At 38.9% G+C, this 144,179-nt stretch overlaps 2 protein-coding genes across 4 annotated transcripts; one reads left to right on the forward strand and one right to left on the reverse strand.

Annotated features, from left to right (window-relative positions):
* Window positions 1–16,302: 16,302 nt before the first annotated feature.
* Window positions 16,303–99,261, forward strand: Ca13 (carbonic anhydrase 13). 3 transcript variants are annotated; one of them, XM_075971558.1, is made up of 9 exons: window positions 16,303–16,407; window positions 19,496–19,693; window positions 26,672–26,790; window positions 32,652–32,747; window positions 34,038–34,100; window positions 34,706–34,861; window positions 89,872–89,925; window positions 94,744–94,788; window positions 96,554–99,261. In XM_075971558.1, exons 1-7 carry the CDS (start codon window positions 16,371–16,373, stop codon window positions 89,923–89,925), a joined length of 723 nt encoding a protein of 240 aa, XP_075827673.1. In that variant the 5' UTR covers window positions 16,303–16,370; the 3' UTR covers window positions 94,744–94,788; window positions 96,554–99,261. The 3 variants fall into 3 exon arrangements, with proteins under 3 accessions (XP_075827673.1, XP_075827672.1, XP_075827671.1); XM_075971557.1 differs by lacking the exons at window positions 89,872–89,925; window positions 94,744–94,788; window positions 96,554–99,261 and adding an exon at window positions 45,972–46,378; XM_075971556.1 differs by lacking the exons at window positions 89,872–89,925; window positions 94,744–94,788; window positions 96,554–99,261 and adding an exon at window positions 40,992–43,024.
* On the reverse strand, window positions 80,634–88,761 carry LOC142849435 (carbonic anhydrase 1). Its single transcript, XM_075971555.1, has 7 exons — window positions 88,613–88,761; window positions 88,014–88,211; window positions 86,519–86,637; window positions 84,060–84,155; window positions 83,867–83,929; window positions 81,829–81,984; window positions 80,634–81,071 (listed from the first exon to the last, which is right to left on the reverse strand). The coding sequence occupies exons 1-7, from the start codon at window positions 88,647–88,649 to the stop codon at window positions 80,955–80,957; spliced, it is 786 nt and encodes a 261-aa protein (XP_075827670.1). The 5' UTR covers window positions 88,650–88,761; the 3' UTR covers window positions 80,634–80,954.
* Window positions 99,262–144,179: the final 44,918 nt, after the last annotated feature.

Genomic DNA, 144,179 nt, shown 5'->3' on the forward strand with positions numbered 1-144,179 from the left:
GTTGGGACTTATTGGCCGCTGTCATAAGGTGAACTGATACCTTAGGTACACACACCCCTCTTTCTCTTCTTCACACTCCCACTCTTCCTCTTTATCTCTCCCTCCTCTCTCTTTCCTTTATTTCCCTTCTTTCCTCCTTCCCTTTTCTCCTACTCACACACAGGTTACATTTAGTTTTTGCTGTTGCTATTGAGGCAGGACTTTTCTGTGTAACAGTCCTAGCTGCCTTGTAACTAGCTCTGTAGATCAGGCTGAACTTGAACTCACGAAGATCCGCCTACTTCTGCCTTCCATGTTCTGAGATTAAAGGCAAGAGTCACCACTGTCTGGGTGCTACATTTCTTTAGGGAACTTCAGCAAATATAATTGAATATAAAAAAATTAACCCCAGAAAAGTCATGGAAAATAGGTAGTTAGCAAACGGGAGATGTATATGTATTTAGGAAGAGATTTCTCCCCTAATGAGAAGAACTTGAAATTTGCTGGTGGGAATGGTAGTGCATAGGGTGATGCAGGCTATCCCAGATAAATAGATGTCTTGATGAGAACTGGGGTCATTGGTAGGTGTTTAGGGTTTGTGCAGTATGTCTTCAGTGCTAGGAAGGACATATCCAACACCAAGCTTTTTGGAATAAAGACAATATCTCTTTCCTCTAGAAAACAGTCTGCCCTGTCCAAGGGTGTTGACAGAGATTTCTGTCCCACCAGGTCCTGTAGTCATTCAGTCCCAAAGAAACACACAGAGGTCTACAATAATCATAAACTGGTTGGCCTATTAGCTCAGGCTTCTTATTAACCCTTATTATTATATTAGCCCATAATTCTTGTCTGTGTTAGCCACATGACTTGGTATCTTTTTTAGTGAGGCAGTCGCATCTTGCTTGCTCTGTGTCTGGCTTCCTCTGTGTCTGGGTGATGACTGCAGATGAGCTTTCCTCTTCCCAAAATTCTCCTGTTCCCATTGCCCCATGTCTATTTTCTGCCTGGTCACCCTACCTATACTTCCTGCCTGTCTACTGGCCAATCAACATTTTATTAAACAAGTACCAGAAACAAAACTTTACAGGGTAAAACCATTGTCCCATAGCACAAGGGGACAGAAACAAATAGATAATATCATATGACTTGATGAGAGAATGCCCAATGTTGCGGGAGGTCCTCCTACTCCTCCAGCCTATAACCGCTGAGATACCAGCCCATTGGGGTGTGATCTCTCTCCCATTAAAAAAGCAGCCACTTCCCTCTCCTCTCTCTCTTCACTTCCTGCTCCGCTGGCGACTAGACTCCCTTCCTGGTTGCGTAGAGGGCTGTTGTCTTGGACGGTGATCTGTAAATTTTTTCCCCTTTAAATAAATACCACCCTATTAATCATAATTCCAAACTGGTGTGGCATTGTTTGTGACTTACGCCTTCAGTTGGCACCCAACATTTGGTGTTAGGACCTCTCCTTTTCCCGCTCGGCTGCCGGCCGTGAGTTCGGCTTGGTGTGAGCCTCCCTTCCTCAGCCACAGCCTGTGCCTTAAGGTGGCGGCCTTGTTGGCGGCAGCCCTGTGGCCTGTGTCTTGTGTGTGGAACCAGCAGTTTAATACAAATTATCACGCACTGGCTTTTCTTGCTGCAGTTCTTTATATTTTCTCTTTAGACACCTCAGATTGACTTCCAGTCCCCACACACCCTATCGTCTGCCTCCCCACGTGGATTTAAACTCCACAGGCCTGTGTAGTCTCTGCCCACGTGGTTTGCTCTTTTCTGAGTCGTTTTTAAATCTCCCTTGCAAGCACAGCTCTTAAGTGGAGCGAACCAGAGCACGCGGTTGCTGAAAGCTGCAACCCCTCAGAGTGACTCTCACACGTGGAGGCATAAGCGGCTTCCAGGTTGCTCTTCTCTGCCCCTGGATTCTGGATTTCTGGTTCCATCTCTGAAATTGATTTAATTACATTTACTTTGTTGAGAAACTTGTATTTTCCAGTTTTTAACATCTACTAAGGCACTGAAACAAGACCCGGGTTTCATGGCGACTCGGCAATAGCGCCACCTGCTGGATAATAGGTAATAAGGCAGTTTTCGTTTCTAATGCAAATTTTACTGCTTTGTTTTCACTAATACAATGGATTAGTAAATTTATATTTACTAATACAATGGATTACATCATACAAGGTTTATATGATTATGGGGATACCTTAATTTGCTTGTTACTAGGTTTCAGTTTTCTTTTCCATATTCTATCATTAAGGAAGAATATGGCACTCCTAAGAACGATAGAATCTTTACGTACTAATAATGAACAGAAGAATATGGCACTCCTAAAAACGATAGAATCTTTACAAACTAATAATGAACAGAAGAATATGGCACTCCTAAGAACGATAGAATCTTTACGAACTAATAATGAACAACTAATTGACAGGATTAAAATTATTGAAAATCAGAGGTTATCTGAACAAGTGGATACTATGACAGACAAAATTGATTCCATATCCAAGGGTATTAGAAAGTTACCTGAAAGGGTTCGGGTTTAAATTTGTCCTTCAGAATTTATCACAAAGTTTTGATAAGGTAACAGACAGAATGTACCTCCAAGATGGGAATCTACATGATATACAAGAAAAGTTTAAGGAGGACATGTTATCTTTGAAGGAAAAAACTAAAGCTTTGGAATCACAGGTGCAGAATGGAGACCAAAAATTTGATACCTCAGTGAAATCACTGGAAATACATACAGGTCAGGAGATTCAGGATTTAAGAGAGACAATGATAAAAAGATTTGAAAAGATTGGAGAAATTATTGCAGCTGGTGAACAGAGTAAGGAGACACAAGGACAGGATACAATGCCTCCACCAGCTATTAAACTGGCTTACCCAGGGTTCTAGCAACATACCCTATACTTAATTCTGACAAAGCGTCAACTTCTAAAGGCTAAAAGGGAGTCAGAGAAGCTAGATGGATGCCAATAGCAATGAATGATCTGAAAGAAATTAAGCAAGCTGTTGTTAATTTTGGCTTGCACAATGCATATGTAAAGGAAATGATAAGGAATTGGGCTTCTAATGCTAGAGCTACCCCCCATGATTTCCATCAGTTAGTGTATGCAGTTTTAAATAATGGACCTTCCTTGATGTTTGGAATTTATTTCAGAGAAGAATCCAAATATATAGAACAGCAAGGAAGAGCAAAAGGTGTTGAGGTTTCCCAAGATCAAATTCTTGGTGCAGGAGAATATGCTGATCCATAGGTCCAAGCTCTTTATGACGATGAAGTACTGTGTCTATGTCACCAAGCAGTTTTAAATGCTTGGAATAGGATATAAGATCCAGCAAAAAGGGTTCAATCATATACCAGAAATAGGCAGGGACAGAGAGAACCCTTTATTGACTTTTTGCAAAGATTAATTAAGGCTCTGGACATAGGGGTAACAGACCCAGAAGCTAAATGAATACTTCTTGAATCTCTAGCTTTTGAGAATGCAAAAAGATAATTGGGCCTTTAAAGTCTAGATCAGCACCTATGGGTGAATGGATTCAGCATACGATGAATGTTGAGACATTTAGCTATAATGATGAATCTTGGGTAGGAGAAGCGATTTCCAAAGCAATGAGGAGACATCAAAATGCCAGGTATTTTAATTGTGGTAAATTAGGACATTTGCAAAGGGATTGCAGGCAAAGAATTCCTAGGAATAATATCTCTTCTGGGAATGACAAAAATAGGAGACCTCAGCCTTCAGGTATATGTAGGAGATGCAGTATAGGCCGGCATTGGTCCAATGAATGTAGGTCAACAACAGATAGACGGGGCAATACGATATCATCAGGAAACTCCTTGAGGGGCCTCTCGCAGGCTCCCAAGCCAACAGTGGCCCAGTCATTCCCAGTCACAGTGAAGAACGTGCCTCACCAAGAAAATTAAAAGCTCCAATTTCTGCTGTAAAAAGTAATACTGGTCTAAATGATGAATTACACATGGAGGATGAGTCAAAAAACCCAGTAGGACAGAGTAAACGTATATTTTGGCAGACTTCTATTAATGATAAAAGACCAAAGCTAAGAGTCTGTATAAATGGCACCTTTATTGAAGGCTTATTAGACACAGGTGCTGATGTAAATATCATTACCCCAGAATCTTTGCATCCAAATTGGCCTCTTCAAGAGGTAGATGTTCAGTTCCTGGGAATTGGAACCCTATCTCATGTAAAACAAAGCACAAGATGGGTTGAATGCATAGGGCTCGAAGGGCAAATAGAAAGACTAAGGCCATATATAGCCAATATTGCCATAAATTTATGGGGCCATGACCTGCCAGAGCAATGGAATACCCAGATTAACATTCCTGTAGTTCCAGGAACTCATAATTCTGGGAAGGATATGATGAGGTATTATGGAAAAAGGTCACCAGCCATTCAGGCTGTACAAGAACATACAGCAAATACCAAACCTTTAGAGGTACCAACAGCCCTACCTTTAAAATGGCTAACTGAGAAGCCAATATGGATCAAACAGTGGCCTCTAGCTGAAGATAAACTACAGGCATTGGAACAGCTGGTGCAAGAGCAACTAGATGCTCACCATATTGAAGAATCAACCAGCCCTTGGAATTCTCCTGTGTTTGTTGTAAAAAAGAAATCTGGTAAAAGGAGAATGGTGACAGATCTGAGAGCTGTCAACAAGGTAATTCAACCTATGGGCCAACTACAATCTGGAATTCCTTTGCCTTCTCTGTTACCAAAAGGATGGCCTCTTATAGTTATTGATTTGAAAGATTGTTTTTTCACTATACCGTTACAAGAAAAGGATAGAGAAAAATTTGCCTTCACAGTGCCTACTTATAATAATTCTCAGCCTAATAGGAGATATCAACGGACTGTCCTCCCACAGGGTATGCTCAATAGTCCTACATTGTGCCAATATTTTGTAAGTAAGTCATTGGAAATAATTCGTAAACAATTCCCCAAGTCCATAATTTATCATTACATGGATGACATCTTGTTATCTGATTCAAATAAAGATACTTTAGAAAGGATGTTTGAAGAAGTAAAGAAAGTCTTGCCTAGGTGGGGATTACAAATTGCCCCTGAAAAGATTCAAAGAGGAAATTCTATTAATTACCTAGGTTACAGAATAGGGTTAGAGAAAATTAAAACGCAAAAGGCACAAATTAGGAGATACCAGTTAAAGACTCTTAATGACTTCCAAAGATTGTTAGGAGACATTTCCAGTCTACGACCAGCTGTTGGGATAACACCTGATCTAATATTTCATTTAAACAAAACCTTAGATGGTGATAAAGATTTGAATAGTCCAAGAAAACTGACAGCTGAAGCAGAAAAGGAACTGACAATGATTGAGGAAAAATTACAGGAGGCACATGTGGATAGGGTGAACCCAAATCTTAGCTGCATCCTAGTCATATTGCCTTCCAGAATTTCTCCTACAGGAATTCTAACGCAGAGGGAAGATATTATTTTAGAGTGGATATTTATACCTAATAAACCAAGTAAAAAATTAAAAACTTATGTGGAAAAAGTCTCTGAATTAATTATAAAAGGTAAGCTGAGACTTCGTCAACTAGCAGGTATAGACCCAGCAGAAATTATAGTGCCTTTTACTACTGAAGAAATAAAAAAGTTATGGGAAGACAATGAACCATGGCAAAGAGCTTGTGCTAATTTTTTTGGGAGAAATTAATAGCAACTATCCCAAAAGTGGTAGACTTAATCTCATAAAAAGAACTTCTTGGATTCTTCCTAGAATTGTACGTGATGCTCCAATAACTGGAGCCCGTACGTTTTATACTGATGCAAATAAATCAGGGAAAGCAGGTTACAAGTCAGATGAATTTAGTAAGGTGGAACAAAGCCCTTATAATTCTGTCCAGAAGGCAGAATTATATGCCATTCTTATGGTGCTAAGGGATTTTAAAGAACCTCTTAACATAGGTACAGATTCACAATATGCAGAAAGAGTTATCTTGCCTATTGAAACCGCTGAATTTATATCAGATGACACAGAGTTGACTTCATTGTTTATCCAGGTACAAGACATAATCAGGAACAGGCTTTGTCTGATGTACATAACACACATCTGGTCCCATACAGGTCTGCCTGGTCCTCTAGCCCAAGGCAACGCTGAGATTGATCAATTATTGATTGGAAGTGTGTTGCAGGCCAAAGAATTTCATAAGAAGCATCATGTCAATAGTAAAGGCCTAAAGAAAGAATTTTCCATTACTTGGCAACAAGCTAAGGATATTATAAAGAGATGTCCTACTTGTTCTTTCTATAACCAAACACGTTGCCTGCAGGGAGTAACCCAAAGGGTACTAAGAGAAATGAAATCTGGCAGATGGATGTGTTCCACTTTATGGAATTTGGTAAATTAAAATATGTACACCATACGATAGACATGTATTCGGGTTTTCAATGGGCTACCGCCCTGAGCTCAGAAAAGGCTGATTCAGTAATCACACATTTATTGGAAGTTATGGCCATCATGGGTATACCTGCACCAATAAAGACAGATAATGGTCCAGGATATGCATCTAAGAAAATGAAACTCTTTTTTGATTATTATAATATAAAACACATTACAGGTATACCAAATAATCCTACAGGTCAGGCAGTTATAGAAAGATCAAATTGTACTGTAAAGGATATGCTGAACAAACAGAAAGGGACCGAAAATACCCCCAGAAATAGATTACATAATGCTTTATTAACCCTGAATTTTCATAATGCTAATGAGAAAGGAACGACAGCAACAGAAAGACATTGGATAATGGAAAAGTCTGCTGAACTAAATCAACCGATTTATTTCAAAGATGTGCTGACCTCTCAATGGAAGCCAGGAGATGTGCTACGTTGGGGAAAGGGTTTTGCTCTTGTTTCCACAGGAGAAGAAAAATTGTGGATACCATCAAAATTAATAAAGTTTCGATTTGAAGAGGAGAAACCTCTTGGAAAGGAGAAATGAGAATTCATCCACAATGATGATATTCATACAGGTGGTAAGAAAAACATATAAAAAGGGGGCAGGGTTCTGTTCTTATCTCCACAGGAAAACACTCATCTTTGAAAAATTCAAGGGACCCTGGATGTTTGGATACTGACAGATGGAAAAATACCTGCCCAATAGGAAATATTAAGAAAACTGAATGAGTTGTGTAAGTAAAATATATTAAATCATATTTATAAATTTATAAACTGGTTTTGAAATTGGACTCTGGCTCAGTCCCTCTCCAATTCCAAGCCTGTTAGTAAGAGTTTCTGTCTCATGTCATTAGCCATGGTATGGGACAGAAAGAAATATGAGTTTAGAAAACATCTTTGCTTTTCTTCATATCTATCATACTTTTCATTGAATATATCTATCATGCCTTTCATTGAATATATATATATGTATGTATGTGTATATATATATATATATATATATATGTCTATATGATTAATGTTTAAGTTTTTCACAATGAACAATGAGTTTTTCCTGAAGTGACATTTGAAGTTTCCAGGAAGAAGATGGGGCCCCATAACAACAACTCCACCTGGTTGATATGATGTCATGATACTGATATCGCTACTACAAGACCTGCTTTGGGTACCATCTGCACAAGACAGTTCCAACTTGGTTAGCTGAAATGGTGCACATCTTATACAACATTTTGGCCAGACCTGCACAAAATACTCAGAGGCTATTGGCAATTTTAAAAGACACTGATCTTGAAATTTAACCATCATTTTACTTTCACAGGATCCCCCAGAAAGAATGTCGCCCCTATGACAGCTGAAAGTAATTCTAGAGGACGACGTCCCCTCTCCCAATAAAGTTTGCCCTTGGGTTTAGGGACATCATTTAGGGGTTGATTATAATTAGTATACGATTGAGGGTTGGGGTAGGAATTTTATAAGCTCAGGGATCATTTTGAAAAAAGAAGAGGGATGATGGGATAATAGATTTGTAATTGTGAGTTACTGTTTTTAGACAAATATATTGGTATAGATTCTTGTATATTGATACAAAGTTAAATTATATTGACTATTGTATGCATGCATGTTTCTACCTCTGTTTAAAACATTTTTTATGTATTGACATATATTGTATTGATATATATTGTATATATTTACCATATTTCAGTGTACATTTCTACCTCTGATTAAGATACTTATATAATGTTTGTGTATTGATATATATTTACCTACTACAATGTATATTTGTACATTGTTTATATTTGGAGGTCATTGTCCTCATTTGTTTCACAGTCGTTTATTGTCTTAGTCTTTAAGTTAGATAGATATTGAGAATTATATAGATTAATAGTCATCTAAGTTTGTCATTTATAATTAGACTAATCAGGTTCTTTAGATATATAGAGATTATACTCAGTATAGATAGATAATCTTCAACTTCTTCAAAGAGCTGTAAAAAATGGCCTTTAATCTAACTCAGAGTTTTGTGGTAGTGAGACACAATTGCTCCTGGCAACACCACTCTATTCCCGAGAGAATGTTGAGCACCAAAGACACTGCACATGGAGCCTTTCTTTTTGGCAGAACTGGCCTTTGGGCAAAGAAATGCCCATACCTCAACCACTGACAGAGATACAGAGCATGCATCAATGGATAAAACAGGACTGTCATATCCTGCCAAGACAGGGTAAGATAGTTTTGAAAAAGTTGCTTGCCTTTGAAAATGATATGTCAGTTATGTTAGGCCTTAGCCAAAGTTGGTTGCTTCAACGCTGCTAACTTGACTTTGGGTGATTGCCCAGGTAGCTAGTTGTCTCTGTGATTTGTTGCATGTTTTAGAAGTTGTTTTACTGAACTTCCTAATTACCCAGGTAACATTATTTCCCTGCTCAGATCTTCGATGGGGTTGAAGACTATATAAATGTAGTTACTTTCTCTCATGACTTGGGCAAGTTATTTATTATACAAGACCTAAGCTAGTTAGAATAGGATATTTGTACTTATTCTATATAATTTCATAGTAGGTTTAGAACTCTCTTATTTAAACAAAAGGGGGAGGTGTTGCGGGAGGTCCTCCCACTCCTCCAGCATATAGCCGCTGAGATACCAGCCCACTGGGGCGTGGTCTCTCTCCCTTTAAAAATGCGGCCACTTCCCTCTCCTCTCTCTCTCTTCACTTCCTGCTCCGCTGGCGACTAGACTCCCTTCCTGGTTGCGTAGAGGGCTGTTGTCTTGGACGGTGATCTGTAAGTTTTTTCCCCTTTAAATAAATACCAGCCTATTAATCATAATTCCAAACTGGTATGGCATTGTTTGTGACTTACGCCTTCAGCCCAAAGCCACTTTTTTGTGTGTGTTATAGTTAAAAGAAGATAATAATAAACAATACTGATTTACCTGAACTGATTCAAGGGACTTTTATTTATTTTGGTAGCTTATTATTTTGTCCTGAATTACCTGCGCCTCTCAACATTGATTCAACACTTACATGATTTCATTTCAGTTTTTGATTCTCTTAGCTCCCTCTTTTCTCACTTATATTTTACTTACTTTTATAATATATGGTATGAAATATTATAAAACAGAATATGGGTATGTTTCTATTAGAAAGTTTTGTCATTTGATAAATGTCTTAAATTGTTGAATGTAGGGTATAAACATAAACCTTTGACTCCAACTCGTGGAAGCTATAATACTAAATTTGACAACTCGTTGAAGTTACCCTTTCAATTCTGGCTTGAGTATCCTCATATTGGCATAGCATCTAGGTCACTTGAGCAAGCCTTTACACTTTGGGAGACTTATACTTAAATCCATAATAAATTCTGCCTATATTCTACAGTATATATTTGTATGTCTCATCTGAATGAACTTGAAGTGGATTATATGAAATAAGGAGAGGAGCATATTTCTACAAATTACATAAAAATGGAAGCTACATGATCATACCATGAAGAGATTCCATAACAGCTAGACTAGTATTCAAAGTCCTTTACAAATTCTAGTTCATTTTGCTTTGTATCACTTTTAATTACTCCAGCTTTTGAATTTTGCTCCAGTTGTGCATTTTGACCAAGTATATAGTCAAAAAAGTACCTTTCTCTTTTTACAGTTCAGCTCAGCTGCACCTCCTTGGGGCTCATTTTAGAGACTTATGAGGAGCTTCCGGGGCCCTTTTTCTGGACCAGTTGTGTCATCTACTGGGAGAGGCCAGGGTCTTGCTGTGTGACTCCCATGTAAGCACTGAGGACATTTTTCTCTGCAGTGACCTTTTCTTTGCAGAGTGACTAGAGTCCAATTTAGTCTCCATGACCTCTCTCAGGGGTCAATAGCCTTAGTTGTAAGACCTTCTATGGGTGTCCCATCATTTTCTGGGACCTGAATGACTTGAGTAAAAAGCCACAATATTGACTATCCTCTTAGTCTCTTTTTCCGCATTGACTTTAACCTCCAAGAATGACTGTTAAATGAATGCACATAAGGTCAGTTATATCAGACTTGAAGAAGAAACAGTAATTTTAATTTCTATTGTTGATAGTATACACATAAAACTTAGAAAAAAACTAAAGACTTTAAAAAAAAAACATCTTGACTTTGTTAAGAATCTGTTTCCTAATTAGTTAGCAGTATGACAAACTAGTAGAAAATCTATTTGTCTTGAGAAAGCAAAAAATCTGTTTTCCAAGCAAGTGTTTTTATTTGTTTTTTTTTGTTTGTTTGTTTGTTTTTGGCAAATGTCATTAGAGACAGATCAGAATTTTAAGAAAATCCTTAGGTAGAAAAATTAGGCTTTAATTTTATATTGTTTTACTTAATTTTGACCTTTGTAATTTTTAGTAGTTAATATGCAATTTTTAGGTTTTATTTTTCACAAACATTTATTTCTTTTTACAAACTAACAAATTTTAAGCATATGGCTTTGTTCTTGTCTCTATTTCTAATGTGAGATAATACTTGTACAACACAACTCTATTTTGTCATATAAAATACTTTCTAGTCCAAAAGCCTTCTCTTTTTATCATATATATATATATATATATATATATATATATATATATATATATGCTACATTTGTTGGCTTTCTGTCTTATTTTCTTTTACAAAATTCTTGATGTAAATTGAGCTTTGTTTTTTTCAGCTATACAAGCCTGTACACAGAACACATCTAATCATTTCTAGTTTTACAAAATTATTACAACTGGAGAGTTGGTATAAAATTTTAAATTTCTGCAAATCAGGACCATTTACTGTTTATGACTTGCTAGATGCTTACAAAAAGTTCCAGGGAGTTAGTTCATAGCTTTTATGTTAATGGAGCTCCTTGTTTTGGTTGTGAGAGTCCTAGAAAATTGTAGGCTTACAGTTGGGAAACAAAAAAGGCAGTGTGTGGCCATGCACACATAGGCCTTGAGTATGGTTCACTGTTATTAAGTGCACTTCTTTGTAATTTCTACAGAAAAGAGATGTCTTTATGTCTTCATGGCAAAGGTTGTTAGCTGTGATAGGCCAGCTTCTTCCCTACCAGTCAGAGTACAATCAGACTTCAGAGAGAGAGCCTCCTGTTTTTTACTATGTCCCTTTAATTTTCTGCATGTCTCTGTCTTTCTTTATTTTTAATATCTTCCAGTGAACAGAATTTTCCACATGGATGATCCTTTCTTGGCTTCTACAACTTCACATTTTTAGGAGCCACCATGACCATCACACTTCTGCATCAATATTCTTGCTTATTCTTGTCTTATAAAAAAAATTCTTTTTGGAACACACAACCTATATTTCTACCAAATAGCTGTTCTTGTAGGTGTTCTTAGTGTATTTTATATGGATGATTTATATTCTCAGAGCTATACATTGAAACATTTTTTTCTATATAGTTGTGATCATTTTATCTGTTTCTCTTTTAATCCAATTTTAGAGTTTTAAAATCTCTTTCATTTTATTCATTTAATTTTTACACTTACATATTTGTGTGTGTGCATGCTCAGGCACACGCCGTGGCATACTTGTGAAGTCAACTTGAGGAAGTCAATTATTTTCTTTATCCAACTGAATTCTGGATCAAACTCTCCAGAGCTGTTGTAATTTTTTTTTTCTTTTTTAGGAGCCTACCACCCAGCTCCTAAATAAATTACTCAGAGGCTTATTTTTAATTATGAATGCCAGGCCTTAGCTTGACTTGTTTCTTGAGAGCTTTTCTTAAATTATCCAAGCTACCTTTTTGCCTCTAGGCTTTTATCTGTCTCTATTTCTGCATACCTTTCTTTTTCTTTCTCTGTGACTTGCTGTGTAGTCAGGTGGCTGGCCCCTAATGTCCTCTTCTCCTTGCTTTCCTGTTACTGTTCCTCATTCTCCTTCTCCTCCTCATTTTTCCATTTATTCTCTCTGCCTACCAGCCCCACCTATCTGTGATCCTGCCTTTCTATTGGCTGTTCATCTCTTTATTAGGACCATCAGGAGTTTTAGACAGACAGTCATGGCTTTACAGTTAATCAAATGTAGCATAAACAAAAGCAATACTTCTGAAAATAATATTCCCCAAAACAACTCAGATCATCAGTCTTGACAGCAAGTTCCTTTAGCCACTGAAACACCTTATCTGCCTTCATTTTACTTTATATTTTTTATTTTATTGAAGCAAAATGTTGTGATATCTCCAGTGGCCTCAAACTCACTGACTTACAGAGATGTCTTTAAATTTAGAACCCTGCTGCCCAGCCTTCCATAGGCTGAGATTATAGGCTTGTGCTACAATTCCTCACTGATTTCACTTTTTTTGTTGAGAAATGCAAAACTTAATAAAAATAGAAAGAAGATATATTGGACAGTTTCACTCTTTCTTAAACCATTATCTATTCCACTTATACCTGCCTCATATGAGAAACCAATTTTGCTAATTTGTGTCTTCATCTTTCCAAAAGTTTTTGGTTGGGTCTGCCAAGATGGCTCAGAGTTTATGAGCACTTACTGCTTTTGCAGAAGACCTGAATTCAGTTTTCAGCACCCACATTGCAGCTCAAAACCACCTGTAATTAACATTCCAGGGGATTCAGTATCCTCTTCCAGCTTTCTCAGGCACCATGCATGCGTGTGGTGCACATACGTACATGCACGCAGGCAGGCATACACTAGGAAACACATAAAATAAAACTATATAAATCCTCTTACAGAGGTTTTTGTCAAAACGCTGCTAATGTATGAACCTTCCTATTTATCTTTTTCCATTAAACAAAGGATGTTTACGTTCTTTTGCCTTTTCTTTTCTTTCTCCAAACTAGTTTGTGCCAGGACTTACTCCATATTGCTCAAGGAGCTGTTCGTTCCTTTACTAGTTGAATGGCTGATGATGATGCAGACACTCTTTGGGATATCTAACCACTCTGCTGTGATTGGTACTTTGAGCTTTTTCCCATTATACATACTTCAGTTTTGGAAAAGTGAACAGACTTCCAGAAGAACCACAAAAGTTCAAATTTAGATTTTTTCTTGTTTATTCATTGATCCATTCAATAGATAAGAATTATCGGGTATTGGAAACTAATATAAGAACACTAGCCATTGTGATGTGATAATGAACATTGTGATGTGATAATGAACATAGGGACATTGTCTGCATTAGGCACGAGGCATGGGCAGTTGATGTGAAGTGAAGACACCAGGGTCAGCGTTTCAGTAAACTGAGGTTTTAATCACCTCATTCACTGCACAGACACTGTGCTCATTAATTTTTGACAACTTGATTCAAGCTTAAGTTATTTGGGAAGAAAGAATCTCAACTGAGAAAATGCCTCCCCAAGACTGTTATGTTTTCATGATTAGTGATTGATGTGGGAGGGCCTAGCCTATTGTGGACACAGTGCTACTTTTGGGTAGGGGTTGTTGGGCTGCATAAGAAAACAGGCTGAACAAGCCATGCCCAACAAACCAGTAAGCAGCATACTTCTGTGGTCTTTGCTTCAGTTCATGACTCTGTACTCTTGCCTTGAGATCCTTGGTTTCCCTCAATGGTAGGCTGTGTCTGGATGTGTACGTTATTTGTAAATAAATCTTTTCCTCTCCAAGTTGTTTTTAGTTGTGTTTATTATAGCAATAGAAAACAAACTAGGACAGACATGATGAATAATTATGCCACCAGTGATTAAAATCTGTGCCCACAGGACTGAGGCAGAGCTGGAGGGTTTATTTAGCTGAGTAACCTAGTGCCCTACTTCTTTTTTGGTGTTGTGTAAACACCATGAGCAAATCCACTCAAGGAGGAAACTTCAGCACATCATTGAGCAAATAGAAAGCAGGAACTTAAAGCTGAAGCTTGAAGCAGACATCAGAGAGAAATATCATTCATGGTTTGCCCCCAGGTTATGTTTCTTATATAGCCCAATGCTCCTTGCCTTGCGTTGGTACTGCCCACAGTGCCTGGACTTACCTACATCAGTTAGCAATCAAGAAAATGTCCCCACAGACATGGTCAGATCAACAATCTGATGGGAACAATTCTTCACTGAGGTTCCTTCCATCTTCCCAGATATGTCAAGTTAGCAAGCAAGGTCACACCTAGTTTTACTTTTCCATGTTGATAATCTTAAATACATACGGGACAATAATGTATTCACATTCATAATGTATATGTGTGCACATTTAACACACAATCTCTTCTCTTTATCTGTGAGATGTGTGAATTTAAACTTCATATAAAAATATATAAAAATTAATTGTATCTGGACAGAACATGTAAAGATTTTTTTCTTTGTCATTAATCCCTTAAAAATTACCTGAGAGATGTGAAAAAAAAAATTACCTGAGAACCACTTACAAAATGTATGAGACATTAAAGGGATCTAGAAATGGTAATAAAGTATATAGGAGATTGTGTGTACTTTAAATGAAAATATGAAAATGTGTCTGCTTTAGGTCCTGTACATACTGATGGAAAATGAATGTATGTTCTTTTAACCGTTTTTAAGATTTTTTATTTTATGTGCGTGAATGTTTTTCCTATGTCTATGTATATGCATTATGTGCATGCCTAGTTCTCATAGAAGTCAGGAGGGGTATCAGCTCCCCTGGAACTAGAGTTGTGGATGGTTGTGACCCACCATGTGGATGCTGACAAATGAGCCCAAGTCCTTAACTACTGAGCCATCTCTGGAGCCCTACTGTATTTTTTATGTGTTTATTATTATTTGAGTGTATGTGTATGTGTGTGTTGGTACTTGCATGTCAGGGAACAACTTGTGGAACCGATTCTCTACTTCCACATTTGAGTAGATTCAGGAACTGAACTCTAGTGAGCAGGTATGACGGGCAAGTGCTTTTCTTGCTGATCCATTTCACAGGCCCGCACAAACTGTACGCATTTTTCTCTGATGAAAAGGGAGTGTTTTTATATCTTAAACATACATTAATTCCTATAAGAATTAACTTTTATTCTTAAAAATTACACACTGAGTTATTACCATAACTGAACTCAATTCTTCCAGAAAAAGGAGAAAAAAATGAATTCTGCTGACACAGAGCGGGCATCTTAAGCTTAACTAAACTTAAGTCTATATTGAAAAGTTGTTCTGCTGCTTTTTATGCTGAGGGACAGGCTGCGGTGTGTGGTATTTAACTGGGGGTAACAATACGCAATAGCTAAATGAATTATTATTTAGTGGTGTGTATTTTGCAGTGGTTACCACACAGCTCTCCAGTGACTTGGATTCATGCAGCAGTTTTGTGGCTAGCAGGGAAAGAAAGAGATGATATTTAACGTCAGGCTCCTGTTCATCAAGAAAGTGTTCTTGCGAGTTGGTGCATAAGCAGCGTTGGAAACTGACCACAACTCAAAGCCTCGGACAGCTAGAACACTAATAATTTCGAAGGTCACACAGTTTTTACTCTTCAGCAACAGTTGGAAGGGTAGTAGGATTTGGGAATCAAGAATCCAGTAGGTTTGGTTTCTTCTATGCAGGGCTAAGCCTGCAAGATGCTGAAGTAAGCCAAAAGGAACCAGAGAAATGAGTAATGCAGACTGCAAAGGATGGGGCTGTGGGGGCAGGGAGGGCTGGCCCAGGAGGTTAGCACTTCATAACTAGTAGTTGTTATTTTAAATGGTAGTTATTACTGCTATCAGCATTGATGTCTGTGCCTGTGTAATCACCACTGCGTTTCCCAGTCAAGATCTTCACCTCCAGCAAGCAGCTCCTGCTTGGGTGAGTCATTTCCAGAAGAGTCTCTTCGGGGGTGTCGACTTCCCAGAAAGCAGGAAGTCCCCTTGGGGAACCCTTCTGGCTGCTGGGCGCCCCCTGCGGCTGACTATGGTGCCCTCCGGTTTCGGGTTCCCGGGCACGGGTCGGCCCCGCCCTCCACCCGCTTGGACCGCCCAGCTCCCTGGCTCGGGCGCCCAGCCACAGGGTTCGCCGCTCTCCATCGAGGACCATGGCGAGACTGAGCTGGGGATATGGCGAGCACAACGGTGAGCGGGACTTGAGCAGGGGCAGGTGCCGCCTGGTGGGCCATCTGAACCCGGTGGGTGGGTGGGTGGGGGCCAGGGGCCTGGTTCCTTGTGTGCTCTTTCAGCGGCTCTCTCGAAAAGCCCACCACTGTCCGGGGAAAGCCTGAGAGATCAGAACTCAGATGACACACTTGTGAGGAAAGGACAACTTCAGGGCGGCGTGGGCACTGATCACTAAGTCACGGGACGCCTTCCAGAGACTGTTGAAGAAATCTTAGTAACTTGTAATTTGCATACTGACATGAAGCTTGCTTAGGGCTTGTTCTTCACTCTTCCTTTCCTACCAAAACGATCCTTTCAGAGACCAAAGCTTAGCAAATGATTACAGAAATCGTAACGTGTTGCTAAGTGTACTTATTGATAAGCGTGGCAATGAGATATGTACTTTTCTTCATATTATAAGACATAAAACATTTTTTCTGCTTAGTCTATTGAATTGAACTGATTGTTTAAAATTAAAATTGTTAAAAGAATTGCAGAGATCCAAATTATGAATTGCAGAAGTCTATCAAAATGGAGTTAGCGAATACTATTAAAAACTTCAGTTTCATTTACATTATTGGACAGTATTCTACAGTACATTTCATGCAAATTTTAATGAAATTTTTCCTTTCTTTTACTTTATTTTTCTGACTTTATGGTTTGAGATGGTGTCTCACTCTGTAACTTAGACTGGGCAGAACCCGTGGTCATCCTCTTGCCTTAATGGAAAAATTTCATTTTTAATTGCAGCTTGCTTGAGGTTGTCATGACTTTTAAAATGGCACCAGATGAACTTGAGAATTTTAAGAATGAAATTTATGTCACAATGACGATCTTATATATTTCACTATCCTCTAATTTGTGTTTTGGAAAGACAATTTCACACTTTTCATTTTTGTCTTTGATGGAATAATTTTTATTGTTATTTGGCAGGTATAAGGTTGTGCTAGTCAATAAGTACTGATTGTTCCCTAATAGGTAGAAAGTGTTGTTTTCAATAAAATTCTTCTCCAGAAAACTTAAAAATTCCTCATAGAAAGGCATTAACCAGGAGTCATTTTATGACTCTTATTTATTTATGAATCTTATTCACTTTTTAACTTTAAAAAATGTTATTAATTTTTCTCTTTAAAGAATGTTTGTGAGTATTTGCCTTTCAAGCATGTTTGTGCACCACATGCTTGCCTGGTACCTGAGGAAGTTAGTGGATTGCCGGGCACTGGAATTACAGAGATTGTGAGCCACCATGTGGGTCTGGAAATTGAAGCCAGGTGCTTGGTAAGAGGAAGGTGCTAGCCTTCTCTCCACTCCCCATTTTACATTCTAGCTGTAGAATGATTTTTCTGTTGTAGATACAATGGTTTTAAGAGGCCCACACCTTAAAGGGAGATTTTGTTAAAATTCTCTTGGGATGTGCCACATCCTAACTAAGCAAGCCTTGTTATTTCTTCTTGTTTGACAAAATTAGTGCCTGGTCAGATTAAGGGGTTCTTGAGCTGAGAGCAGCAGGGATGAAATGGGATGGACGGGGAACTCTAGACAGCCTGCTCTGTTCCCAAGCAGCTTGTCACTTCTTCCACTAACCTTTGATCATTTTTAATGGTTTAGGCCATGTGACATCACCAAATATTATATATCAGTACGGATGTTCAAAAATTTGCCAAACTTGAGGAACAGTGTCTTTCCCTTAAGAACCAACCATGTTGACATGGGTTTAAGTTTGAATATGCTAGAAATAGGCCTCTTCTAAAGGTGCAATAATGCAAGTGACTACATAAATTGGCTATTTGATTCATGTGGCTTTTTTTTTTTTGTCTTTCATAGATTTGACTTCTCTATAAACAGCTCTGGTTATGAATGGCCAGGAATTGATGAAGAAAGGGATTCAAAAGCGAAAGCAGCCCCTTGACTGTTATAAAAATGTTTGCACATTGTGACAGATGCATTGTATATTCGAAATCTTGTACTCCTTAGCTATCTTATATGTGGTGGCCACGAAAAGGAAAGACTGTGAACAGAAAGAGCACACACATAGAAAGACAAGTGAAATGATCTAATGAGAAAATGTAATGCCTTGTGTACAGTGTCTTCTGGGAATTTTTATTGTGAAATTGCTATGACCCAAAGTATCTGATTCACAGACTCCTTTTGAGCAGAGTGTGTTGTCATGTATTCATGTTGCAGCTTTTTCCCCTCCCCAGGAACCCATGTGAGCAGTAATGTTATGTTTATTGGCCATTTTGTTTGGATTATTCTGTGTGAAAGATTTGTGTGTATGTTGGGTATCCTGAGTATCACAGGTAGCTGAGCTGAGTGACATTCAAGACATCTGTGAGTGGTGGAACACACAAAAGCTAACAGGAAGTATGATCTTTTCATCTCTCTACTTTATAGACTTCCTGGCCTCTGGAGCAGCCAGGGCACATTCTTGATTTTGAGATGGAATTTCTTTGTTTGCAACAATGAATTGTACTTTTGTTTTAGCTTGGTAGATGGGTATCTTTGGGGAATTCTTTATAAAATGTAAATATTCCTTTACCTTTAAGCACATTTTAATTATGTAAACAACTTAAAACAAAATAAATGCTTTCCATTCCCACAAAGTACTAGTCCTGCTTAAAATATAGGTACTGGAGCCTTGAGGATGAGAATATTACTTTTACTAATCTTTTTTAGGGGGTTGTGGGAGACATGCTTGTGTATGCGAGTGTTTTCTTCTGTGTGGGTATACACACATGTGCGTGTGTGTGGAGATCAGAGACTGACCTTGGTTGTCATTCTCATTTGCTCTCCATCACCTTCTGCATCATTGAGTCAGGGTCTCTCCCCGCCTCACTAGCTAGTTTGCCCAAGACACCCTCTGTCTCTGCCTCCTAGGTGTTGCATTCCAAATGAGCTTCCACACCCACCTGCCTTCTGTGGATCATGAGGACCCGAACTATCATCGTCATGTTTGTGCTGCAAGCACTTTATTCATGGAGTCATCATCCTTGTCGCCTGTTATCAACTTTAATTTGTTGAGTGAAGAACTTACTTAGTCCTTTTCTTTTGGTCCTATGCATATCAGGCCCTATTCACTGGAATCAATTTTTCCCCATTGCTGATGGTGATCAGCAGTCTCCGATTGAGATTAAAACCAAAGAAGTGAAATATGACTCCTCCCTCCGACCTCTCAGTATCAAGTATGATCCCGCCTCAGCTAAAATCATCAGCAATAGTGGCCATTCCTTCAACGTTGACTTCGACGACACAGAGGACAAATCAGGTTAGCTCTGTTGGTTTATTTGTTTTTTTAAGACTTTGGGTAGTTAGACTTATTCTCCTATCTTTCATTCTGGAATTTTCAAAATTGAAGCATATTTTTTCATGTGAATTTAAATTCTATCTATTTGGATCTTAAGATAATGTTACCATAAAATAGAGAAAATTTGTAGGAAAAAGTGTGCTGGATGATATTTAAAAATTGGTTTTAGCTTATTATTACTTAACAGTTAAAATATTGAAGTTTAATAGTATTTCATAAAAGATTTTAATCTTTTTTTCCTGGAAACTTTAATTATCTTTTTGGATTTATTTATTTTACATGTATGAATGTGTGGATGTCTAGAAGTTATGATGGTCGTGAGCTCCCATGTGGGTGTGCGGAATTGAACCCAGGTCCTCTGTACAACAGCAAAAAATACTCTTCAACTGTTGAGCCATTTCTCTAGTCCCATGTTTTTGGAAAGTGTTTAGTCATAATTATTTTACTACTTATGGTAAGCATACAGTACTAAGAGATTTGCTTTTTAAATCAATTTTTTTGCTTACAATCACAATACGTATGTGTAGTAAAAAAATAGAGAAATGTAGGACAAAAATTACCTATATCCTTACAGTTTATTATTATGTAATCAGTGTGGTGCTTTTTCCTTAATATTTAAATTGATATATATATTTAGATATATATGTATATATATTTAAAGTCACACACACGCACATATATATATATATACATGCCATGTTAGTATCTTGCATATACTTTTTAAGTTATGTTTAGGGTGATGTTATATTACTCTAAAATTTTTTTCTATTCAAAATATTTAATGGATTTTTTCATTAAAATGTATAGCTCTAACACCCTTATAATAGATAAGATATATCAATTACTCGTTTATCATAATTTATTATTATGTCCTAATACTGGACATTTAAGGAAGAAGGAAAGTAGGTATTTAATTTAAAAATAGAAATATTTAAGACATCTATCCTTATATTCTTCATTACTTGTATTAAAAATTATATTTAATTTGTTCATCGTTCATATCTTTCACAATGTGAATTGTGGACTCACTAAGTAAAAATTTAATTCACATGTCAGTTTATTACTAAAAGGGAGAATAAAGTAATATTTACTTAAAATGAATATTTAATACTGTTTGAGTCTACCTGCTGCCAAGCATGAATGATACTGTGTTAAAAATGTATATCCAAATGGAAATGTGTGAAAACTTGCTTGTCAATTGTGTTTCTGTGTCATTGTTTGATGCACTTATGGAGGTTAGTGTAGGTTCCCAGGACTGAACTCAAGTATTAGGCTTGCTGGGCAAGCATGTGTATCCCCTGAGCCATGTCATTATCTTCCTATTTAAGGATTTAACAAATTTCATCATTTGACTCATCAGCTTATAATTGAAATCATAATATTCTACTTTTGTTAAAAAGCATTGTTGTTAGCTTATATCAGTGTCTTCTTTACATTTGTCAGATCATACAGGGCGCCTGTCTATGGACCTGTACAAAGTACATAAAGAAAATGAACGTGATGTTTCTTTTTATGAAAAGCAGAAAGGGAAAACCAGCCTTATTATATGTACCCAACTGCATTTTCTCCGGGCTTAGAGTTTTGTAAATCTGTTGTTAGGTGGGCTTAGTGTACTTAGAAGTTTGGAAAAACAGTCCGAAGTTTCTAAATATCAAGTTGCTACCATCCACATTTGTAACAGGATATGTTTATAATATTTCAAGAATAAAATATCTAACGTTCTCAAATAAGAAAAAGTCTGCTCACATCTAATATTAGAATAAAAAGTGTTGAGTTAGTACTTCAAAAAGGATGAATATTAGTATTTTATTTGAAAAAAATTCTCAATTCAATTTGATCTGCAGCAGTCGAGGTCTCTCTCTCTCTTTCTCTCTCTCTTCCTGCCTCCCCTCATCTCCTTATATCTCCTCTTCCTTCCTCTCCTCTCCACTCTTTCACTCCTTTGAGACAGGGTCTCTCAATGAACCGGGAACAAGCCTGCAGCCTGCAAGCCCAACAATCCTCCTTGCCTTACCCCACAGGGCTTGCAGTTGCCTCATGGCCACATCTAGATTTTTCTCTTTTGTTTGTGGTTTGTTTGTTTGTTTGTTCTTCTGAGTCAGAGTCACTCTCTGAAGTCCTGCTGACTTAGAACTTTCTATACATACCAGGCTGTCCTTGAACTCAAATAGATCTGCCTAATTCTGCCTCTAGAGTTCTGGGATTAAAGGTAGGAGCCACCATTCCCAGCCCTGGCTTTCAAATACTGGCCCACATGTTTGTATAACAAGTGCTCTTACCCATTGAGCCTCCTCTCCAGCTCCAAGAAGCCATTCTTGACTAGAAGTTAACTCTGAATGTTATCAGTGAACATAGAAGAGGCATAGAATTGTCCTCAGGATCCTTGAGGGTTTCGCTTGGTTGAAAGATGCTCATGTGCACACTGCCTAACCTACAGGCACTCACTCTTCAGAATGTTAACAGGGGACTAATGGGCATGGGATTCTTTAGGAAGAGTATCTACTGCATATAGAGGACGGTGGCAGGGAAAGAGAAACCTGATAGTAGAAATGGGCTGCTCTTGCCTGTGATACTTGTCTTTCTAGACTCAGAACTCCCTTTTCTCAGCATCTCATCTGGCTCTGGCTCCCATAGTGTCCTGGAATGACTCCACCGAGAACTTCCTACAGTGTTATAACTGGCAGATTGGATTCTCTTGACCTCTTACATTAGTGTTTTGTTTGGAAGAGATTTCTTTTTGGAAATTCTAAATGAAGGTAAACAATAGCACATGTGACTTTGGAGAAATTATTACTTTTTAAAAAGAATAAAGTGGAGAAAATAGTTTATTATTTACTCAACAGGGATGGCGACCCACCATTTGCAGCACACCTGCAATTCCTTCCCTTGTCAGGTATTTACCAGTCTAGTTGTAACACCCGATTTTGTGTTACATCCTCGGTACAGTTCACGCGCCCCTGTACCTTACCCCAGTCGGGCAAGGGCCTGGAGATTGAAAAGAACACACAGAGAGACCAGGGTCATTCGAAAGGAGATCAGCCGAAAGCCAGTTTATTCAGAGTTGGGGAAATCCTTCTGTATCTAACTGCTGCACAAGGATCTCCGCCCAGGCAGGTGGGAAATTACCATATTAACAATGGAGTAAATGCCCTGCAGCTAACCACCAGGCAGGGCAGGGAGAGCTTGGAAACACACAGGAAGCTTAGTTAGCTGATCATAAACTGTCCCTGTGAAAGCACCCCAGGAATAAGGGAGACCAGGGCCCTACAGGCGTGGGACCTGGGAGAGTGGAACCTATAAATGAGGTAGACTAAAATCTCATGCAATAGCCAACTTTATTCAAAACTACAGACAGTTTATTCTCTAGAGGTTAAGTGAACCACATGAGTAAAATGTCCAATCACAAGGGCAAACAGGCAAGCCTCACTTAGCAAAAATGTCTTTCCATAGAGGCATATCGACGTTGTAATGGTATGCTCTGTCCCATTAAGAGACAAGCCACACCTACTTGTGTGTGGGATCCCTGTCTGCCAAGGCAAACTGATCTTTAGCTTCCAGCCTTTATCCAGCTCCCTCATGAAGAGGCAGCTCCCGTCTCTCTCTCTCTCTCTCTCTCTCTCTCTCTCTCTCTCTCTCTCTCTCTCTCTCTCTCTCTCTCTTTCTCTTTCTCTCTCTCTCTGCTCTTCTCCCTTTCTCCCCTTCCCTTTCATAACCCACTAAATAAATATCCAGCCTCACACTGCATGGCACATCTCTCTGTCTGTCTCTTGCCCACTGAATTGCTCCCTGCCTGGGACCAGCCACCTTCAGAGACCTGCACTATGGTCTTGTGGTGTGCCCATCTGTCTGTCTTTCCTCGTGAGACTCTTACCCACCACATGGCTCCTGCTTGGGACTCATGGCCTGCTGCAGCCACTTGGGGAACTGTGCTGTCCCTACCTGGGACTGACTGCTCTCAGGACCCACTGTCCACTGCTGCTGCTTGGGGACCTGCAGCATTTCTGCCACTGTAGCCACTTGGGGATCCACAGCATTTTATTTTTACCATTACAACGGTAACAAGCAATAATGAGTAATCTGAGGTAAACTCACTTCTACATGCTACACAACTGAGAGGAACACAAATGTACATTCCAATACAAATTTCATGTTTTTGAAAAAACTGAGATCACAAGACTCATCTTGTGTTCTTAGAGTTTTCTCACAAGAACTTAGACTTGTACCACATATTAGCTGTTTTGTTAAGATGCCAATAACCTAAATTTTTTTATGACAGGGGTTTTTTTGTGTAGCCGTGGCTGTCCTGGAACTCCCTCTGTAGACCAGGCTGGCCTTGAACTCAGAGATCCATCTGCCTCTGTCTCCCAAGTGCTAGGATTAAAGACATGCTTGCACTACCATCACCTGGCTAAACAGATATTTTAAACTCACTTTTCTTGACCTGACCCCATTCAAAAGAATAGTCTTCTCCACAATTAGGCATTCGCTTATCATAAACTCACTTGGCTATTTTACTGAAATACTGACCTGTACAGTCTGAATGTGTAACCTGTAAAACAATCCACATAGTTTAGCCAGGCTAAACTGGCTAACCTGACTTTAACTGTAGGACGTCTCTCTAACAATGTGTGTTTTTTGTATCACTTTCTTTCTCCAGACCCAGCTTGCCTGAGTCTTCTCCCAAAGTCAATTCCACATTGGTTACCTAAGCTCTGGCCAGCTCAGATTTTGTTATGCAACAGCAAGAGAGAAAGGCACAATGGAGCACTTGGCTACTTTCCTTCAGGCGCCATTCCACCTGAAGTCAGTGTAGGCCTCAGTAATGAATATATGACTGGCGTCACTCAGGGGACTCGTGGTGAATCGATTTAAAGGCAAATCAAATATCTTATCCATTTATTCATCAGACATTTGTGCATCTCCTCTGACAGGTTCCAAGGTAGGCAGTGGGATTAGCAGGATCGCAGTCTCTGCTTTCATGTGTGCAGCTCAGTACAAGGAGAAGCAATAAAAGTACTGTGTTTCTCAGGGGAAAGCAAGAGCAAACTCACACTCTGGCCTCAATGGTGATGGTGATCTCTTCTTTTTTATTGTTCAGAGTGCTTTGAAATAGCCTTCTTTGGGTACTATCATTTTTAATGTGTGTGTGTGTGTGTGTGTGTGTGTGTGTGCCATATACATGTGGCTGCTAGGGAGGCCAGAAAAGGACATTGGATCCTCTGGAAATGTCTGCCCACCACCTGACATTGGTCCTCTGGAAGAGCAGCAAGCAGTCTTAACTGCTGAGTCTTCCTTCCCACCCTCACCCTTACAGATGACAAAAAATATTTATACCGAAATGCTTTTTTATATGAGGTATATAGGTTTTGAAACTTAAGCCTGTGTTTTTGTTTGTGTGTGTGCATGCATATGTGTGTTTAGTGTGTGAACACACAGCACTGGTACACTTTCTGAAGAGTAATTTAAATATATGTTGTTATTATCTAAGTTTCTCCTGTCTAACAGTTCTGTTGTATTCTGGTTGTTAGGAGAAAGTCCTAAGACAAGCTGCTTAAGAAATCCAATCAGGCCAAATTAAACCAAATTAACATACCCATGTTTTATTAAATGCAACACTCTGAGGTTGTCGAGAGCGTGGCAGGAGAGACAGAAAACTGGGGAGCACATGCAAAATCCAGGACCATGTGTTCTTCCTCTGGGCACTCACTTAAATACCCTGTGAGAATGGTCCTGACTCTCCCCCACGGAGGGCTCAGGGCCTGGCATGTTGGGATTTGGAGTCCAGTCAAACGCAACTCCCGGGACAGGGGGCTAGGATGGATGCCAGGAGCTGGGGTGTCACTCACAACTTGACATTACATTGGTGGAGTTTCGTGTATTCAGCATACAAAGTTCCCTTTCTGTCTCTATGTCTGCAGCATACAACATAATTAGGCAGAAGTGGTTTAGGACTCTTTTCTGTTTCCCTTCCTTCCCCTCCCTTTCACTCCTCTCTCCTTTCCTTCCTCCTTTTTCTTTGTCTTCAATTTGTTATACATGCTTGCTTCAAACTCACTGGATAACTCAGAGTGCCAAGATTACATGTGTGTGCTCCTTCACCTAGTTTAGGACTGCTTTGTGTTAAAGTGGGTTTCTATATATTTATGATATACTTTTATTATCATAATCTTAGAGATAATATTTACTGGAGGAAAACAATGAAATATACTTCATCAATGTGACAAAGACATCTTGAGTTTTAAAAATATTTTAAATTCTTTTTGTATTTTATGTTTATTTATTTGTAAATACTCTAAGCACTGAAGGTGCACCAGTCTTTATGGTCATAGCAAAAGCCATACCATGGTAGCAGTGGGTAGCACGTTTACAGTGCTGTTGTGTACTGTGCATTGGAAAGTCTCTCGCTTACCATGTTTCTTCTATTTGCACAATAGTCTTAGGGAGACTGTGTCTCTCTCCAGTGATTAGATGTGTAAATGGCAGCTTAGAAGGTAGGTTTTATCCAAGACCATGCAGATAGAGAAAGTCCAGACCCTTGTCATCCAGACATCCTGCACAGCCTGCTCTAATCATACAAGCTATTTGGCTCTCTCAAGCTCACAATGAACCCTTTTTGCCCTTCATATTCTTACTCAGGGAATCTGGTTTGCTCTCAGTTAAATAGAGTGGATTTTCACTTTTGAGAATTCCATTCCTTTTCCTTTGCTCTCTGTGGGTGTATTGTGACTCGCCAAGTATTCTGTAAAGATCTACTTGACGGACTCTGTTTCCAGTGGTGTTTTTTTTTCTCACTCTTCATATATGTAAAGTTGTACCTATGCCCACAAACAGAACTTATTTGTAAGGACAAGAACGTATTTAGTGGTTCAGGGAGAAGTTTTGATGAGATGGATAAATGTGATTTTTCTTGCTAACCATTTAAAATGTGTTTGTGTTTAGTCCTGCGTGGAGGTCCTCTCACTGGAAGCTATAGGTTGCGGCAGTTCCACCTACACTGGGGCTCAGCAGATGACCATGGCTCTGAACATATGGTAGATGGAGTGAGATATGCTGCAGAGGTAAGCTGCACACACAGCCTACTCCATAGCAGAAGCCTTCCACAGTCCCAATAGATCCTCAGCTACTTAGACACCTCAGTGTCTGAGACAACATCATTCATCTAACAGGAAAGCTCCACATGTGGCCGTTCATACCCTTAAACCAACTCTGAGAGCGCAGTGTTGCTTATATGTTTGGAAATGGGTGAAGCTTAACATGGTGTCACATGCCTGTAATCCTCGCACTGGAGAGGTCTAGGCAGGAGGATCAGGACTTCCAGACCAGCAGCCTAGGATATATGACAAGATTCTATGTGATAAAACGAGACCAAACAGGAATAACAATAAAATAAAATAATAAGTATATTTGTTGGTGAGAGAAGGTGTAAATCAGAGAGTAACTGGAAAAGAACAAGTTGTTTATCCAGTGAGGCATTATGATTCATTTATTTAAAACCCAAGGCATGTGGCATTATACTTCCTCTGTTGGATTTCAAAGGCCAGAGAGAAGAGAAACATTTGTATTATGTTCAACTCTGTGCATGTTTGATCCAAACACAAATAATCAGACATAAGCGAAGCTCACATTCCATACATGACAACATTTGGTGCTTTAAACATGAAATTCAGACTGCATTTGCAAGAATCCAATGTACTCTGCTACTATTCAGAGCATAGATAAATAGCACTGAAGGGACTCTGGGAGCGTGGGCAAACTTGGCTTTGGCAGGCCTTGCCCTTCTCCCTGGTTCCTTTGCCTTGCTAAAACCATTAGATTACATTCCTAATGCTAGCCACTTTCTCCTCCTGAGGCTGACTACCAAAATTCAGCTATCAAAGTATTAAAGTCTAGCAATCAAAGGCTCCCTTCAACTCACCTAATTAGCATGACCAATTGAAATGGAATGCTTCATCCTAACACAGGGTTTCCCCTTTTACCCTTATAAACTCATTATCTTATGGGCCGCATCTGTCTCCTCTCTATCCAGAGAGTCCTTTGTCCCTCCAGGATAGGTATCCTTTCTCCTTCTCTCTTGTTCCCACCCCCTCCACTTTCATCCTCTATCTCCTGTCTTTGTCTCCTAGTCTCTTCCCTTTGCCCCTCTGGGGAAAATAAATCTCCATTGTGCTGATCACTTGGTCTGGGTGTCCTGAGATGATGCCATTTCTGTCAAGTCCAAAATTAATGCTCCATTGTCTTGTTCCCTTTTCTTTGGTAAGGTAGTCCTTTTTGTTATAACTACATTTACTAGGAATACTCTGGATCTTCTAATCCTCTACTTAAAATATAGAGTGCCATATACCTCATTTTAATACCATTAAATAGCACTGAACTTTACCAAGAGATGAAAGCCAAGTCTGTCCTGACTCAACAAAGATATCTGAGTGGAGCACGTTTGGCCTATGATTTATCTAGGCAAGACTGAGCAGTTAGTTATCAGATGCTACAGATTCTCTTCAGCTTTTCATTTTTGGAGATGTAGTTAGACCCCCATGATAATGATGTTCAGAAAATGGAACTTTTTTTCCCAGTTTCCTTGTTTCCTATGTACCTGGCCTTTTAGGCTGCCATCTAACACGCCCATTTTGCCAGAGTTTTATGTTGCAATACTTATTCTGTCCTCAGGGGAGAGGAGTGAAGTGATAGGTGTTTGGTTCTCTGGCAACACTGATAGCATGTGATCTGAAGAGTGACTGTGGGTTTGGAAAGGCCTTTTTGAGATAGCATGTAAGGTGAGACAAAAGGACAAGGAGAAAGCACTGTGAGCAAAACCTTGACTCAGTGTTTCCCAGGTAAAGTCAATAACAAAGAGAAGTGCTGTGTAGTAGGAATGCAGTAGGTTCAACATGCTGAGGAAGAGAAAAATTTCACGTTATAGGACTGAAACTGGTGAGAGGAAAAGGGGAGGCCGCTGTCCTGCAGAGCACTGAGCTGCTCTGCTTTCTATTTCCTAAAATGCATCTGACTGCCAAGTGGAGAACAAGCTGTTGTGGGGCGAATGTTGGAGGAGGGAGACAAAGCAGAAGACTGCGAAAGAGTTGAGGCAAACAGCGGTAATTTGAGTAAGAGTGTAAAGACACTGTAGAAGTTCTTGATATACTTGGAAGGCAATGCCAGTGGGGCTTGCCTATAACAGGGACACTAGCTTCAGCAGGCTGTAGATACAAACCTGGATTCTTAAAGAGGATGTCAGCGCTGGAAATTCTAATGTCACATTTGGCCCAAAGTTCAGAAAAATCAGAGCTTTGTGCTCAGTTCTAGAGATGGTTCCAGTATGTGAATTAGCTTTTCTGGGTACCTTTGCTTAAGAACATAGCTGTAATCATGTTGTTTCCCATTATGAAATTGAAACAAAAAAGAAAACAAGACATTTTAAGTTGCAGCACATGAAAATGTAATGTTTCAACTATGATTTGTGGTATTATAGAGAGGTTAGAGAAATCTCATCATGAAAAAGTGCAATAGTTGTTGAAATGGGAATGCCCCATAGGCTCGTGTGTGTGTGTGTGTGTGTGTGTGTGTGTGTGTGTGTGTGTGTGAGCATGTGGTCCCCTATGGGTGATGCTGTCTGGGGAGGTTTAGGAGGTGTGGTCTTCACTGAGGGCAGGCTCTGAGGTTTCAAGGCTTCTTGCTATATTTAGCATTTACTCTCTCTGTTTTGTGCCTGTGGTTCGAGATACAAGCTCTCAGCTTACTGCTCCAGCCACCATGCCTGATGCCTGCTTGCCTGTTTCCCTACCATCATGGATTCTAACCCTTTGGATCCCTTGGTCCAAATAAACTTTTTTTTTTCTGTAAGGAGCTTTTGTCATAGATCACAGCAACAGAAAAGTAACTGATTCATATGGATATGTAAAGAATAGTGTAATGAAAAGGTTAATAGTCTATATTGGAAACTGTATTTGTTTATGGTTTATCCATCATTGTTTAATCATATGTTTAATCTGAACTATCTCCCACAAGACCCCTTACTGAAAGGTTTCCTCCCAAGGTTATTGTTATTGGGAAGTTGATGAACCTTTGAGAGGAGTGGCCTCAGAGGAAGTCCTTGGGTCATTTCCAGTGTGCCCTTGAGGGTTATAGTGGGACCTTGCCCCTTCACTTGTCATTTTTTGCTACCTGGTGATGAGGTGACCAGTTTGCTCTGTCAGGTACTCCAACTGAGACATGCTACGTTGTCACCTACCAAAAAGGTTGGGGCTAGCTGATCATGTACTGAGACCACTGAAACTGTGAGCCTGAATAAAACTTTTCTCTTTATAAATTGATGATCTCAGGACAGATGAAAAACTAACACATTAATGTAAGAAAAGCATAAATCAGATTTCCACATTCATGGTAGATTTTTGCTATAGTACTTGGCAGCATATTTTGCATATCACAATCATTTATCTTAAAAGCACTAAAGTTAAATAAATACTATATTTAGAAATGATTTTTACTAACAAGTAAGAATCTTTTTTTGTTTTGTTCTTAAACAGTCTTACAAAGTAACTCTGGTTGGCCTGGGACTCACTGTATAGACTAGGGTGATCTCAAACTCAGAGAAACCTACCTACCTCTGCTGGTGCTCAAAATCTGGTGTGTTAAAGGTGTTTGCTACTCTGCCCTGTAGGAACAATCTTAATCTGATTATTGTGTGGGCTAATTACCTGTCATTCATCTCTAATTGATGACCCTGTTAGTCAGGAAATAGGAAGTTGCTAATTTGTTTATTTTTAATACAAAAAGAGACTATAATATATGTTCCTCTGTGAAGGTGTTATATGAGGGAGAAGAAGACTTTTTAATAAACAGATTTTTTTGATCTGGTTTCTCATCATATTTCAAACAATTGTTGCTTAGCTAACAGGAAGATGTCTACACAGGAGATTTCTTTCTCTGTACTTACACACCCATTTTCTAACCAGTTGTGTTCCTGACCCTTTGATGCCATTTCTCCATAAGCAAGCTATTTAAGGAGTTGTTGTAATTGGCACAGAGCCATTTGAAACTTTACCACCCTCATCGGCCCATCCCCACAGTGGAACGTTTTGTATCTCTCCTGAGCCCCGTGAGCCTTCTTTCATCATGCAGTGTTTGGAGGATTCTTTCCTCCCCGTACTATCTCACATGAAGTAGGAATGTGGCGCAGAATCCACCTTTGTATGCTTCTGTCAGGATATCCCTTTGTTTCCTTTGATTACATGTGGTTGTTGCACTGTTACAGTTCTCTTCATACTAGTTGCCTCTAAGTTGTGCAGTTTGATCTGAAGCATGGCGATGAAAGTGTGTATTTGGATATGTCAAATTTTCTCTGTGACAGTTGGCTATGAGGGTGATTTGGCCATGAAGACTGAATGAGTGCTCTCTTACTGAATTGCCAAGAAGATCCCTAAGGATCTTATCTGAGGTGATCCTTGGTATCATCAGGTCATTGCTTATAACAACATGGCATGGCCTTCAGCATTTATGATAGGAACTAAAACTTCTGGGCATGGCATGTTGCCCTTTGGCTCCTCTCTGTCCTTCTTTCAAGCAGAACTGAAGGGGTAGTCAGCTTGGTGTTTGTGAAATTTTTCATATTCCTCTGTATGAAGGGTACTCTGTGGCTCTCATGTACTCTCATGTTCTCACATGTACTCACATGGAGGTTTCTGCTGGGTTTTACAAATGTCTGCTTGCCTGAGAACTAAGTTGCAAAATAAGCAGAGACTTTTCACGAGTCTCAAGTTCTCAAATTCCTCTCTCCCTTTCTCCTGGCACTAGCTGCCTCTTTCTTCATGTTCAGGCACCTCCAATTCTTTGACCCAAAGCTTCTTTTTCCCCATCAAAACTTGCTCTTGGAAAAGGATCTGAATGTATTTATATAAGGTAGTAAATGTAAACTGCCTCTGTCTGTCAACTCAGTATGGTTATGGGAATATTGTACCCTTACATCAGAACATGGTATTCCACAAATGGATGTAACTACCATGTAACAGTACAAATAATCTAATAATGAAAATATGACTAGTTCTAAAACAGTTTATCATAGGGAGAATTTGCATTTCCGAGCTACAGAAACGTGAGACTGCAATGATAAATATGACAGGCCAGTTTCAGAAGCAACCTTATTACCATCAGCAACCACTTTATAGGGGTTGACTTCTTGGACCTTTAGAGCCCAGGCACCTCAGTGAACCCCACGGACAGCTCATATCTGACCCATACCCGCTCATTCGCAGTAACTTCAGTGAGGGGCAGAGGCCCCAGGTCACATGAAAAGAATATTGGAGTGTGGTAGGACTGAAGAAAGTGGGCAAAATGTTCAGGACCTAGGAAATGAGCTTTCAAATAGTTGATCAGAGATAGCTTGGAGCCTGCAATCGTTCTGATCTCATTTTATATGAATAGATTAGAAGGATAAAGTCAAGGTCTACTGAAGGATTCTGTTTTAGGGTTTTATTGCTTTGAAGAAATACCATTACTATGGTACCATTTAATTGAGTTATCTTACAGTTGCAGAGGTTTAGTCCATTATCATCATGGTAGGACATGGTGGTGTACAGGCAGACATGGTGCTGGAGGCGAAGCTGAGAGTTCATATCTTGATCCCCAAGCAACAGGAAGTGAACTGTTTCAGTGGGTGAAATTTGAGCTAAGGCAACCTGAAAGCACAACCCCACAGTGACACACTTCTTCCAACAAGGCCACACCTAACTCCACCAAAGCCACATCTCTTAACAGTGCAACTTTCTATGTGCTTATGGGGGGTGGGTCAATTCCAGTCAAACTACTACAGATTCCCTATACACTGGAGGCCCCAGCACCAGGCAGTTATATCAATGTTTCATTTGCATTTCTACTTTTCACCATGCTTATGTAAATGTTTGAATTATGTTGTGTACTTTCTTTTCAGCTCCATGTTGTCCACTGGAATTCAGACAAATACCCCAGCTTTGTTGAGGCAGCTCATGAGTCGGACGGGCTAGCTGTCCTGGGAATATTTCTCCAGGTGAGAGTCCACTGCTGCATTTTAAATAGTCAGACATTCAACTAAACAGGAAACTAGTCTGAAATTTAGTATTTCCCCTTTGAAGTGTGGAAACTATCTAATTAGTTTTCGCATTGCTACTTGGGCATTTGATGTGAGTAGCAACTGATGCATCAGCAGAAATAGCAGCAGAAGTAACAGCTGAAATCCCAAGATGAAATCTAGGCTTTTCTGGTTCCTGATTTCAACATTTGGAGACTGGAAGAGTGGAAAATTAAAGCTCATGATTCTTGAGGCCCTTGCTTGACATATTGGCAAATCATCTCAAACATACTGATCAATTGTTTAAACAAAAGCCATAAACTTCTCCTTTTCTGATATTTGCATGTGAACAGACAAGTCCTGTCATCACACCTGGGGACAGTTTCTTTAGGGTGTGCTCTTTTTCCATGCCTCATTATCTGTGTGATGTTGTAATTTGTGGAGCTAGGGCGGGGTTGAGAGATTGGGAGTGATGTGGAAAGCAGCCAGGACTTTATCTGAGAACCCTAGGTGGTGGCAACAGGATCCAGGTATGGCAAGAGAAGGCACTCTCAGGGTTTTAAACCTTTAGGTAGATTGAAAACACTCCTATTAATGAAATGCATATATTTTATACATTTGTATTTAAAATGCATATGCTCTTCAGGGTAGCCTCTTGATCTGGGACTTGCAGTAACTTTAGCTCGCAAGTAGGAGATCTAAGATTTTATGTAAGCAGCCCAGTCAGTCTGGACCGAATGTCACAGGTGGCTTACTAGTCAGTCACTTGTCTAAGCAGCGCTTCTCTCAAGTTAACCTGTATTTGAAATGTGGCTCATCAGTTACGAGTGATTGCTGCTCTTCCAGGGAACCAGGGTTCAGACCATAGTCAGATTGCTCACCAGGGCCTATACTCCAGCTCCAGAGAATCTGACACCGTCTTCTAGACTCCATGGGCATCCACATATACATGATCAATACACATACACAACAATAAATATATAAAATAAAAACAACTCATTGGTACACCATCTGATACATGTGAAGCTATTACTCCAAACTTTGGAACCAGACTGTAGGTGCAGTCTAGGATCTCCATAATATCTTGTTCAGATTTTTCTGGTATAATCAGCTTGTCCAGTAGAAGAGAAAGTTGATTCTAGAACAGTGGCTGTAGGCTTGAGCTGATTCTGGCTTTTAGAACATAATTAAAATTTAAGGACAGAAATGGAGTACTTGCACTAATTTTCTATTATAACTATTTCTGTTTTGAAATTTTACATCTTTTAGATTGGGGAACACAATCCCCAGCTGCAAAAGATCACTGACATTTTGGATTCCATTAAGGAAAAGGTAAAATTAATTACTATTACTATTTGTTAGTGACTAATAGCTTCCTTCTCTCCTGAATTCTTTTACCTTCTTTTGAAATCTTACATATTAGACATGTGTATCCTGCTTTCTTAAAGCAAGATCAACTCACCAGACCAAAACTGCAGAACAAATTTCCTGTCACTTTTCTTTCTAAAGGGGCAAAGAACCTAATATTATCTAAAAGAATCACCAATAAATATATGTAGATTTATGTTCTTAATACTATAATTTTAGAAATAAGACTTAAATTGTAACTTATTTAAAAGACTACTTATGTAAAATAAAATTATTTTTTTTCTTGACCTGGGACCTCGCTACATAGATCATTTAGAGCCCAGGCTGACCTTGAACTCATGATCCCACTGCCTCTATCTCTTGACTGCTAGGATATAGGTATATGCCTGACTCTCTTATTCTTCTTAAATAAATCTGTAGAATTTGCTACTTTATCTGGTCTTTTCTTGGAGTAAGACAGAGATTTGTTTTACCAAAATATTAATGAATGATAGTAAGTAATCACACAGAATTTGAATGTGTGTGTGTGTGTGTAATTTTTAATCTGTAATGTTCTTTTTCTTTCCCAGGGCAAACAAACCCGATTCACAAATTTTGACCCCCTGTCTCTGCTTCCACCATCCTGGGACTACTGGACATACCCTGGTTCCCTGACAGTTCCACCTCTTCTTGAGAGCGTCACGTGGATTGTTTTAAAACAACCTATAAACATCAGCTCTCAACAGGTGGGATAATTCTTCCAAGTTGATTGTGATGTTATCAAAGCAAACTGCTAAATCATTTTTTAATGCTATTTTTATTTCTGCCACATTTTGGAGCTTGACATTTTCTTGCATTAATTAGGTGAATGGTTGGACTAGGATTCCTGTCTCCTTTACCCTCTTCCTCTCTCCTTCATTCTTTCTTCCCACCAGGTCTTTCTAAGTAGCCTATCTTAGCCTTGAAATCAGGATCTTTCTGATTCAGCCTCCCATGTTCTGGGATTATAGGCATGTGTCACAATTCGAGGCTAAGGGTTTCGAAACTCTATTAATTGACCTTTTGTGTAAGTCTTTAGTCACTGCTCAGAAATATTATGTTCTTAAACTTTAAGCACTTCTTAACCTGTGGGTTGTGATGTTCACAGAGGTCATATATCCGATATTTACATTACTAGTCATAACAGGAACAAAAGTATAGTTTTAAAGTAGCAACAAAAATAATTTTAAGGTTGGGGGTCAACTCAACAAAAGGAACTGTATTAAAGGTTCGAAGATTGAGAGCCACTGTCTTTAAGCTGGTTGAGTGTGAAACATAATTTTGAAGGCTTGTTTATTTGCTTTAGTTAGTTTTGTTTGTTTGTTCTCTCTTTGTTTCAGTTGACATAGAAACAGTCTCAGACAGAAAGGACAGTTAGTACAGAGACACCTCAAGAAAGGCTACCCTCTCCTCTCTCCTCAGTTCCTAGACTACTGCTCCCACATTTTTAGAAGTGAACACTGAGATCAGTATCAGCCCGGCCCCCTGAGACACATGTATGCCCGATATCAACCTTCAGGAGGCAGCTCTCCTGTCACATGTTTCCACTGTGGTAATGGCAGCTGAATTTTGGCTTTTGTTGACAGAACTTTTGTGGGGCTGCCTGAGGGAACATTACTAAGAGGTAGCTCTTATCTGTACCCTCCTTGGTAAAGCATTTATTCAGACATTTCTTTGTATTGTTCTATTTATCTTTCAAAGGGATAGGGGATCAAATTAAGGGCCTTGCTCATGCTTCAGTCCCTCCTTTCCGTCAGAGTAGGTCACAGGGTTGGGAGTCTCAGGATGTCCTAAGTCCTCCGAAATATGTTCCTCAACATTATGTTTCTCAGACAAAATCTTTCGTCGGATGTCTGTTTAGCTCTTTTAAGTTAGGCATTGCAGCAGTAGGTACAGTTATTTTTGCAGTGAGTTAGTATGCCTTTCTGCACTAGGCCTGTGTGTTTGCCTGGCTATGTGTTCTCCAGCTTGACTCCATCAGGTTAAGTCTGGTTTAGCTTTGCAAGGTCATCTCAGGCCAAGTTCTCTCTTGGGGGTGAGCACTGAAATTGTATTGAGTGTTTCCCCTTATTGCTTTGTACTTAGGGTTACAGACAAGAAACGACTTAGTGTATAGTTATTAAAATACTTCATGAAAGTTTGGATAAAATCCAGGCATGAAAGTGATGGATAAACTTTTGTTTGTTTTGGGGTTTTTTGTCCCACACATGGGGGAAACAGCAATTCAGTAGACTGAATTGAGAATGCATTAGAGCCCTACACTTGAAAGAAATATCAGAGAAGATGCTTCTTGGGTGAATTGTGTCTTCAGAGAAAATGCAGAGAAACTTTAGGCTCTTTTGTCTGCCAGCATGACACTCCAGGAGACCAGAGAGAGAGCGAACCCAGCAGACTCTGAGGGGACCCTGGAAGCTGCTCCTCCAAGCTTAAATGCTGAGAGCATGTTTGAGAGACCCAAACAGACTAACACCATCACCATGATCACTGCTCTGGAAGCAGGGGACTCACATCTGTAATTGTGGTTCTCAGGAGGCAGAGGCTGGAGATCGCCTCTGGTTTGTGACTTCCAGGTCAGCCTGGGCTACAGGGTGGAACCCTCTCTCAAATGAAACAAACAAAAAAAAAAAAGCATGTAAAAGAAAAGAGGAAGGCGAATTCTCATGGATGCTATGACTATAGACTAACTCAAGCTGAGAAGCGATGGGTAAAATAATTCACTATCAATTATCAATATACTAAGATGGCATAGAAAAAAAAAAGAAAAGAAAGTGATGCATAGATACACATGCACACAAAGCACTCCTATACATTAAACTAACAAGTAAATAAACATTAACAATCCAGGAGTCCTATGAATTTTGTTCATCATCTAATGAAAAAAAAAAGACCTGCTTCTGAGTCAGTGGCCTTATAAATGGGGTTACTTCTTCCTTTCACTTGCTAAGTTGCTTTTAGTCATTTACTATACTTGAAAAACTTAGTTAAGTATTATAACTTCAAAATGGCTAATGGCAGGTGGATAATGTTTCCCTTCATAGTTCAAGAACATCTATATTCTTTAAAGACACTTGAAATTAACTTTCTGTTATTGTTGTTTTCTTCAAACCATAAGTGATTTAGACAGGAACATTATAAAAATATTTAATGTAATTATTTAGTCAGAATAAAATGAACCTTATTAACCTTGTAACTCCCAACAAAGTTGCATATTATAACTGCCTCAACTGTGGATTCACTGCAGTGTTATGTTTGAGGTTCATTGAGCTAAAATTGCTAATGTGACTTTTCACAGATGACAGCATGTGAAAGAATAGCTTCATTTTAGAGCTCCCATGATTTGGCAGTTTCCTTCGAAACATTAACTTAAAATAACTACAGCTAGAACACTATTAGATATTTTAATCTTTACCAGCTGGAAGGAGACATTTAATGACCATTCGAATTACTATTAAGATTTAAGGAATGAAGGAAAAGATATTTTTAAAATCCAGTTTCAACTTATTCATAAGGAAAGCAAATTCTAAGACAGCCCTATTAGGGGCCATTACACAAGCTACTTAATTAGGACTCCTTCCAAAATGCCAAGGTTGTTAAAAGCAAAAGGAGACTGAGAAACTAACAAGAAATTTTGAAACAGTGCCTGTGGATTTGGCTTTGTGACAGAGTTCTTGTCTAGTGTCCTGCAAGACCTTATATTCAATACCCAGTGCTGAAAAAATAGAAGAAAGTAAATAAAAGTCATTATTCGACAAAACCAAAGGCTGTCTGAGTACAGAAGTTTCTCATCAATGATGCCAAGCTGTTGTCAGAACAATAGATATGAAAAGTGAACCATAGAATGTAATACATAATTAATAGCAAAGTTGAGTCAGAGATATGTGGGAAATATTTATAGTCTCTTTGTAGTAGTTACGTAAATCTAAATTTTTCCTAAAATATAAAGCTTATAAAAATGCAAAAGAGTTCAGTTGCTCAGTGTTTTATATAGACAAATATATTATTGATTTAAAGAATTACTCAGTAAAAATAATTTTTTAAAACATTTACTTTTTAAAAAGTTTTAAAATTTTATTTTTGGTTTACTGTATGTATGTGTTCTAGTCAAGTCTGAATTTTTTGGAATCACCCTAGTCTTGTTATTTAGGTGTTCTGAGATTACCGTCAGCATGGTACCTGCAGATGTAGATCTGTAAAGATCTAGAAAGGTTAGTGGGGTGGCTGTGGTCTAAGACTCAGAAATGATGCTGAAAAGTGTACACTGTATGCCTATTTAAGAGAGGCACATTCTGAAATGTTTAGACTGAAATGAATCAATGTTCAGAATTTGCCTCAAAGTCATCTGGATTGAATTTATCCATATTGGGTTTCATGTTCTAAGTTGATGAGGATGACTGATCAACAGAATCGCCATATATGGACTGCCCATGCATGCTTCAGCATTTGCCAGGGCATAAATTTCAAACTTCATTCAATTCATCTGGATTAAGCAAAGAGAGACCAGGTAGGAGTGTGGATTGTGAACCGAGCATATGTTGGTGGGTGAAACATTCCTGCTACTTTATTAATGTTTACATGATAAAAACTAAGTGAAAGAAGATTAAATTAATTTTTTTTAAAAATTGATGCAATTTACTTTTGTGATAGTTCATGATTTAGTTGATAAATTTAGTTGATATTTGTTAGAACATGCTGGTTCCTCTTGAGATTGTCATTACTGAGATGGGGTAACAGGAGATTGTTGATAAGTTTTTGGGGAGATTCAATGAAACAATGTAATATAAAGCACTTAGCATGGTGTCTGAATCTCCATGTTCCAGAAAGGAGGTTATTTTCATTATTACTCACCTTTGGTAGGCAGCAGAGAGTTCTTAAAGATGGCTGAGCACATCTATGGCATAAATGTAGAGGACTTTGCGAAAAAGGATTTCATCTTGCTGAGGTTGCTACTCATGGAAACGAAGACCTTAGTAGTGAAGCCCAGGAAACCAGCAAAGCAGGTCATACCTACCTCAGCCTCCAGGCTGTATGGAGATGTATCTGCCAAGAATGGGTGGGTGCTGAGTCAGTATAGTGAAAGAGGAGCAAGTTTCCTGCCAGAATGGGCCTGTGCCTACATGAGGGGATAAGATATCTGAGCTAGCCAGCTAGTTCATGAAACCAAAAGAAACTAACCTCAGCAGGGCTTGCCAGGTCTACAAGGCTAAAAGCTAAAAGCCTAAAAAGATTTGTTCAAATACTGTGGGTACTTTTTTTTGGGGGGAGGGAGGTGTCAAAAGTCAATGGTTTAACATACTTCAGAGTGAGTTTTAAAAGGGTGTAAGCATATGAAATAGCACACACACGAATTCTCAACACGGACCATAATGTGACTTGCAGAAATCATCCTAAGCCTAGGCCAGGCCAGGCAAGCATGTTCTCAGAAACATGATGATGGTGACGAAGAGAGTACTGAGACAGGCGTAGGACTCATGGCAAATGAGCAAGCTGGCAGAAGAAAGTTCTATTATAACATGCAATTCTATACTGATGAGGTTAAAAGGATGCAGAGGTAGGGATTCATTAACAAGCTTTTAGATGAATTGGTGTGTGTGTGTGTGTGTGTGTGTGTGTGTGTGTGTGTGTGTGTGTGTAAAGCAAAGACAAAGACAGGTCTTCTAAGCAATCAGTGATGTCACTAGGGAGGTGCATTGTCTTAGAAGGCTCATTCATTACTATTTTGAGGTTGAACTGCATTCCCAACACCATCACCTTGACTGGAGTTATGACTAGGATTACATTAGCCTCTGTTACTGAATTTCATCACCGATTCTTTCTCATAAGTCTTATCTGTTTTCAACTAGAATGACCCACTCTAACATAAATGACTATTCATAAGTTGTAATAATTTATCTCTTTATTCCCATGTCTGGACTCCTTAAAAAGACATGCTGGAATATCATTTGTAAAGAAAAGATCTGCTTCTAAATGGGTGATCCTGTATCTACAGGCCATACTTATAAGCTACTGTGTTAATGGTGAGAGTTTCTTTCTGCTCTTCTTTCCTCCTGGTAGATACTATACAGGAAATGAGGGGATGGAAGCCTAACTGATGTGGCTCTGAGATCAAGGGACTAAAACTGTATAGAGAATAAAGGCTCTCAGTCTTAAAGTTTACCAAATTGTCTTCATCAAAATACAGCAAAAATCAAAACAAACGGCAAACCTTATTCTAATAAGCAGTTCTTTTTGTAGAGCATGAGGTTAGGATTACTCAGGTAATTTATCCAGTCTTTATTTGATCACTGTAGACTTTTGCAAAATCGTAGTAAACAATATTAAACTTCCCCAGATTATTGGAATTTCATATCACATTTATAACAGGCAATGTATATAGAACTCTGAAACAATTGCAAGTACTATGTAAAATTATGTTTATTGATATACAAAAATGCTTATAGCATGTATTATATGGAAAAACAGATTTTAAACATTAGGTACGTTTGAGCATATTTTTGTAATAAAATATGCCAGGTGTGTATTAGAGAGTAGAAAGGGGTCATATGGAAAATGGCTCTGTGAATATCAGTCTGTACTATTTAGAGCACTTCCTACTTTTACAACTTTTATCCTCAAGTAAAGAATGTTTATATTCTTAATTTCAGATCTATCATTTTTTTGTATAGTGAAGTGAACCTAGCAGAACTTATGATCTGTAACATGCAACTTAGAAATTTAGCTTTGCAATATTTTTAGATGCTGGTAGAGGACAGATTATAACTCTTTTATCTTTTCCACACAGCTCATTAAGTTCAGTCTGACTTTCTATGGTGAAATTAATTCTGCTCTAATTTTCAACAGCTGGCCAGATTCCGTAGCCTCTTGTGTTCAGCCGAGGGCGAGACGGCAGCTTTTCTGTTGAGCAATCATCGTCCACCACAGCCCTTGAAGGGCCGCAGAGTGAGAGCATCCTTTTACTAACAGACAGAGCATGGGTGCAGCAAACAGAACAGAACAGACTTTCCTACTAACAACTTTTCTAGACTTTTAAGTTTAGGGGTTCCACTTTCCCAGTGGCTTTGGCACCACTGAGAAAACTGGAGCTGAACTAACTTAGCTCATTACTCCTAGATTTACACTAACACATATCCAATTGGTAAATATTGTTTGGTGTATATTGATATCACACAGTTCACCTGCTTCAGCCTTCATGTCCATATGGTCAGCCTTACAAATTTCAGACTGTACTAAAAGTTTGTTGTGGCCTTTAGCTGATTCTACCACATTTTAAAAGTGTTTGCTAAAAACTTTAAATTCACTTTGAAAATGGTATAATTCCCAAGCAATCAGTTCTTATGGTTTTTATATTTTTCTTATTAATCAAGACTATATATGTTCTTTAATGCATTTTTCTCAAGCTCTCATTGTATGTACTATGATAAAGTATACTACATGAGACACACAGGAATTAAGATAAAATAATGTACTTACTTTTTTGATCAAAGAAAATCCTACAGTTTTAGTGAGGAATTCTTCAGGATATAAACAACTATTTAAAACATTATTTCATATAATTCATCCACCTAAGAATGTTAATGACCATCAGGGTGATGACTGAAATATTGTGTGGTAGTGTTGGCTGCCTCATGGCAGTAACCAGTTCAGACTGTCAGGTTACACAATACCGCTGCAGCAGAACTGCCCTGAGCTGGTGAACAGGTTCCATATATTTGCCTTGTGTTGTAACAGAGCAGGGAGATATCTTATATCCATTGTTTTTTCTGTCAGTGGTGAAAAAACAAACCGAGTTTCACATAGATGCCAAAGCCATCCAATGCATTTTTCTAGCAAAGCTCATTTCTCATTTGTTACTAAGTCTCTTAATGATTGAATAAGATGCCATTTGGTAATAATTTTAACCTGTTCTATCTGGAGAGGTTTCTGTTTGTATTTGGTGAAGAGGATGGGTGCCATGTTTCTTTTTCTTTTTCATTATGAAGTGACCCTATCATTAATTCAATACTCATAGTTAAGACTTGAATATTTGTTACACTTTTGCTATTTTCTGAGAAAATGTTGCTGGGTTTCTTAATTTCAATGATTTTTTTTCAGATCTCTCTCATCTTCTAAATATAAAGCTAATTTTTGAAAATGTTCTTTGTATTCTTCTTGGTAGAATAACTTCATTTTGAGAAAATTGTATGAGTCTACTGTCATATAAGACAAGAGTCTGAAGATTAGACTGGACACCTCAGCCATTGTTTTTTTCCTTTCAGGGTCTAACTTAAGACTTTAAGGAAGACCCTTCTGCCATACATATTTAATGAGTTTCATAGTTATAGGATTTTTGATAATTTGGTAGCTGTCAATCTACCTGAGATAAATACAGCCAAATAAATTAACAATTAAAATAGGATACCTCTTGAAAGTTTTTTAAAGGTAATATTTATTACTCTACTTTTTATAGTCCTATGCCCTAATAGTACCAGGGTTGGGTGGGAAGATGTTTCTTTAGTTGAGAAACACGTGCTGGGGAGAGTTCTGTCAGAGAAAGAGTCTGTTTTATCATGTTTTGGACTGTGAAGGTGGGAGCTCCAATGGCATCCAAGAGTCATATTTACACTGCAGCATGGTGTCTGCTCTGTGATGTACATTTCACCACAGTGGGCTAAAACTAACCACATAGCACTGGTTTCCTTGGAGATCATCTGCTTCTGTATATCTCTTGGAGGTATATGGTTGGTGCTCTCAAACTGTCATAGTAGGTTCTTTCAATAGAATTGCAAGTTACTTATGTGGATCCCTTGTTTCCCACATCAACTATTTTTGCTTGTTAAGAATTTTGTTTTATAATTTAATTTGAATCAACTTTAATAAAGAAAACAAGAAAAACACTTGTCAGTAGCAAGGCTTTGTATATGCAACAGATGGAACTGGATTGTATATTTTAAACTACTTATAAAAAGAAATAATCTCAAATTACAAAAACATTTCAAACACAATGCAAAGCAAAACAAAACCATGTCCCCTGAAATGTTTTAAAAGTAAAATGTTATCCCAAGTCCTTACAGTTTCAGTGTATGCACAATGATAACTTCATGCTTTGCAATGGGAGGGAAGAACACAAAATCCTCAATGTTGATCAACATAAAATATTCTTCATTGTATTGAATTAAATGGATATTTCTCTGGAGTGGCTGGAAACTCACCTTTGACTCCCTGAAAAGGAATTATACTAACAAGGAATCCTCCACTCCTGTCGTGGGTTGAGAGAACTCTTCCTGACAGAGCCTCATATTTCCTTGCTGTGCTCCCATTAGAGCAAATCACCCAGTAGGAATGTGTGGGTTTATTAAACATTCTTTTTCAGGAGTTTGTTTTTAGTACAAGTTATTCTGAGTAGAGACTGTGCTCACAGCAGGGGAATCAAAGAAAGTCTTGGGGAGTATATGTCTTCCCAAATTCAGAAGGACTCAGCCCTAAGGTTCTGATGGAAGACGTGACTTATTAGAAAAAGTCAATGAAGGTTTGTCTTTTGATGAGGGCCTCTGTAAATAACTACCTTTATGCTCTCAATTCTAATCATCTGTGGTTGACTGGTGATGGAAGTAGTTGGAGGCATAGGGAGCCGCTGCGGGCCTCAGCTACACATACATAATAACTTAGAATTGAAACAATATGACATGATGACCGTTTCCCTACAGAAACATACACATTACTCAGTATTTCAAATATAACATGATAATGATTGGAATTAATGCCAAAATTGATGGAAAGTGCAAAACCAAATCCAAACAAACAAAACCACAGCATAGGAGAAAAACGAGATTACTAAGATCAGTAAACCTCCACATTTCCTACTGGATGTCAGTATTCTCTGTGGTAGTCTAGGAGCAACGGCCACACATGAAGTTAGGTAGGCTTGAAGACCATCATCATCGTTACTATCTTCCTCCTAACCACAACCTTCTGTTGACAGAGGTTTCATTCCCTCCTGGTCCTGCAGCTGCTCAGTCCCAAAGAAATACACAGACACCTACATTAATAATAAACTGGTTGGCCTATTAGCTCAGGCTTCTTATTAATTAACTCTTCTTTCATTAACCCATAATTCTTGTCTATGATAGCCACATGGATTGGTACCTTTATCAGCGAGACATTCTCATCTGGTGTTCTCTGCATCTGAGTGATGGCTGTAGATTGAGCCTTTCCTCTTCCCAGAATCTCCTGCTCTGGTGACCTTGCCTATACTTCCTGCCTATATACTGGCCAATCAGCATTTTATTAAACCAATATAAGTGACAGATCTTTACAGGGTACAAGACCTTTGTCCCACATCAACCTCTATTTTTATTCATTGAGAGGTCCAGCTCCTCTCTGGAATCCTGTTTGAGGCACAGAAATATGGAAAGCACTTTAGATTTCCCCAGTGGTGGCACCTGTTGGAGTGGTCCTTTTTTATGTCGGATTGGAAATCTGAAGAGGTCTTCAGACTTTGTCACATACCTAACACCCATTGGAAATTCAACAACGACTTTACTGGATGTCTTATGTACTAATTACTGTGCTAGATATAAAGATGACTGAGAGGTGATTGCTGCTCTTAGACAGTCCAGATCTTCCAAGCTCTAAGGACAGATATAATCAATATAAGATACTAAGTTTCTTAATTTGGTGTACTTATGTGGAGAAGATGGATCTAAGACTGGAAAAGTCAGGAAAGTTTTCAGGTAGAATGAGTTTTGAATCATTCATTTTCTTCTCTTGAGACTTTAAAAACTGGTACATAGTATGGACACATCAAGATTATTTTGAGATTGATGGAAATTTCAAAGTAACTAGACTAATGGTGGTGTTTACTGACTCACACAATAAGAAAGAAAAAATCCAGAGGTTGGGCCTAGAGAGGATGCTCAGTGTATAAGAACACTTGTAGCTCTTGCAGAGGACCTGGGTTCACTTCCCTGCAACTTTATGGTTGTTCACAACCACCTGTAATTCCAGTTCCAGGAGAGCTGATGCCTTATTCTGAATTCTGGGTCGCAAGGCACACACGCAGTTCACAGATACATGTAAGCAAAATATTCATACACATAAAATAAAAATAAATATATTAATTTTTTAAAAAATTTAAACATTAATCTGGCTTATGTAATGGCCAAGTCCAAGTTAGCCATCATTGTACAATCATTCCCCACTCTGTGAACCAAACTAGTGCCAAAGGACAGGTTCTATGTCCACAAATATTAAAACGTGTCTGGCCTAAATTTTCCTTCTCAATATGAACCAAATCACCAAAACCAAGGGAAGACACAGCTCAGGAGAAGAGATGTCTGTCTAATCTTATCCCATTCTTTCTTAGCTGCCTTTGAACTTATTCAGTAAACAGCACAGATTGCTAACCACCGTAGTCTATGGATATATCACTCAAAAAATCACCAATGTAATTCCAACAGGCAAGAAGCTGAGGCAGAGAACCATTACATGTTTGAAGACAGCCTGGCCCTACATGAGGAGTTTTCAGGGAGAATTGGCAGGGAAGGAAGAAGGGTAAGAGAAAGGAGGAGCAGAAAGTGATAGGATGAGAAGGAGAGGAAGATGGAAGGAAGAGAAGCAGGGAGGGATGTAAGGAAGGAAACAAATATTTGTTGACTACCAGTAAATGAACACATGGATGAAAATAAATGCTTGGATTAGGTGAAAGCCTAGCATAGTTTGCAGTGTATCCACCCCTCACCCATGAAATACCAGGTGCTCCAGATTATTCCACTGAGAACAGAAGCTATTTGCTGTCTTGGTGATTATGAAATCATTCCAAAAGAAAGCTTTGCTCCCGCCTAGGCCACCGATCTTGAAATCAAGCCTACTACTACCCTCTGGACAATGAGGAAAGTGCCACAGACCAGCAGTTTGAGTTGTTTGCTGACCTCTGGGAGCATCCTCTGAAAGCAGGCTCTCAAGTCAAAATTACAATAATGACAAAATATTGTTTTGTGTTTAATTGTTTGATATGTGTGCTTCTAGTTAAAGAAATGTTGGCAAAGAATGCTGATTTCTCAGTACAAATCAGAACTGCAGAAACAAACACTTTTGTATATTATTATTCACCAGTATAAAGTCAGTCTCAAAACACCAGGTGCTCCTTTTTATGTTATGTTTATTATCTTTATGACCAAAGTGAAATAATATTTACCTTACTCTAAATGGATAACTATGAAGATTTTCAGAAAATAAAATACAAATGATAAATGTAAACATTTGATTGCCTTTTTTAATTTATTCTATCTCTGTATTTAACTAAGAATACGAAGCCCTGAATGATGAAATACTATTAAGATGAGAACATTATATTATGAGAAATAATATTAAGATGTTATTAAAATGTACATGCATTCCAAGGTTCCACAGGTAGGTGTTAAGACTAGTTTAACAGGAGTTGGGTATGTGGTTCAGAGATTGTTAAGAGCACTGGTTGTTCTTCAAAAGGACCTGGGTTCAACCTCAACACCCACAGGGTGGCTTATATTGATTATATTATCCAGTACCAGGGATTAGACATTCTGGCCCCTGTGCTCACCTCCCAAGCATGCATTTGGTGCACAAACATATTTACAGACCAAACATCCATATACATAATTAGACAAGCAAACAAACGCAATAAATTCAACACTGATTTGACACCATTATGTAATAGAGCATAAAGAACACAAATCATTACTGTGACATTTGCCCACAGAGTAAGTCATAAAGAAGCACAATTGTGATCCCTAAACCAAACTTCAGAAGCAGACACTATGTCTGCCCTTTCTTACAACTTTCCAGAGGCAATAATAATTCAAAGCCCCAGTTTTTGTATTTTTCTAGCGGAAATAATCAGTTCCTTGATAAATAATAAGATATTTCTAAAAATCTACTTCCTAAGTTTGTTTACTAAAGATTTTCTGAAAAAAATCAACTAAAACAAACAGATTTTATTGTTCTATAAATTTACATACTAGATTGGAAAATTAAAATCTGCAGGAAAGAGAGGAAATAGACATCCTAACCCCAACATGCTGCAATTATTAAAATCAATACATACATGCATTCTAAACAAGTTTTCTCAAAAAAGATCCAAACTACAAAAGGAGAAACTTTTTATTTACTAAAAGCAAAATGTTTTATGGCTGCCATAATAATCAAGATAGTGTGAAGCCTAAACTCAATAACTACTACTGTAACCAATATTTTTAAAGTGACCATGAAAATTAAATTGCCTTACTGCATATTTTCGAGCTACTAATTGAGATATATTTTAAAGGTCAAAATTGACTTCCAAGAAGCTGGGACAGAAGTTATCAAGGCTACATCTGAGCAGTATTCACAGAAGCCATCAGTAATTAGTCTTCTTTGTAAAAAACTTCTTCACAACTTTGTTAAAACTTAAAAATATCTTTGTTTCTGTTTGTTTGTTTGTTGTTTTTGGTTTTCCCATTCTTCACATAAGCTGATACTGGGTCTTGCTGATGAAGATGAGTCTGCATGATCATCTCCAAACTTTCTCTGAGCTTGGCATACCTGCCACTGCTCTTTCCCTGTCAAGACATCATTCCATGTAGGTCCCATTATTACAGAAAAGAATGCAACAGACCAAGAGATGTCCCTGCCTTCCATCCATTTCTTGGAAACATTGTCAGTGAGTGTAGAAGTAAGTATCTGTCCTGCCCAATCCTGCAGCTATGCAGTCCCAAAGAAATACACAGAAGCTTATATTAATTATAAACTATTTGTCCTATTAGCTCAGACTTATTATTAACTACCTCTTACAACTTAAATTAACCCATAATTCTCGTTTATGTTTAGCCATGTGGCTTGTACATTTTCTCAGTGCAGCATCCTCATCTTGGCTCCTCTGCATCTGACTGGTGACTGCATCTCTGCCTTTCCTCGTCTCAGAATTCTCCTAATCTGGGAGCCCCACAAATACTTTTTCCCTGGCTACTGGCCAATTAGTGTTTTATTAAACTAATGTGAGTGACAAATCTTTCAGTGTACAGGAACATTATCCCACAGCAAGTGAGAATTTACTTTTTTGAACCTTGGCAACCATTACACAATCTATTTCCCCTTTTAGTAAACTGATGGTCACTTCCAGTGACTTAGCCTTTCCTTCCCCAATGTGCTTTCCAAGAAATTCATCCGTCTGTTTTTCTGGAGTAAAAACGAAATTGAAATCTCAAGCTGTAACTAACCATTTTTGAATGTCAGTGTGACACAAGTGTGGCGTTTACATGAAGAACTCCTATGTTCTGAAGTTCAGCAACTATCTTTAGAGAAAGCCTTGGTGAACTGAGTTGGTAGATGAACTACATTTTTCCCCTCATGAAGCATTATTTCTGACAGCAGCTGTCAAACTCTGGATATCCAAATATTTTCTTAGAAATGAAAAACTAATACTGCTTCTTTAAGGTAGACAACAAAGTGTTGATTGATTGATAGAGTCTGAGCTCTCCAAAGAAAACAGCTTGTTTCTACCTTTGTAAGCTTCTTAATCATTAACAATACTTTTCACAATCAACTTCCCTTAATTGACAGTTCCTTAATTGTACACTTGAACACATCCACTCAAAGTTTTCAAATTTGAAGGTCATTTTTACTTATGGAAAATTTCTTAGTTCCACTCTTATACATAATATAAATAGTAATGTCTAATTCTTAATGCTATTTTACTCTTATATATGATTGCTACATTTACGTGTAATGGGTCATGATGTTTCATTATGGTATTCAAGGATTGAAAACAATATTGCTTATTCAATTTATTGAGTGAGTGAAAAAACTAATACTAGAGTTCATTAGTCAGCGTTCTCTAGAGAAACAGAACTTATTATGAATCTCTCTCTCATATATGTACACATATATGCATATATACGAGAGTGATTGAAAGAGGGAGAATTTATCATAATGACTTACAGGCTGTGATTCAGCTAATACGACAATGACTTGAATAGAAAGTCTCAGAATCCAGAAGTTGCTCACTCCATGACACTGAATATCTCAGCTAGTCTTCAGTAGATGCTGTTGCAGGGGGCTGCTTGTTATAGTCCCAGCCACCCAGAACCAAAATAAAACAGAAACAATATTATTTAAAACACTGCTTGGCCCATTAGCTCTAACTTCTTACTGGCTAACTCTTATATCTTAGTTAAATCCGTTTCTAGTAACTGATGTATTGCCATGAGGCTGTGGCTTACCAGGTAAAGTTCCGGGAGTCTGTTTCTGGCAGGCCACATGGCTTTCTCTCTGACTGTGCCTTCATTCTCCTAGCATTCTGTTTCATTTTTCCCACCTAGTTATGTTTCCCTATGGCTCTGCTAGAGACCCAAAACAGTTCCCTTATTAATCAATGGTATTCACAGCATACAGAGGGAAATGCCACATAAAGATGCTGGAATCCTGAAGAGTAGACTCTAATAGAAGGAATGGACTTGTAAACAAGGTGAGGCAAACAGGCAAAGAGAAAACGCTTCCATCTTTCATGTCCTTATATAAGCTTCCAGCCAAAGATGTGGTTCAGATTAAAAGTGTATCTTCCTGCCTCAAGATCAGGGTAAAGGCAAGTATCCTCTTACCTTAAAGGTCTATACCAGAAATGAACCCACCCACTTCAAATTAAGCAAAAATTCTCTCTCAGGTGTGCCCTCCATTTCTAAACTTCAGTTAGTTTCCGATATAGTCAGGAGGACAACCAAGAATAATGACCATCTCAGAGAGAATGAACTAGTGTGTTAAAAAGTTTCCATACAGGCAGATTCATCATTTCTTCCTCTAAGTTCATTCTGTTCTCAGCCAGGTGGGATGTAGATGACAGACACCCACTGAGAAAATCACAAGCCAGCACATCATATTCTGTGACTAAATGGAGATTTTACAGACATGATGAGTTTTGCAGACAGATTTCATGGTTGATATACTACATCCTTAGATCCATGAAAATCTTGCAGCCTTAGTCCCAAGTGGTCTCCATGCATGTACCTAACAGTGTTCTTTTATTAAGGCAGAGTGTGTACGTTTATCTCTCTGTCACTCATCACATTGAGACTCAGACTTCTTTCCTCGCATACATTGCCACTCTATTTACTATGAAGTAGATGCTTTTATGTGCTCTCAGTAGAAATGACAAGCTATATTGGTTCTGTCCTCACAATGAAAGGTTCTGCTAATGCCATGCCACTACACAGAAGCACATGCATAGAGCTGTTTGCTTGCTAGCCACAAGAATTCGAGGTGTGAGCCCTGGTGATTCTTTTCCTTAAGGCTTCCTTACCAGTTATGAGGCAAAGGAATATAATCTCTCTTTTTTTACTGTGAAGATCCACTTCATGTTTTAATCCCACTGAAAGAAGTAAAGACCATTACCCGATATTTTTTAGTCAAATTAAGCAAGCTTTATTTTCTGTCAGACATGACTGTCTCCATGAAGTGGGGTTTGAAAGAAAAGCACTGAACATAGAAGAAAGTGGGGTTTATATAGCTAACACCTCTTCTAATCCCCCCTCCCCCCAAAAAACCCAAAACTGCATGGCTAGTGGGTTTTCAGAGGAATTATGGTTACATAGAAACTTGGCAGAGCATCTCAAAATTATTTTGCAGACTACTTTATCTTATCAGGGTGAGTTTAGGTCAAGACTCAGGTATGAACCAAGTCCAATTCCAGGAAGGTTGAAGTTACAGTCAGCTAAAAATTTTAGACATGCAAACTTAAATTTTATATAAAACAGAAATGAACTTATTTTGACCTTGCAACAAGATAGCTACTGATTTTAGGATGGAATCAGGCTGGTTCATCACATGTCCATCTGAGCAAAAGTTCCTTGTCATGTACATTGCCAGAAGAGTTTCCTTGCTAAGATTCAGTGAGACTGAAAAGTTAAGCCATAAGTAATCCTCAGAAATAGCTATTTCAATAAGCTAATATTGAATATCTCAGAATTCTTGAATTAGTCCTCATAGCTTAGTTAATGTTTATTACAAAGGCATCATTTTATAGGAAAACCGTCTTAAATGACTTGTACACACCTCATAGATATATAAGTGTTTCTGTGTCTTCATGTGTTATCTGAGATAGATCTTCTAGTTGCTTTTTATCTACTCCTTTCCAGCCTGCTCTCTCTCCTCCCTCCCTCCCTCTCCCTCCCCTCTCTCTGTCTGTCTGTCTGTCTCTCTCTCTCTCTCTCTCTCTCTCTCTCTCTCTCTCTCTCTCTCTCTCTCTCCTCATTCTCTGGCTTTTTTTTTCTTTCTCTAGTGCCACAACTCTATGTATTATTTATGTAAGCAGGTAACACCTATTTTTTTTTATCTCTTTTTCTTGAAATTTGAACACATACCCACTTACCTATGGAATGGCCCCCAAGATCTTTGATAATGTCTGTACCCCTAGCTCCTCTCTGGAAATGTCTCACAGTCTTCTTCCCCGTTTTCTCTCAAACCTGTATAGACTGCTCTAGCAAGCTCTGTTGATGCTGCCTAATGTGCTGCTGCTGCGGTCTCCACACAGCAGCCAACAGGTCAAAGTTCTTCACACTGTGGAGCACCATGCTGTGACTTCCTGCCAGAGAAAGTCTTGATGATGACTTGGTGAATTCTTCATGATTTGAGCACCATCTGCCTCGAATCCACCCCCCCCAGCCCTATCCACTGAGTTTCTTCATCAACATTTCTTGTTTTTAGAATGTCCCTTTTCCTATTCCCTTGGAGCATTTTTCTCCCCACAACTCATCTAGACCACTTTCTCATTCTTTCTAATACTACTTCCTCAAATGACTTTTTCCCAGACATGGACCCTGCTCCTGAAGATATATTTTTGCCTTTTTCTTTAATTTTTCTTACCCCACTTTCTTATTTTTCATCATACAATAAAATTAATATCATAATTTAAGTATTTTCCCTTCCTCCTCCCCTTTCTCCCAGTCTCAATGTCTATCTGCTCATTCTCTCACTCCTTTTTCTTCCTCTCCCTATTTAAGAAAAAAACTTTTTATTGATTCCTTATGACTTTCACATCATGCATCCTAACCCCATCATCTTCCTGTCCCTTCATACCTGCTCTTTGCCCTTGCAAACCTCCCCGCAAAAAGTAAAATTTAAAATACAAATGAGCAGTCCTGGGTGGAAGCTGTAGTGTGACATAGTATACGTTTTAGTTCATCTTAGTTGTAAGTAGTTATATCAATGAATCACTGGTCTGGTTCAAGACTTCTGGCTTCTGCTACACCATTAACCCTGGATCTTCACTGGGAATACTTTTAGGGTATCTTGTTGTTTCATGCCAATCCTACAGTTTTGGAGCCACAAGTCTGACCCCTTCGCATGTTCTAGCAGTTTATAGATGAGGTGGATGTTGCAGTGAACCAACTTATAGCCCTGGTTCCGGACTGATCAGCCTGCCAGGTTTCCCTCATTGCCAATACCAGGGCAAGTTCTCCGGCACTGCCCCAGCTAGTTCACACAAGACAGCAGGCAGCAGGACGTGAGGCCAATTCTCCTGCTCTTACACCCATACCCACATGACCAGGGAGAGTTCTACTGTTTTGCTCAGCTGAGGTGCAGGGCCCGCTCTCCCGAGTGCTGCAGTTGGTGAGGGGCAAGACCAGCTCTCTCACTCCCAAGCTTCTGAGGCCATCTCTCCCACCTTGCACAGAAGGCAAGGGGTGGGGGCATCTTTTCCCCACATATGCCTTCACATGGCAGACAGGGTGGGGGTGCAGCTCTCCTGCTCTCACACCTTCAGGGCTGACTCACTTGTGCCCCTGCCAACAGAGTCAGCTCTAGTACGCTGCCCAGGTGAGATACAGGGCCTACTCCCCATGTGTTAGCTCTTCTGTTCTTCCTGTCTCTAAACAGGCCAGTGGTTTTATTTTCTTAACTAGTGTTCTAGAACCAAAGTACATGACAAACATTATCAGATTCTTAGTTCAAAGTGGTTTATAGTCATTTGAAATAGCATATAGATTGTTGTATAATTAAATTTCTGTTAGTTTTGTTCTTCTATAGATAACTGGATATAGAGCTAAAATTATATGTCAGTTTTGCTTGCTTGTTTGGAACCTGTTTGTTTGGCCTTGAACTCTCTAATGATTCCCCTACCCCTTCCTACCAGTCACGTGCTGGTATGTGAGGTCACCCCCACCTCAAAATATACCACAGGTTTAAGTTGTTATTTCAGCAATCATTAACATAAGTTTACAAACTATTTTCAGTATTTTCATTACTTTGAAATGCTGTGGATGTTTTTTTACAACATAACAAACACATTATTTCCTGACACGATATCTATCAAAACCGCATCATGATGAGAGACGTATTTCGAGAAGGGATCACAGGAGAAGATGAGAGAGGGATAAAGTAACTCTTGCACAAAATGAGAATATGGATGAGAAAATGAAGTCTACCTGCAGTTAAGGTAACATTAACAGAAAAAATATCAGCTTTAAAAGAAAATATCTTTAAAAGAAAAAAGAACAGTACATGGACCTCCATGTTCCATCCTCATTTAGACCAGAAGGTGGCACTTTTGGCTTATAAAACTGATAAACTCAGGCTGCTGGACCTGCTAACAAAGAAGGGGAGAAGGCTAATTCACCACTTGGTCAGTTCACATTACTAGCCCCTTCAAAACATTATTTCCTCTTTATTGCTAATAACCCTAAGGAATGTCTCACGTATCCATATTAGTAACTCAGCTAGCTTACACTTAGTGTCATAATTTCTTTGTTCTCCTTTCTCTCCCTCCTCCTTCTGCCCCCAGGTGCATCTCCTCACCAACCTCCCCAGGGAGCAGCTTGCCACCTGTTCTAATACTCCTCTGGGTGCTGTCCAGATCCCTCTGGACTCTGTTTCTGCAGCTGCCGGGGAGGAAGGGAGGAGAAGGTTGAAGAATTTATCAACAGTAAACAGCCTGAGCAGCCTCTGCGGGGGGTGGGGTGGGGAGCGTTTTTAGGGAGCAGCCTTGGGTGACGTTAATGTAGGGGGACCCATCATCTGCACCCCTCTTACTTCATAATCGTGTCCCAGGTTTTCTACAAATGGGCATGAGACTTATCTTTGAGCCCTGGGCTGAGGGCCTGTAGGCAGTTCTGTCCTTGAATGCCAAAGGCTCATTTATCAAAGGCTTCTTTCTGGCTCTCTCAAGGGCTGCTCTCACCGCCATTCTACTGTCTGCCAAACTGCATTCCTGTCCATTCAAGGCAGCAGGCACAGTTAATGCTGGTCACTGTTCTCAGCTCCTGCCTTTCTCTCGCTCAGGACAACAGTTCCTCCGTCAAAGTTCAGAGACTACTCTTGCTAAGCTTCACTGTTCCCCCGGGGTCCCATCTACACACTCATCTATCCATCCACACAGTACTCTTCCTTAAAAGACATTTCTAGAATTAGATAAAGCAAACACGCACATTTTCTGGGAACCTGATTATGATTGTGTAGTACAGAACCCCAAGAACCCAAAAATGTCTTTCACATGATTTGGGGGACCTTTGAGTTGACCTAACTTCCCCTCAAATGAGACATCTGAGGCCAACTATTAGCACCATTGATGGAGCTTTTGAATATTTATTTATTTTCTTACTTAGTAAGTAAATAGTTTCTTTTTTTAATGTGTAGGGGTGTTTTGCCTTCATATATGTTTGTGTATCACTGTGTGCCTGGTGCTATTGGAACACAGAAGAGGGTGTTGTAGTCCTGTAAAAGGAGTTACAGATGATTGTGAGCCATCCTGTGGGTTTTTGGAATTAAACTGAAGTCCTCTTCAAGATCAGTCAATGCTCTTAACCACTAAGTTCCATCTCCAGTTCTCTGATTGAATATTTTTAAACAAAGTTAATAAGTGTCTGTGACAGAAATACTGATTCTTTTTTGTATTACTTAAAAAAATGTACCAATGCAAATCCCCTCCCCACCTCCCAGTTTTCTGAGAAATCGCCACACTGATTTCCATAGTGGTTGCACGAGTTTGCATTCCCACCAGCAATGGATGAGTGTTCCCTTTACTCCACATCCTCTGCAGCATAGGCTATCATTAGTGTTTTTGATCTTAGCCATTCTGATAGGTAGAAGATGGTATCTCAGAGCTGTTTTGATTTGCATTACCTTGATAGCTAAGGAAGTTGAACATGTCCTTAAGTATCTTTTGGCCATTTGAAATTCTTCTGTTGAGAATAATTTTTTAATTAGGTTATCTATAATTTTAATGTCTAATTTCTTGAGTTCTTTATATCATAATTGTAGATCAGTCCTTTATCTGATGTGTGGTTGGTGAAGATTTTTTCCCATTCAGTAGGCTTCCTTTTTGTCTTATTGACTGTGTCCTTTGTTATACAGAAACTTCTCAGTTTCAAGAGGTCCCATTTATTTATTGTTTCTCGTATTGTCTGTGCTACTGGGGTTATATTTAGGAAGTTGTCTCCTGTGTCTATGCATTGAAGGCTACTTCCCATTTTCTCCTTTATAGGTTTTTGATGACAGTTTTTATCTCCTCACGGCTTATAGGTTTATTTAAATTGCTCACTTGGTCTTGATTTAATTTTGGTAGATACCATTATCTATCTAAAAAATTGTCCATTTCTTTTACATTTTCCAATTTTGTGGAGCTAATAATTCTCTGAATTTCCTTTTTTCTTTTCTTTCTTTCTTTCTTTCTTTCTTTTTTTTTTTTTTTTTTTGGATTTTCGAGACAGGGTTTCTCTGTGGCTTTGGAGCCTGTCCTGGAACTAGCTCTGTAGACCAGGCTGGTCTCGAACTCACAGAGATCCGCCTGCCTCTGCCTCCCTAGTGCTGGGATTAAAGACGTGCGCCACCACCGCCCGGCTTTCTCTGAATTTCCTTAGTGTTTGTTTTATGCCTCCCTTTTCATTTCTGATTTTGTTGATTTAGATGTTCTCTCTCTGCCATTTGATTAGTTTGGATAAGGGTTTGTCAAACTTGTTGATTTTCTCAAAGAACCAGCTCTTTGTTTCATTGATTCTTTGTATTGTTTTCTGTGTTTCAGTTTTGTTGATTTCAGCCCTCAGTTTGATTATTTCCTGTCTTCTACTCATACTGGGTGAATTTGCTTCTTTTTTTCCCCTAGAGTTTTCAGGTGTGCTGTTAGGTCACTAATGTGAGCTTTCTTCCTTTTCTTTAAGTGGGCATTTAGTGCTATGAACTTTCCTCTTAGCACTGCATTCATAGTGTCCCATAGGTTTGGGTATGTTGTGCCTTCATTTTCATCAAATTCAAGGAGGATTTTAATTTCTTTCTTTCTTTCTTTCTTTCTTTCTTTCTTTCTTTCTTTCTTTCTTTCTTTCTTTCTTTCTTTCTTTCTTTCTTGACCCAGGAGTGGCTCTGTAGTTCAGTTTTCATGAGTTTGTAGGCATTCTGGGAGTAGTATTGTTGAATTCTAACTTTACTCAATGGGGATTCGATAAGACACAGTGGGCTACTCTATTTTTTTTTTTTTGTATCTGTGGATGTTTGCTTTGTTACCAAGTATGTGATTAATTTTAGAGAAGGTTCCATGAGGTGCTGAGAAGAAGATATATTCCTTTTTGTTTGGGTGGAATGTTGTATAGATGTCTGTTAATTTGATTCATTACATCTGTTAGTTATCTTATTTCTCTGTTAAGTTTCTGTCTGGCTTATCTGTTCATTGCCAAGAGAGGAGTGTTGAAATCTACTATTAGTGTGTGGGGTTTGATGTTTTTGTAAGATTTCTTTTATATATGTGGGTGCTCTTGTATTAGGGGCCTAGATATTCAGGATTGAGACTTCATCTTGATGAATTGTTCCTGTCATGAGTATAAAGTGTCCTTCTCCATCTCTTATGATTGATTTTAGCTTGAAATTAATTTTGTTAGATATTAGTATAGCCACACACACTTGTTTCTTAGGTCCATTTGATTGAAAAACCTTTTCCCAATCCTTTATTCTGAGGTAATATCTGTCTTTGAGGCTGAGGTGTGTTTTTTAAACGATAGAATGCTGGATCCTGTTTTCATATCCATTCCCTTAACCTGTGTCATTTTGTAGGTGAATTGAGATCATTGATATTAAGCTATATTAATGACCAGTGGTTGTTAACTCCAGTTATTTTTCGGAAGTAGTGTTTGTGTATTTCTCTTCTTTGGGTTATGCTGGTGGAAGGTTATCAGATATCTGTGTTATTGTGTGTGTAGTTAGTTTCCTTGTGCTGAGGTTTTTTTTCTAGTACCTCTGTAAGGCTGGGTTTGTGAATATGTATTGTTTAAATCTGTTTTTGTCATTGGATATCTTGTTTTCTCCATCAATGGTGTATGAAAGCTTTGCTGGGTATAGTAGTCTGGGCTTGCATCCATGGTCTCTTAGTGTCTGTAGCACATATTTCCAGGACCTTCTGCCTTTCATGGTTTCTGTTGAGAAGTCAGGTGTAATTCTGATAGGTTTACCTTTATATGTTCCTTGAACTTTTTCCTTTGCAGCTCTGAATATTCTTTTTTTATTCTGTATGTTATGTATTTTGATTCTTATATGGCGAGGGGATTTTTTTTTTATCCAGTCTACTTGTTGTTCTGTAAGCCTTGTGTACCTTCATAGGGATATCTTTGTTTAAGTTGGAAAGTTTTCTTCTATACTTTTGTTGAATATATTTTCTGGGCCTTTGAGCTGGAGTTCTTCTCCTTCTACCTCTATTATTCTTAGGTCTGGTCTTTTCATGGTGTACCTGATTTCCTGAATGCTTCTGTTAAGAATTTGTTGGATTTAATGTTTTCTTTGACTAATGAGTCTGTTTTCTCTATAGTATCTTCAGCGCCTGAGATTTTTTCTTCTCTCTTGTATTCTGTTGGTTATACTTGTCTCTGTAGTTCCTGTTCATTTATCCAGATTTTCCATATCCAGAATTCCCTCAGTTTGTCTTTTCCATATTACCTCTATTTCAAGTCTTGAACTGTTTCCTTCACATGTTTGATTGCTTTTTCTTGGTTTTCTTGGGTATTTTTGAGGGATTTATTAATTTCTTCTAACTTTTTGTTTGTCTTCTCTTCCATTTCTTTAAGGGAGTTTTTCACTTCCTGTTTCATAAGGTTACGTTTAAAGTTGTTTTTTTCTACTTCTCATGGGTTAGGATGATCAAGTCTTCCTGTTGTGTGTCTGTCTGCTGGGTTCTGGTGTTACTCTCTTACTTTTTAGGACGTTGAAGACTTCTTGCATTGGTGCCTACATATCTCTTCCTTCAAATGAGGCCGGCAGTATCTTGACATCTTGGTCCAATCCTTGCTGTCTCTTAGGTCCTCTCAGTACCGAGCAAGCTGTGTAGCAGGGTTTCAGGGAGCTTGCTGGGAACAAGTTGGGTTGGGGCAGGATGGGCTGAGGGATAGCAGGGAAACTCCCTGCTGGCGGAGAGAAAAGCTGAGGGAGCTGGGGAGGGGCCCCTGGTTTTTCTCCCACATTGTGGTCCTTGGGAGTGGGGTGTTTGGCTGTCAGGTCGCAGAGCTGCTGCTGACTCACCTATTAGGTTCACTCAGTATTGGAGCAGGCTGTGTAGCAGGGTTCCATGGAGCTTGCAGGGAACAGGAGGGCAGACATACTGATTCTAACCAAAAGGACGATGGGTAAAACCCAGTGGCTAGCAAACACCACCACATTTCTTAACATCTCCAGGCCTCCTAGAAAGTGAGGCCTGGAGATGTTAAGTGTTATCGATGTGATTCATGCACTTCCTGTCAACTTACAGAAGGGAAGTTCTTAAAGGAAACATCACAGTGCTTGAGATGCTTCTGTGATATGTGCACATGTGCATGTTGCCAATCAAGGAGTTCCAAGAACATTCTGCTGCCAGATTCCTTTAGGGACTGATACTAGGTGACACTGCTGACATTCAGTGCATCTCAACAGATGATAGAATTTTGAGAAGGAGTCTGTGTCAGAGTTTAATCTCTTAAGAATATAAGCCTGGGAGCATGCCTTGAGTATCAAATTAAAGGCAAGTCCCACAAGGTTTTGATCAAGATACTTAGACATCAGCTGAGAGGGCACAATTTGTTGATTTGACCCATCAATGTTAAAGGAGATGCTCATACTGTAAACCTCTGCTTCTGGTAGAGAAAAGAAACAAGGGATTCTCCCCTGATGTTAGAGTAGGAAAGGATATCAGTGAAATTAGGAATGGAAAAAACAAAAGACGTACCAAAATGAAATGTCTTACTATCCATACTGTCTGCAGGTCAGGTAACATAAAAATAATGATTTTTTTTTCTTCATCAAATTTTAAGTCAATTTATGTATCTTTCGAGTTTTCTTTAAATCGCATATCCAATGTGAAGGTGACTAGGCACCTGACTTAGGAGGATAGACACCCTACAATAGAAACACGGTGTGCATCCAGGAAGAGGCGTGAGAAGGGAATCCTGCCTTTTAGCAAGGATTAAAAATGGTGGGGACCTGGGAACAGGAATGTCTGCTGTATTGTGGACCCTGCAACCAATCTGGAGGGCTCTACATAGAAACAGTGGTCTTGGTGCAATTTCTGCACTTAGCAGTGACACAGATTGGTAAGAAAAAAGCAAGGCTATAGGCAGTTTGCTAAATCTCTTTCTGTCTCTTTAGTTTCCGCACCATACCTTAAGAGTTTTTACAACTATGATGATATGCAAGATATTCGTCAGTATTGTTATAGGATAGGGTCATTTCAGGTTCCCTATCCCCAGCTGCCCAAGGAATTAACTGGGGACCTCGACTTGGGCACCTGGGAGCCACGCTAGGTTCAAGTCTCTTGCCAACCCTAAGGTGGCTCCCTTAACTAAGAATTGTGCTTCCGTGCTCCCCTATCCAACCTTCCTTTATCCCAATCCTCCTTTTTCCCCAAGTTCCCCCCTTCCTCCCCTTCTCCCTTTTCTCTCCCATCTCCCCTTACCCCCATCCCACCCCACCCCCAAGATCTCAATTTTCTCCCCGGCAACTTTGTCTACTTCCCATAGCCAAGAGGATAACTATATGTTTTTCCTTTGGTTCACCTTCTTACTTAGCTTCTTTAGGATCACCAATTGTAGGCTCCGTGTCCCTTATTTATGGCTAGAAACCAATTATGAGTGAATACATCCCATATTCATCTTTTTGGATTTGGGTTACCTCACTCAGGATAGTGTTTTCTATTTCCATCCATTTGCATGCAAAATTCGAGATGTCATTGTTTTTTACCGCAGCATAGTACTCTAATGTGTATATATTCCACACTTTCTTCATCCATTCTTCCATTGAAGGGCATCTAGGTTGTTTCCAGGTTCAGGCTATTACAAATAATACTGCTATGAACATAGTTGAACAAATGCTCTTGTCATATGATAGGGCATCTCTCGGGTATATTCCCAGGAGTGGTATTGTTGGGTCCAGGGGTAGGTTGATCCCGAATTTCCTGAGAAACTGAAACACTGATTTCCAAAGTAGTTGCACAAGATTGCATTCCCACCAGCAATGGATGAGGGTACCCCTTCCTCCACAGCCTCTCCAGCAAAGGCTATCATTGGAGTTTTTGATTTTAGCCATTCTGACAGGTGTAAGATGATATCTCAAAGTTGTTTTGATTTGCATTTCCCTGATCGCTAAGGAGGTTGAGCATGCCCTTAAGTCTCCTTTGGCCATTTGAACTTCCTCTTCTGAGAATTCTCTGTTCAGTTCAGTGCCCCATTTTTTAATTGGCGATGGATAGAGATAGAGACAGAGCCCCACACTGGAGCACTGGACTGAGCTCCCAAGGTCCCAATGAGGAGCAGAAGGAGGGAGAACATGAGCAAAGAAGTCGGGACCACGAGGGGTGCACCCACCCACTGAGACAGTGGAGCTGATCTATTGGGAGCTCACCAAGGCCAGCTGGACTGTGACTGAAAAAGCATGGGATAAAACTGGACTCTCTGAACATGGAGAACAATGAGAGCTGATGAGACGCCAAGGACAATGGCAAGGGGTTTTGATCCTACTTAATGTGCTGGCTTTGTGGGAGCCTAGCCAGTTTGGATGTTCACCTTCCTAGATATAGACGGAGGGGGGAGGACCTAGGACTTAACACAGGGCAGGGAACCCTGACTGCTCTTTGGACTGAAGAGGGAGGGGGAAAGGAGTGGGGAGAGGGGGAGAAGGGTGGGAGGAGGGGGAGGAAAATGGGAGGCTGGGAGGAGGTGGAAACTTTTTTTTCCTCATTTTCTCAATAAAAAAAAAGATTAAAAAAAAGAGTTTTTACAACTAAGTGTGAATGGCAGGATTACAAATGATCTAAAATCTGTGAGTCACTGTTCAAAGCACAGATGAATACTGCAAGGAAAACCATTTTACAGATGGCTATGCCAAGGAAGTCCAGGCTAACTACACATAGCCGTCATCCTGTTAAACACATATTTCTGAAAGTAGAAGTATATATTTATAAAATGATATTGTAAGACTGGTGCTGTTCCTTTTCTGTACAGTCTTTCTGATGTTCAGAATTAGACATCCTTTATCTGGTGGTGTGAGCTCATAGCACATGTGTGCTCTGACTGGCATTAGTAGACACAGTTACCCCTTTAACCTAGAAGACAGGATGGCACAGAGGCTATCACACTCTGTTCCCCAGTGTGCTGAGCACCTCTGAGAAGTACTCAGGGCAGAGATGTTTGTGCTTCTTTTCTTTTTAGGGTCTCAGTATTTAGCTCTGGTTGTCCTATAATTCACTTTATAGACAAGGCTGGCCTCAAAGTCATAGAGATCAGAGATGTGTGAGGGACACAGACAGGCTCAGTTTCCTCACTGCCTTACTCTTTCCTCTACAGTACTTTCTCTGTAAAAGTTGAATGTTAAAATCAATTTCTGTGTTCAGTGGATGTACAGCATTTCATTGACAAGAGGAGCCAGCTAATGGCAAAACCTTTCAGATCTCATTAACTACATTGCTAGGTCTCAGATCATGGGACAAATGGTTGAGGTGCCTATTTAATATATGAAAACAGCCCTGGCCAACAGGTTTTCCCAGCATCCCTCAGTCCCTACTGGGCCCTCCTGGTTTGCATACCCTTACCCCCTACACTAAATTTTCCATACCCGAGGCTGGGTTGCCCTTCCCACTGTATAAACCAAACATTTTGATGGCCTGGCCTTTTTCTCTATTCTTCACCCTCAGGTCCTCTTGGTTTGGCTCTCCTTTCTTCCCTCCCCCTCTTCTACATGACCCCAATTCAGATGGGTCATGTTCACTCAGGACTTTTCCAGATATCCTTGACTTTGGCTATGTTCTTCCTTTTATCCACAATGAACTTCTTCCTCCATCACACCTCGAAGCAGTCATGTCCTTTCCTTCTTATTTCTGTTTCTCCATTCCTATATGAGGCTTACAAATCTTCCATTTTTCCTATTGCCATAGACAATATTGCTATGAGGGACTTCCTATATTCATTTTCCCCCATTTAATATTTCTTTACTCTGAATCTCCAAATGTAGGTGCAGAGAGCACAGACATTTGTGTATTAAGGGTAATTATATCAGTTTTGTCCTGTTTAATGATGCTGATGGCCATATAAGGTTTTCTACATCTCAACAGAAAGGGATTTGAAAAATTAAGAAAAAATAATGAACTCTAATATATGCACAAAACACAAAGTATTAAAAACTAGTAATGTATTAGTACATTTTGATCAACCTAATTTTAAAGGAAGGTTGAACTGAGCATGATAGTGCACATCTGTAATCTTCACACTTGTGTGTCAGCAAAAAGAAAATTAGAAGTCCAAGGCTATCCTCAGTTACATGGTGAATTTAAGGCCATCCTGTGAAACATGAACCACTATGTCAAAAAGCATTGAATAAATACAGTGATTAAACTAAATAGTTAAACAGAATAAGATAAAATAGGAGGAAGATTAAACATTTTACTCCAAACAGTCAATTTACACTTGACTGTGGCTAAGCCCATTTAACCACACTGAATTTCTATTCACTCAAGTTCTGCAGTGGGTGAGAAAAACCAATCTCTGACTAGGAATTATACTGAGGCAGAACAAATGCCACTTAGAAGGGTATTTGGGGACTACATAGAAGATAAGAGACCCCTAGCCTGGAATTTCAGGAGCTGCCACAAGCCTGGGAACTTGTCTTCCCATTTGGCTTCTTGACTCTGAAATATAACTAGGAAAGAATACAACTGGTCCTGCTCAGTCATTGGAGAATGTTGATTTATCTCTTGTAGATAATAGTTTCAAAGTTATCAAAGACAAGGGAAAAAATAGGGAACACTCTTTTGTATGTCCACTCCTATACCAACAATTCTTACCATTTTATCTTTCGGGGTTTTAAAATGTTGCAACTCTGTTATGTCTTGGTCTAACAAAGTTTGTATAATTCCTTTCAACTTTCATAAGTTAGATAAGGCAAAGGGAGATCCAAGAAAGTACAAGCTGTGTGTAGGTGTGTTTGCATAGCCTAGCTGGAGTAACTTAGACATTGTACTGTGAAAGGTAAAGTTTACCTTTCTCAGCTGTTATTTCTGACTTTAAACTCAGCAGAGAGGACAATAAGCAACTGTTCTATTATTTCCCCTTGCCTTTAAGTGACATCACCCAGGCAGGGTGGTTGCAAATGGTTGAGGAATGTCACACAGTGTTTGAAAGTGCTAATCTGTCTTCTCATTGAGTAGAGACATTCATTCTGTGGGGACACATAGATGTCAACCTTCAGGTTGGTTCAAGCAAGGACAGATTAAATAGTAGTTCTAGAAGCACTGGGTTCCTAATCAAAGCAACCCATTTGTCTTGTCACAGAGAAAGGTTGGCTTCAGCTTGAGTCTGTCTGGGATGTAGAAGGGATTGCACTACTGAGCTACCCGTTCTTGACTTTAATGTGTGAAAATGACTCTAGAAACTGTGTCTGCAGTCAGATATCATCATGGTAAAATTCTCCAGAACACAGTGCTGGTGGTTTCCTCCTCTGCCACACACATTTGTTCAGCATTAGACTAACAGAACAGTCCGAACACCTTTCTCCAGCATCGGAGGACCTGCGCTTATAGGCTGGAAGTCCTCCTGTCACAATTCCGGATTTTCTTTGCACAGCAAGCCCTGATATGTCACTCTGTCACCAGCCAGTCACGCTTCCAGTCTCTAAGCCTTGCTTCTGCCACCTTTCCTGACTCACTTTTCTCTGTCTGTTCTTCCCTCTTCTCTGCCTCCTTCACTTCTCTTTCTTTTGTGTATTGCAGGACTGAGGATTGAGCCAGGGTCTTGCACGTACCACTCAAAAACTCCACTACTGAGATGCATACCAAATTCCTTTTGTCTGAATTCTGAGAGGTCTTGCTAAGTTACCCAGGCTGTAGCCCAGGCTGGCCTTTGTTGGCGGGAGGCCTGTTTGCTCATATACAGGACTTCCCACACCAGGCCTTAACCTTGCTATATGTACCCCACGTAGGCTTTGAACTTTTAATTTATCTTTCTTAGCCCCTGAATAAATGGAGTCCAGGCATGTGCAATTATGGCCAGCTTCATTCTCTCATTATTTCCTTTTAACAACCACCACCACCAGTGTATCCTGTTTTAGGCCATTTTTGATACTTTGACTCTACTTGGCATTCTTCATCTCTTCTATGAAAGGTTTGGCTTATAATGAAACAGCTTCCACTGCTGGTGGAATCAGGTCTTTGAAGACAGAGGTCTGTGTATTTCATACCTATAGCTTCACAAGTAACATAACACCCAGATGTATTATCGCTGGATGAATATTTAAGGATGAATGCATTAGTAAAAATAGATTATTGGTTAATGAAAAGCAAACAATGGCTGTTTTACAATATTTGTTATCTATTTATTATCTGTCCCTTCCTTAGTCCTGGCTACGTGCCTGGTGCTGTTATGGGCACTAGGATGATAAAAACACTAGGACAATGCTTCTGACTGGTCAGGGTTCAAAAACTCCTATCATATTTGTTCTTAAATTCAGTCTTTTGCATGCAATTCCAGAATGTAGTTACATTTTAAAAGTCTGAGAAGTAAAAATAAAGAAAGTAAATCTAATTTATTCTTTGTACTATACCAAGATGTGTTTAAACAGCAAATCTTTGCTTTATCAGCAGGGACACAAAACCTGGGTACTCTTGCTGGATGTGAGGTATTCTGCTTCTCGCTATGGTGCCAGGGCAGCTGTCCCACAGTCCACTGCACTGCCACGGAGCACACATACACATGCATATGTGTTGCAGGAGAACACTGCTTATTAGTTCCCGGACTCCCGGCTAGCTTAGACCTGAAATAATCACACAGAAACTGTATTATTTAAATCACTGCTTGGCCCATTAGCTCTAGCTTCTTATTGCCTAACTCTTACATATTAATTTAACCCATCTCCATTAATCTGTGTATTGCCACGTGACAGTGGCTTACTGGCAAAGTTTCGGCATGTCGACTCCAGTGGCGGCTCCATGGCGTCTCTCTGACTCCACCTCCTTTCTCCCAGCATTCTACCTAGCTTTCCCCGCCTTCTTCTGTCCTTCCCTGCCATTAGCTCAAATCATTTCTTTATTCATTAACCAATAAAACCAACACATAGACAGAAGGATCTCCCATACCACATTTGCTCACACAAATAAATACACACATACACAAAACACAATGGAACACACATGAACATATACACAGATACAAATATGGACAACTTTATGGCCAAACAGACATGCATACATACAAACTCATATATCCATGCATCCATGCAGAGATACGTGCACATGCATCATCAGATGCACGTGTGTATATGAGCATACATGTGTGCACATATACACAGTACACATTCACACAATGTATGCATTTATGCTTGCACACATGCACTTTAACACACAAATGCACACGTAAACATGTATACACATATGTACACATATGTTTGGAGTAGTGTATTTCATTACTGTTAGCCCTGCTCTCTAGAATTCCAGAGCAGCAGCAAAGCAACGATGTCTCTGTAGGCACCTGGGCCATCTTCTCATAAAGTGAGATGACCCTGCAGAGCTCAACAGGAGAAGCAAAAGAATGTCGTGTGGTGAGCTTCAATTTCAATATTTGCCTATCTTGGTCTTGGGGACAATGTTTACTCTAATTTCCTCAGGTTTCTCCATGTGACACAAGGAGTCTAAGCTATTAATGACCTGCAATAGTCAGAGGTCAGCATTTTGAAAAGGTTACATGTCACCACAAAGGGATTTGTGCAGAGACAACGATTATTCCACTCCATAAGGAGAAACTCTGGCCAGAAGGCCAGAGAAAAGTCCAGAGGGCAGTGGCTCAGTGTGTGCCTATAACTGGAGGACACTAGTCATCCAGAAACACACAAAGTGAAGTATGACTAATAAACTCAACACTTGTATGGAAGCTGGTACATTTCCTGCACTGAGTAACAGTTAATACTCTAGGACGGCATGAAACCTGTAAGGTATCCTAGAATTTTCTTACTTGAAGATTTTTCCACATCTTCAGACTGGTCCTTTTTAAGATGATGAAAGACTGGGCAGGGGCCTGTGGTTCCATGATGTGCATGGCAAGGATGCTGACCTTGAAGATTCCACAGAAACAAGTCATCTTTGTTATAGATGGTGTGTTGTGTCTTCCCCTTTGGGACATGGGAATGGTTATTGGCTTCATTTACAAGGTGCGTAGCTAGCAGATACAGCATGCAAAGAAGAATCAGAAGGTGATGAGAAAGTTTGGCAGGATCTTACCCAGCGCATGCAATAACACAGGGCAATGTCCAGTCCTTCTGTGATTTACCTTCTCTTATCCCAATGCCATCCCTTTCTTCAATTCTAAATCATCTGATGATACTTCTGGATACCATTTCCCAAAGACATGGCATAAACATGCTGAAAACTTGGTCTACTAATTTGAGATGTAGGAGTCTATAAAAATTGACCTGTGAAATGACAGAAAAGGTTAGGTTGGCCTTGATAATTACAGACCACAGACTGTCCAGTGATTATGCAAACCAGGTGTTACATTTGAGACCAGAAGGAATATTTTTGGAACAAATGCCCAGAGAAGGCCTCAGAGTGTGCACAGCATAGGCTATAACCTCATTTTAATGGAACCTTTTAAAACTGTCTGGCATTTTTCTGTGAAAAATAAATTGTCCTGAAAGATGCCTCTATTCCAATCCCCAGAATCTGGGAACCCCTTACTCATCAGGCTTTGGTGGGCTTCACAGAAGATACAATGGTTATACATGATGAACAATTTGATAGATTATAGAATCACTATGGAAATAAACCTCTGGGAATTTCTGTGAAGAAGTTTCTAGATTAGGTTAACTGAGGCAGAAGACCTACCTACTCTAAATGTGGGTAGCACCACATCATGGACTGGGGAGCTGATCTGAACACAAAAGAAAAAGTGAGCCAAGCAACAGCATTCATTGTTATCTGCTTCCTGACTCTGGATGTGCTGTCACCAGATGCTCTGTGTTCCTTCTACCATGCTTTTCCCACCGTGATAAGCTGTACTCCTTCAAGCTATGAGCCAAAATTAACTTTTCCTTTCTTAATTGTTTTTATGGATATAAATAAAAATGCAGCATTTGAGATAGTAGAATACCTCAGAATATATAGATAGGTTAGTCAATACAACCGCAGGAATCTTAAAAGCTGAGAGATGTTCCTGGCTATGGTTAGAGAAAGGGAGGAGAAGCCAGAAGAAGGCTAGGAAAGATGCTGTATCATGTGCCTTGAAGATGAGAAAAAAGTCAACCATGAGCCAAAGAATGTCAGTGGCTTCTAGATCTGGAGAAGCCAGAGAGACAAATGCAAACCTAGAGCCAGCAAAGAAAATTACACGGCTGATGGCTGATTTTAGCACAGGGAGAGCCCTGTGTGCCTTTTGACCTACAGAGCTGTAATACAATGAGTGTGGATTGTTTTAAGGTACCAGCTTTGAAGCAAGAAGTTATGGAAGCAATAGAAAATTTGTAGAGGAATGCATTGTAAACCTCTAATTGACTTGAGTCTGACTTACAGGATCAGGGTAGTTCTCATTCAAAGGTGTAGCTCACCTGAAGGGAAGTAACCCTTCACAAGTTGTATTCAACTGCCTGCCTTTGTGTTTGATGATACAACTGTAGTTAGAGAAAAATATTTTTCCTTTGTTATTTGGTTTCCTTTTCTGGCATGGTAGTTTTGAGTTCATTTGTGTTGTAACACATATGAGAACTCTATTCCTTCTGTGGCTGAGTAATATTCTACCAGGTGTGCATGTAACATTTTGTGTGTCTATTTCTCTGTTGACAAAAATTTTGGTTGTTTATACCTATAAGTTATTGTAGGTAATGGTGCTTTCAATTCCCTAGCATACATCTAGAAGAAGAACTTTTATGTCATGTAGTAGGTCCCTGTTGAGCCTTTTGAGGGTCTAAAGAATCATCATCTCTAGTTGGCTGAACAATTTTACACCCTCACCAGCAATTCATGAGAGCCTTGCGATTCTTCTGTATCTTTGTCAGTGTCACCTTAGGAGTTGCTGATACTTTAATCATTTCTTGCTATGTTTCACATAAATGAACTTTGAATTTATAACTTTTGAAAATTTTGACTGCAGTGAGTGGGAAACACTCACTTTGTCTCTCTCTTACACTGAGTCTGGGTTCTTGGTGTCATTCAATTTCCCCCAGATATGTGCATATTAAATTACTGTTAGAATCTTAATACTACTCCCTGATCACTGGTGTTCCAACTCTTGACTTCTTTTGGAAAGAGTCATGTTATCTAGAAGTAACTTGACAGAAAAGACAGTGGAAAATTATGGTTTATAGCAGAGAACAAGGAAGGAATGTGTGCAAAAAGTTATAGGCTTACAAAGAGTGACAAAGGTCATTGCAGGAAAAAAACATGGGAACATTCATAGAAAAAAGTAGAGAAAATGAGTTTTATATGAAAATAAGTTGTTCCAAAAGTTCCAAGCCATCATGACCATGACCTCTGGCTGCAGGAATTTGTAGAGGATATATATTTGGAGTCTATCCATGCTACCAGAGAAGAAATGAGCTTAGGGTGCTAGTTCCTAAAACCCTACTGCAGGAGGAAGCCCACCTCCCACCAGCCTCACCTGCACAATTGGTCAGAAGGAAGTACTCAGTGCATGGATCCATGGATATGCTTGTTTGTGAGATTTAGGAAAGCTGAAGAATGCTATTCTATCAGAGTTATTCTTTCCTAAGCAAATGCTCTACATCAAAATGTTATAATCTCATGTTTAGTTGATTGTTCTTGAGCAAAAAGATTGTTACGTTACAACAGAAAAGATGTTTACATTTTGCAAGAGTACTCCTCACCTTCCCTAGGTTTGGCTTTCAAAGAAAAGCACATGGCAATAACTTAAAAATATGCTCAATCTCTCTGCCTCCTGTGTGTGTGTGTGTGTGTGTGTGTGTGTGTGTGTGTGTGTGTGTGTGTGTGTTTGTGTTAGTGTGTGTGTGTGTGTGTGTGTGTTCAGGTGAAATGAGGGGACAAGCTTGAGTTACGTTACAGGAGCCATCTATATTACCTTTTGTCACAAAGTTGCTCATCCATCTAGGATTTGCTAGTATGCTAGTCTAGTTGGTCATCAAACTCTAAGTCCTGTGATTGTAAGTGGGAGCCTAGCTGGATTTTATTTTATTTTTTTTTTAGATAATAAATTCTGGGAAATTTAACTCAAGTTCTCATCCTTGCAAGACATGTACTTTATCAACTCACCTGTCTCCTCCCTAGGTCTCAAGTGTGTGTATTCTCACACCATTCTTTATACCAAGAAAACAAAGTCAAGCAATCATGAGATTTTTTTTTCAGAGCACTATTTTTTCTTTTTTTCTTCTTTCTTTCTTTCTTTCTTTCTTTCTTTCTTTCTTTTTTTCTGTGATAATCTCTGTGAAGTTTCCCATTAAAAAAAAAAGTATTGGGGCAGGCTTGGCCTTGCAGAGGAGCTGGTGCCAGTATTTTTGTGTGCTGTGCCATGAGTGCAGCTGCAAGGAACTGTGATGGGGTGAACTGGGAAATCAAACACGTGAAAAACAGATGGGTTTAGAAAGAAATGAAAAGTTGCCGGAGCAAGCTTGAGGCAGTGACCTCCAAGGAAGCAGAACTAAACCAGCACCTAGGCTGGAGCACACCCGAAACAGCAAACTCCACAGGAGCAGGTACAGGAGAGCAACCACTGAACAATGGGCCAGAGCCACAGACCTCAGCGGGTCCAGGTATGAGTCTGGGACCTTCGAGGAGTAGACCTGAGCCAGAACCTCTGTGAGACTGGGCTTTAGTCTGGAACTTTTGAGGGACTAGGCAGGAACCAGAGACCTCTACAAGTCCAGGTGTGAGTCTGGGACCTCTGAGGGAATAGGCCTGAGCCAGAAACTCTGCGGGTCCAGGCAGACCTGAGTCTGGGACATCTGAAGGAGTAGATCAGAGCCAGAGACTTTTGCTGGACTAACCCCAAGCCAGGGACCTCTGCAGGAGCAGAACCAGATCAGGAACATTTACAGAAACTGGTCTAGGGGGCTGGAGAGATGGCTCAGTGGTTAAGAGTACTGACTGCTCTTCCAGAGAGCCTGGGTTCAATTCCCAGCACCCACATGGCAGCTAACAACTGTCTGTAACTGCAAGATCTGACACTGTCACACAGACTGATACACATAAAATAAAATTAAAAGTTAAAAAAAAGAAAAAGGTCTGAGCCAGCACCTTAGGCCAGAACAGGCCTAAGAAAGTAAACTCTCCATGGAAGGGAATAAAATCCCAGGAGCGCTGAGCAACCTCCAGGAACAGAGTGACCAATAGGGTGACTGGAACTGTGGTACTGACTACACCATGAGAAGCAACCATCTGAGCCTTGGGTACACTGGTACCTGGAAGATTGATCACCAGAATTATAGACAACCACAACTACATCAATCAAAGGAAAAGATGAGTAGACAAGGTAAGAACACATGCAACACCACAAAGAGCAACATGACATCAGTAAAATCTAGTGACCCTACAACAGCAAGACTTGAACAAGCAAATATAGATGAAGCATAAGAAATTAATCTAAAAAAAGAACTTTAGGAGATGAAGGTGTAAGCCACAAAACAATTCCACACCAGTTTGGAATTATGATTAATAAAAAGGTTATTTATTGAAGGAGAAAAACTTACAGATCACCGTCCTAAACAACAGCCCTCGGCATGACCAGGAACAGAGTCTAGCAGCCAGAAGCAGGATCCAGAACCTAGAAAGGCTAATGCTGCTTTTTAAAGCAAAAGAGACCACACCCAAGTGGGCTGGTATCTTAAAGGCTTATGCTGAAGGAGCATAAGGATCTTACACAGCAAGGAGAATGTTTGAGGCCTTTAAAGAGGAGATGAGAAACTGCCTCTAAGAAATGGAGGAAAAGACAAACAAAAAATTGGAAGCCATCAACAAGTCTCTTAAAGAAAATCAAGAAAAAGCTATTAAACGTATGAAAGAAACTATTCAAGACTTGAAAAATGAAATAGAGACAATAAAGAATCATAAGCCAAGGAAATCATAGAAACAGAAATCATGAGAAAATGATCAAGAACCACAATTGCAAACATAAACAGCAAAATACAAGAGATGGAAGAGAGAATCTCAAGCACTGAAGATACAATAGAGGAAATAGACTTATCAGTCAAAGAAAACATTAAATCTAACAAAATCTTAATAGAAAATCAAGGAAATATGAGGCACCATGAAAAGACCAAACCTACGAATAATAGGTATAGAAAGAGAAGAAGTTCAACTCAAAAGCACAGAAAGTATACTTAGCAAAATCATAGAAGAACACTTTCCCAACCTAATGAAGTATATTCCTATGAAGATACAAGAAGCTTAAAGAACACCAAATAGACTGGATCAAAAATAAAAAAAGGTCCCCTCACTACATAATAATCATAACACTAAACATACAAAATAAAGAATATTAAGACCTGAAAAGAAAAAGGCCAAGTAACATATAAAGGCAGGCCTATCAGAATTACACCTGACTTCTCAGTGGAGACAATGAAAGCCAGAAGTCCTTGTGAAATATTATGCAGACATTAAGAGAGCACAGATGTCAGCCACAGACTGCTATATCCAGCAAAACTTTCAATTACTAGAAGGACAAAACAAGCTATTAAATGACAAAACCAGATTTAACCAATCCCTAGCCATAAACTCAGGCCTAAACACAAAGTACTAGAAGGAAAACTCCAACACAAGGAAGGTGATTATATCAACAAAAGCACAAACAATTGATGAAGTCATAGCAGCAAATTCTAAATAAGAGAAAACACACAAATTAACATCACCACCAACAAAAACTAAATGACCAAGAGATAGCAATCACTGGTCATTAATATGCCTTAATAAAAATGGACTCAACTCACCTATAAATAGACACAGGCTAGAAGATTGGATACAAAAATAGAATCTATCTTTCTGCTGTCTACAAGAAACATATCTCAACCTCAAATACAGACATCACCTCAGGGTTGGGAGAAAATTTTCCGATCAAATATACCTAAGAAACAAGCTGGTTTAGCTATCCTAATATCTAACATAATAGACTTCAAACTAAAATCAGTCAAAAGAGACAAAGAAAGACATTTCACAGGAAAAACCCATCAAGAGGAATTCTCAATACTGAACATCTATGTCCAAAATACAAGGGCACTCATATGTAAAAGAAACACCTCTAAAGCTTAAATTACACATTAAACCCCACTCTCACCACTGGACAGATCAGTCAGACAAAAAATTAACAGAGAAATAGGGGAAATAACAGATGTTATGGCTCAAATGGACTTAACAGATAATATCTGTTAAGATATTAATATCTATAGAATATTCCATCCAAACAGAAAAGAATATACATTCTTCTCAGCACCTCATGGAACCTTCTACAAAGTTGAGCACATACTCTGTAACAAAACAAACCTCAACAGATAAAAAACAATTGAGATAACCCTGTGTATCTTATCAGATCACCATGTCTTATAATTAGAATTCAATAGCAACACTAATTCAAGATAGCCCACAAAAGATGGAAATTAAACAATGCTCACCTGAATCATCAATGGGTCAAGGAAGAATTAAAGTGAGAAATTAAAGACTTCCTAATATTCAATGAAAATGACTATACAATACCACATTTATGGGACACAATAAAAAGCTGTGTTAAGAGGAAAGTTCATATCACATTTTAAATGCCTACATAAAGAAGCTGGAAAAATCCCACACTAGTGAATTAACAGAACATTTGAAAACTTTAAAACAAAAAGAAGCAAACTCACCTAAGAGAACTAACTAGATGGCAGGAAATAATCAAATTGAGAGCTGAAATCAACAAAATAGAAACAAAAAAAATTACAAAGAATCAATGAGCCAAAAAGTTGGTTCTTCTGGAAAATCAACAAGACAGACAAATGTTTATCCAAACTAAAGGCAGAGAGAGAATATCCAAATTAACAATCAAAAATGAAAAGGAGGATATAACAGATATATAGGAAACCTAGGGAATCATCAGGTCATATTTTGTAAACCTGTACTCCACAAAATTGGAAAACCTAAAGGAAATGGACAACTTTCTGGATAAATACCACTTAAAATTAAATCAAGACTAGATAAGCAAATTAAATAGACCTATAACTGCTAATGAAAGAGAAACAGTCATCAACAGTCCCCCCCCCCAAAAAAAAAAGCCCAGGAGCAGATGGTTTCAGCTCAGAATTTTACAAGATTGTCAAAGAAGAATTCATATCAATACTCCTCAAATTGTTCTACACAATATAAAGAGAAGGAACTTTGCCAAACTCTTTTTATGAGGCTACAATTACCCTTATAGCCAAATCACATAAAGACATTAATAAGAAAGAGAATTACAGATCAATCTCAGTCATGAACATTGATGCAAAAATACTAAATAAAATACTGGCAAATTGAAACTGAGAGCACGTCAGAATCATTATCTACCTTAAACAATTTGGTTTCATCCCAGAGATGTAGGGATGGTTCAACATATGAAAATCTGTCAACATAATCCACTATATAAGCAAACTGAAAAATAAAAACCACATGATTATCTCATTAGATTCTGGAAAAACTTTTGACAAAATACAACATCCCTTCATGAGAAATGTCTTGGGGAGATCAGGGATACAAGAAACATACCTAAACATAATAAAGGTAATATATAGCAAACCAAAAGCCAATATCAAACTAAATGAACAGAAACTCCCAGCGATCCCACTGAAATAAAGAAAAGATAAGGTTGTCCACTCTCTCCATTTCTATTCAATATAGTTTCTGAGGTCCTAGCTAGAGCAATAAGACAACAAAAGGAGATCAAGGGGATACAAATTAGAAAAGAAGAAGTCAAACTCTCACTATTTGCTGATGATATGATAGTTTACATTAGCAACCCCCAAGATTCTACCAAGGAACTTCTAAATCTCGGAAACACTTTCAGTAATATAGCAGGATACAAGATTAACTCAAAAAATTAGTAGTCCTCCTTTTTCACAGATGATAGATGGACTGAGAAAGAAATCAGAGAAACATCACCCTTCATAATAACCACAAATAACATAAAATATCGTGGAGTAACTCTAACCAAACAAGTGGAAGACTTGTATGACAAGAACTTTAAATCTTTGAAGAAAGAAATTGAAGAAGATACCAGAAAGTGGAAAGATCTCCAATGCTCTTGGTCAGGTAAAAATAACATACTAAAAATGGCAATCTTACCAAAAGCAATCTACAGACTAATGCAATGCCCATCAAAATTCCTGCAAATTCTTCACAGACCTTGAAAGAACAGTACTCAACATCATATGGAAAAGCAAAAAACCAAGGGTAGCGAAAACAAGCCTGTACAATAAAAGAACTTCTGGAGGCATCACAATCCATGACATCAAACTCTACTACAAAGGTACAGTACTGAAAACAGCCTAATATTGGCATAAAAACAGACAGGAGGACCAATGGAACCAAATCAAAGGCCCAGATATTAATTCACACAGCTATGAACACCTGATTTTTGACAAAGAAGCAAAAAAATATAGAAAAAGGAAAGCATATTCAACAAATGGTGCTGGCATAACTGGATATCAAGATGTAGAAGAATGAAAATAGATTCACATCTATCACCATGCATGAAACTCAAGTCCAAATGGATTAAAGACCTCAACATAAAGGCAGTTACACTGAACCTTAAAGAAGAGAAAGTGAGAAGTCCACTTGAACACATTGGCACAGGAGACCACTTTCTAAATATAACCCTGGTAGCACAGACACTGAGAGAAACAATTAATAAATGGGACCTCCTGAACCTGAAAAGCTTCTGTAGAGCAAAGGACATGGTCAACAAGGCAAAATGGTGTCCTCTAGAATAGGAAAATATCTTCACCAACTCCACATCAGACAGAGGTCTGATCTCCAAAATATACAAAGAACTCAAGAAATTGGTCATCAAAAGAATAAATAAGCTAATAAAAGAATATGGAGTAGAAACCTAAACAAAGAACTATTAACAGAGGTATCTAAAATGACTGAAAGACACTTAAGAAAATGCTCAACAGCTTTGGTCATCAGAGAAATGCAAATCAAAACAACTCTGAGATTCCATCTTACACCTGTAAGAATGGCTAAGATCAAAAACACTGATGACAACTTATGCTGGAGAGGTTTATGGTAAACGGAACACTCCTGCATGGCTGGTGGGAACGCAAGCTGGTACAGTCCCTTTGAATATCAGTATGGTATTTTTTTTTTTAGAAAATTAGAACACAACCTTCTTCAAAACCCAGAATTACCACTTTTGTGTATATATCCAAAGGATGCTCAATATTACCACAAGGACATGCGCTCAAATATGTTTACAACAGCATTGTTTCATAGCCAGAACCTGAAAATAACTTAAATCCCCTTGACCAAATAATGGATAAAGAAAATGTGGTACATTTACACAATGGAGTACTACACCACAGGAAAAAAAATGACATCTTGAAATTTGCAGACAAATGGATGGAGCTAGAAAACATCATATTAGTGAGATAACCCAGACCCAGAAAGACAAATATCTTATATACTGACTCATAAGTTGTTTTTTAACATAAAGCAAAGAAAACCAGCCTACAAATCACAATCCCAGAGAGCCTAGACCACAATGAAGACCCTAAGAGAGACATACATGAATCTAATCTACATGGGAAGTAGTAAAAGACAAAATTTCCTGAGTAAATTTGGAGCATGATTACCATGTGAGAGTGTTGAAGGGGAGGGGGGAGCAGAGAAAAATGTATTGCTCAATAAAGTCAATAGAAAGTATTTGTAACAACGAGAATATCTATATGTCCTAAGGTGACTTGCTGAATAAATCACAATTACTATCTACTGATAGAATATTAGTTTGTGTGTGTGTATGCACATGCATGCACACACACCAAAGCCCCATACTGAGTGTCTTCCTCAACCATTCTCTTTCTTGTTTTTTGAGACAGGGTCTCTCATTGAACCTGAAACTCAGCAATTGGTTCTTTGTGTCCAATTTATGCAACAGTCCAGGCAAGATCAGTTTCTTTCCCAAATGGCTATTAAACTCCAAAGGAGAATCTTTGATGCCCATGCTCCTCAGGAAGTAGCTTGGTGTTGCCAGGAGCAGACGTGTCTCATTGTCATGAAAAGCCCTAAGTTATTAAAATATTTTAAAGGCCATAGTCTGTAGTCTTTGAAAGATATGAAGAATGCCTATCTGAAATATATCTATGAACATCTAGAAAATCTAACTAACATGACTACAAACTTGACTATTACAGATGATTATCTATTAACCTATATTTCTTAATTATACATTAAATTTTTAAATGAACTATATAATCACAATACCTTAATCAAGAGCAGAAATATACATATAACAAGATTGACCTTAAATTTATACCAATAAAGCAAAATCCATATAAATGCAAATTATTCATATCTATATCATATCCCCCTTTAAATATAAAAGAACATTTATAAACAATATTTGAGAATATGGGTGTAGTTTTTTTCTCTGCAAACTGCTTTGTGCTCTATGGGGGCACTGTTAATCAGATCTTTCATGGTATATCCTGTATGCTAGGTTCATCTCAGTCAGCAGTTGAGTAAAAAGTAATTTTTGAGGGTGTTTATGGCAACCTTTCAGGAGGGTGTGGTCTATCAAACCATATTTGTCTAGAAGGAATTCACAGGGTCTCATCCTCTGTGAAAACAAATGAAGAACCTCTTTTTCAAAGCATCATATCCTTAGACCCAAAGTCTGAAGTCAAGATACCTTTATAATACATATGTTGGTTTAGTTTAATAGCACATACAATGAAAAGTCTCTCTGTACTTAGCTACTTCACAGTCAAAAAAATTAAAGAAAACACAATAGTACACATAATACAGACTGTAAATTTTCCATTTTTATGTGGCTTATTTTTTTTAAAAAATCTACGACTATCTGTACTCTTTCTCTTTAAAGACTTTACCCTTTCTTTTAAAACATTAACTTTATTTTATGATTCTCTATACTCTTTTTCTTCTCTCTCCCAAGCCTAAGTACACCCATACAACACTGTGACGCATTTAGAGGTCATTTATGTCTGAATCTGTCCTATTGTGAATGTGTAATTCTTTCCTGTCCAGGACCAGTTTTGTTTTGTGCTTTTAAAATGCTAAGCTCTTAAGAATCTAATCTGTGACAATCCCAGGTCTAATACGGGTACTGCCTGCTTGTCCCACCCAGTCCAACATGATGGAGCCGCTTGTGCCTCTGGGCCTTGCACTGTACCGCTAGCATGGCAGAGCTGCTTGTGCCTCTGAGTCACTTGTGCTTCTGAGCTGTGGCATGCAATGCCCCCTTGTAGGCACATCATACCACTTTACTCACAAACCCCATCTAAATGCTCTGTCTCCCACAAGAGACAGAGGTCACACTAGGAGCATAGCCCAGAAAGCCAGCATTTTAAAACTGCACGGCTTTTTTTTTTGACTGCTGAGTCAGGAAATTCTCTCTGCAGCATGCCACCAGCAAACAACAAAAAACTGTGTTAAACTCACTCACTCACTCACTCACTCTCTCTCTCTCTCTCTCCTTTTTAAACCCTCTCAAATTTTTAAGTGGATTTAGTCCATCACGTTGGGTACCATTCTGTTGTAGGGAGAGCAGGTCCTTTTGTTTTGTCCCACCCAGCTAGCTTACACCCAAAATAACTTGTCTGTGGCTTACTGGCATGAGTCTAACCAGCAGGAAAACCATGAGGTCTGTCATACTGCCCTTCTTCCCAGCATTCTGTTCTGTCTTCTCCACCTGTCTAAGCTCTGCCCCATCAAAAGGCCAATGCAGTTTCTTTATTCAACCAATGAAAGCAACACATAAGCAGAAGGACCTCTTACACAAGGATGACAGTTGATGTTAGTTGTCTTCATGATTGTTTTCTACTATATTTACTGGGACATGGTCTCTCTTCTGATTAAGTTTGCTAGCCAGCTAGTTTATTCAAGGGATAATTGATGGTCACCACACCATCTATGGTTTTTATGTGGCTTCTGGGGATCCAGATTCTGGTTTTCATACTTACAGAGAAAGTGTTCTATGCACTGAGTCATCCTCTCAGCCCTGGAAGTATTTTATTTTATATTGAAAGAGAGATTTTCTTCACCTCAGTCTATTATATCTATTCTCCTAGTACAATGCTCATCTCAGGAAAAGAGAAATCAGTAGAGCATCAAGATGAGCAATTCTCAACCTGTGGGTCATGACCCTTTTGGGGGTTGAAGGATACTTTCACATTGGTCACCTATGAGCACTGGAAAACACAGATACTTATTTATGATTCATAAGAGTAGCAAAATTATAATCATGAAGTAGCAACAAAAATAATTTTATGGTTGGGATCATTAGCACAATATGAGGAACTGCATTAAAGTATTGAAGCATTAGGAGGGCTGAGAACCACGAGGTACAGCCTTCCATTGTGGAGAAGAAACCCTTGTTGAGCAGCTGACTGTATCCCAAAAGGCGGGATGGTCTGCAGCTCACATCCTGGTGGAGGCACAAGCTTGGATACACAGAGGAAACTGAAGCTGAAAAAAAAAACATTCTTTTAGATCTTTCTTAGAGTTCCAGGGAATTTGTCATAAACGCCGGCTGTCAAACGTTTTTAAAATAGCAGAAAATCCTTGCAGGATGTTCAATATTCTACCCAAAGTCAGCAAGTCGAAAGGGCACAAAATAGAAGGGAAGTGAGTGAAATCTTCAAATAGTCCAAAGGCTCTTCTGTGTCTGAGAACAGCTGCTTTATCAGTTACATTAAGGAAGCACAGAAGCCCTATGAAGGAACAGGAATGAAGCTGACTTCCTGGAAGTACTCAGCTTAAGGGAAACAGATTGATGGCCTTCATATGTCTACCGTCCCATGTTTATCCTTCCAATTATGAGACTCACATACACACGAATAAATCCTGGAATCCATTTTAACCTTAAACAAACAACAAAACACAGGTCACAGAATCAAGTACTTTCTAGGTCCTTCCTATAAAACTTATTTAGAAATTGCTCATTTCCAGAAAGTGTTTAAGATGAAGATCTTGAGCATTATTTCAACATCAATGTCTTAAATTAAGTTACTATTTTTTTCCCTTTGGTCCTCGGGATGGCTTGAGAATCCAAGTGTAGGTACTGGGTTTGAAAAGATAAGGTTGCTTGTAAAGTGCTTACCACACAATATGAGGACTTGAATTCAGATCCCCAGCACTAACACAGGTACTGGATATGCAGCTTTTGTCTGTAACACTAGCACTGGAAAGACAGAGACAGGAGGTCACTGGAGCTCACTGTTCAGCCTAGCTAGCCAAATTATTGAATTACTGAACAAGGTTCAGGAAAAGACCTTGTCTCAAAAAACAAATAGAGGCAAACTGGGAAACATATCTGTTATTGGCCTCTCACCTCCACATATGCCTGAACACACATGTGCACACACACATACACACATCATACATATACAGTCACTATGACTCAATGTCTGTAACTGGCCAGAAAGCCCCTGAGATATGCCAGTCTCTACGTCTTCAGTATTGGGCTGACAATAGCACCACAACTACACTTTCTATATGGGTTCTTGGGGTTGAACTCAGGTCTTTGTAATTGTGTAACAAGCACTTTACTGACCGACCAATCTACCCAGATCCTTTCAGTTTTAAAACACAGACTATGCTTACAGACCCATCAATTATAATGATGGCAGAAAATCCCTGTCCTTGGTAAGTCACTTTTACGTTGTAATCATAGAGCACACGAATGAAAGCAGTGCTTGTACTAGCATAAGAGCACTGAATCTAGAGGTTATCTTAAGTCAAAGGGATTATTCAGTGCTTCATTCCTGGCTTCTCTTAGGTTACATTTGAGATGAAAGACTCAAGTAAGCCCTTTAAGATTTAGGACTGTAAATGGAGGAGAAATCTAATGGTTTAATAAAATGCACAATAGACAAGGAGAAGAGAGAAAGCCATTTTATTGGTTCAATTAAAATGGAGAGAGGAGAAAGGGAAATCCCTTAATTGTGATTTTCTTATGAAACATTCCACAGAGAGACATTAGTCACAGTGCTTGTTTAGAGATTACAATCGGCAAGCTTATGGATTATCTGCGTTAACACCAGGAATTCAAATGAATGGCTTTTAGCTTTATGGATTAAATTTGAAGGTATGCTGTCTTGCTAGCACAGGAATAACTTTGTTTCTTAACGTTGATTACTGTACTGGGTGATGTCTGCAGAGGGACGGGTTCCTGAAGGAGGATTCCTCCCTGCCGGGTCTCAAAACGAGGCTGTCACTGTTCTGCCCTTCAGGGGCTGGGTTGGACGGTGGTTGCTCAGAATAGGAACGTCCGCCTCTCCCTCTGCATTTGACAGAACACTGCGGAGCTGTGCCAGCTGTGGGGTGAGACATTTAAAGGATGAAAAGCTGTTAAAGTCCAAGAAAGCACTTTGTTTCCAGAGAAGTTAATGCATTGTTGCTTAGAAAGCAGTTAAAGACAGCGGTAGTTCTTTTGGTGGGCAGGAAGGAGGCTGCAGTAATGTCCCCGCCTCTGCACCAGGTATTAACTGAGGCACAGTTGGCTCTGTCAGAACATCAGCTTGCACTTGGGAGCTTGTGCAATTGATTTGTCAGTTCAGCACCCCTTAATTTCTCACAGCATTTCCTTTTGGGAGTTGTTCAGATTAACTGGGTTTTCCTTGCCAAGGGCCTATAGGAGTGCCTGGTGTACAATGCCTCTGTTCCACAAGCATCAGTAAATGGCAGGGCACAAGGCTGTGAGAAACACAAAACAGTTTGGGAAAGGAGCTCTTCCATCAAACAGCAGCAGCATCTTTAGAGACAATAAGCCAGAAGGTGCTTTAATCGATATTTTAATGTTAACTTTAGCTAGAAAAATTGTTAAGTTGGGCCACCTGAGAGCCATTGTGGAAGTTCCAAGGAGAATTCACTGTCTGTTCCTGACATTCGGAGAAGCCACCTAATAGGTTTTGACTTTTTTTTTATGAAGAACAGCAGGAACTTGGAACCTCATAAGTCTATTCTCTACATAGAGTGAAAACAGTTATTGGAAGGACTTTATCTATTTAATTGTTTGTTTGTTTAGAAAACTCAGGGATCCTTCACTAGAAATAAATTCATTTTAATTGATACCTGCTCAGGGCTGGCAGTGATGCTCTCCTTGAGGATGAACCAGGTCACACTTTCATGAAGAGGAGGGTGAGTCAGAGAGCCAAAATAAGTCCAGTAATCCAGGGATGGAGGAAGGAGACAGGATGGGTCAAAATTTGTGAATGGGGCTCGTTTTCCCTGGGAACAAAAACAGTATATGCTATAAAATATATCATAGATTGCCCCTTTATATATTACCTAGAGATTTTAGGTGCATTTAATTTTGACTTTTCTTCTATACTTATTTAATGTCTGATATGTTTGTGAATATGAACAAAGCAATACAAATATAAACAATACAAATATGAACAATACAAATAACATAAAAATACATTAAACCTTCCTCTTCATTGGAAGATGAAAAAAATCTAAAAATTTCTGTAATTTATATTTACCAAAAGATACTTAATATTCATTAGGAAATATCTTAATTTCTTTGGATAAGGCTCTGTCCTGGTCTAGGGGCAAAGACATTCAGGACAAGCCCATCAGTTACATTTTATTCCTATTTATTCCCATAAGTATTCCTGATCAGTTATTATTTGTATAAAGAAAATTAACTGATATTTTAAGGTAATTTTTTTTTTTTTTATTTTTCGAGGCAGGGTTTCTCCGTAGCTTTTTGGTTCCTGTCCTGGAATAGCTCTTGTAGACCAGGCTGGCCTCGAACTCACAGAGATCCGCCTGCCTCTGCCTCCCGAGTGCTGGGATTAAAGGCGTGCGCCACCACCTCCACCAGTTTTACCAGACTGTTTTTTTAGTCAATCTAATTTTTTATTTGACTCCTTTAAATTTTCCAGGTAGATATATCATTGATACATGATAATTTTGTCTTTGTTTTCCAAATATTTAGCTTTATGTTTTGTTCTTTATTTGTTTAATAGTTAAAAATTTTAAATTATGCCAATTGTGATGGTGGTAGACACTGTACTATTCTTTATCTTGACTACACTAGAACAATGCACTAGAACAACGTCAGCTGGAGAAACTGATGATATGAATTTTCATGTTTAATCTGATAATATCTAATCAAAGATTAGTTTTAACACTATCCACATCTAGAGTGAACTCTACTTGGTCAAAAATATGACTTCATCAATAACGCTGTTGCAAATGATCTGCTGTAATTTCAGAGTTATTTCAGCCATACTACTAGAAAAGGCTGTGCTACCCGCTGAGCCATCTTGCCAGTCCCTCTACTAACATTTGGTGTTTGTGCCAGCTTTCTTTTACCAAAGCTGCCCAAATGATTCCTTTTTGTCGTTGTTTATTCTATAGAGTAAATTCTTCATTTATTGATAAAAGTGGTTTGTATTCATCTGTAATTTTATTTCTTTTTTTTTACTATTTTCTGCTTTTATCCTCACTATTTCCTTCTATTTTATTTTCATATATTTTTGATATCCTTGAGTAGAATTTAAAGAACATTCCATCTCACTTTATTATATCATTCAAAGTTCTTTTCTGAACTCAGCATAAAACAAACTTACTTTTCATAAAATACAATTGTTCTACTCACTGTGAAAATAATGATAATTACTTTGACCTTCAAAATAAGGTCAAACAGTGTTAAGACAGTGGTGCTAAGAATGAATATTTCAGAAAATCCATTAAGGGTTTTAAGTTTAGTTCAGAATCAGAGCTCTCAAATAGGGCTTTTCAGGCCCATGTTTTCATGTTACTAAAGAATTCAAGATGTTCCTTTTCATGAAACAGAAAGCTCTCACTAGAGTGTGATTGGTTTTTAGCAGATCAAGAAGTGTCTCATCAAAAAGTCACTTTTTTGATTGGTTTTATCAGATCAAAAAGTGTTCTATTAGGAACAAGCACCAGGGAAACAAAACAAAACCAACTCCTACATCAATTTCTCCAGGACAAGAAAGGTTTGTATGGCACCTTGTGTCTGCTTGGCTTCTACACCTGTCTTCCTGTTTCTCATTTCAAACAGGCAACTGGATGATTTATGTACTTCCGTGTGTTCTTGTTTTCAGAATTAAATTAAGTTACTTAGCTTATTTACCTTAGTTTTAACTGAGTTTAGGGCATCGAGTACTTTCTGCAGGTTTGGGTTGGTTGGACCAACCTAGAGAATTAAAAGATAAAGAAGGTGTGAGTTGTATACTGATACTTATAAAATATTCTTTAGTCAAAATTTATTTTTCAAGTAACATCAATAACTGGAGAGTGACAATTATGTAACTCCTATGACTCACCTTCACCAAGACACCAATGATTGCTAGCCCATCCGCCTTTGAGATGGCTTCCGCAGCACTGGAGTACTTGGCTGAATTCCAGTGAACTATGTGAAGCTAGAAGGGGCAACACGTGAATAATTCATTATTAATATTGTTGCAAAGGAAAAGACAGAAGATGAATTACATCTTAATTTGTTATTTTTAAGATATTTCATGGTAGTGGTAGACAAACTCCATGTGAACCCTCATCTTGTGGGCAACTAGCTTTAGGATAAAAGGTGAAATAATTTTTTCTTCCATGAGAGAGCTTTGTAAGAAGGTCCTTGACTGCTTGGAAGTTTGGGCATATCAGTGCTTTTCCCAGGATCTCCTTAGTCAAATTCTGCAGTCTAAACTCTTGGTGAAATTTTAGGCTCACACATCCACGTGTGCCTGGATGTGTTTCTGATACTGTCTTTATATCTCCATATGATGTCTAACAGATGTCTGAGAAGTCATATGGCTAAGGAAAAGCTCGAGTCCTCATATTACACCTGTCATTTGCTCCTCTTAGGAAACGTAATACTATTCTCCTAACCACTCTATCAAAAACAACCACAGTTATAAAAAAGAATTTCATGTTTTACACATGTATCAGCCTCTGTGCCTAGCAGAGTATACTTCTTCACTTGGTCATAGCTTGGGTTTTTTTTTCTTGTATTAACTGCTGACTTCCTGGAATTTTCTTTGTCTCTATAGTTAGGACTGAACTCAAATACCACATCTCAATGAGTAGATTACCCAATATAAAGTGGCCACCATAACACAAATCTATTGTTTTCATGCATTTATATGATCTCTTCTTTCTCTCTATCCCCTTTCTTTCCTTCTTAACTTACCTCACTTTTTAAAAAAGCTTTTTATTTCCCATACAAAATGTAGATTCTTCTCAGTTACTTTAAAAACAAAACGATTCAATAAATAGTTGATAAATAATTAGAACACTAATGTTGAGAGCAACCACTCCCCAGGCCTAGTTGAAGTGTCATCTCATGATCATTTATACTTCCGACTCACTGACAATTCTCTGTATGCACTCACACTGCCATTTAGTACTGTTTATTAATTCCCACCGTTGGCTCATGTGTTATCTCCTCTACAGAACTGCAGGTAATGTTCCTGATCACTTATGATGTGGAAGCTGGCTTGAACATATAAGGAGATTAATGCTATAATACCTAACTGTAGAAGAGAAGAGTCACATAGCCAAGATGGCTCAGCTTTGACTCCATGAAGGTCAAGGGAGGAGCTTGCACGTGTCACACATTACCTATATCACCTGGTGTGTCCTCCACACAAGCTTTCGAGATGAATATTAAATAACATGTTGAACTTTGTGACTAGATGTTTCTCATCATTGGCTTAGATTATTTTTCTCAATTTATTTGAGTAAATATAGTCCCTGATTTAGATTCCATGAATATTTACAAGTATCCTTCCTAAAGCCTAATATTTTAGACTTCTATTCCACTTTAGTCCACCTTCAGTTTTGCAGAAGGGAAACTAGGAATAAGTTTTTATAGCCGTCTGAAACACTGAAAGTTATTATTTAAAAATTATAAAATAAAACAAGCTATAGCTGTATTCAACCCCTAGCACCTAATTCTATCACAATACACTGCATATATTTTAAAACCTCTTCTGTGAGAAATTTTTCTTACATAGTTACTTCAATAGGTACCTCAGATACAGGCATAATGTAGTCATTGAAGGATTATCTGACAAAAACAACAACAACAAAACTCAGTGGAATCTAATAACAAGCAGATATTGTAATTGTTTATCAAGAAGGCTAGTTAAATAAATTCTGATATTTATACAATGAAATATTGAGCAGTTATTATTTATTTATTTATTATGTATACAATATTCTTTCTGCGTGTATGCCTGAAGGTCAGAAGAGAACACCAGACCTTATTACAGATGTTTGTGAGCCACCATGTGGTTGCTGGAAATTGAACTCAGGACCTTTGGAAGAGCAAGCAATGCTCTTAATAGCTGAGCCATCTCTCCAGCCCCCGTGAGCAGTTATTTTTAAAAGAGATAGAATTAAACCCCTTCTGACTTGTAAAATAATGATAATACATTGGCAAGTAGGGAAAAGCAAGTTTCAAAATCATATGCATTATAGAGTTCATTTTAGCAAATTAAAACTAAAATGGAATCATAATTATGTACACACACCTCTCTCCTCCCCCCTTCCACCCTCCCCCAAGGTGTCAAGATGTTTTTCATGAACTCTTACATATAAGTTTGGGCATTTCTTTAGATAAATATCTAAAATATCTCTCTATTGCAATATATAGTGTGCCAGTGTTTGATTTTAATGGATTTATGCATCTGTCCTACAAAGACCAGCAAGCTCTCCTCTTTGATGTCATTCAGAGATGCTTTGGAGGCATGCTCGTGAGCTGCCTCTCATTAATATATCACATTACCTCTCCAGAATATTTCACTCCATCCACGGTATGCTCAGATCCATGGTCGTTGGAGTTGCCCCAGTGAAAATGGAACTGGACAAGCCGATAGGTATCAGAGAGAGGGCCCCCTTTCAGAACTAGAAGGAAAGAAAGGTACTCTCAGCCAGGTAATCTCTAGTTCATATTTAATATAAATCAATGGCACTTTATGTTGTGTGAAATTGTCAACGTTTGATTTTCATTGTGTTTCCACTCCACAATCCCGAGGATGACACTCATATACAGTGTCTTCCTGATTAAGACGGCAACAATATAGCTCATGAAATATTTACAAATTCCAGCAAAGAAACAAGTTTACCTATTTATGTTGCCAAGATAATATATTCCAAAGTGAATAAATTATATGATCACAGAGTTTTCTTTTATCTCCATTAATTTACAAGTTTACTTCTTCATTCAACCTTACTGTGTGGCTAGTAAGTACAATTTCTGTTAACTAAAAATTCACCGACACTTGTTTTTTAAAAACAATTATTGAAGATATAACAATGTAGTTTGACTAATTTGTTGAGACCCTATGGCCAGGGATCAAGAAATACTACTTGTGGGGCAAGATCACTTTTTAGACGTTTTCTCTGAATGACAGTCCAGCCTGGTGAATCTGTCCAATCATATGATTACCTAAGCAAAAGACCCTCTATACCTAACCTATTATTAATAAGGGGCAGACCTCTAAGGTAGCTAACATTTAAAATTAGAATTTGGTGGGAAAGTAGGGCAAGAATGGCATTTCACATCACTAGAACTCTTATAGAACAATTCGTTAAGAGCTTATTCAATAAATACTGTTGAAAAGTTGACCATGTGGCAAGCAACATGCCAGATTCTCAGATATGATGGGAACTCATGCACACCTGACTCCTTATTAAGCTCATCCACTCTCATCCTGTTTAGAATATTTCCTTTATGGCTTCATGTTTATTGTGATTTTTGTACTAGACTCTTTTGGGGAAAAAGTTGCCTCTCACAGAAATAATGATAAAGATCCTGGAATGGCCAGAATAGGAAAGATGGCTCAATAAGAAATAGAAGGATTGCAAGAAGAGCTGGGAGCTCTGCAAGCCATCTTCCAGGAGGCCACAATGCTTCCCAGTCATTGCAATTGTAAGATAAGAAATACATGTACAAAATACACAGGACGCTGTGCTGTTTCTGAAGCTACTCTGACTCTTGCCTGATCTTGAGACTGTTTTTCCTATTGAGTTGCCTTATTCAGCCTCAATATGAGTGCCTTGGCATTTTTTTTATCCTCTTTTGTTTTGTTTACCTGTTGTCTCTTAGACCTGCTCTTTTCTGAAGGGAAGTGGAAAAGTATCTCTGCAGGAGAAGGGAAGAGTGGAGAGAGGCAAAACTGTGGATTGAATGTATTATATGAGAGAAGAATCTGTTTTCAACAGAAAATACATTTAGTAGACTCTAAGAAAACAAGTATCAAAATTGTCTTTAGGCTCACCAGATTGGTTACCGCTGTCATCAAAAACTACTTGGAAGGAATGTCCCACGTTAACAATTTCTTTGGCAGTTGCAGGATTATAGGTGACACTGATAGGTTTCAGAGAGGTGTCATGTTTGACTTCACTGGTTTTGATGTCAACTGGAGACTGGTTGTTTCCATTGGCAATGGGATACAGCTTGCTCCATTGGTCAGGACCTTATGGGAACAAACATGTCCACGTAACTACAATTTTACAGAATGCTTCATTCCAAGTATCAGGACTTCAACTTTTTGCTTGTTAGATTATGATTTAGTCAGGTGTCTTAAATGGCATTCAGTATTTGAAAATGTACCTTTCATTACTATACTAATAAAGAGTATATTTGGCAATATCATCAATACAGCCCTAATTATGCTATCTATACAGTTATAGTATAGAAATAGTATGCACATACCAAATATATTTTTGCAGATCTTTATGCCCAAAGGCCAACTACTAAAACTACATACAAGGATACTGTAATTATTCAAAAGTGTGTCAAGTCATTAATCTGTGACTATACAGTTAAGTTAAATGATTATTAAATTTAACAGAAGTGGGAAAGAAGTGCTCTTACCGTTTTTGGCATCGTATCCCCAGTCTGCACTTGCCATGATCTCCCGTTTAGTCTTGGTTCCTGAAAACAGAAATGATATGTAGAATAAGCAACTGCTCCTGTGACTGCAGCAGAGATCTTATGTGACACCACGGGTTTTTATAGAAACTTGTCTGCCTATAATAGTCCATGATTTCATAATCTCTGCTTATCAGGAAGTATTATATCAAAATAAATGGTATTGTAAAAATGTCTCTTGGGATTAGGTCAGCTCTAATTGTTTTATTGTAACATAAAAATTAAATATCAATATCATAGATGTTATTAAACTAGTCTTGTTCTCCTATGCTTGTAGAAGACATGGCTGAATATTGACTGATGTTTATCAAATTTTCTAGAATAAAAAGTACTTTGTGCCCTTAGGATTTCTAGTGATGCCATAACTTGTTAACTAAACAATGTTAGCAACAGTAATTTAATAAGGAAATGAATGTGCATGATTATGAAATGAATGAGCATCATGATGTTAAGTTAGAATCAGGTAGTAGAACCCATAGTTAATTATCTGTAACATAACATAATTCACTATGATACATTTTAAAGAAACATAAATAAACTTTCTAGATGAATTCCAAAGAACATGTCAATGTGAGACATTCTTCCTACATGAACTTTTAGGACAATAATAACCATTCAGGTTAGAAAAGGTCCTTTGTTCTGGAGACATGTTGAAATTCATAAGTGGGGATGATTTTATTAATATCAAAGCAGAATGTGGTATAATAGCTTTCCACCTAGAATAAAATATGACCTCTTTATAGTTCTCTGCAATTTATTATCTCTTTCATATTGTTTTATTTTATTATAGTACATATAAATTCTATAAAGTAAGAATTAGCATTTTGTAGCTGAGGGATGTTGAAGGAATTCATCACAACTCTCAAGATGTTTGAACCTCAGCCTTTATAGTTCAGTTGCCTTCTTCATTCCACCACTACATGTATTGCCCTGGGTATAGTGTGGGTTAATGATAATTCTGCTTCTGGGTCCACAGATCAGTCTGAGTATACACCAATGTGAGAACTCACCTTGCTCACGCACTCACACTGTTTAGTGAAGAGAAGCAGCAGAAACTTTCCAGAGAGGCACAGAAAGCTGCCTGGGATGTGTCAAAATATGGATAAGCCCTTCTTTCAAAGTCTGCAAATATTGTTGTTTGGAAGTAAAAACAGAACTGTAAACTTCTGACATAATGAGTATCTTTCTTCCCTTTGCTGCAGAACTGTCTGCACTGCCATGAGCCACGAAGGAAGATGGGCAACAGGCATGCTTAGGTAGGTGCACCATTCATGCTGTTGCTTTTTAATATTGATGACTGTATCTTTCCTCAGGAGGAAATTGGCCACAGCTGGTAAATATAAACTTTCGCATGAGGATGCTAAAGTTCCCACCCTAGATCTTAGTAAGCATTAGGAAGCACAGCTTGAAAGGGAACTTAATTTTATTTAAATAACATTTTTAAATCTGATGGTGCTCCATGGATTTTTCACATAGAACATCATTTTAAAGATCACATATGCATTATAAAACATTAAATTCAGTTAATGGTCACATTACTTAGAGTTGATTTCATGACAATAGTACTCAATGTCCACTCTCTTCATTTAAAAGAATACAACCCATCACCATTAACTATAGTTAACTTGCTCTACAATTCCTGTCTAACTGTAATTACTATGTTTGAGTCATCTCCTTAAATCTTACATTGAATTACTATATTAATCAATGCATTTGGAACAACATTCTTGCATTATTACATGATGATTCACTATAAGAATGTCTTATATGGTATAGTAATACATTTAAAGTTTTAGAGGCAACTTCCTTGACTCCTACCTTCATGACCCTTTATTTTATGACGTACTCAGGGCATATTCAAGTATTCCCACAAAGAAAGAATTAGAGGGAGAGTTGTAAAATTTAATGAGGGTCCAACCCTAACATGGCTCTCACTTACTTTTATTCAATATTTTCTTTTCATAAACGGACTCTCTCATTTTTATGTCTAAGCTAAAGGAATGGTGTTTAATGTTTTTATCCATTTGACTTTGACTCTTAGATCTCTTCCACTATACTTCCTGAAGATTATAACAGTTGCTTTGCTTTTACTCCTAAGAAGATTCTCAATCTATACAGGCTTTGCTCTTCTAAACAGCTTATTTCTTAAAACCATCAAAGATATAAATGGAAAAATGCTTTTTGCTTTAACTGATAAACTGTTTTGAAATAAGCCATATACTCCTGAAACTTAATCATAAATCACCAATATTAATACAATCATTTCCACTTATGAATTTCAACATATCTCCAGAATGAAGGATCTTTTCTGACCTGAATGGTTATTACTGACTGGTCCACTATCTGCTCCTATGACAAAAGAAATACAAGAATTAAGTTACAAAATAAACAAAGTTTATTTGAGCTCATTGTTCTGGAGGTTTCAGGCCAAGATAGACTGCCCCAGCTCATTTGATCTGATAAGGTGTGTCATGGTAGAATGCATGGTAAGAGGCAGAAAGACAAGAGGCAGAGATCCAGTGGTCTTCAGCAATCCTCCTCTATTTGTGCCCCCAATGTGTGGTTAGTATTTCCTGAAGCCAAACCTCTTAAGGATTTGTCCTACCTCTCAATAGTTGCCTCTCTGAGGACCAAACTTTGATACATGGACTTTTGGGGGTGTTCAGTATCCAAACTAACAGACATGGTTTTGCCTGAAATGGCACATACATTTCCAAAATCAAGGGCTATTAAGTTTGACTTTAATCTCACAATGCTCCCTAAATTTCATGTCCTTGCAGAAATGATATTTTCAGTGAATAATTCAGTCATGGAACATGGTAATATGAACCAGGACATTTCCACATTAAGATAGATAAAACTATGATAAGCCAATTTAAATGGTTTATCTGAATTTTATACATACCACTTCCACCAATTTAATCTTTCTCTTCACTTACATTGAAGACATGTGGATAACTTTGTTCTTTCAGTGTCCATCTCAGTGCTTGCTCCTGTGGACCTGCCTTCTGGAGCCAAAGCCTGCTAAGGCTCAGTATTGCCCTCTCACGTCTGACTTCCAAACCCTCCACTGCGTCTCTCCACTCCCAGTCTCTCTGCTATACCATTCTATATTATTTAGTTTATAACCTTGGTTACATTAGAAATTATTTTTGGTCACATCATGAAATTAGCAGATTCACTATAATTTCAGATTTTGGAGCAGGATTGGTTTCAGATCAATGATATTCACCTCATATATGAGCAAATGCTCCAAACACTTGAAAAACTCCAAAACTGTAAATCCTTTTCCCATTCCCTTACAGTCTGTCCTTCTTTTACTTGCTTAGCATCTGCAATAGTCTCTGAAAGAGTACCCCCGGAACGATAAGACCTGGGCCAGGTAGCTTTCCACCACCATGTTCTCTCCCTTTAACTTCTGGAAAAAATGGTGCTATATATTGGTAAACAGAACAGCTGAAAAGTCTCTTTAAGCTGCATTTCTTTTGTTTTCATGAAGAACACTATGGGCAAGCTGCTCAGCAGGGTTGTCTGATCTAAACTCTATGGTGTGTGGAGAGTGGATGTGTGAGCATGTGAATGGGCTTTATAGAGGGTGAACTCATGACCACATTTGGACTGAGCAGAAAGAATCTTTCCCTCACACTTCTATTAATGGGATGGTGAAGTGACCAACTGCCTCTGTCAATCATTTCTGGGAGTGTGAAAACTTTGGTTCTTAGAAGTGTCAAATAGTTTGACACATTGTGTGGCAAAATTTAACTGTTCAATTTTTATATGAATTTTTATTGTGCTAAATTGAAAAAAATCCAAGATTCTTAAGGCTACTATTGCTATGATTAGGGACATTGTTTAACTCCCCCTGCCCCACTCATATGTCTTAGACCATATTAATTTGAAGGCAAATTTTAAATTTGGCAATGAACTTTTAAAAAATCAGTAACCAACTCAGGTGTACACAAATAATGACTTTAATTCACAGTTTCAGGGCATAGTGTCTTGTAATTTGGCATGTTTGAAAAACTTTAAATTGGCCGGGCGGTGGTGGCGCACGCCTTTAATCCCAGCACTCGGAGAAAAAAAAATAAAAGAAAAACTTTAAATTGTAAACATATTTAGTTACTGTCTTGTTTACTAAAATAACCCAGCTGGAGAGTCTATACCCATGAACCACAGCAACAATCAACATGGCACAGAAACTCTAAGAGTGCAGTAGCGGCACACATACCTTAATGTTAACCAGCAGCTCTCTAATTGGATGTAAGGACAGCTCAAAAAAGGAAAATTGGGCCTGATATTGGAAACTTGGCAAACTACCTAGGGTTATTGAAGTTATAGATCTTGGAAGAGAACCTACAATCTCCACTTTAATAAACCAGCATAATCCCTAACTAGATTTTAAATATTTATCCTTATACCCAAAGTCATAAGTATGACTATCACCAGCCATCAAGAAAACTTCATTTTGAAACAGATGGAGGTCAATATAGAAGACCGCAATGCTGTGAAGATTTATGAAGCCAGGCTGTTATATCTACAACACAACTCCTGAACTTAAGGCTCATGGATCATTTTGAAAGAGCAGGCAAAAAGACTGTAACAACCTGATGATCAGGAAGTTTGCTGTGAAACTGTCTCCTAGAGATATCAGAGAAGTTACACCTATGAAGTCTCACTAAAGTAGCAACCTAAGCAAAACCTGACCAAGACAGTACCAACAGACATGCTAATTGTGGAAGGGGGAAAGCTGAGGAGGCCTCAAATCTAGACAAAACTACAGGTGGCTGAGGAATGTTGAGAGCTGGACAAACAGTCTTCCTCAGAGAAAACCCACCAACCAGTAATCCAATACCAAATTATAAGCCCTGCAAATATACATAAAACAACATGATTCAGACCAATCAGGTTATGTTTATATATTTTGATATACATGATTCAGACCAATCAGGTTATGTTTATATATTTTGGAATACATGATTCAGACCAATCAGGTTATGTTTATATATTTTGATATACATGATTCAGACCAATCAGGTTATGTTTATATTTTGATAGACATGATTCAGACCAATAAGGTTATGTTTATATATTTTGGAATACACGTGTATGCACACATACAAACAACAAAAACTGAAGAAAAAGGGGCCATGCATTTGAAAGAGAGTAAGGGGAGGATGCATAGAAGGGATTGGATGAGGAAAGGGAAGGGGGAGTAATGTAATTATATTATAATACTTAAAAATATTGTAAAAGTAAATGCAAAGTGACAAGCTGCTTAAAGTTACTGCTTCCTCCACTTCCCTGTGATAGAATTTATTCTTGAGCTCTGATCCAGAAAAACACATTCTTACCTTTAAAAAGAACACAAATGGAATTATTACAAGTGCTTTTCAAAGAAGAAATATTTTCTTTTATGCAGTCCCATGAAAAGACACTTTGAGTCACTGTAGCTTTACTTGTATGACCTTATTTGCAATTTTCAGTATTCTCTGTGGTGAAAGACCAAGCATCTGTATTTTCATTTCAAAATGAAGAAAGAGTCCTTCATAGTTTGGGGGCTTGTCCTACTTGTCCAAAGTGTGCGATACACATCAGACGTAGAACCTCATCTTCAAACTATGTCAAGAATTCTTCACTATTATGAGTTAACTGAAAAAAAAATTACCAAACAACAGTCTTTCTCCCATTACACTTATTTCATTATCATCAAAAAGTTCATTTAAACAAGGAGCTACCTTAAAATGGTCATTGTACTTCCCTGGAGTTTAGGGGACAGAGTTGACACATTCTCTTGAGTCCTGCTTGGAGCTTGGTGTCCTTCATAGTGCTGTCTGTGATTGTGAATCACTCTCTTCCCCAAAGAGACTGTAATTCTGCACACATCCATAGCCAGTGTATACAGATCCAGAGAGCTGAGCTATTGCTTACTTTTCTACCGAGGTTCCCTAAGTGCTCACACATCCTATGCTTTTGTGCAGAAACCAAGCAATGCATGGCTTACACCACTAGATCCCAGTGTAGCTTGCGAGGACATTTCTCTACATTTCCACAGACATTTTCTCTATCTCTTACAGGTTTGACGTGAAGAATAGATACTTTACCTTCTGTTTCTTCATCAGGTAGGCAAAACACCATTGCATTTATATTTGAATCACTACAAAAGACATCAGGAAAGTTTTCTGTTCTCTTAGCGGAGGGCAAAGTAAATAAGTTTAAATGAACGTACTTTTTTTTTTTTTAGCCTGTCTTCATTAGGTAAATGCTTATTTGAAGGAATTAATTTAGTTGATAATGGTTATCTCTTGTTCTGTACTTCCCATTTTTCTTTCTATTATTTTTTGCAAGTTGTTCCAGGCAAAGGAACAAATATAGCATAAATATTTTGCTTCAAAAGATACTTAAATACTGGTTTAAGGAATGCCATAGCTCTTGGAGCTTTCTTGTGTGCGTGACTCCTCAGTGCAGAGTATATACAGTGTTTCCTTCTCTTTTTTTTCCAGGGCCAAGTGTTCTGATTAGGCCATGTAAGCAAGCGTTCTCAAATGTGACTTACAGGCACTGACTTTCTGAACTCCAGGGTTCTGGGAAATGTATCAAAGGACAAGATCCCTCCTGCATCCCCTGAGAACAGTATTTGGCGTGTCCCAGAGTTCCTTAATGTGCAGTACTTTGAAATTGCAGTAATATCTTTAAGACTGCTCCCAACTTTGCCTCTAATGAGTTGTCAAAGTTCCACAGAACCTTTGTGCAACTTCGCAAGGTTTACAAAAGCAGGAACGGATGCTGGCCGGTGCTTTCATTTTCCATCATCACTCAGGAGGCAGCCAGAACCAGTTTGGTGAGAAAGAACTCCAGGAAAAACACCTCTCAGGTTCACGTCAACATTTTAAAAATGGGCACCCATAGAACCCAAAAAAATCCTAAGAGCCCAAGTTGCTAAAAAGCCATGTTCCAGTTAAGGCAAACCCTATAACAGGGGATCTCTTGGGACACAAAGGGCTGGAGTGATTTGATCTGCAAGATAGATTCCTGGCTATGTTCTCCTTGCCACCAGCTGGTAATTCCCAGGGGAGCTGCAGAGCCAGTGCTCACATGGACATCCTTACAATGAGGTCTTTTGTTGTTCCTGTGCAGAGCTCTGAGAATTCTCATAAATTCCTCTGCAGAGCAGGATAAGATTTGACTGCGTGGTTCCTCACAGATGGCACCAGCTGTAGCTGCTCTTTTCTACCTTATTTTTTGTTTTAAGAATTTTCTCTGTAGTTCTCACTCAGTTTCCAGTTGCCGATGCACGTGGTATTGTCAGCAGAGGCCAGTTGTTCCCTCCAAGGCAGCACCGACTAGTTAGATGAAATCACCCCTAGGCACAGTCTGACTCAATAATTTATTCTAGTTAATAGAATGTTTTTAAAAGAATCATCATAATTTTATAGCCAGAGGCAAACATCACAATTTCAATGAATTATCCAGGGCTTAAAATATAAGGGTAAAGTAGCAAGGAAAAAAGTGTTCATTATTTAGCAGTAGCTAGATAGACTGAATTTGAAGGAAAGGGTGATAGTGTGTCTTTTATTAGATCAAATACTGACAGCAACATTCTGGCATGATGGACGTGCCTTCTGCATGAGATGACTATGACATCCTCTCCAACTACAGTCCTGAGGCTACATGCCAAACATAATAGATGTGACCTTTCAGTACCGTGGCTGCTGGCATGGCACTGGTGTAATCCTAGATCACTCATTTTTCCATTTGGATGTAGCTGAGACTGACAGGGCAGGTGTGAAGCCCAAATAACTGATTTATAGTCAGCGTTTAGACTCTTTCCTGCTTGCCTCTTCCAAAATAAGCTTGAAAATCTACTTCTCTTCACCACTTCTGTAGATAACCTGGAGACAAGAGTTGTGATATTCCTGATGCTTCTGCTAAGCTGATGTAACTTGGAGCCTATATCAGCACGGCTATCAAACGTTACAAGACTAAGCTGCAGCTTCTTCCTACAGAGGACATGGGCTGCAGTGAGCAGACCAGCAAAGTTTGCCGTGCTACGGATGGCAGCATGGCGGTGGGCACTGCCTCGAGCACTGAAGCCTTTAGGACTTGATTTTATAATTCAGTGACATATTGTCATTGATGCTACCCAGGATTCCTGTCTGCAGAGATGTCCCCAAATCACTCAGTACAACACCTAGGACTGGGTGGAGAAAGCTTGTTTGGAACTCAATGGCCCATGTCTTCCTAGGGTAAAAACCTGGGACAAATATTAGTGAAAATGGAGAGGGAGAGAACCATATTTGCTGTACTATATATTGTAAGCAAGAAAAATGCTTAAACCAGTGTAGGTCATATTTCAGGGATAGATGTCTTTTCTTGAAATTGGCTTCAATTTAACCTGAACACTGAACCCACACACTTATACTTGGTCTCATTTTTATTTTGGATTACCAGAAATTTTTGGACCTTAATCCTGGTCCTTCAGCCATGACTCTGACCGTGCCTTTCTTTGACTTATGTCACAGCTCTTACTGCTATATGGCTTAAGCCCTTCCTGTCTGCTGCTTGCAGGGTCAACCCATCTCTGAGGCCAGGACCCCTTATTCTTTGTGTTCCAGGACCTGTTACTGACTGTAGTTGAGTTCAGACAGCCTAGGCAACTGTTTGCACAGGACGCTGAATTTATGCCAAGGAAGAAAACTGTGCACAGGGACCTAAGCCACAGGGGGAAGAAAGCAAGGCAACTTGTGCTAGGAACAGAGGGCATATTGAGTTCTCCGTGGGTAAAAGCAAGCAATCAATCAATCAAGCAAACAAACAAAACAACAAAGCCTAAGGTATCTCTGATCTTTGGCTCTTAAAAGGCATGGTTCACAGAAGGGGGCTAGATCTGAGAGACAAATGGCTTCCAGCAGCTTTGCTTTGTGCTCGCTCACCTACACTTGCTCAGATTACACTAATAATTTTATCAGGGAGCTAAAAGAGACAGAGGGATCTTTTTGTGTTCCAGGAAAACCATGTTTAAGGGGAAATTATTCAGTAGCTTTTTCCAATAACAAGACTGGACAGAAACTCATCTTCTGTAGTCACACCCAAATTTCACTTTTTAGTGAAAAATCCATTCTAATTTCCAGAAAAGGTGCCAACATGGAAATGTTGAGATAATCTTCCATTCTTTAAAAAGCACCTGCTTCCTTCAACATGCACAGAATAAAAAAAGAGCTAATTGCAGTAGAAGAAGAGGGAGGCAGTTTTAAGTCATTGAGAATAGATCCAAGTTGCCATTTTCAGAGACAATAGAGAAACTGATTGGAGAAACCAGAGAGATTTGGTTTCCAATCACATATTCGGTGATGAGGAAAGCAGGAGACAGGAACAGTGCTGCTGCATTGCTGAGGAACACTCTAAAACTGCTTCCCTGACTAGCATGAAGAGAGAAAATGAGCATTCTGAGTAGAAGGCATCCAGTGAATCATGGCATCATGACCCTGTAGTCATGGACACTGACACCCACTCCAGAAAAAGCTTCCCTCTGACTGAAGTACCAGATAAGTCATGAGAAGAAAAAAAAAAGGCCAATTTGCAGATCACCGAATACATTTTGTGTGCCTATTTCTTTGTAGAGGTTTAAATTTCTGTACTTTAAAAAATATGTGTGAAGCTGGTTGAACTGCTTAAGAGCCCTGGTTGTTCTATCAGCCGACCCAAATTCACTTCACCACCCCATGTTTAGTAGCTCATAACTACCTGTAGCTCCTGTTCTAGGGAATCTGATAGTCTCTTCTAGCACCTAAAGGCAGATGAATTCATGTCCTCATACCTATACAGCCCCAAACACACATAGACATAACTAAAAATAAGTCTTTAAAACTAACAAAAAATACATAATCTGGACTGGTAAGTTGGGTCAAGGGTAATGACACTTGCTGCTAAACGTGATGATCCTAGTGTAACCCACAAGGCCCCACATGGTGAAAGGAGAGAAAGCTGTCCTCTGGCCTTCACTTTTGCATCATGGTGAACACGCATGCACACAAGTGTATATACACACACACACACACACACACACACACACACAAACACATACACACACATTCAATTTTAAAACAAAAATCAAAAGTACATGTTTTCAATATAAGCAATAATAAAATGCACCTTATTTTTCATTGTAGCTTAAAATTAAACATATAGTCTGAACCTAGGCGTTTTTATCAATGGCAATTGTGATAAATTTCCTTTTCTGGTATGAAGGATCAAGAGTGTCGGCATGCAGTGGCTTCTTGTAGTGCATTGTGCTTCCAGCATTTGACACAATTCCCATGACAACATGTGTGTGAACCCACTATAGTGACAATCACTTCTGAGGGTGGGCAAGAAAAACTGATATTACATTTCAGGACTAGAGAGATTAGATTTGATTCCATAAAAAGGGACTAAGACCAACTGTCTTTCCCCACAACTAGGAATATTAAGACCACATTGAAAAATACCACACTTGTAAGAATAAAAGTTCTTTCTGAGTTAATCCACAGGATGAGTTGGCCTACAGAAAGATTCCTAACACCTTAATTTTTGTGCAAATAGAAATAAATATTTTAACCTGATTGGACCTCAGTTTTGTTACTTGGAGGGATTTGTGATGGATTTGTGATGAAGTATAAAGGGCCTGGTGAAAATTCTTTTGAGTGCTGACAAGTCAGTTTTCTGGAGATGTTTAAGAAGTGTATAGACAGTTTTCTGGAGTGTTTAGAAGTGTACACTTTATTGTACACTTATACAAGAAAGCAAGAGCAGCTTGTTGCATACTGTGGCAACTTCTCTGAAAGGAATATCAAGGCTGAAGAAGGCCAACAATTATAGGGGCAGAACAAAGAGGCAACTCACAGAAACAAACATGGGAGGAGGTGGGGCTGGTGGAAGTGACCTGGCAGAAGAGAGATTTCTCCTTCCTGGGACCCTCCTCCTTTATAACACCCCATGGCTAGCTCATTTCATCTTTCAGATTTTAGGTCCAATGAAATCCCTCCAAATATCTTATTGACCTCATTGTCTCTCCATTTTTTCTAGATATTCCCTATCTATTACTTCAATTTGTTTCCTCAGACCATTTTATGATTGTTAAAATAATCTAGATTTCTTTTTGCAACTTCTTTATTATGTGCTTTTCCTTTTGGAAAAGAAGATTAAACTTTTATGTATTTTATCCACTTACATGGCTTTAAAAATAAAGAAATGAGACCATGTAAAGATCTGTAGGGAGAAAAGGACATGGAACATTAAGCATGGTGAGGTGTTGTGGTTTGCGGTGGCCCCTTCTGAATCCTGTCTCCTGGGATTTACTATACCAACTAATTTTAATGTTGACTCTGGGGTTGGCTAATGGGGCAGCATCAAACCTTAGAAAAAGGAATCATGCGGGGAAAAGTGCCCTGGTTCCATCTTTTCTCAGTATGAAATACTGCTAGAAGATCGAGCATCCCAGACATGTAGGTAAAGCTTAGAATCTTCCCTTCCTCCAAGATCTTCCACTTAAGTTTAGCTGCATAAGTGAGTCCAGTTAAAACCAGGGGAGTGATCCCCTTACCTTACAGAACAATGATAAAAACATTTTTTGCCACTTAAGACGATGAGGTTTCAGGTGATGTAGTACTTGCAGAAGAACTGGAAAGGGGATAAGACAGAGAAGAGGGGAAAGTACAGAGTTCAGAGAAGTCAATCGGAACCTTGCCCATGCAAACTCATTTCATATTACACATGATGGGAAATGATTAACAGATTTAAAGGGAAAGTGTTCAGGATCAAAGAAGCCAGTTAGGAGACTGTTTTAGTTACTTGTTGCCCTGGACTAACGGAGGGAGAAGATCCCAGCACCAAACTCCAGGATTAGGACTTTAATAACTTTAGAGAATCTTCAATGCCTTTTCTAGAAACATTCTTTTGGGAGCCTAAGCCTCCATTTTAAATTTTAATGGCTTCTGGTGACTTAACCCATGTCTGTACATGTTAGATAAGTGCTCTACAACTGGGATACATCTCCAGCCATCAAACCTTCATTTAGAAAACTGGATGCTATACTCAGGAGAAGAGCAGACCCCACACAATTTGAGAATAGGAGGCACAGTCATCTCACTATGGGAAGAGACCGAATTTTCACCTAGGGCCGCAGATATAATCTCTGAATAAGTAATACAGTACAATTATACATGAGCCTTTACAGGTCAGAAAGGTGAACTCAAGATGAACTGACATATATTCAAGGACTTATAAAGAAAAGGGTGACAAACTAATTTAGACTGTCTAATTGGGGAACAGGATATGACCAATGTAAGAGACTGGATTGAAAATATGTGAGAATGTTCATGATATGGGACATACATGACATGAAATATGATATTATAGTCAAAAGAAGCAAATGAGAGGAAAGAAACGTCTATTATTGGAACGCACCTTAGCCCCTTCTCCTATGCTATATCCTACCACAAGAAATGTTACCTTCTGTGATAATCATAATCAAATATCCATTCCAAAAATGAGACCTCCCTAGTCTACTGATGGAGGAAGGTCATTGGTTAAAATAAAAGAAGCTGCTTGGCTCTCATTGGTTAGGAGATAGGTGGGAGGAGTAAACAGAACAGAATGCCGGGAGGAAGAGGAAGTGAGGTCAGACTCGACAGCTCTCCGCTGGGGAGCAGACGCTTCAGAGAGAGACGCCATGTCCCAGCTCCCAGGCAGACACAAGCAATGAAGCTCCGATCCAGGATGGACATAGCCTAGAATCTTCCCGGTAAGCACACCTAGGGGCGCTACACAGATGATTAGAAATGGGCTAAATTAATATGTGAGAATTAGCCTAGAAGAGGCTAGATTGAAATGGGCCAAAGCAGTGTTTAAATGAATACAGTGTCTGTGTAATTATTTTGGGTAAAGCTAGCCGGGCAGGCGGCTGGGGTGTTGGGGATGCAGCCCCGCCACCCATATTACTACAGTCTACTTTTTATACTTACTGTTTCTTGATTTACTTTAAAGAAAAAATTAATGTATTTTCATTATAGTTTATGGCTCTTTATGTGTTTTAAGTTATCAACCAGTAGCAAAATGAAGAAAGGTATTTTTGAGTATAAACAGAATCATCTGTATCAACATAGAAAATCCACAAAATGTATTAAATAAGCAAAGAAAGTTACATTGGAGAAATGCATATTCTATAATACTAACTGCATGAAGCTTAAGAAATCTTAGTAATAAACAGACAGCTTATAGGTCCTTATTGTGCAGCAACCACACAAACAATGTACTTGAGCAATTAACCACCAAGTAAAGACTGCAATGACTGCCTTTATATGCGAAAAAATGGAAAGAATATGGAAGATTCTTACAAACTTTACCCTAGCTGGGAATGACACCCCCCATGGCAATTATATGCCACAACTGAAAGAAAATCCACATGAAAGAGGAAGATTTCAAAGGCCTAACAAGAACATCAGTGGAGGGAACATGTCCAGAATTCTCTCTGAGTACATGAACATTCTGAATGATTTTCAGAGCCAGCTGAGTGAAGATCTGTGGGGCAGGGAGTGAGGATAATCTGGTTTACAGGCTGATGCTATCAATCAATGACTTCACTGGGTAGGCAAGGCCTAGGGAATTGAAGGAACATTTAAAAGTAGAACCGTCTAGGTCAGCTAACCCATACTAAACATAAGATTCCATGAAATTAAAATGATCATAGTAGGACCTTTCTTATTTTACATGGTGGAGAAGATTGAGAAAAAGAAGTTGCCAAGCCTAAACATCAAAGAGAGGTTGTCATGGAGCTACAATAGAAAAAGGAAAGGAAGCTGAAGAAAGAGACTGATTTTATTTAGTCATCTTATTTTCCTTATGTGTGTAAGAGTCTGACAGAAGCAGTTGCAATGGAATGTCACACACTTGTTTGACAGCCTGATGGACGGCAAGATCTTTTCAGAGGCACACAGTCTGTTCATCATCTGAACTCCTTGGGATAGTCTGGGCACACATATACTTTGAAAAATGAGTTCTATCTGGTTACAACCTTTTTGTTGGTATGGTACATGATACACTAATGAGGAGACCAAATTCCTTGGAGGAACATGGAGAACAAATGCTGATATTTCACACAGATTGTGTTTCCTCATATCATTTGGTGGAAAGAAATTAAGTAAGCAAACAGAAAGTATAAAGGTATGGGAAGCATCATTTGAGTCCTAATACTGTCAGTGGAGCTGGAGAGATGGCTCAGAGGTTAAGAGCATTGCCTTCTCTTCCAAAGGTCCTGAGTTCAATTCTCAGCAACCACATGGTGGCTCACAACAATCTGTAGAGGGGTCTGGTGCCCTCTTCTGGCCTGCAGGCATACACACAGACAGAATATTGTATACATAATAAATAAATAAATAAATAAATACTGTCAGTCTTTTCCAGTTCTCTAAATCCTTTCTGAAAGATAAATCATGAGATTTTCATCCTTTTACTTCCATTCACCCTACTTATTTGACATATTCACTAACTTTTCCTATTTAATAGAAAATTAAGCTCAGATAGACCTTGTTCATGAGGTGATAAATTAATAAGCAGATGTGAATATGAAGTAGACAGTACTGATCTTTATTTATTAATCTACAAAGTAATCAAAATTGTTCTGTTCACTTAGCATTGCACTTCAACGCAATAAAAGTAGAAGATATCCAAGTTGTTACAACCAAGTGTAAAATGCAAGGTTTGGTTCCCATCCCCCTGCATTTCCTCTCGATTTTACTTTTGTAAATGGAATTCATACCATTCTTCTTCCTTGAAAAAGAAATCTCATTTCTTTTTGAAGATTTTGTTTCACAAAACCTACATATCTAAGAGCCAGCAAGCTTAGTGGCTTAAATCTATCTCCTTTCCATTACCTTCTACTTCTGCCATGTCCCTTCTGCAGATCCATCTGACTCTGGGTAGATGTTCAGGAAGAATATGTGTCATGCAGAAGATCATGGAATCTTCAGAAGAGACATATGTCTGTCTCAAAGGAAGATAAAACTTTCCACAGAAGGCTTGTGTACAAGGGAAGTGCAAGGTGAGGTAGATTTCCGTAACCACTGTGATTGTGGTCCAAGGGGAGGAAGGTCTGACCTTGTGAGTTTTGTCCACGGAGAACAAACAGATCATGACAGAATCTGGTTATGGTTCATGGTTGGTGGCATCCAATGATGATGACCTCTCTGAATTAAAGAAGGCAAGTCTGGGCATTCAGAATAACTTGTGACCATCAAGCAATGAGCTCACAACAAAAGAAAATAAGGAAAAATAGGTAAGAGACAACATATAAACCATGTTGAAGGATCAGTGAAACTTCGTGGGGGTTCTACTTCTTCCCTTCTTCTGTACCCACACTGAACGTGCTGCTTCTTCGGCTATCATCACCTTGGTGTTTGTATGGGTCCCACAGTACCTCTCCTTGTGCAAAAAATCTACGGCTGTATGGCTAGAAGGTCTTGGCAAATCATACAGAAATAAGGGAGTAACATGTTACTAAAATTTCAGTGGTGTTAAAAGAACACAAAATCCTTCTCTTGACATTTCTGGAAATCACAGGTCTGAAATGCATCTTAACAGGCCCAGCTCCATATGATTGTTGGGCTGTATTATTTCAAAGGCCCTAAACAGGAATGCTTTTTTTTTTTTTGGCTTTTAGAAGTTGTCTGCATTTTACTACTCCAGATTCAAATCCAGTAGCATAGAATCTTCTCTCTCTCTCTACTCTTTACCTCATTATAAAGAATCTTCTTACGCTGGGGACCTTAAATTTAAGTACATTATAAAGTTCCATCCCCCATGAAAGTTATCATATTCGAAGGTTCTGGGAATTCCCCCTGAGGACATCTTTGGGCACACTAAGGAGCAAATGGTACTTTTTGAAGGATTTATAAAACTATGATAGAGATTGGAGGTGGGAATAGATAGGGTATCCTTTTGAAAATAAGCCAAAGAGGGGACAAGAATTTAAAATGTTTGGATGGTATATTTAGGGTATGATACTCAAAGGAATTAGCTGAATTTTGTATGAAAAAGACCTAGATATTTTACTCTAAAACATGGAGATAAGACTGAGGGCTTGATTCAACAATAGTATGTCCCTAAACTATGAAAGGCCCTGGGTTCAACCCTGGCAACCAACCACTTGACTACCTTAATGGTTAAATGGAATGTGAGTATAATTGTGAGAAGTAAGTGAGAATTGGGATAAAATGATAAGCAAACAATTTTATTACGACCATGAATAGGATTCTGATCTTTTTCAAGTGATTATAGTTGGTGTAACATGTCTATTCATTACTCTATAAGATATTTTAGGCAGCTAAAAATATGTCATACTATTTGAGGACAATATCAGTGCTAATGTCAGCAACTGAAGTCTAAAAAATGACTAAGAATTGAAAATGTTTGTTTTGTCAAAATCATTGCCAATAAAACCATTCATGTGGACTATCCACCTTAATCCCTCTGTAACACAATAGCACAGAGGTGAGTCAGGTTGATTTTGTTACGAGTTTTATTTTATAGGGGCTATTATGACTACAGAGCTTTGCTTAGTCACCAGGGTCACTATTCTGTCACAAATCCATTACTACAATTTGAGTATACAACAAAGGAAACACCCCCCTCCCCTAAACACTTGTTTTATTCAGGGTAGAGATTCACTACTTATGAGAAAAACTCTAGTTTTCAAGGTTAATTTCAACATAAACCTTTGTCTGTCCTAAGTCCTGGGGCATCATGAACTGCAGAAGAGCTATTCACATGGCTTAAGAGTGATGCCAAGAGCACCACCAGCCAATCATCATAAACCATGCAGAATCACATCCAAAGGGCATCTGTAAAAATGTCTTTAAGATCTCCTCAGCCTTTCTGTGTAAAGGTCAGCATGATGGAAGCGACGCGACTTGCCTGTACTCAGTCCTCCTCTCTCCAAGGGGATATGTGATTCTTTCCTTCAGTCTTTGTCTTCTCTATGAATGGAATCACCATGATGGAGATCTAAGTCCGGACTCACTGTCTTGGTGTTCCCTGTCTTCTTCCTCTTTTTTGGCTCTCAAATGTGAAGACTGTCAATTTTATCTTCACAGGCCCCCTGGAACTCTTTTTGCTTTCTTCATTTTTCGTTGTTGACATTGCCACTTACCTGCTTATATAAATTCACATCCTAACTGGCTATGCTGCCTGCTGAGCCTTTGTGCTTTCTTAACAGATTCAAGTCCTACTGAGAATAGTCATCCTGAATCTCAATTCTAATTATGACATTAGCGGTTTCCTTGCAAAAATGGAGAACAGCATCTCTGACAAGCACCTTAAATCCATTCTTCTAGAATACTTTCGGAGTTCCTTTCTATGCTTCAATTTTTAGTAAAACAGGACTTTCTGCCATCTCTAAATCTAGTCTGCATGCTTCCTGCCACCTTCAGGCTTTGTTACACATTTTACTCTTGTGCAAACTTCCATCTTAAACACATATTCACATAGGAAAATCCAAGAACCTCTTCCATGGCAGGTACAGTAGTGCCCTATTATTTATGAGGTACTTCCAAGATCCTCTAAAAACACATGCCTGAAAACACATGAATGGCACAAAAATCTGTAAATACTGTTTCCTCCTATAATATGTGCATTTATGATATATTTATGGCTTACACTATGCATGAAGTTACATTAGGCATGAAGTTAGTAAAAATCTAATAGCAAACTAAAATTTCATAAAATTATGCAGATACTTACTGAACTTTCCTCATTAATTTTCCTCCTTGAGGTGATACATATGATACAGTATCTACATGATGTGCTGCTCTGTAAGCTTAGGTCACTACGCTAGAAATCGTGAGGACAAGTCTTGCAATTCCAAGTAGCCAATTTGATACCAAGAAGCCTACTAAGTGGATTATGTGAACAACATGGATACACAAAGACCATAGGGTGAGTCCCATTCCAGGAAGAATGAAGGGGGAAGGAACAAGAGTTTTTGCTTTTTATAACACTGAAAAGAGTGTGTGACTTAAAACTTATCAATTATTAATTTTGCAATTTTCTATTTAATAATTTGTAACTCCAATTGACCAGAGGTAACTTAAACAGTTATAAGAGAGGAAGAGCTGATAAGGGAACCATACAGTATTTGCTTAGTGAAGGTATTCATGAAATTTATACTGTCTCAAATTGAAAAATGTTGCCACATTGCCACTGAATTTGTTTTGTATCTTTTTGGCACATTTTTCATTGAAACCATAATTACATTCATGCATGCACTTCTCTCTCCTACACATAGCAAGGTTTTTGAGGTTAGAAGCTGAATCTTATCACTCTTACATATTTTTCATTATTCTTCATTTATACGCTGTGTTAGCATGAATGAAACAGTAATTTTTTCATTTATTTCATAGGAGATTAGTGAAAATATGAACAAATCGTTTAAGCCCACTCAAGAATAAGAGATCTAGAATAGTGGATTATTCAGGTAAATAAGATGGTACTTGGATACATCAAGCCAAGAAAAAACTCTGGAAAACAGTATCTTAATACACCATTTTCAGGAAAGACATACCATCTCACAGTCTAAGACTCAGTCTAATCTTAGAACCAGAAAGCTGAAACCTCCTCTCTGGAGAATAAATAAGTTTCAGTTTTTAATAGATGACAAACTGTCACAGAGCTGAGGGTATCAAATTAGCCCAAACATTAGCCACTCTCAAGAGCCAGAAAGAGGCATGTGGAGAGATGTGCTGTGGTTGTGCTTGCTCTCCAGTCATGGTATTGGCAGCAACAACTGTTCATGTCTCTGAAGGCAGCCCTTGCTTTCCCCATCAGACAAGAGATGGATGTGACAAGATAAGAGCTATCAGATGAGCTGGGGAGGTGGGTAGTCATCTGAGCAGGGCATCAGAAGAGGACTCCACTCTCCTCTGGTGATAATGCTGAAAGGGTATAGAGCAAGATGATGAGATGAGTCATTGTTGATCTATAAATAGACTAGGAAATTTCAGATCAAATCACAACATTGAATAGAGAGACAATATTGCATCTTTTATAAAAAAAAAAAGGGGGGGAAGGTCTTCATGGGGGTAAATTTGCAGGTGCAACACTTCAGAGCGCTATGAACAAATTATAGGCACATTAATTTAGAAGGAGCTGGGTTGGGCTCACATAAGAGATGATGAAAGGTGAGATTACATGATGCTGAAACTTTGCCTGACCTGATAAACCTCTAAGACTTAAGAAAGAGAACCTGACTGCACTCAGCCTCACTAGCTTTATTATGGGAAAAGGAATTTCTCACATTGCAGGCTGGGGACACCAAATATGGTCTTCATGCAGCACCATACTGCACTTGACCCTACACAGGGCTTTTTCTTCCAGAGTCCTTCAGAGAACTGGGAGATCTATCACTTTGTGTATTTTGCTTGTATTTTATTATAGATAAATTTGTAGAAAGTTGATATATTTTAAGTATTATTTTAAATTCATCATCTCTTTGCTTTTAGTATCATATTATTAATTTGCTTCTAAACAGAGGGTGAAGAACTAAAACCATACAGTTGAGAATGAATAAGATATTGGGAAGGATGGCAGCTTGATTGTACACCCACTGACTTTCCTGGTCAGTATTACCCAAAAGATTCAGACAGTAGTATAACAAAATCAGGGAGCCTCTGAGATACAGTCTCAATACCAAACAGGTGTGCACCTTATTGTTTGAGACTCAGGCAGAAGACAGGAGCTCCTCAATGGGTGGAGATCAAATCTTTTAGTTTTAATTGCAACCCTGAGCCGCAACTTCCTCAGTGGGTCCAAACACTTAAACCAAGACCATCCTTCAGTTTGGGAAAATTCACCTTTCAGTTTCTAGTGAGAACACCAGCAGCCCTTGAGAGGAACTGTGACCCCGAGTTGAACTGCTGTTTGACCACATACTGAGAACCGGAAGAGCCCACTATACCCTTCCTTATCAGTAACATCAGGGTACTAGTCTCTTTCCCACAGACTCATGGAGGCCTTCCGACTCTTTGGTAAAAACTGTCAAGGGTAATAATGGGAGAAAAGATGACCTGAAGGAACAGTGGGTCAGAAGATGCAAAATGAAACCCTGGGAGACACAGAGATGGAGAAACCAGGAAATTGATGTTTTTTTTTTCATGTAGAACTATAAAGCACACAAACAGTTACTTTATAGACTATTTATAAATTATGAATTGACTTAGAGTAGTACCTTACACTTCATTTTTACAAACCCACTAAGAACTTAAAAGGAGTAAATGGAGATAAATATGTCAGAATGCTAACTGAAGAGCAGGCGTTCAAAAATCTAACGGGATGGATGATATAAGGTAACTGTGCTTCTGCTATTTTATCTGTAAAGGCTTAGTTTCTGAACAGTAGCATACAATGATCCTGATTCTGTATATGAAGTTTTCTGCACATACAAGTTTATACCCTCGGTGACATAAGAGTTCACGGGTAGACACAGTCAGGGGCTGTGACCCTGAAAGGCCCATGCTTGGAAAGAAGGAAAGGCTACCAAACTTTACTTCATTCATATCTGAGTTATTTGGTGATTATAATGAACATAGACTTAAAAATATTCATTTATTTTTTCAAAAGTCTTATATTTAAAAACATAAGAGAAAAATAGGTTTCTATAGTTTTTTTGACCTACTGACAGTTAAGATGCTATGCAATTTTTAAATACTACTTTGCTGTCTCATATAAGTAAAAAAAAATTCTAACGAGATAAACACATGGAAAAGACATTTTATTTTATTGTTTTTGCATGATGATGATACTCTTGGGAGATAAAGGAGTACTTGTTTGGAGAAAAATTTGAGGTTTGGAGAAACCAAGGGATCAGTATTACTGAACTCCATGGCATAAGAAATTAAAACTAAGTGATTGGAAATGAAAATCTCAGGATAATCTTTGGAGAATGATACTCTTTACCACGTGCCTTTCAACCACTGGCTTTGAGACAGAAGTATGCATTAGAACCATCTGGAATGTTGTGAAAGGTTACTGCCCTACTTTACCACCAGTGTAAGTAGGTCTGGGTGAAAGCTGGGGTGGTGTACTCATTTTTAGTATCCAAGTGAAGTTGGTGATGTTGGCCTAAGGATTGTACTTACATAACCATTGCTTTAAATTTTTTTATTCCTTTTCTCAAACATGGCTGAAATTTCCAGGCAGTCTTCTATTGTAAATATGACCCCAAAAATAAGTGTTCAAGACTTGAGGCTCCAGATTTGTCACTATCATCTGCCCACAGGGCTTCTCTCTCAGAAACCAAATCTGCCCTTCTATGTGGACTAGTACCACCCCCCTGGAGTGAGCTTGAGAGAAAAGATCTTTTAGGTCTTAAGGTGTCTACAGGCAGGCTCAGCAAAGATTTTCTTTCAGTTTGGGTTTGTTGCTGCTGCTTGATGCCATTTCAGGAGACCTAAGAATATTTCTAAGCAAAGTAGCCTCCCCCACCCCACCCCACTCCCATGGCCTCAAACCCTAGTTTTTGTGCTCTTTCCATCTCATTATATTGTACAACATAATTGCATGGCCATTGCAGATAGACTTTCAAATTGTATGTATGTTTACTTTGTAAAAGCAATTGCTTTAGGGAAACCAGAGGTCAGAATGGCAGTTGGGTGACAGATCTAAGAAAATGAGGCTTTCCTCTCATCGTTCCTTGCTTGTATCAGATTCCATCTTGCTCGTTCCACGCTCACTGTTTTCTAATGCTATCCCTTGGCTATTTTACTCTGGAGAGTATCTAGCTTGCCTTGGATGTATCTGACTCTTGTCCCCAAACTAAACCTCCCTGAATTTGAATTCTTAACCATCTTGATACAAATTTACAGCAGGTTGTGAAAGGGAACATAGCTTAAAAAGAAAGTTTCTTCCAATTTAACCCGTGCTTTACATGAAAATTTTAAGCTCAAAAACCATTACATAGGGGAATACATTTCCCTCAGTGGACTGTCTCAATCATTTACAGTCCAGAGAGAGAGAGAGAGAGAGAGAGAGAGAGAGAGAGAGAGAGAGAGAATTGGAGCAGTTCTCCAGTGTCTCTCACATCATAGCACATCAGCTTAAGATGAGGTGAGGGTTGTGTTTGTGAGGATGCGAGCAATTTTCTCCTTTGAAAGACCCCAAGAAATCCCTAAGAAGGAGGTAAATGTGACCCTACACAGTAAAATACATCCTTACGTTGTTGCCCCAAGAGCAGGACCCATGCTAACCTATTTTCTACAGACTAGAAGTAACATTTAATTATGGTTAAGAAACCCTTCAGTTCTAGCTCTGTAAGTAGAGAGCAGGATAAAAGTTCAACAAATAGCCAAGTATAGTATGGCAAAGTTAGGTTCTGAGGCTTTGTGGCTAGATCAGCGGTAGGAGTCTAGCAGAGCAGTTCTTACAGAGAAATAACAGGGTACCATTCTTTTGGAATCAGGACTGGAAGTGACAGTGTGGGGGATGGGTGATGAACTGAATTGGCTATGTTGTTTTGTAAAACAAGCTATCTTAGCTATACAATCTATAATTCATAAGCCAATCAGGTTTAGTTTTTCTTATGTTTCTTATCTAAATGTCTGTCATATGGCAGTGTGGGAAGATGAGAAATAATCCCCCTTTACCCCTTGCCCTTACCACTTGTAACAGATGAGAGAGGTTACACGCCCCCCCACCCCCACACACACACCAGCTGCAGCACTCAGGAAACAGGCCCTACACCTCACCTAGGCAGCACAGCAGATCTGCCCAGTGGTCTGAGGTAAGCGTGGCCCAGCCATGATGTTATGAGTAAAGGAGAGCTGCACCCCATTACTCATCAGACACGTGGTAGCATGGACAGAGGAGAGGCGCCCTCTCCCCAACCTCTCACCCATCAACACTAGAAACAGGTGGAGGATCTGGTCCTGGGGTCATAAGAGCAGGAGGGCTGTCCCTATCCCGCACCAGCTGTAGCACTTCGAAGAGTGGCACCTGTACCTCACCTGGACTATACAACAGAGCTGGCCCTAAAGGTATAGGTGTGGGAGAGCAGACTATGAGGGTGTGAAAAGAGAATCTGCCCCACTTCTTGCTCAAGAGCTGAATTAGCTGGGGCAATGCTGGAGAGCTCACCCTGGTGGTGAAGACGGGAAGAGCTGGTTGGTGGACCAACTCTACAGCATCCAGACCCAGAACCAGGATTATGTCTTGGTCTGCCCCAACATGCACCCTTTTTATGACATGCTGGAGCATGTGAGGGATCTGACCTCCAAAGCTGAAGGATATTTACAACACAGGACAACAACAGGATATCCAAGACATACCCTAGTGAAGGCCCCACATCGATGGTACAATAGAAACCAGAGGCCTTGAACCAAATCAATGACTCTGCAATGAACACTTGCAAGGTAAAGATGTATGGATAAAGTATGCATGACTCGCTGTGTCATACTACAGCTTCCATTATGATAGTTTAAAATTTTTCTTTTTGTTTTTCTCTTAAATATTGTTTTGTTTTTGGGGGTGCAGGTGCAGAGGATGGATACGAAGGGATGGTGAAATGAATGATTTAGAATGCATGATGTCAAAGACAGAATAAAAATACACATAAAAATGTTTATACTGATTCACTTGCCTTTGAAAAATCTAAGACCATCTTAGCTTGGTAATGGAAATCATGGCTATTAGCTTTGCTCAGACTGCATTAGCCATCTGGGGATAAGAATGGAAGAGACCATGACCACCATGGGCAGGTAAGTCAGGGGAAGTCACGCCAAGCCTCTAGGCTCAGAAATATCTTTAGTAGGACTAAAACTCTCACATTCTTGAAAATACAATGTCAAGGCAGTGTTCTATTTTAACTTTGTAAATGAAAGGATCTGATGCCCCTTCAATCACCTCTGGCAGCTGCTTCAGACAGGAAGTAAAATATTCTGCCTCACTTATAGAAGCAAAGAACTCAGTTACAACTGTCCAGTTTACCCTTCTGTCTTGACCTAGGAAAGTAGGGGAGATTTTTATTCATATAGATTAACTAGAAAGTAACCTCAATTTCCAGGAAATGACAATTATTGTCAACATTGATGACAATTGGGCTGATGAGATGGCTTAGTGGGTAAAAGTAGCTGCCACCAAGCCTTGACAACCTGGGTTTGATTCCTTGGGCCCACATGGTAGTTGGACAGAACAAACTCTTGCAAGTTGTCCTCTGACCTCTACTTATTCTCCATAGCATGTGTACATCCCACACAAACACACATAAAATAAATACATGCAAAAAATTTATAAATGAGTGATATATATAGGAATACATTGTCATTCATTTGCTTTCTTACTTTCTCGGCTATTATTTGTTTTATTGTTTTTCTTAAATGATTTTAACCTGACCTACATGGAAAATACATAATTTCAAACTTTTATTATTATATAAAAACAAAAAGACGGATTAAATGTAAATAAAATATAAATAAAAACCTTTGCTGTGTTTATGTAGATCTACGATTGTTAAATTTATGTTTTTCTTATTAATTGAGGTACTATGGGAACTTTTCATTTGAGGTCATAATTCTATCATCTTTGCATGCCTGGATCTAGAGCCATCTAGAATGAAAGCAGTTTTTAGACATTGAAGGCTTCTAAGTCACCAGATTCTGTGGCACTGCTCAGGTAGATTTTGTCCACTGCAAATATTTGTCTAGACCTACACCCTCAGAAATACTGCAATTTATAACTTTATGAGAAAAATAAAATCATTTTCTGAGCACAGTGAAGCTGTTTTAAGGAATGAGACCAATAAAGGTTTTAACATTGATAAAGATTTCATTGCATTCAGTGGGTTATGGAGCAGTAAGGCTCTTATATTGACCTTTGGTTCCACTTAATGAGAAGTGCCTCAGGGATCACTATGGTCAAAACAGTTTGCCCTGAGTTTCATAGATTATTTTGTGAACCACAGCAGTAAAGAAAAACTACTGACTGTGTGTTAGACCATGAGCTATGAAGAGAAAATTATGCAAGAAAGAGATGTGAGAACAAGTAAAAGTGAAAGGCAGGTTGATGTGTGATTCCACTCTGTATGCTGCATGTTTTATTACCATTGGCTAATAAAAAAGTGGCTTTGAACCTGTGGCAGCACAGAATAGGTTTAGGCAGAAAAACTAAAATGAATTCTGGGAGAAAGGAGACAGAGTCAGCGAGACACCATGTAGTTGCTGAAGGAGAAAGATACTCTGGAGCCTTAACAGTAAAATATAAAATAATATAAATGAGTTAATTTAAAATATAATAGTTAGCAATATGCCTAAGTGATTGGTTGGCCAATCAGTGTTGTAATTAATACAGTTTCTGTGTGATTAATTCATGTTTGAGCTTCCGGGAACGAAGAAGCAGCCTCTGCCTATGGCATATCTTTCTAAGCGTGGACTAACAGCTTTGCAAACACTCTTTCCAAAGACCTTCAAGAGAAGCCTAAAGACACACCTGCCATTTTCCTTGTTTTACAAGACCGAAAAAGAAAACAGGAAGTAGAGTTGATTGTGACTGACTTTTTTTTTTTCATAGTAGAACTTCAGTGCCCATGTGAATCCAATGAATGCACAGGATTATTTTGGGTGGTTATCTTTAAAGTACATCTGCCTGCAATTATAGTTATTAAGCAAACAAACAAGCAAACAATCACATGCATTCTGGAAAATAGAAGATGTTGTCTATGATGTGGAAACATAAAAAATCCTGTTCATTCTAGCAGGGATAAAATGGCATAGCCATAATGCAAATTGAAAGGCAATTCCTTACAAACTTTTAATACAATATTATCACCTTGTGGTTGCCACTCTACTGTTGGAAATGGACCTAAAATGAGTGAGAGCGGAGACTGGAGCGATTAGTGCACCCACCCATAGCACAGTGGAACAACGGCATGACTGTTGTCAGATACCTGGGTGAGTGAAGTGTGGTATATCTCTAAAGAAGGCATTTGAAAGAGTAAAATTACTTTAGCATATGCTAAGTAAAATAAGCCAGACCCCAAAGGACAAACACTGATACTGCTCACATGAAGAATTAGAATAATCACTCAGCTTTCTCTATTGGATCGTGGCAATATCTGTAGAATTCCATCTGACACAGGTATTCAGCAGTTGGTAGACAATCTGGAATGATAATACCCTTGACTGTCTCTGGTTGATAAAAGCATATAGTAGTATAAATGCATGTGTAGGTCCCTTTGGGACTATGGTTGTAGACCAATTAAATAGTCCTCATGCTTAAACATTGTATTCAGAATAACAGCATCCTGCTGATGTCTGTTTGCTTTTGGCATGCCATTGTTCTACCTTAAATAATCATGACGAATTGAGGTAAGGTAAGGAGGAACAGTAATTAGACAGAAAGGAACACAGGCAGCTGTGTCGAGGAGGCTGGAGAGTAAAGCACTCATTTCGCTCACCCTGGCCTTCATTGAAAGGCATAGTCTTGTTTTGTGCTTTTATTAGCACTTTCAGAAAGTTAACACAGTCTCCTCTGCCTCCCAGCACAGATACTTCTGTGCCTGGCCCACCTGCCTACACTGACCAGTGCTGATGCAAAAGATTTATTTTTACCTCCCTCCATTCCTTCCTCCTTTTTATGTCCTCCCTTCTTTACTTTCTTCTTTTTTTCCTTCTTTCCTTACTTTTTTATTCTGAAGAGAATATTTGCAACAAATGTTTTGAGCAAATAGAAAAAGTAAACTAGACATTAGTAGGAATGGACCTGAAAATAAAATAGGGTGTTAGAGAGATGACTCAGTGGTTAATAACACTTGTTTTTGCAGAGGGCCCAGCTTTGATTCCCAGCACCCACAAGTTAGCTTATAACTGTCCATAATTCAGTTCCAGGTGATCTAAGGTCCTCTATAAGAATCAGGCATACATACAAACATACATATATTCACACATACATACATACAGGCAAAACCTTCACATATATAAAATAAATCTAAAATATTAAAAGAGGTCAAAATATTTTCGTGGAAATCTTAAATGCTCTAAATGGGCACCCATGTTCTCTCTGAAAAAGTAGGAAGAATGTTCAGGCAAGATGCAGGTTCTACGATTAGCTGAGAGGCCCTGTGGAGTCTTTGCAGAGCTATTGTGCAGGCACATGCAAAACCTAGCAGGCAGTTAGCTGCAGAGCAGTGAACTTGGTGAACTTGATGTACATTTACATAACACTGTAAAATAAAATATCCATAGGATAGTGCTTATTATGCAGGAAATGGTCAATAAAATATGATTGCTATACCTTTGAAAGATATAAAAAGGTTACAGAGTCCAATAATAAAAATATAAATTAGTCAAATTTAAGTGTATTAGAATGTAAATAGATTTGCATTGACCAGGTGAGGGTGTAACTTAAAAGTTGGGTAAAAGTCTACAAGATGTGTAAGGTTGTTACCACATGCCGACCTTTGTCTCAGGCCAGGCACCCTGCACATTCATGGTCTCAGGTCTCTGATCCTCTCTCAGATGTTTTATTGACACTTTACCCTGAGTCATGATTCTCAGCACAGTAACCTCAACTTTAGGGTCCTAAGTCCCTTCCCTTCATTCGAGTAAGTGACTTTACAATCCTAGAAGAAGGAATAGATGCTTAAAAATGTTAAATCCATAGAATTTGTGTAAGTGTTAAACTCAAGAATGTAATGTTTATAATCATTGAAGTAAGCTATTAAGGTTGTTAAAAGCCTGGCATATAAAAGAGAACCTAACATGTTAGAAAATTAGATGAATGCCAGCCAGGTTAAGGAACTTCCTCCGAGCCCTGAGGACCTGATTGTGATAACACACAGGAGGACCCTCATGGCAGAATACCTTCAAGTCATCCTTTGACCTCCACATATGTGCCATGGCTCCACTCCTTGTATACATAATATAAAAATAAAAGCAATTTGAAAACAAAATTAAATGCACAAACTATATAGTTTTAGGTTTTAAGAAGCAATACTTTTTTATGTTGAGAATCCAGGATAATGAACATACTGATCTCGTTTTCTTTTGACTTGTTGACACAAGGCCTCACTATGTATTCTAGGCTGACTTTGAACTTGAACTTCTGCCTCAGCTTCCTGAATGTTAGGATCATGTAAGTGCTGCGTCATGCTGAAATTGGTCTATTTTTACCAACATTGCTTTAACTATTAACATTCCTTTGCCAATTTCAAGGTTGTGAAATACTAACTTGCAAAACATTTGGGATGCTAAAAAGATTATGATAGATGAAGTTTGTAATTTGTATAGGATATAGTATTTAAAGAAATAATCAAGTCTACTTACAACACAGATTAGAATGAATGTTGAAATAATCAAAGAATTGGTGTAACTAATCAATCATATCCCTACCCCACATTTCAATATTTATTAAGACTTACTTGTTAAACATAAAGCTTTGGGAAAGCTTGAGTTTAAGCTTTGTAACTTTAATATATTGAGAAACAGGTAGAACTCTGTTTATAAGATCTTTTTAATGGTTAGGTTCATAAGAATACGTGTCTAGATAAAAGATAGTTCCTCATGTTACTTACAACTGCAGAGAAGGCTGCTGGCCAGGTCACACAGTGAATCCTTCCTGAGGATGGGTACAGCTATGTGGAGGGATAGGAAACAATTTATATACAGTAGGCAGGGTGGGGTTAGCTATGGGCCCAGGTTGGTTGATTTAAATAATTCTAGTGGGTTGTAGGGCTCAGGAACTGCCCCCAAATTGTCTGTTGTCTGACCTTAGGATGATTAGGGTAGATTCATAAAGGGCCTCAGAACATGAGACCCTGATAAGGGAAGTAGTTGGGGTGTGGACTTAATCAACTGTTCAAGAAAGGAAACTGGCCAGCCACTGACAGGGTCTCAAAAACCACTTCAAGACAGTACAGGAAAAAGAAAAAAGAAAAAGAAAAACACACATAGCCTTATGTTATTGTTGAATTGTGAATATCTTGTTATTAGTTTCAAACTCATTTACTTGAGAGATAGTTGAATGGATTGAATGGAAGAGACTCCTAGAGAATTTGGAAACAGTTTCTAGAAGTAGGAAAGAGAGTCACTTTTATAAGGATTGAGTAGATGAGTACAGAGAGTATACTATTATGATAGTATAAGAAAACTAAGTAAAAACATGAAGTGACCGAAGCTTAAAAGGCAGGTGGTTTTAGTATTTGCTTGGTATTGGGTACGCAAACACATCAAGTGAGACTTCACCAGCATTTTGTGTAAATTACAGATTTTTGCTTAGAATTATAGAGTATGACTAATGATGCTAGTTTGGTTCAAGTTTTGTTAGAGTGAAGCCTTCGTTGGAGGTGTTAATCCAAAAACAAGAACAATGAATGGTACAAATACCAGCTGAACTAGCTAATAGAGATTTGATGACAAATTTATTGTCAACTCTGTATTTGTTGAGTTTTCTGACCTTCACAAAGCAGGCCTAGTATGTGTCTTGCTTTAGAAAATTGAAATAGTGGAGTTTGGGGGAACTTGTAGGTTAGCACTAATGGCTTTCAATGCTGGGTTAGAGCAATGGTTGCTGTGGCCACTCTGGCCTGTCTCCACGCAGCAATGAGGAACACTGTAACAGGAATGGGACGTTGGTGACATCTGTCCAGGGGCAGGGGCGGGGGATAATTGGTATTAAATGGGAGAAGGCAGGAGATACGAGAGTATTTCCACATGGCTTTAGGTTTGAAGGTACTGGAAGGAAAAAAGTAGAGGAATGTGAAACTCTGTTGTGGAGCCACAATATAGTGTGCTATCACCTTTAGGTTGGATGGTTGTATCTCATTTTATAAAAATTGGGCATGAAGGATGAAACTGGAGGAGCACAAAATTTCTGTGAGTCTTGACAGAGCAAAGATATGTCTGTTGTAGGAAACATGAGGGCCACTTGTCATGAGGGGGAACCCCAGATTCAGGGAGGTGGTAGTATGAAAGAAGTTTTAATTATTCCATATATTGTGTCTCTAGGGTAATTTTACGAGCTTGGTGTCTGTGTGGTGTGTGAGATAAGGCCACAGGATGATTAACATATCTAACAGCCTTATAGGAGATAACTTCAGACAGATGTGTGTGTAATTTTGATATCTGTTTAAATATCCGAGGTCTATGACAATAAGTTTGGATTTTACTGTCTGTGTAGTTTTTTAGAATGCAAGAGGCCACGGTGCTTTTAATAGAGAGTGGTAGGGGTAGGAGACATAACACTGAGGAAGTCAGGGAAGGATAAAGGAGACTGAATGACTCGAACAATTAAAGACAGGTAGAATTGCACTGTGGCACCAGGGGAGAACAGAGTCTGCAGCCTTTGGAGTGCATATTCATTAGGTGGAAGAAAGAGGTGATAGCAGCAGGAATCTGCACCTTCGAAGTTTATGGGAACAATAGATGTGGTCCCATGGAGGCTTAACCTTACCATGGCATATAGTCAAATTGTGATAACAGAGAAAAGAACTTAGATGTATAAAGAATCATAAGACAGAGTTAATTTGCTTGGCAAATAAATTGAAATGCCTTGAAAGTTACACTGCTTGGTGAGTCCCACCTTTGAAATAAAACAAGGCTCAGTAATCTAATGGGTCACTGACAGTTTAGGGCTTCCTCTGGTGGTAAGGCCTCCCAAAACATGCTGAAGTTCACTCTCCTGGTAGTTGGAGATATAACAAATTCATCTCTAATGGTAAGTCTTTGGCCTATATAATGTGATACTAGGTATGCATTCCCACATAGCAACCACGTGTGATATTATATTGTGGCTTATGTAACTACGTTAGTCATTATATAGAGTTAGAACCATTTGTAGAATCCAAATGCAGTACTGGGATCTAGTAATTTGATTTCACCTTTCAGCTGTAGACTTGTGGGTACTCAGCATTGTTACAACTGTAAGTGGGTCCAATGCCAGAGTATGACTGATACAGTTTTAGTCTCAGTCAAGAGTAGGTGTATCTAAATGCTCTCAAAAATGCAAGGTCTTGCCTCAACCCCCTATCCTCTCTGCAGGGCCTCTACTCCCTGCATATTGCCTCTTTCTTCCTATACCACCCAGCTTGCATCCAGAACCCTCCCCACTTCGCACCCCCGCCCTCTTTCAACAAATAACATTACCCAGCCCAGTCTGTCTGGGCACTGGGTCCCAATCCTCAGGGCAACCAAGCTGACAGGAGTTCCTTTGTTTCTATAGCCTGCCTGCACCAAGCAAGGTAGGCGCTTTGTTTATGAGCTACCCAACCAGGATGGAGACCTGATCTCTCGGGACCAGGAGAGCCAACACTGGGGTGAGTTTCTGACCCTGCAGCGCCAGCCCGGGACAGGGAACTCAGAAGTTCCTCAAACCCCTATCCTTCTTGGGCTCTCTGCAGGGCCTTTACTCCCTGCATACTGCCTCTTTCTTCCTATCCCACCCAGCTTGCATCCAGAACCCTCCCCACTTTGGCCCCCCTGCCCTCTTTTGACACATAACATCACCCAGCCCAGCCTGTCTGGGCACTGGGTCTGAATCCTCAAAGCAACCAAGCAGACAGGAGTTCCTTTGTTTCTATAGCCTGCCTGCACCAAGCAAGGTGGGTGCTTTGTTTACGAGCTACCCAACCAGCACGGGGACCTGATCTGGGTGCCAGGAGAGCCAGCAATGGGGAGAGCCATCATTGGGCACGGAGATCTGATCTCGGCACCAGGAGAGCCATCACTAGGGAGAGCCATCACTGAGAAGGTACATCAGTAGGCAAGAAGAACTGATCCGGTAAAAGAAGATCCATAAGGGAGCATTTGGAAGAAGAGATGGGCAGACACCAATGCAAGAATTCACCCAACAAGCTGAAAAGCAACATGAAGCCACCAGAAACCAGCGACCTCACAATGGGAAGACATGAACACCTTAATCAAGAAGCAGTAGAAAAGATTGACTTCATGAAAGTGATTGATGCCCTTAAACAGCATGTAAAGAACACCCTTATAGAAATGGATGAGAAATATACCAGAAAGTTTGAAGAATTGAATAACTCAGTGAATGATACCCTAGGAAACCAAGGAAAAACAATCAAACAGATAATGGAAACAGTTCAAGACTTGAAAACTGAAATGGAGGCAAAGAAGAAAACACAAACAGAGGGCTGGCTGGACATGGAAAATTTAAGTAAACAAACAGAGTCTACAGAAACAAGCATAACCAACAGAATACAAAACTTAGAAGAAAGAATCTCAGATACTGAAGATACCATAGAGAAAATAAACACACTGATCAAAGAAAACAGCAAGTCCAACAAACTCTCATCACAAAACATTCAGGAAATATGGGACACAATAACAACACCAAACCTAAGAATAATTGGAGTAGAAGAAGGAGAAGAAGTGCAGCTCAACGGTCCAGAAAATTTATTTAATAAAATTATAGAAGAAAACTTTCACAACCTAAAGAAAGATATACCTATGAAGGTTCAAGAAGCATACAGAACACCAAATAGGCTGGATCAAAAAAAAACATCCCCTAGCCATATAATAATCAAAACACAAAATATACAGAATAAAGGAAGAATATTAAGAGCCGCAAAGGAAAAAGGCCAAGTTACTTATAAAGGTAAACCTATCAGACTTATACCTGACTTCTCTATGGAAACCATGAAAGCAAGAAGGGCCTGGATAGATGTACTGCAAAAACTAAGAGACCATGGTTGCAAGCCCAGACTACTATATCCAGCCAAGCTTTCATTCACTATAAATGGAGAAAACAAAATTTTCCAGGATAAAAACAAATTTAAACAATACCTAGCCACAAATCCAGCCTTACAGAAAATAATAGAAGGAAAATCACTAACCAAGGAGTCCAACAATGACCACAATAACTCAGACATCTAGAAACCCTTCACCAGCACAACTCAAAGAAGAAAAACACATAAACCCTATTACTAAAAAAGTGACCAGAGTTAACAACCACTGGTCATTAATATCACTTAATGTCAATGGACTCAACTCACCTATAAAAAGGCACAGGCTAAGAGACTGGATAAGGAAACAGGATCCAACATTCTGCTGTTTACAAGAAACACACTTCAACCACAAAGACAGGCACCTACTCAGAGTAAAGGGTTGGGAAAAGGCTTATCAAGCAAATGGACCTAAGAAACGAGCAGGTGTGGCCATACTAATTTCTAACAAAGTTGACTTCAAACTTAAATCAATCAGAAGAGATGGAGAGGGACATTTTATACTCATAACAGGAACAGTTCATCAGGATGAAGTCTCGATCCTGAACATCTATGCCCCTAATAAAAAAGCACCCACGTACATAATAGAAACATTGCTAAAACTCAAGGCAGCCATCAAACCACACACACTAATAGTAGGAGACTTCAACACTCCTCTCTCACCAATGGACAGGTCAATCGGACAGAAACCTAACAGAGAAATAAGAGAATTAATGGAGGGTAGCTCCTTTGTCTCCATAGCCTGCCTGCAGCAAGCAGGGTAGGCCCTTTGTTTGTGAGATACCCAAGCAGCATGGAGTTTCTATCTGGGCACTGGCAGAGACATCATTGTGGTGAGTGAGTGCGGTGGCAGCCGGAAACAGGGAACTCAGACGTTCCTCATCCCTCCTACACTTCCTGGTCATTCTGCAGGGGCTATACTGCCCGATACCTCCTCTCTCTTCCCATCCCATCCAGCTTACATACAGATCCCCCCACCCCCTGTCTCCCTCTCTCCCTCCCTCCCCTCTTTGGCGGCATAGCACCTCCCAGCTCAGCCTGCTTGGGCGCTGGGACCTAACCCGAATCGGGAGGGCAAAGGGGAGGGCAGTGGTTCCTTTGTCTACATAGCCTGCCTGCAGCAAGCAGGGTGGGCCTTTTGTTTGCGTGCTACCCAAGGAGGACAGAGATCCGATCTGGACACCAGGAGAAACATCACTGGGGAGTGACATCACTGGGAAGGTACATCAGTCGGCAAGAAGAACTGATCCTGTAAGAGAAGATCCATAGGGGAGCATTCGGGGGAAGAGATGGGCAGGCGCCAATGCAAGAATTCACCCAACAAGCTGAAAAACAACATGAAACCACCAGAACCCAGTGACCTCACAACAGTAGGACATGAACACCTTAATCAAGAAGAAGTAGAAAAAACTGACTTTATGAAAGTGATAGAGGCCCTTAAACAGCATATAAACAATGCCCTTATAGAAATGGATGAGAAGTATAACAGAAAGTTTGAGGAACTGAGTAAATCAGTGAATGATATCCTAGGAAACCAAGGAAAAACAATCAAGCAGATAATGGAAACAGTTCATGACTTGAAAACTGAAATGGAGGCAAAGAAGAAAATACAAACAGAGGGCCGCCTGGACATGGAAAATCTAGGAAAACGAATAGAGACTACAGAAACAAGCATAACTAGCAGAATACAAGAGACAGAAGAAAGAATCTCAGATTCTGAAGATAACATGGAGAAAATAAACGCATTGATCAAAGAAAACAGCAAGTCCAACAAACTCTCATCACAAAACATTCAGGAAATATGGGACACAATAAAAAGACCAAACCTAAGAATAATTGGAGTAGAAGAAGGAGAAGAAGTGCAGCTCAACAGTCCAGAAAATATACTTAATAAAATTATAGAAGAGGCTTGGGCGCTGGGACCTAACCTGAAGCGGAGGGCAAAGGGGAGCGCAGTAGCTCCTTTGTCCCCATAGCCTGCCTGCAGCAAGCAGGGTGGGCCCTTTGTTTGCGAGCTAACCAAGCAGCATGGAGTTTCGATCTGGGCAGCTAGTGAAACATCATTGTGGTGAGTGAGTGCTGCGGCACCCGGGAACAGCCCACCTACACTTCCTGGTCATCCTACAGGGGCTATACTGCCCGATACCTCCTCTCTCTTCCTATCCCATCCAGCTTACATACAGATCCCCCCACCCCCTGTCTCCCTCCCTCCCTCCCTTCTTTGGCAGAGGAGCACCTCCCAGCTCAGCCTGCTTGGGCGCTGGGACCTAACCCGAAGCAGAGGGCAAAGGGGAGCACAGTAGCTCCTTTGTCCCCATAGCCTGCCTGCAGCAAGCAGGGTGGGCCCTTTGTTTGTGAGCTAACCAAGCAGAAAGGAGATCCGATCTGGACACCAGGAGAAACATCACTGGGGAGTGACATCACTGGGAAGGTACATCAGTGGGCAAGAAGACCTGATCCTGTAAAAGAAGATCCATAGGAGAATATTGGGAGGAAGAGATGGGGAGAAGCCAATGCAAGAATTCACCCAACAATCTGAAAAACACAAGGAAACCACCAGAACCCAGTGACCTCACAACAGTAGGACATGAACACCTTAATCAAGAAGAAGTAGAAAAAACTGACTTTATGAAAGTGATAGAGGCCCTTAAACAGCATATAAACAATGCCCTTATAGAAATGGATGAGAAGTATAACAGAAAGTTTGAGGAACTGAGTAAATCAGTGAATGATACCCTAGGAAACCAAGGAAAAACAATCAAGCAGATAATGGAAACAGTTCATGACTTGAAAACTGAAATGGAGGCAAAGAAGAAAATACAAACAGAGGGCCGGCTGGACATGGAAAATCTAGGAAAACGAATAGAGACTACAGAAACAAGCATAACTAGCAGAATACAAGAGACAGAAGAAAGAATCTCAGATTCTGAAGATAACATGGAGAAAATAAACGCATTGATCAAAGAAAACAGCAAGTCCAACAAACTCTCATCACAAAACATTCAGGAAATATGGGACACAATAACAACACCAAACCTAAGAATAATTGGAGTAGAAGAAGGAGAAGAAGTGCAGCTCAACGGTCCAGAAAATATACTTAATAAAATTATAGAAGAAAACTTTCCCAACCTGAAGAAAGTTGTACCTATAAGGTTCAAGAAGCATACAGAACACCAAATAGGCTGGATCAAAAAAAAAAAAACATCCCCTAGCCATATAATAATCAAAACACAAAATATACAGAATGAAGAAAGAATATTAAGAGCCGCAAAGGAAAAAGGCCAAGTTACTTATAAAGGTAAACCTATCAGACTTATACCTGACTTCTCTATGGAAACCATGAAAGCAAGAAGGGCCTGGATAGATGTACTGCAAAAACTAAGAGACCATGGTTGCAAGCCCAGACTACTATATCCAGCCAAGCTTTCGTTCACTATAAATGGAGAAAACAAAATTTTCCAGGATAAAAACAAATTTAAACAATACCTAGCCACAAATCCAGCCTTACAGAAAATAATAGAAGGAAAATCACTAACCAAGGAGTCCAACAATGACCACAATAACTCAGACATCTAGAAACCCTTCACCAGCACAACTCAAAGAAGAAAAACACACAAACCCTATTACTAAAAAAGTGACCAGAGTTAACAACCACTGGTCATTAATATCACTTAATGTCAATGGGCTCAACTCACCTATAAAAAGGCACAGGCTAAGAGATTGGATAAGAAAACAGGATCCAACATTCTGCTGTCTACAAGAAACACACCTCAACCACAAAGACAGGCACCTACTCAGAGTAAAGGGCTGGGAAAAGGCTTATCAAGCAAATGAACCTAAGAAACAAGCAGGTGTGGCCATACTAATTTCTAACAAAGTTGACTTCAAACTTAAATCAATCAGAAGAGATGGAGAGGGACATTTTATACTCATATCAGGAACAAGTCATCAGGATGAAGTCTCAATCCTGAATATCTATGCCCCTAATATAAAAGCACCCACGTACGTAAAAGAAACATTACTAAAACTCAAGGCAGCCATCAAACCGCACACACTAATAGTAGGAGACTTCAACACTCCTCTCTCACCAATGGACAGGTCAATGAAACAGAAACCTAACAGAGAAATAAGAGAGTTAATGGAGGTAATGAAACAAATGGACTTAATAGATTATTCCACACAAAGAGGAAAGAATATACGTTCTTCTCTGCAGCTCATGGAACCTTCTCGAAAATTGACCACATACTCAGTAGCAAAGCTAACTTACACAGTTACAAAAAAATATTAGTAACCACCTGTGTCTTATCAGATCACCATGGATTAGAGTTAGAATTCAACAACAATGCTACCCCCAGAAAGCCTACAAACTCATAGAAACTGAACAGTCAACTACGGAACCATACCTGGATTAAGGAAGAAGTAAAGAAAGAAATTAAAGTCTTCCTGGAAATCAATGAAAATAAAGAAACAACATACTCGAACTTATGGGACACTATGAACGCAGTGCTAAGAGGAAAGTTCATCGCACTATGTGCCCACATAAAGAAAACAGAGAAAGCACATATTGGAGACTTAACAGCCCACCTGAAAGCTCTTGAAAAAAAAGAAGCAGACTGACCTAGAAGGAGTAGGAGACTGGAAATAATCAAACTGAGGGCTGAGATCAACAAAATAGAAACACAGAAAATTTTGGATTAAGAATCAATGAAACGAAAAGCTGGTTTATAGAGTAAACCAACAAGATTGACAAACCCCTATCCAAACTAATCAAACGGCAGAGAAAGAATATGCAAATTAATAAGATCAGAAATGAAAAGGGGGACATAAGCACACACAGAGGAAATTCAGAGAAGCATTAGATCTTACTACAAAAGCCTATATGCCACAAAACTGGAAAATGTAAAGGAAATGGACACTTTTTTAGATAAATACCATATACCAAAGTTAAACCAGGACCAGGTGAACAATCTAAATAGACCTGTTAGTCGCAAAGAATTAGAAGCGGTTATCAAAAACCTCCCTACCAAAAAATGCCCAGGACCAGATGGTTTCAATGCGGAATTCTACCAGAACTTCCAAGATGACCTAATACCTATACTCCTTAATGTATTTCACAATATAGAAACAGAAGAGGCATTGCCAAATTCCTTTTATGAAGCTACAGTTACTCTGATACCAAAACCACACAAAGACTCAACCAAGAAAGAGAATTATAGGCCAATCTCACTCATGAACATTGAAGCAAAAATCCTCAACAAAATACTGGCAAACTGAATCCAAGAACATATTAGAAAAATTATCTATTATGATCAAGTAGGCTTCATTCCTGAGATGCAGGGCTGGTTCAACATACAAAAATCTATCAATGTAATCCATCATATAAATAAACTGAAAGAAAAAAACAATATGATCATTTCACTAGATGCTGAAAAAGCATTTGACAAAATTCAACATCCATTTATGATAAAAGTATTGGAGAGATAAGAGATAAAAGGGTCATACCTAAATATAATAAAACCTATATACAGCAAGCCGATAGCTAACATCAATTAAATGGAGAGAAACTCAAAGCCATCCCACTCAACTCAGGAACACGACAAGGATGTCTACTCTCGCCATACCTCTTCAATATAGTGCTTGAAGTTCTAGCAATAGCAATAAGACAACATAATGGGATCAACGGGATTCGAATTGGAAAGGAAGAAGTGAAACTTTCGTTATTTGCAGATGACATGATAGTGTACATAAGCGACCCCCAAAACTCCACCAAAGAACTTTTACAGCTGATAAACAGCTTTAGTAATGTGGCAGGATACAAGATCAACTCCAAAATATCAGTCACCCTCTTATACACAAAGGATATGGAAGCAGAGAGGGAAATCAGAGAAGCTTCACCTTTCACGATAGCCACAAACAGCATAAAATATCTTGGGGTAACTCTAACCAGGGAAGTGAAAGATCTATTTGACAAGAACTTTAAGGCATTGAAGAAAGAAATTGAAGAGGATACCAGAAAATGGATGGACATCCCTTGCTCTTGGTTGGGAGGATCAACATAGTAAAAATGGCAATTCTACCAAAGGCAATTTATAGATTCAATGCAATCCCATCAAGGTCCCATCAAAATTCTTCACAGATCTGGAGAGGACAATAATCAACTTTATATGGAAAAACAAAAAACCCAGGATAGCCAAAACAATCCTATACAATAGAGGATCTTCTGGAGGCATTACCATCCCTGACTTGAAACTCTATTACAGAGCTACAGTGATGAAAACAGTGTGGTACTGGCATAAAAACAGAGAAGTCGACCAATGGAATCGTATAGAAGACCCAAATTTTAACCCACAAACCTATGAACACCTCATTTTCGATAAAGGAGCTAAAAGTATACAATGGAAGAAAGAAAGCATTTTCAACAAATGGTGCTGGCATAACTGTATGTCAACCTGTAGAAGAATGAAAATAGACCCTTATCTATCACCATGCACAAAACTCAAGTCCAAATGGATTAAAGACCTCAGTATCAGTGAACACATTGAACCTGATAGATGAGAAAGTGGGAAGTACCCTACAACCGATGGGCACAGGAGATCACGTCCTATGTGTAACCCCAGCAGCACAGACATTAAGGACAACATTGAATAAATTGGACCTACTAAAACTGAGAAGCTTCTGTAAAGCAAAGGACACTGTCACTAAGACAAAAAGGCAACCTACTGACTGGGAGAAGATCTTCACCAACACCGCAACAGACAAAGGTCTGATATCCAAAATATATAGAGAACTCAAGAAACTAGAATTTAAAGTGCTAATTAACCCAATTAAACAATGGGGCACTGAACTGAACAGAGAATTCTCAACAGAAGAAGTTCAAATGGCCAAAAGACGCTTAAGGTCATGCTCAACCTGCTTAGCGATCAGGGAAATGCAAATCAAAACAACTTTGAGATATCAATTTACACCTGTCTGAATGGCTAAAATCAAAAACTCCAATGATAGCCTTTGCTAGAGAGGCTGTGGAGGAAGGGATACCCTCATCCATTGCTGGTGGGAATGCAATCTTGTGCAACCACTTTGGAAATCAGTGTTTCGGTTTCTCAGGAAATTCAGGATCAACCTACCCCTGGATCCAGTAATACCACTCCTGGAAAGATACCCAGGAGATGCCCTATCATATGACAAGAGCATTTGTTCAACTATGTTCATAGCAGTATTATTTGTAATAGCCAGAACCTGGAAACAACCTAGATGCCTTTCAATGGAAGAATGGATGAAGAAAGTGTGGAATATTACACATTAGAGTACTACGCTGCGGTAAAAAACAATGACTTCTCGAATTTTGCATGCAAATGGATGGAAATAGAAAACATTATCCTGAGTGAGGTATCCAGACCCAAAAAGATGAACATGGGATGTACTCACTCATAATTGGTTTCTAGCCATAAATGAGGGTCACGGTGTCTACAATTGGTGAACCTAAAGAAGCTAAGTAAGAAGGTGAACCCAAGGAAAAACATATAGTTATCCTCTTGGCTATGAACCTTCATCTGATGATGGATGGAGATAGAGACAGAGACCCATACTGGAGCACTGGACTGAGCTCCCAAAATCCCAATGAGGAGCAGAAGGAGGGAGAACATTAGCAAAAAAGTCGGGACCACGAAGGGTGCACCCACCCACTGAGACAGTGGAGCTGATCTATTGGGAGCTCACCAAGGCCAGCTGGACTGTGACTGAAAAAGCATGGGATAAAACTGGACTCTCTGAACATGGCGAACAATGAGGGCTGATGAGAAGCCAAGGACAATGGCATGGGGTTTTGATCCTACTTAATGTGCTGGCTTTGTGGGAGCCTAGCCAGTTTGGATGTTCACCTTCCTAGATATGGACGGAGTGGGGAGGACCTAGGACTTACCACAGGGCAGGGAACCCTGACTGCTCTTTAGACTGGAGAGGGAGGGGGAGAGGAGTTGGGGAAGGGGGAGAAGGGTGGGAGGAGGGGGAGGGAAATGGGAGGCTGGGAGGAGGCGGAAACTTGGTTTTTTTTCTTTTCTCAATTAAAAAAATGCTAAAAAAAGACAAAAAAATGCAAGGTCTTTTCTGAATGAATGTGGAGACAATAGGCTGTACTCAAAATTTTAAATTATATAGTATGATTTGTGTGTGTGTTGTCAGTAGGTGTTAGGAAGTTTTCTTGTTAAAATATATCTCTGTATGAAGCTGGATCTCCTGTACAAGCTTATACGTGACTTCATTCTATTAGTCACTTAGGCCTTTCTCTCTCAGGTGTTGCTTAGTAGTGATACACAAATTTTGAAGACATTCTGGTTTCAGGACCTGCAAAAGCTAAATTAAGAGGCCATGGAATTTGCTATATTACATTGAAACAAGGGCTTATTTGGAAATTTTGAGCCTTTAAATCATATAACAATGAAAACATCCAAACCAATAACAGAATCAAGGTTTACCCAGCCTGTGTGTCTAAATCTAACAAACTCTTAACACAAAACATCCAGGAAATTTTGGACAACAAGAAAAGACTAAACCTAAAAATAATATGGATAAAAGTAGGAATTAACTCCAACTCATAGGCACAGAAAATGTATTCAACAAAAATGTAGAAGAAAAACTTTACAACCTAAAGAAAGATATCCCTATGAAGATACAAGACATTTAAAGAACACCAAATAGACTGGATCCAGAAAAGGTCCCGTTGTCATATAATAATAAAAATGCAAATCATACAGAATAAAAAAGAATATTAAGAGCTGCAAAGGAAGAAGGTCAAGTAACATATAAAGGCAGACCTATCAGAATTACACCTGATATCAATGAAACCCATAAAAGCCAGATGGTATAGGTGGTCGTTCTGTATATGTGTTATTTTTATTGGTTAATGAATAAAGAAACTGCCTTGGCCTATTGATAGGGCAGAGTAAAACTAGGTGAAGAAAACTAAACTGAATGCTGGGAGAAGAAGGCAGAGTCAGAGAGAAGCCATGTAGCTCCACTGGAGACAGATGCCGGCACTTTACCCTGTAAGCCACAGCCTCATGGTGATTAATTGAGATGAGTTAAATTAATATGTAAAAGCTAGCTAATAAGAGTCTAGACCTAATAGGCCAAGCAGTGATTTAATTGATACAGTTTCTGTGTGGTTATTTCAGGTTTGAGCTGCCAGGAGGCTTGGAAACAAACAAGCAGCCACCAACTACAAATTGTTGCTCCAACCTGATCAACTGTATCCACATAAAACCTGAGAGCTTGGAAAGAAATTCCACACACTAAAAAACAAAGTTTAGCTACAGTTTTGTTTGTTTGTTTTTTTTACAGAATGGGCTTTGCTTGCTGTCAGCTTTCTGTGGCTCCTTTAAGAGAGGTCTTTCTGATTCAGCAGTAAGAGAAAAACGGACACACAGTTTTGGAAATTTAGTTTCCTGGGCCTGGGCTGTGTTGCCAGCACAATCTCTGGCTCTTTCAGGACAGAGCATTTAAATAGGGTTTGTGAGCAGACTGCTACAACTTGTTTAATGGCAACATAGACCCACTGTGTGCCTAAAAATGGGGCAATGTACATGGCTTTCAGAGGCAACAACAGCTCCACCATGCTGAACTAGGCAGAGTAAGAAGGCACCTAGCAATGCTGTCACTTAGGTTCTTAAGCACTTAACATTTTAAGAAGCACTCCTGGACAGAAAATAATTATAGAAACACAATAAAGGAAGATTTAAGCAGATATAGACTTCTAAATAGTTTACAGTGCTAGATAAATGTATGTAGGCTTGGGAGAGAGAAGAAAAAGATTATAAACAGTTATTAAAAGAAGTAGATGTTTTAAGAAAAATGTGAAGTCTTTAAAAAGAGAAAGTACAAACAATCTTTTATTAAAATGAGTAAAAATAAGCCACATAAAGATGAAATATATATAGAAACAGTCTGGATTGTGTATACTATTGTGTTTTCTTTGAATTTTTTGACTGCAGAGAGATATTTGATTCTGGGGACTGCTAAGCTAAGCCAAAATCTATAGTTTAAAGGTATCTTAAATCCAAAATATAGATCTAAGGATATTTTGCTTCAGAAAAGAGTTTCTGCTTTTGTTTTCACAGAGGATGAGAACCTATGGAATCCTTCGAGACTAATGTGGCCTGATGGACCAAGAACCCCTAAAAGGTCACTTTGAACATATCTCAAAAAATTACTTTGCCCAAAAAACAGCAGGAAGCAGTTTAGAGAGAACTATGCCCATATTCCCAAATATTGTTTATAAATATTTGTTTGCATTGAAAGGGGGATATGCTATAGAGATTTGCATTGGTATTGATCATGGTTTATTGATACAAACTTAAGGTCAATTTTGTTATATGTATATTTCTGCTCTTGATTAAGGTCTTGTGTTTGTGCAGCTCATTAAAAAGAAAAATGTAATGTATAATTAAGAAATATAGGTTAATAGATAGTATCTATAATAGTCAAGCTTGTAGTCATGTTTGTTAGGTTTTCTAGATATATAGAGATATATTTCAGTTAAATAGGTGTACTTCAAATCTTTCAGAGACTTTCAGAATATGGCATTTAAGATGTTTTAAAAACTTAGGACTTTTCATGACAATGAGACACATCTGTTCCTGGCAGCCAATAACTTCAAGAGAAAAAGTGGACACCAAAGAAGCTCCTCATGGAATTTGTTAGCTATTTGGGCAAGAAACTGCTCTTGCCTGGGCTGCTTGATGTTATGCTGTGTGACTGGACATGCAGGATCCACAGAAAAATGACTGCTGTACTTGCCTAAAGGTGAAATGGTCCTTTGGGGTTCCTGCTTCATGAAAGAGTGTGCAGACATTCTCCAGGACACAGAAGAAAGTGACTGACAAACTGCCAATAAAGGCAAAACAGTCTTTGAAACTTCCTACTTCATGGAAAAGTTTGCTGGATACTATGGGCCTGTAGGCTGAAGATGGATGTCCCAATGATACAGAAGAACTTTGGGTGACTGTTCAGGCAGTGAGATGTCTCTGTCAATTCTTGTATTGAAAGTTGCCTACAATGCACTTCCTGTTTACTTAGGTAATATTATATCCTTCTGGATTCTTTGATGGTGTTGGAGAATAGATAGCTATAGTTATAGTTTTCTTTATTTATGATAAAAGATAAAATAGATATAAATATTGTAACTGTAACTCTTTCTTGATAACTGTTATATGTAATTTTGCTATATTGCAGTTAAAACCTTCCTTTTTATTAAAAAAGAAAAGGGAAAATAGTTTGGGAGGTCCTTTTATATATGTGTTGCTTTTATTGGTTAATAAATAAAGAAAGTGCCTTGGCTTGTTGATAGGGCAGAGTAGAACTAGGTGAGGAAAACTATACCCAATGCTGGGAGAAGAAGGCAGAGTCAGAGAGAAGCCATGTAGCTCAACTGGAGACAGATGCTGAAATTTTACTGGTAAGCCATGACCTCGTGGTAATGCACAGATTAATGAAGATGGGATAAATTAATATATAAGAGATAGCTATTAAGAAGCTAGAGCTAATAGGCCAAGCAGTGATTTAATTAATACAGTTTTTTTTTTGGCTATTTTGTGTCTGAGCTGCTTGATGGCCGGGAAACAAACAAGTGTTTGTTTCATACTACACAGAAGGTCCTGGGCAGATTGCTGCAGACAATAAAAGACCATGGCTGAAAACCAAACTACTATACCCAGCAAAGTTTTCTTTTTTTTTTCTTTTTTGGTTTTTCGAGACAGGGTTTCTCTGTTGCTTTGGTGCCTGTCCTGGAACTAGCTCTTGTAGACCAGGCTGGCCTCGAACTCCCAGAGATCCACCTGCCTCTGCCTCCCGAGTGCTGGGATTAAAGGCGTGCGCCACCACTGCCCGGCCCCAGCAAAGTTTTCTATCACCATCAATGAGAAAAAAGAGATATTCCATGGCAAAACCAGATTTAAACAAAACCTGTTCACAAATCCAGCCATACAGAAAGTACTAGAAGAAAAATCTAGAGGGAAGTGGGAGGAGGGAAGGAGGTGGAAATTTTTAATAAAAAATATATAAAAAATCAGAGGGGAAGAAGTAGAAATATCTTTATTTGCAGATGATATAATGGCATGTGTAAACAAAACTAAAAATGATACAAAAAAAAGACACAGGCTAAGAGAGTGTATACGACATCTGGATCCAGCTTTCTGCTGTATACAAGAAACACACCTCAACCTCAAAGACAGACATGACCTCAGAGAAAAAGGTTGGGGAAAGATTTTCCAATCAAATGGACCTAAAAAACAAGCAAGTATAGCTATCCTAATTTCTAACAAAAAGAGACTTCAAAGTAAAATCAATAAAAAGAGACAGAGAAGGACACATTATTTTGTAACAGGAACAATCCATCAATATGAAGTCTCAATCCTGAACTTCTATATATAAAAAATAAAAAAAGAGCACCCACATATATAAAAGAAACATTGCAAAAGCTTAAATCACACATCAAACCCCACACACTAATCATAGGAGACTTCAACAGTCCATACTCCCAAATGTACAGGACAACCAGACAGAAACATAACAGAGAAATAAGAAAATTAACAGATATCATGACTTTACAGACATCTACAGAACATTTCATCCAAACACAAAAGAATAAATGTTCTTCTCAGCACCTCATGGAACCTTCTCTAAAATTGACCTCATATTCAGTAACAAAGCAAAACTCAAAGACACACACACACACACACACCCAAAAAATGGAATAATGTCTTGTATCTTATCAGATCACTATGGTTTAAAATTAAAATTCAACAGCAACACTAATTTCAGAAAACTCACAAACACATGGAAATTAAACAGTGCTCTATTGAACCACCACTGGGTCAAGTAAAAAATGAAGAAAGAAGTCAGTGGTTTCATAGAAGTCAGTGAAAATGAAGGCACAATGTACTCAATCCTATGAAAGCAGTGCTAAGAGGAAAGTTCATAACACTAAGTGACTACATAAATAAAGTGAAGAAAGCTCACACTACTGACTTAACAACACACCTGAAAACTCTAGAATAAAAAGTAGCAGACTCACCCAGGAGGAGTAGATTACAAGAAACAAACAAATTGAGTGTTGACAGCAACAAAATAGAAACAAAGAAAACAATACAAAAAATCAATAAGACAAAGAGCTAAGAGCTGGTTCTTTGAGAAAATTAACAAGATAGACAAACCCTTATCCAAACTAATCAAAAGGCAGAGAGAGAATAGCCAAATTAACAAAATAAGAAATGAAAAGGGGACATAACAACAGACACTGAGACAATCCAGAGAATCATTAGGTCATACTTTAGAAACTTATACTCCACAAAATTGGAAAATTTATAAGAAATGGAAAATTTTCTGGATAGATACCACATACTAAAATTAAATCAAGACCAGGTGGGCAATTTAAATAGACTGCAAGGCAGTAGAAACTGTCATCAAAAGCCTCCCAACCAAAACACAGTCCAGGGTCAGATGGTTTCACTGCAGAATTCGATCAGAAGTTCAAAGAATAGCTAATACCTATACTCCTCAAAGTGTTTCACATAACAGAAACTGAAGGAACATAGCCAAACTCTTTTTATGAAGCTACAGTTACTCTGATGCCAAAACTACACAAAGACTCAGTGAAGAAAGAGAATTACACACCAATCTCACTCATGAACATAGATATAAAAATACTCAATAAAATACTGACAAGCTGAATTCAAGAACACATTATAAAAATCATCCACCATGATCAAGTCAGCTTCATCCTAGAGATGCAGAGATGAAGACTGATCTCCAAAATATATAAAGAACTCAAGAAATTCAAAATATCAAATAATACAGTTAAAAATTGGGGTACAGATATAAACAGAGAATTCTCAACAGAAGAGTTTCAAATGGCTGAAAGACCCGTAAGGTAATGTTCAACATCCTTAGGCATCAGGGAAATGTAAATCAAAACAACTCTGAGATACCATCTTACAGCTGTTGGAATGGCTAAGATAAAAAACACTAATGATAGCTTATGCTGGAAAGGATGTGGAGTAATGGGAACACTCATCTATTGCTTTTGAGAATGCAAACTTATACACCCACTCTGGAAATCAGTATGGTTGTTTGTCAGAAAATTTGGAATCAACCTACCTCGGGACCCATCAAATAATACCCACCAAAGGATACTCAACCATACTATAAGGACAATTGTTCAACAATGTGTATAGCAGCATTGTTCATAATAGCCTGAACCTGGAAACCACCTAGATGCCCCTGAACTGAAGATTGTATAAAGAAAATGTGGTACATTTACACAATGGAATACTACTCAGCGGTAAAAAGCAATGACATCTTGAAATCTGCATGCAAATGGATGGAACTAGAAAAAAAAAAAAACAACCTGAGTGAGGTAACCCAGACCCAGAAAGATAAACATGGTGTGTACCCACGCATAGGTGAATACTAGGTGTAAAGCAAAGCATAAGGAGCCTATAGTCCATGGCCCCAGAGATGTTAAGTAACAAGGAGAACGTATTAGAAACATATAAAGATCCCTCCCCCCGGGAATGGGAAATAGACAAGATCTCCTGAGAAAATTGGGATCATTGCTAAGGGCATCATTGAATAAATGGGACCTCTTGAGGCTGAGAAGCTTCTGTAAAGCAAAGGACACTGTCACTAAGACAAAAAGGCAACCCACTTACTGGGAGAAGATTTTCACCAACCCCGCAACTGACAAAGGTCTGATCTCCAAAATATATAAAGAAATCAAGAAACTAGACGGTAAAAGGCTAATCAATCCAATTATAAAATGGGGCACTGAGCTGAACAGAGAATTCTCAACAGAAGAACTTCAAATGGCCAAAAGACGCTTAAGGTCATGCTCAGCTTCCCTAGCGATCAGGGAAATGCAAATCAAGACAACTTTAAGATACCATCTTACACCTGTCAGAATGGCTAAAATAAAAAACACCAATGACAGCCTTTGCTGGAGAGGTTGTGGAGAAAGGGGTACACTCACCCATTGCTGGTGGGAATGCAAACTTGTGCAACCACTCTGGAAAGCAGTGTTTCGGTTTCTCAGGAAATTCGGGATCAACCTACCCCTGGATCCAGCAATACCACTCTTGGGAATATACCCAAGAGAGGCCCTATCATACAACAAAAGTATACGCTCAACTATGTTCATGGCAGCATTGTTTGTAATAGCCAGAACCTGGAAACAACCTAGATGCCCTTCAACGGAAGAATGGATGAAGAAAGTATGGAATATATACATATTAGAGTATTACTCAGCAGTAAAAAACAAGGACTTCTTGAATTTTGCATACCAATGGAGGAAAATAGAAAACACTATCCTGAGCGAGGTAAGCCAGACCCAAAGAGAGGAACATGGGATGTACTCACTCATATTTGGTTTCTAGCCATAACTAAAGGACATTGAGCTTATAATGCATGTTCCTAGAGAAGCTAAATAAGAAGGTGAACCCAAAGACAAACACATAGGCATCCTCATGAATATTAACCTTCATCAGGCGATGAAAGGAGACAGAGACAGAGGAGCACGGGACAGAAATCTCAAGGTCCAAATCAGGAGCAGAAGGAGACGGAGCACGAGCAAGGAACTCAGGACCGCGAGGGGTGCACCCACACAATGAGACAATGGGGATGTTCTATCGGGAACTCACCAAGGTCAGCTGGCCTGGGTCTGAAAAAGCATGGGATAAATCTGGACTAGCTGAACATAGAGGACAATGAGGAATACTGAGAACTCAAGAACAATCGCAGTGGGTTTTTGATCCTACTGCACGTACTGGCTTTGGGGGAGCCTAAGCAGTTTGGATGCTCACCTTAGGAGACCTGGATAGAGGTGGGCGGTCCTTGGGCTTCCCACAGGTCAGGGAACCCTGATTGCTCTTCGAGCAGATGAGGGAGGGTGACTTGATCGGGGGAGGGGGAGGGAAATGGGAGGCGGTTGCGGGGAGGAGGCAGAAATCCTTAATAAATAAATAAATTTAAAAAAAAAGAAAAAGAAAAAAGAACACTGTATACATAATAAGTAAATAAATAAATATTTTAAAAAAATAAAATAAAAAATTGGGATCATTGGCGTGGGAGAAGAAGGGAATGTGAAAGGTAAGGAGAAAAGGAGAAAGGGAGGAGGGAGGAGAACTAGAGAGAATGGGATGGTCAGGGGGGAAATGAAGAACAAGGAAAGAAATATCTTGATTGAGGGAATTTTTATGGGACAAGCAAGAAACCTAGCACTAGAGAAATTCCCAGGAATTCACAAGGATGACCCCAGATAAGACCCTAAGCAATAGTAGAGATGGTACTTGAACTGACTTTGCCCTGTAGACTATTTTAAATGTCATCAAAGAGCGTTCATCCAGCAACCGATAGAAGCAGATGCCACAAACCACAGCACAGCCTTGGGCTGAGCTCCCAAAGTCAGTCGTAAAGAGGGAGGAGTGATAATATGAGCAAAGAGGTCAAGACCATGATGGGAATACTTACTGAAACAGCTTATCTGACCTAATGAAAGTCTTCCAACTCTGGCCTGATAGCAAGGGTACCAGAATAGGAGCAAACTAGGTCCTCTGAGTGTGGGTGATAGTTGTATGGCTAGAGCAGATTCTGGGACCACTGGAAGTGAGACCAGAATTTATTGTTACTGCTTGTTCTGGCTTTTTAGAACCCATTCACTCTGGAAGGATACCTTGCTCATCCTAGATATAGTGTGCTTGAATTTGTTGACTCCCACGTGGGAAGCCTTACCCTTTCTGAGGAGTGGATGGTGTGTGGAATGGGAGATGGGTGGGAAAGGAGGAAAGTGGAGAGAGCTGGAGAAGGGGAGGGAGTGGGAAATGGATTTGGCATGTAAAATGAGAAAAGATATTTCTTTTTTTAAAAAAATATACAAAACAAATAAATAAATAAAAATTGAATCTTCAAAAAAAAAAGATGCTGTTAGCTGTTACCCATGTGCTTATTCATTCAGTTACTTACTAGGTACCTGCTCTGAAGCCAGTACTTAAAAGTGCAAACTGAATTGTAGGGCATTTGTGTTTTACCTGAGATCACAGAATGAGAGTGGGTTGGATATAGTCTTCAATTGTAGACTTCACTAAGACCCTGCTCTTTCCCTCTCTTTTCTCCTTCCCTGAGTGCTACTGATGGGCTCTTAAGATAGAGAGAGAGCTAGAATTACAGGCTTGGAAATTGTGTTCCCCAAATGACATCACCGGAGTACTTTGAGCTTGCACATATGCTTTGATGAGCTCTGATACTCTTGGCCTGGTTCAGCTGGGACACCTGTCCACAGACACTTCAAAGACAGAGCAGTGGCTCTCATAAGTTTTTGAAAGAGATGAGCATTGAGTATCATCTTCAAACACGCACAGGGAATGTTTTAAAGGCCCATTCATGCAAATTCCAGGACCCAGCTGGATGAAGGTCACTGGAGAAGACATGATCAGTATTGAGAGTGCTTGACCTGAGCAATGTCTAAGTACCAGGACCATGTGTTCTCGTCAGTAGTTGTGAGTAAGCATAGGTTGAGCAGTGGGTAGACTATACAGGAACAGAAAGGTCCAATCCCAGACACCAGAAGTGAACATATGTTCCAAACTGTTGTAAATTATATGAAGATCAAAGTCTCCTGTGTGAGAAGCTTGATGACATCATTTTATCATCTGATGTACAATATCTTGCCTTTATTCTGACATATAAAACTTGCCTGGAGACCAGAAGGCAGAGCTAGCCACTAGTTAAACATAGAGGCTATAATCACAGTGGTGGCACATACCTTTAATCCCAGCATTTAGGAAAATGGAGTAGGAAGATCAGGAGTTCAAGGCCACCTTTGGCTAAAAGAGAAACCGCCAGGAGGTGTGGCTCACACCTTTAATCCCAACATGTGGGAAGCTCATGCCTTTAATATCAGCACTAGGGATGTGGAGACAGGAATATGAGACAAGTGGAGGCAGGATCTCACCCCCCCCCCTTCAGTCTGAGAATTTGTAGAGACAGGACTGCCCCTTATTCGCTGGTGAAAGTGAGTCAGATATGTGAGCAAAGGAATGACAAATGAAAACAATCTCAAGTAAACAATGTAGGAAAGGGCCCCATTTGTGTACATAACTACATCATTAGCTAAGTCATCCTCTGTTCATTGATAATGTGTTGGCAAGTATTACTTGAAGGCGAGTCATCTGATGGAATGACAGATGCCACAAGAATCAGCTGTGTCTGTCTGTAGCCCATTGGCAAAGATCTCAGATTTAGTTTCCTTATCTGTAACGTAGGGTTATAAAAAGCAACTGCCGAAAGTTGCTTCTGAGGTTTAAGTAAGGCAAAGAATTGACATAATTAAACACCAGGCTGGGATATGAAAGTTTCTCAGTCAACTACAGCTAAACTTCAGTTTTAAGCTTTAAATAGGGGCATGTTTATAGATATAATTTTTGTGATGAAGTTTTGATTTTGTCTAAAATGTTTTTTTTTAGAAATGGTATTTTTTCCACAAATAATTACAGTTTTGATGTCAGAGTTCATGAAAAATTAAAGAACTATTAATTTCAATTTTGTTTGTTGTTTAGTTGTTTTCACACAATTCTTTACTCACTATCTACAAAAATATTCTGAACTCCAATATAACAAGATATCGTGTACTTTTTATTTAACTGTATGAATTGTAATTTTAACCATAACTCTAGTGTATGCAAATACACTGTACTGTACTCACTCACATTTAATACTTTTATAACTCTTTTGTTTTTAAAAATACCTAAAAATTGAACACAAGGAAAAACATATAGTTATCCTCTTGGATAAGGGAAGTAGACAAAATTGCCGGGGAGAAAAGTGGGATCTTGGGGGTGGGGTGGGATGGGGGTAAGGGGAGATGGGGAGAGAAAAGGTAGAAGGGAAGGAGGGGGGACTTGGGGAAACAGGAGGATCGGGATAAAGGAAGGTTGGATAGGGGAGCACGGAACCACAATTCTTAGTTAAGGGACCCACTTTAGGGTGGGCAGGAGAATTGACCCTAGAGGGGCTCCCAGGTGCCCAAGCTGAGGTCCCCAGTTAGTTCCTTGGGCAGCTGAGGATAGGGAACCTGAAATGACCCTAGCCTATAGCAATACTGACGAATATCTTGCATATCATCCTAGAACTTTCATCTGGGGATGGATGGAGATAGAGACAGAGACCCACACTGGAGCAATGGACTGAGCTCCCAAGGTCCCAATGAGGAGCAGAAGGAGGGAGAACATGAACAAAGAAGTCGGGACCACGAGGGGTGCACCCACCCACTGAGACAGTGGAGCTGATCTACTGGGAGCTCACCAAGGCCAGCTGGACTGTGACTGAAAAAGCATGGGATAAAACTGGACTCTCTGAACATGACGAACAATGAGGGCTGATGAGACGCCAAGGACAATGGCACGCAGTTTTGATCCTACGCAATCTGCTGGCTTGGTGGGAGCCTAGCCAGTTTGGATGTTCACCTTCCTAGATATGGACGGAGGGGGGAGGACCTAGGACTTACCACAGGGCAGGGAACCCTGACTGCTCTTTGGACTGGAGAGGGAGGGGGAGAGGAGTGGGGGAAAGGGGAGAGGGGTGGGAGGAGGGGAAGAAGAGTGGGAAGAGGGGGAGAAGAGTGGGAGGAGGGGGAGGGAAATGGGAGGCTGGGAGGAGGTGGAAATTTGTTTTTTTTCTTTATTCTTCTTTTATCAATAAAAAAAAATACCTAAAATTTTTATTATTGTTGTGTTGTGTTCTTATGTGAGCAGGGGCTGCTTGCATGCCACACTGTACATATGGAAGTCAGAGACCATCTTTATGGAATGCATTTTTTTCTTCCCTTTTACCTGTGTCTTGGGGATGAAGCTCAGGCCACCTGACTCACACAGAAAGAAACTTTGCCTGCTGTGCCTTCTCAATTACTTCTTTGTTTGAAATAAGGTCTTGTACAGTCAAAGCTTAAAATCCACTATGTGACACTGATTGTCTTTGTACTTCTGCTGGTACTTCGGTTTTAGCCTACTAAATGCTGGGACTACAGGCGACTGAATCCACATAATTGTTTGTATTTTATGTTTAGCTTCTTTATTTTAAAAATAACTGTGTATAGTTAAGAAGTATAAAATGATGTTTGATCAATGTGTACATTGTATAATTAATCTAGATAACATACCTATCATATAGCCAGCTTGTGTAATTTTTTGCATTATGAAAACTAAACATATATTCTTACAAGAAAATTTGAAATGTACCATATAGTATAGCTACCTATTAGTGCCAATGTTTCCCAATTGGATCACAAAAATTTATTTCTCCAGTCTGCTAGGGTCTGTGTGCTCTTTAAGTGACATCTGCTCCATGGCACCCTGTCTCAGAAGACTGATAGCTCCATTTTTATGTTCTGTTTCTACACAATTAATGTTTCTAGAATTTATAATAAGGTCATATATTGTTTATCTTTCCGTACTTGTGTTGTTTCACTTAGCATTATATCATGCACCTCCATTCACATTGATGTGAATGACAGCATTTCCTTCTTAAAGAGTCACATAGTTTCCCACTGTATAGTGTACCATACTAAATTTTAAAATTCATTAATTCATCAATATTGTATTTGGACCTGAAACTTTGCTATTTTGAGTAGTCTAAAGTGAAGATAAGGGAACAGATCAATTTTAATTATTTTACATATATATGTAAAAAATGGAATTGCTAGATCATAATGTAATTAAAAGATATTTTGAGGCACCTGTCTATTATTTATTATAACGGTCCTAATTTAAATTCCACTTATAGTGTCCTATATAGTTTCATCATTACTTGATGCTTTCTTCTTGACACAACTGGCCTTTGGGCAAGGAACTGCCCATACCTCCATCACTGACAAAGTACATGGTATTCAAAATGGATAAGCAGGACACAACAAAAAAGACTGTTGAATTTTACCAAGACAGAGTAAGACGGTTCTGAAACTTTTCCTACTTCTGAAAATGGTGTGTCAGTTACGCTAGGCCTTAGCCAAAATTGGTGGCTTCAATGTTGCGAAATGAGACTTTGGGTGATTGCTCAGGTAGCTAATTGTCTCCGTCAAAGTCATATTTTGCTCACTTTGGAAGCTACTTGATTGTACTTCCTGCCTACTCAAGTAATATTATCTCCCTTCTCAGACCTTTAATGCGGTTGAAGATTAGATAGTTGTAATTACTGTATTCTTATGATCTAGCCAAGCCACTTCCTATACAAGGCTTAGACTCCTTAGAATAGAATGTTTATTAAAACCTTTAGCATATGTTCCTTGCTTAATATTGTTTATGCTGGTTGTAATTCTAATCTTATACTTGATATCTGTTCCTTGTGTATATTGTTTTGTATAAGGTTTGGAATTTTCTTATTAAAACAAAAGGAGGAGGTGCTGTGGGAGTTCCTTCTGCTCCTTCAGCCAATAGCCTTTAAGATACCAGCCCAATACCAGAAGATCTGTCCTGAGGGGTGAGTGTGTGCCCAACTGGCCGGTTTGATACCCTGAAAAGGGGGCACAGGCATCCTTCAGTTTCCTAAACTTTCTGGCCGTTCAGCAGGGCTTCTCACTGGCTACTGCCTTTCTCTACTTATCCCATCCCAGCTTGCCCCCCAAGCACTTCTTTCCATCTGCAGGGTCCTCAGATCCACCACCACAGCCTACTTCAGGGTGGAGAGGATCTGAGAAACAACTCCAGTGCTGAGGAGACCTAAGAGAGGGCAGACCAAAAAACAAACAAACAAACAAAAAACCCAAGCACATAGGTAGCCACAGCATAGATCAGACTAAGCTGCCAAGACTGTCCTAACAGCATTTGAAGGAAGAGATGGGCAGACATCAATGCCTCCAACAATCTGAAAAACAACATGATACCACCAGAATCCAGTGAACATACAACAGGAAGACTTGAACACCCTAATCCAGAAGAAGTGGACGAAATAGACTTCAAACGTAACATTGTGAAGTGTTAGAGACCATTAAACAGGATGTAAAAAAAAAAACTCCTTTAAAGAAATGGATGAAAAGACTAACAAAAAGTTAGAAGAAATGAATAAATCCCTCAAAGATACCCAAGAAAACAAACAAACAAAAAAAGCAATCAAACAGGTAATGGAAACAGTTCAAGACTTGAAAACTAAAATGGAGGCAATGAAGAAAACACAAACTGAGAGATGGCAGGATATGAAAAACATGGGTAAATGAAGAGAAACTACAGAGACAAGTATAACCAACAGAATACAAGAGATAGAAGAAAATATATCAGACGCTAAAGATATTATAGAAGAAATAAACGCACTGATCAAAGAAAACAGCAAATCCAACAAATTCTTAACACAAAACATCCAAGAAATCTGGGACACCATGAAAAGACCATAACTAAGAATAATAAGGGTAGAAGGAGAAGAATTACAGCTCAATGGCCCAGAAAATATATTCAAAAAAAGTATAGAAGAAAACCTTCCACCCTTAAGAAGGATATTCCAAGGAAGGTACAAGAAGCATACCGAACACCGAATAGACTGGATCAAAAAAGAACATCCCCTCACCATATAATAATCAAAACATAAAACATACAGAATAAAGAAAGAATATTAAGAGCTGCAAAGGAAAAAGGTCAAGTAACATATAAAGGTAAACCTATCAGAATTACACCTGACTTCTCTATGGAAACCATGAAAGCCAGAAGGTCCTGGATAGATGTACTGCAGAAACTAAGAGAC

Source organism: Microtus pennsylvanicus, chromosome 5, assembly GCF_037038515.1.
Source record: "Microtus pennsylvanicus isolate mMicPen1 chromosome 5, mMicPen1.hap1, whole genome shotgun sequence".
Taxonomy (NCBI): Eukaryota; Metazoa; Chordata; class Mammalia; order Rodentia; family Cricetidae; genus Microtus; species Microtus pennsylvanicus.

What these genes read in the sequence shown, in the direction of transcription:
- LOC142849435 (XM_075971555.1), bottom strand. Translation starts at nt 88,649, where the DNA reads ATGGCAAGTGCAGACTGGGGATACGATGCCAAAAACG. An exon ending in GGGATACGATGCCAAAAACG is followed by an intron (nt 88,212 to 88,612) that starts GTAAGAGCACTT and finishes TGTTCCCATAAG; the next exon opens with GTCCTGACCAATGGAGCAAG. An exon ending in TCACTGCCAGCCCTGAGCAG is followed by an intron (nt 81,072 to 81,828) that starts GTATCAATTAAA and finishes CTCACCCCACAG; the next exon opens with CTGGCACAGCTCCGCAGTGT.
- Ca13 (XM_075971556.1), top strand. Translation starts at nt 16,371, where the DNA reads ATGGCGAGACTGAGCTGGGGATATGGCGAGCACAACG. An exon ending in TCCTGGGAATATTTCTCCAG is followed by an intron (nt 32,748 to 34,037) that starts GTGAGAGTCCAC and finishes TACATCTTTTAG; the next exon opens with ATTGGGGAACACAATCCCCA. An exon ending in TGGATTCCATTAAGGAAAAG is followed by an intron (nt 34,101 to 34,705) that starts GTAAAATTAATT and finishes TTTCTTTCCCAG; the next exon opens with GGCAAACAAACCCGATTCAC.